Source organism: Lichenostomus cassidix, chromosome 3 (assembly GCF_008360975.1).
Source record: "Lichenostomus cassidix isolate B80296 chromosome 3, HeHo_3.0, whole genome shotgun sequence".
Classification (NCBI taxonomy): Eukaryota; Metazoa; Chordata; class Aves; order Passeriformes; family Meliphagidae; genus Lichenostomus; species Lichenostomus cassidix.
Window position 1 is genome coordinate 101,539,148 of NC_139483.1, and position 121,896 is coordinate 101,661,043.

A 121,896-nucleotide genomic window follows, 5' to 3' on the forward strand; every position below is an offset into this window, starting at 1 on the left:
AGCCAGGCAGAAGGTGAAGAAGAGATGTTTCTTGAGGGAGGATTTGAATGTAAGCCTCCCACATATTGTGTAAATGTCCTGACTACTCACTGAGGGCAAAACTCCTGGCCAGTTTTGCAACTGGTGCTTTATATTTAGTGCCATAATTCTACTGTTTACTTTTGTTAGAATAATCTACACTTGAAATATAATGTAATGCTTGACATTTAATTAAATGTTTCCTTGATCCAGAATGACTATTTTTCAGTCTTTTGTGTTTATGAGAAAAATTTTAAATATATAAATCTACTACAAAAAGAAAATCTTACGCGCGCACACACACAAAACCCACAAACAAACAAACAAGAACTAAAAAAAAAAAACAACTAAAAAAAACCCAAACAAACAAACAAATAAAAAAACCCGAAACCTCCTATTCAGGCAATACTTTTCATGTTTAGCTCAGGTACTAATCAAAAAATCAAAATGCAATGACCAATTGTACAGTCATAAGATCACTTTCCCTATAAGGAACCATTATGACATAAACTGTCAGTAACTCACAGGACCACTATAAGAGCTGCAAAAGTACAGATGGGACAAGTGTGGGATCAACAGATCCAGCTCTTTGCCATGGATCCAAAGTCAGTGGCACAGCAGACAGCCTGGCAGCGTCATCAGACTGTGGCAGGATCAGCTTGACAAGCCAGCAATAGCCCAGCAGCAGCAATGAGCACAGCAAGAATAGAGGAGTGAGCAGGAAACAGAAGAAAATAGCAATTTAAACTTTTAAAAACCCACTGTTTTTTCCAAAGTAAAGCCAGAAGACAATGAGCTGCTTACTAACATGGCAATCAAGAGGGATATTTGTAAGGTCATCACCTCCCTGAATTGCAGATGTCTCAGGGCCAGTGAAACAATATCAATTGTTATCAAATTTGGGAGCCAAATACCACCTCCTTTGGTAGTCCAGAATAATTGATGATGATAAAAAAGCCTCTGATACCACAACTTTGGACTATCCTGAACAAGCTCTTAATATTTCTGACAAGTTCCTACACCAGTATTGTCCAAAAGTGTCCATCTGTTGCTACAGAGACATTGCTGAGCTCTTTGGAAGAGACTGCCAAGGGAAAAGCCCCAAATTACTCTGTACAGATTCTAGTGCAAACACTGACAGACTCCTACTACTCCTGTTTGTGACTGCCCAGGAAGCATCACATACCTCCCTGTCGTATAGACAAGTGTCTCCAGGAATTCTTAAGGACCATGCCTAGCAATCAGGCTGAATTAGATTTTTTTAAATTAGATATTTTCTTTGCTAGAGAAAAACAGCTTGACACAAAAAAATACAACAAGATTTGGCCCTAAAATCTGTCAATAGCCCAACAGCCTCACGTTTGACTTCACAATTTAAGAAATCATATCAAAGAGGGACCATTTTCTCTCTGTTTCCTCCCTTTTGCCTCCCCCTCTTTCCTTGGAAGCTTCAGAAAAAAATAGGAGCTCTAATAAAATAAATGGGACTGCATGAAATATTACTGTACTTTGGATTACTTTGTGCCCTTAATAACATAGTTCATGCAGGTAAAGATTCATTCTAGAGATAAAAGCAATTAAAATACAATTCCATGTTCAATATTATTAGTTCAGCATTTTAGTAAATGTTAAGATTCCCATAATGAGTCCTAACATTGAACTATTTTTATTCCCTGCATAATCTAATTTCATTAACTTATCTGGAAAATGCAGGAAATACATTATGCTGCTGTTATTGAATGTGAAAATACATTCAGCAGTGTGCAGATGGAAACTTGTTTGTATATATTTCTTGGGCAAAATGAAAGGTAGGTGGAGAATGAATATAATGAAAGACCTGAAACAAGCTTGGACTGCTGATTTTTTTAATGGAAATTTTTTTAATAGAAGAGCAGAAACATGTATTTTTAAAAGCTGGATGAACAAATAGGAATTGCTCTGGGCAGATCTAATCTGCATGGCTTGCACTTACAGTATGCATTAAAGAATTCAAGCTGACGTTGACCTTGGCAGCTCTTACAAAGAAAGAATTTTCACAAGGATGAACATGTTGTGCACTGTGTCTTCAATCTGGTGAACAGTCTTGAAATTTTTTTCAAATGTTCATTTCTCATGGCTCCAATCTTTGTACCCTATAATTATTGTCAAGCAATAACATACTAAATATATGGGATAAATGAATATCAGTGTAGTGTGACATACAAACATAATTCAAGATTTTACTACCTTCTTAAAAATATCTTCTTCTGAAAAATGTCAATTGAGATCCTCTTCTGAAAATGTGTCAAAACATATTTTCCACAGCTTTCCACCATCCCAAACTTTTTTTTTTCACATATATATCGATAATGACAGGGATTTTTAAAAACAAGTAATAAAATATACATGTAAAATAGAAACATACACGCAATGAAGAAAATAAACATAGAAATATTCACACTCACTTCATAGGAAGCAAAAGTAGAGTTATATTTTAATTCTCACAGCACTCTCCTTATGACTATGGTTCCAAAATCAATACCTTTTTCAAGTTCCCTTGGCCATCAGACTCCATAAGTCCCTGGAAAATGAAGATTTGTAGCACTACTGGTTTTTAGAACAATTCTTGATCACCATCTCAAAGCTGGGTGGCTCAGCACCACCAGTGTTAGCACAGGCTTACAGAAATGTGGTGAGGGAAGCACAGTGAGACCATTCCACACCCATCCATGGCCAAGGAACCTCTGTCACAATGAGAATATTGGACAAGAACAGTAAATCATGGCAGCTGCTCAGTTATAGTGAACATCTGTGGCACAAGCAAGGCAAGTCCACAACTTTGAAAAGCACAAGCAGGTAAGCTTTGCTGGAGCTAGGCTGATTGTGGGAAAGTCCAGCTCTGTTTGCTTTCCACCATATTGGCAGGACCTCAGAAAATTCCAGCATAAAAGAAGTTATGGAGAAGGAAGAAATTGAGGTGGGAAGACAGTGAGGCACAAAGAAGAATAAGTTGAAATGTAGGATAAGGCACAGAAAGAGCTGGTTCAAATGGCACATAAAATATTCATTTTCTCAAGGAAAAATTTTCTCCAAAAAGTGTGAGAATGTTTGGAACAGATGAGAAGAATAAAACTCAAGATCCATCTCCAGACTAATGTCTAGGACACTGCCTTTGCCATGGACAGCTCCCTGCCTGTTGTACACACTCTTCACTCATGAATCCACCATCCTCCTCCAAATAAGCAGAAATATTTTAAAATTGGAAGATTCCTTTATCTACCATGTAAAAATAAATCAAAGATTGCTCTCTTTAAAAACTTTTTTTCATTTTGCCTTCCTTAAATATCATAATAACAAGCAATACCTAAAGGTACATTTACACACACAAAAAATGAATTACAAAACCTCTGGGACAGAACCCAAGTCTTTGTTACAAGATTTTGCAGTAAACAGTGAGTTGTGAGCAGATCCTGGATGCTGTTTGAATACAAACCTAAGAATAACATTTCAATGCTGGAGAGCACTTTAAAAAGCAACTCTTCCACCCTTAGCTCCAAGTAACAGATATAAAAGATTTTTCAACTCTTGCAGTCCACTGAGAGCACTGACTGTGGCACAAGCTTCCCCTAAGTCTCCTCACTGATCAATGGAGGATAACAGTTTTGTCCCAAAGGCAACTCAGGGTGCCTTAGGGCCTATCTTGCTCTATTGACTGGGGTTTCCCAGGTCAATTCTATCTGTTTCCCATCTCTCCACACACAGACATAATCTCTGTTACAATTTCTGAAATCTATCATTGCCATTATGTTGAGTTACAGGCTCCAAAATATCATTGGTAATAAGAATATATTTTGATAATACTTTAAGCATGGTAGGTTATACATGTGCATATATATATATCTCCATGCTGATGCACTTATTTTTCACATTTGTTTGGTAAGCTTTGCATATTTTTGCATATTTAAACTTTGACAAAAAGTGCTTTAACAGAGAATTATTCTATGCATCTGTCTTAGTGCATACACTGGATATAATTTATATTGAGTTTTCACTGTAGCTCCTGGCTAAAAATATTTTCATAATTAAAGGGGCCTTGTGGTGGGAAAACTTTAAATAATGGAGGACACACTTCTATCATAGCATTGACTCAGACCAAATATCAAATGGTAGCATATATTTTGTAAAATAACCATCTCTTCACTTTTATTACCTTATCAGATCATGATAAACTGGTTTTGCTCATTGATTTAACCATAACTTATTAAATTTCTCCATTTCATAAAGACAACTGTCAGCCTTTCATCTACCACACAAACAATCAAAAAACAAATGTGAAAACAGTGCCACTGTTCACATTTTCACCTGAACCATTCTTGACAGAAATAAATTTGAACAAAATTAACTTTTCATTGTCCCAGATATTTTTTAAATGTACTTCAAGTTTACCTGGCTCTCTGCGTAGAAATGCTCTACTGCTGGCTCAGCATGAATACAGCAGGTAAAGTGACCTCAGTGGCTTGGCTAGGGGACAACTGCAGTTGCATTCTCCAGTGGCATGTGGGAATTACATGATGGGATGTCCATGCTGAGAGCAGACAAAATCAAAACTGAATGTGAACTGTAAGAGCAAAAGTGGAACTCCTCCCTAACCACATGAAGCTTCTTGGTAAAATCCATTCACAAAATGTCTTGGCACCATCTTCCTTATTGCAGAACCTTTTCTTAAAGACAGTAATTTCAAAAGCCTTCCCTGAAAATTGTCATCTATTTTGGTTTGGAAACCGTCTTCCAACAGTAGAAGGAGTAACAGGACTTCATTACCTGTTTCAATTCCCTGATAGAGAAAATAGCTATACTTCTACATACAGGTGCTGTTATTAAACTGAATTTTAACAATCTTGCTTTTCTTCATTCATTAGTCACCCATATTTATCCGAAATACACTGGGAAGAGCAGTTTTAGCTTTGCATCTAGTCATCAAAAGGCAGATGAAAAGAAAATATTCAATTACTGTTTATTAAAAAATCACATGTATTGGTAGATATAATGGAATTCAAGGCTTTCAGTAGGCTATAATTGAATCCCTTTGTATTAAACAAGCCCCAGCTATATCTATTGTTCTAGCAGCTGATATAAAATGATTCAGAAATTATATTTAAGCTTTTCTGCATAATTATTAAAGTACAATGACACTTAACATCTGCATTTCTGTTAGTCAGCATTAGAAAGCTTAGCTAACTCAAAAAACATCACCAGATACCATGTCTGCAATGAAAGAATTCAAAATCTATACATCTTGCTTCAATCAGATATGAAAGACACATGGTGGGATCTTTGCTTGGCATTTTCCTGTGCAAATCCCAAAGTCCATGGAATGGTTCCAGCTTCCATCGCTGCTCTGCACAGCTGAATGCTCTTGTGCTGCTGCCCAGCAGAATGAGGTACCTGAGCTTTTCCAGCTCATGGTGGCTGGGGAAGCTGAAATTGGCAGAAAGCCAGGCATCATTCCCAGTGCCAACCCCTCCTCTGTTATTTAAGATGAGGGCATGTTGTTAGGAGCTCTCTCCAGCTGAATGAGCAGTCAGACATAAAGTTTACATAATATCTCAGCTGGAATATTCTGCTTCCTTGCATGGTCCAATTTTTGTTGTTTTGTTTGACTCATTGTCTGTTTTTTTGGTTTTGGGTATTTTCCAGTATCTTCCCCAGGATATCTGGGGACATTCTTGCACAAATTATGCCATTAAACACGAGGAAGTTTGGTACTGAGTATAAATTCAGTGAATTAAGACTTTATCTCTTGTCCTGAAAAAGTAGCCTGTGTACCTCTGTCTTCTGCAGAGAAGAGCATTGCAGCATTTTCTTATAAAAGCATCAGATATAGAGAAATATTTTAAAAACAGGCGAGTTCATTGATTTGAAAATAGGCAAAAATGTTTTTCAGGGGAAGGATGATTTGCTGTACAAACAATGATGGCATAGTTTAATAGACTCTTTCTGTGGTATTAATTCCTGAAGATTTTAGACTAATCTGAGTTTCCAGGAATCCCAAAGTTTCGTATAAGGCAAAATAAAATTGCCTAGGTATTTCAAGGGACAGTTTATTCTTCTGTTTCAGAATTATCTATGTGAGTGTTCATTACAAATACCCTTTTGTGGGGTCACATCATCTCCATACATGACTTCGTACTGATCTAACTAATTTTAGAATGACAAAGGCAATTTTCATGGCCCCTGTTAAACACTATTAACTAGGAATCAGTTAGGAAGCCTCCATACCAGACATTTAAGGCCCTGACCCCTGGACATTATAAACTTGGAACAGTCTGTGGTGTGGAAGCTGGTGATCTACATGTGTGCTCTGGTTGCCATCCTTGCCCTGACACGTAAATTTCTGTGGTTCGTGGCTTTCTAAGGTGGTTGAGACCTGGTATCACAATGCTCTGAACAGCAGGAGCACAGATGTGCTAGGACAGAGATTATATACCTGTTTCCAAGCTATCAGAGCTGCCCCACAATTATTATAAATGCAATGTTTTATTTGTATTCCCTATGCCATTAATGATTACAGGCCAATGACAGAAGAGGATATAAGAAAATGACTCTATGGGGTAAAGGTATCTCTCCGTGGGGAATGACACAGAGAAGCTTTCCCAAAAAATTCATAGAATGTGTTGTAAATACAGAAGTATCACTCCCAGATTGTAAGAAATCCCCTTACTTTAAATATTAAACTTTACAAATATGAGTTTAAGCTATTGATAAGACATTGTTCATGCCTGATAGCACTTGAGAAAATATTTGCCCAGCTATGAGGACAAAACTTCAGGGGGACATTCCATTGCCTATAGACCAGCTCCCCTTGCTCTGTGCCAGTACTCAATAAACAACACTTAGCTAAAGGACTGTGATCAGTTGCTTCTTGTTGGGATCCAGAGAAACTTAAGTTGATGCTTCTTGCAGAGCACTGAGAAACCAGCATCCCTCTACTGACCCTCAGATGACATTTAGGGTTTGCTACCATCCACAGGTCCTCAAGCTGTTTCACACTGTCACCCTGACCTGTGATGCCAAGTTACCTTCTCTGAGACAGAGGTGGCTGCTGCTGATGGTGAAGATGCAACAAAGTCATCCATCCATCCATCCATCCATCCCTGTTCATTTAGTATCTCATATTCCCAAGAGAGCTGACTAACAGCCCTGCCCTCCTAGGAGCTGTTTCTGAACATGTGTTTTAGTTGTCCATCTGCTTAGCCCTTTCAAACTTCCATAAATTAGGTATACTGACAAAGGAAGGATAATGTCTTGTCCAGAACTATGCTTTCCCTTAGCATGGATCATTTTATACTTGCTTCATTGAATTTTTAGTGGGAAAACTAGCAAGTTTTATTGTTTAAAATTATTTTTAGAGAAGATGCACACCATTTACTATGCCTTTTGGGCAACCTATGGTCAACATATCAGTTTAGAAACTTATTTTAGAACCAAATGTTCCTACAAAAAAAAATCATCTGATATTCTTACTATTTCATACAAAAGGAATTCTGAACCAAATTATAAGTCTTTTTTAGATTTTATTCTTCCATTGATTTCTCTCAATATTGTGGATTGGATTTGTTTTTCATATTTAGATCCTTATAGCATAAACATACTTATATGTTTATTATTATTTTTAACATATTCTGTATGTTGCTGTTAAAGAAATTAAACTGTGCAGATACTTAGTCTTTGCACTGTTATAGATTCTACAGAATAATTTAGCTACAGATGTATTTGCCTATCAATTTGGCTTGCTCAATTTCCTTGTGTTAGTTGCAACCCTGTATTATTATTATTTGTATTGGGATTTATGGTCATTCCATCACTGCTTGTAACACTTTTTATAGTGGAATCCTCTCTCATCCACTGCAATGCAAAATATGCTCCTTCTAAAATACTGTGGGTTTAAAGCTTTCTCTGAATACCTGTTATTAGATTACTCTTGTTCTGACATTCAGGGATTTTCTTTTCAGACTTCATGCATGTTTGTTTCTTGCGGTGTTTTTATTCAGTTGAAACTGCCCCTATTCTTTATAATATAAATATCTGTATAGTAACAATTAGCATATGTCCCTAACCAAGACCTGTATGCTTCAGAGCAGCCCAGGTGTTCCCATTTCTTGAGATACATAGTGTCCAGAATTTATGGAACTGCTATTTTGCCTCCATGTTATATGCAATGGAATCAGGACCCTCAGAATAAGAGAATCTGTCTGCAGCATTCATAGCTTCATTCCTTTCCCACTCTTTGTCTAACAGGACAAGTACATGGAACTGAAAGTACCTCAGAGGAAACAACCTCTGAAGCCTAAAACATAATCTTCCTTTTAGCAATCTAAACTTAGCTTCCTGAAATTCTCTTTTACAGCACTCTAAACATTTGTAACAAATCTCTTTAAAAATATTTATTGAGTTTTTAAAACTACATAAACACACAGAGGATTCTAAGGATGTCTGAATGTGACAGAAAATTTCAACTGTATATTTTAATAGATGAAAAATACATGACAGATTTTATTAATATTACATAAACTTTAAAAGGAATTCACCCTTCCATTAAAACTTCTACTAGTAAACATTCATTATAAATCCGTTTGCTATCAAGTATTCACAGGAGTATTCTTAAATAAATCACCAGCAAATACTGCAATATTAATATCTAAAAACGCCTTTAACCACAAAGATCAAAGGACCAAAAAAAAAAAATTAACAGTAAAACATTTCAACAGTTTTCAAGCAGAGTGATCCCAGATGTGAAGGCTGCTAAAAGAATCCAGCAACTCATTTCAGATAAGGATGAAGCTGCTTTGGCCGAGCCTTTCTTGAGAGCCCAATCCTGATGGGGCCCTTGCACGTTTTAAGAGGCTGTACTCTTATGATGTCACGAGACAGAAAGAATCCTATATTTAAAAGAAAGAATACAACATGAAAGCAAACCCAGAATTCTGTATGATATAGACAAGAATTACAAGCTTACAAGATAAATAAATTAGAACAGTAATAATTAAGCAATCCTTTCCTACATCCTATCCCACATCCATTCTGTTCAGCTGCAGAGCATCTAATGGATCCTTTTGGGCTGAAAAGGAAATGTTCACAGCTGGGTCATATGCAGATTCCTTCTCATTAGAATGATCTCAACCCAACATTACATAACTTTCCTAACAGACTGGCAAAGGCATACAATTTGATACAAGTTAACATTTCAGGACAGAGTGGGTATGCTGAGGTGGATATTCTTTAATACTTATGATTAGTCTGAGGGGTTTAGATGTAAAAATCAAAATTATAGAGCAAGGCACCACTCTACTGGTGATAATAGTCATGATGCCTTGCCCTGCGCCACTCATTTTACATAAAGCAGGATAGGAGGATGTCTATTTTCTGTTCCACATTCTATTAGGTAAGGTATGCACCAAGTAATAGTCTGAAGCATGATTCAGTCATCTTTTAGAAGTTACTCTGTTTTGCATAAAATAATACTCACTGGGGAAGAACAGAAGACCATGACCTTGCTAACTAGAGATTAGGACAATGACTCATCTGGAAGAAGGTGTCAAATTTCTCAAGATCTTTTCCAGTTCTATTTTGCATTATTCTATAAAATGATGAAGCACTGAGCAATTAGTCAGGACACCAAATAGTGAGTGCATAAGACCCTTAGGTATTCAGGTGGTATCCTACTAAAGGGGGAGGAAAAATTATCTAAGTCTTTTACAAGAATTTTAAATGGTGAGATGAGAAAAAAAATCCCAAAGTTCAGTTCTTAAGTCAATGATGAGATAGCAGTGCTGCTAAGTCTTTTCTAAGACTCATAAGAGCCAGCTGGAAGAGGAATGGCATGCACTGAAAATCAGTCAAGTGTTATGGGTTTACACATAGCCAGGAAAACATAGTTGTTATTCACAGTAAATTGCAAAACTGCTGGAGTATAAATCTTCTTGTACCACCTAGGTATCTCCTCTCCAAAGCAGTCACAGTTTCTGTGACAAGATGTGATGGCTCAGAATCCTACTGAAAAATAGAGGGAGACAGTCACATATCACCAAAACTTCTGACACTAACTCCTATCAGCACAGTAAATACAGTATTTCTACTGACAAAACCTGGTTTCAGAATAACCTGTAAGGCAACATTGTGTAAAAGGAAGGGAACTGTCTCTGCCAATGTACCTCCTCAAGGTAACATGATACTCAACAATTTCCTATTTGCTATCAACTGAGAAGGATGATGAAGGGAACATTCAATCTTTTCAGCTTCTTCTGCTGGAAGAATATACTGTTCCTGTTGATTCTAACAAAATGCTGCAAATAAGGTATAAAATGCCCTAGAAATATGCCATTGCCCAACAACCTGCACAATTTCTTAGCAAATCATGGTGGGAAAAAAGGAGTCACTCATTGCTAAGGTCTCTTCCCAAACATTTCTGGAGAAACCCAGATAGGAACTTAGAGAACATTAGGAAGCAATGTAAAGGGAAATGACATAATGGCAGTGGAAAAAACATCTGATTTCCTTTGGCCTTGGTCCTGAAGGACAAAACAGCAAGGAAAGAAGGAAAAATGATCCAGGTTCAGTCGTGGGAGGAACAATATTTCATTTAGCAAGCAATGTTTCATTTTGTTCTCATCTGAACAAAACTTCCAAGAAGATGTTCATATCAACCACTTTGTGTTATGCACAGTACAGCATTCTGGAAACTGAATTTCCCTAAGCAATAACAATACCTACTATGTTAGTCAGAAACTAGAATCTACGTCACAAAAAATGTAAAGTCTAGGAGATTACTGACAAAGAGCAAAGCAGTAGAGCAGAATTTTCTGCAACATTTGTTATATGAAATATTTTCTCAAGATGACATAATTTCAATAAAATATAGGGGGAAAGAACACCAGAGGTCATCTGTAACTGTTTGAATATTTCAATCTCATTATTTCCCAGAATGGCCTGAATGAAGGAAACTATTTTCTGAATTCTGAAACCGGAAAATTGTGCAACAGTTTTAAGAGATGCAATGGGGAATAAAAAACAGCAGTTCGGGATTTCACTAAGTGAAACAGAAGTTTCTCTATAGCCTTTTCTTGACAAATTTTAGTATTTCATTTCAAAATAAACCAAATACCTTCTTACTAAATGTTTCCATATGTTGGAAAAATTGCCAAAACATGCTTTCTGAAATCCTAATATATCACTTCACAGCATCCTTCTGAATTTCCTGCCACAATGTGTAAAAAACTGCAAATCTTAAAAAGAAGTATAAAGAACCATATTCTCCCTTTAGTATATCTGTGCTATCTCACAATGATTGGAGGCCCTAAGATGTTTGTTCCAAATGGCTCCAAAATAAGCAGCAAAGAAAACCCCATGTTGTTAAAGTTCTTTTCTTCTCTCCAAAGAACAAAAATGCTCATCAACATGACTTGTTCTGTGAACCAAGTCAAAGACAGGACACTTTTCTAGTAACCTACAATTAAATCAAATGTGATTTCTATAGAGATAGAAATAAAAAGGGAAGAAAACAAATACAAATGTTTGAGAAATAAGTGTATTAGCACTGGAATTTGTGGTATAAATTGCAGAATAATATAACTATTACCTCCTTCTTTCTGTAAATTACAGCATTGTTCCTTAAAAAGTGTGCAGGGTAAAAATGCTGGATTCCAAGTGTATGGATTTCTATAGGCTGCATCTAAATAGGGTTAAAACAAAAACATAAATACAACATTCAAGTTTTTAATTTGATTACTATAAACAAATAACTAAGTTTGTTTAATCTAGTTATTTTTTTGTGGTTCTTGTTGGTGTGATTAAAATGTATGTGCTCACCATAGGTAATATTAACAAAGATACAAAGTCTCATTCTCAGAGGCTTGACAAAAGCTACTTCTACATCTCATGAAGTTCTCCTTTGCATAGATGCAATAATGCAGTTTTTAATCCTCTGGTGACATATAATTTGCTCCACTTGGATCATCTTATTCCAGGTTTAGGCAGAAAAGTGATCATCTGCTGAGCCATTTACCCAGTACCTGTTAGGTATTCATTCTCTGCAAGGCATTCAGGTGTAACTCAGAGCACTTTATACTGTTAAAGCTCTACCGAAAGGAATTCCTTCTGGGGTTTTTCTGTGACACTTTTCTAATTTATTCCTAAACAATAATTACCTTCATAATCCCCTTGAAATCTTTACCTTATAAATTTATAGCCAAATCCCTGAAAAATTTATTTCTGATGCTAATTTTGAGATGGCTGCATTTTCAACAGATCATTTACCAAATGTGACTAAAGCGTATCCCTTACCAATTTTATTTGCAGCTGTGAGAACACATCACTTCTGCAAACTGAATTTCAGGTCCAAAATCTGATAAATACAGTGCTTGAAGAGTGCCTGAATAATTTCAGTATCACATTTGAGCTATTTGTAAAAGAAGGTACAGCATTCAACTGGTTTTCTTCTTGATGTCCTTCCTTTACTCATTAAATATCTCTTGATTATGCACTAAATGGGGCAGGAGTCTTAAAGTTTACAAATCAGATTTCCCCACATCCTGTTTGAAGTGGGGATTATACTTCTCTAAGGAAAAAATTTAGAAGTGTTAAAACCAGCAGCATCTAAACTTTGAATAAACATAACTACAGTTATATGCGTTATTTAGTTATCTTCAAGATCAGATAATTTTGGACAGGGCTTTGAGCAACCTGATCTACTTGCAGATGACCCTACTCATTGAATGAAGTTGAACTTGATGACTTATAAACATCCCTTCCAGCCCAACCTATTCTATGACTGAATCCATGGCATCAGTGGGAAGGAACAGTTGTGTCCTTTGTAAACATTTAATCATGTTTTAATTGAGTTTTTTCTCTCTGTGAAGGTGCATCTCATTGAAGTTTTGACTAATTTAGGGAATTTAGGGCTCATTATGATGAAATCAAAGAAAAAATGGACCATTTGTAACAGAATGTGCATTAATACAGGTTTGAGCAAGCCTGGAGCTGAATTCTGAGCTACACCTGATACAGTACAGTGTGCAGGTAGAAGTAGTAGCGTAGGGGTTTTTGCATTTGGCTGCTCATAGGCAAGTACCTTTGTCCAACAAACCACAAATTCCATGAAAACTTGGATTTATTTGAGTTGATAAATACACCTTTAAAGCAAATCAAATAGTGCCTAAAATATAAATTTTTTAAAATTACATAAGACACATTAATTCCATGTGCTTACCTTCTGTAAGTGGTGAGTGCAGCAATTCTTTGCTTGACAGCCTTGAAATAGCATATTGCTTAGATACTTCCTGGTCTTCATTTTCATTTAATATTTTTTCATTTAATGAACTTTCATTAATGTCAGTTATGGTTTTTCCTTTTGTGGTACCACAGATCGGAGAAGAAATGCATATGTCCTTTTGAGGAACACTTGCCACATTTTCATCTATTCCCTCTGAGTTATTTAATTCCCAATAATTTTTGTGCAAGTTTGTTTCCAAACTAGATAAATTGTTTACATTTTCTCTGCTAATTTCATGAAACATACGTAGCTCTTCTAGCACTAAATCAAATTTTCTCTTCAGTTCAAATTCATGTGTGCTTTTCTTTTCTAAGAGTAAACACTTATCTTTTACATCTTTAAGACATCCATTGTTTATTATGGATAAAGGCATTTTTAATTCCTCTTCTGCAGCAATGAATGTTTTAGATTTATCTTCTGAATATGACATAATCAAGTAATTCATTACAGTCTCACATTGACTTTCATTAGTTACATGCATTTGATCATAATTTCTCTCTTCCGGTTCTTTTACATATTCAAGATGTTGTTCCAAAGTTGCTGGCTCTAAACTGCCTGTCTTATTTGCCTGTTGGAGCCCTTGTAAAGAAAGCTGTGCTGTTTCTTTATCCTGTAATTGCAAGTATGTATCTGTCATGGCAGAACTTCCCATGGATGGATACTGTACCCTGGCAGCAATTGTTTCACTTGGCTTTTGTTTGTCCGCACTTGAGGAACTCCTGCAGTGCCCATCTTCACTTATTCCTCTGTTGACAAAAGAGCTGCTATCCAATGGCAAAGTGACAGACTGATAAGTATTTGAGGAACTAGGAAATAACTTTTCAGAATTTAAATAAGTATTTTGGTCTTCTACTTTTTTATTTACTAGATGTGGGCTACAAGTATCTAAGTCTTTGCAATTCTCACGTTTGTTTGTTTGGCTATCTAGCAATAGGAGAGAATCATATTTTTCTGTGGTTGCTTTTGGCTGCTCAGGTAGAATTAAGACGTCATTTGATTTAACAGGCAAACACTGAATCTCTTTTGAACCAGTGACTGTACTTTCTTCACACAAGTTCTTTTTGATAGAACTGTCTTGCTTTTCAACTGGGATCTGGTCAAAGTCTTCAGAATCAGTAGCAAGGGGAATTTTTTCATATGTGTCAAAAACAGCAGATTTGTTAGAAAGAAAATTGTGACAATTAATTTGCATCTCTTTTGAATTAACATATTTTTTTCCATCAGGATTTATATAACTAGAAGTACCCAAATATTTTTTCATGGTATATGCTACTTCATTAGTGACTTTATTTGCAGAAGTTATGCAATTTCTATATCCAGTTGTTTTGTGTTTCTTATTTTCATATAAAACTGAAGGGAAAATTTTAACTGTTTCTACATGAAAAGAACTATTAAGCCTTATGCTTGGTTTGTTCTCCTGCTTTACAGTAGTTACTGATATTTCCTGGTTTGTACTTTTCTTATGTACCTTTTCAAATTTTAGTTGTGAATGAGCAGGAAAGTAACTCTGATATCTAAGACTGGCTCTTATGAGATACTGTACTTTTGTAATATTGCAGCAATAGGTCTCACGTAGTGAAGAAAAATCAGAAGAGCCCTGCAGCAAGATCAGGCATTTGGGAGCTAAAATTTGCTTTTTCATACTGCATTTGTGACTGACTGACCTCAAATCAGTGCCAAACCTTTCACTCCCTCTGGATAAGAGGTGGTGTTTCCTGACATGTCTCCCCTTACATAATCTGTTTTTTTGGTTATGAAAGAGGGCTCCTCTTTGTAGGAAAGTGTACCCTTCTTCACCTAAAGTTCTAGAAGAGCATTTTCTCTGGCATCCATTATGTAACTCAAAATCAATGCTTTCCACAAATTTATAACTTACAAAGCCTAGATGAGTTTCATTTTTTTTAAGAAATCCTGTGGTTTGTCTCAAAGTATCATCTGTGCATGAGTTTAACTGATTTTGCTTTCTGCCACATGAAGACTGTTCCTCCTCTTGCACAGACTTACCCTTAGTTGCCAATAAAGTAATTGTGCTACTGAAAAAGGAAGCAAGAATTGTCTTTAGCAGCTCCACCTTCAGATGCTTTGAAATAATAGCCAGCAAACACATGAATATTTTATCGTTGTGGTTCCTATTTATAGTGCTCTTTACCAACTCTTGAGCATCACGCTGCTCATTTAATGTGTCACAGCAATGAGACCAAGGTGTAACACTGGCATCCTGACACGTGGGCATATCTTCATGGAAAGAGTCAGTCCGTGGCCTGACCCATGCAAAAAACGTGTTTTGAAATGAAAATGTAAATTTGAACATTTCTTTCCCCCTCAAATTATTCCAGCTCACTCTCTTATCTGGAAAATTCTGCACAATATTGCAAGGAGAATTACTTTCAAATGTAGTATCTTTTGTTACATAACTTTGGAAATCAAGTATTTCCTTTGTGGTGAGTTTTGATTGTGCTTCATACAAACTAATATCCCTGTTGGAATCGTGCACACCACAGTGTAGGTTTAACTTATTTTTCTCTAATACTTCTGTTTTTACCGGAATACTCATCTGTATATGAAATGTTCCCACATTCTCATTAGTGCGCTTCCTCCCCCTTCTCTGCAAAAGATCATTACAGCTGACACATTTCTCATTCTGAATATTTTTAGTACTAATGTAAATGTCAATCTTTGACTTCTGGTCATCATCACCCTCTGAATTTTCTGGTATTTTATCTTTGAAGTAATTTTCAGCAAATATTTTATTATGTTCCATGTCAGTGCTTTTGCATCTGAAGTAAGTTCCAGATACTTCTCCTTCTGCCAAAGCACTGTGCTCCTGTTTGTTAATTGGTGGGCTATTCTTTTCTTTAAATGCAGGATCAACAGTTAAAACTCTGACACTGCTTTTATAATTTTGCAATTTTTGTTTCCCTACCTCAGACATTTTTTGTACACCATGTATCAGTTCATATTGCATCAAAGATGATTTGTCTTCAAGATTCTTCCCATCTGTCTCCCTAAAGTTACTTGATGATAGTTTACAATTCATTTTATTTGAAATCCTAAGGAATCGAAAGTTAGGGATTTCCAGTTGTTGTATACTTTTAAAAGGTTTAAATGTTGGAATTCTATACAATGAATTATTTTTTTCTTTATTATCTCCTTCTGCAGTACTTTTCTTATTGCTACTGGAATAATTTTTGTCTTCTGTAGAACATACATTTTTCAGAAAATTACTTTTCTTATTTTCTATGCGTAAAAATACAGAACTGAAACGACTCAAAAACGGAACTTGAAAAAGGTGATATTGTTGCCACCTTTTACTGGAGACAGACTTTTGACTTAACAATTCCTTCTGAAACAAGTGTCTGTTTAAGGATGTAACTGAAGAATTTTGTTTGAGCGCATTATCCCCATTTATTTTATTATTTTGTTCTATACTGTTGTTCTGCTGCACTTGGGCTGGGTTTAGTACATGTAGATCTTGATATGTGTCAGCAGCACATGACACACTGAGCAACTCTGTTTCAAGAGGCTGTCTATGTACGTTCAGGGAGATATCTTCTACAGGATGTTGGTCTTCATTTTCAGGACTCCATTTTTTGGTGGGCAGTTCATTTTCTGATACTCTACCTGCCAATCCTTCATTACTGCAAGTTTTAGAACAGAAAAACTCTCTCATACAAGTTTGTCTTGCTGTATCACAATTCTGCTTATCTAATAGCCACTTGTGTTGTCTTTCTGATAAATGGAGGAGTTCACACGGTGATGCTTGGTACCTGCTCCCACTGTTTATGCTCTGTTCTAAATTTTTCTGTTCCTCTTTTTCTCTGCTGTTTTGATCACTTTCTGTTTTAATTCTCTTTACATACAGGTAACACTCAGTTTCATCTGATGATGCAGATAAAAATCTTTTGGAACATGTACTTTCCATGCTTACAAAAATAAGTTCTATATTTTTGCTGAGATAGTCCTGAAAGTTAAAGAAATATTAAAGTTTTAGGCATAAATGACCCCTTAATGATTTCCAAACTGTGTAAGAGGGAAAAAAAAATCAGTAATTCTATCATCTACGCATTGCCACATTGATATTTGCTCTGTATCTATTACAGACCTGAGATAAAGGCAGGATCACTGAACATTTAAAGCCAAGATCTAGAACTTAAGATAGAGGTGGTTTACTAAAGTTGCAGCTGTTTGTAAAAATAAAATGCATTATATTTTTTATTTGTTGACAAGTTTAGGAGATTAACTGCCTTTTTAATGCATTTTTTACACAGTGCTTTTGCCAGAAACCCCCAAATACTGAGAACAAATATCAAGAAAATGCCTACTGATGAACTCCTCCATGACTCCTCTGAAAGAAGATCCTTTAAAACTGTTAAAATTTTAATTGTTAAAAGAAATTGCCAGTCTTGTCTTCACTGTGTGATAAATTGTAAAGTGAAACTGTAGGAAAGTTAATCAAGAGCCCTCAAGTATGCCAAAACAGTGCGTCTATCAGGTTTTATCTCCATATACAAGGAGGTAGTGGTGTTGCAGGCACAAATCTGTGCTGTTACATGTCCCGGTGCTGGTGATGTTCAGTGCATGTTTCTTCAACCTAAGTGCACCCACCAGCTTCATTTAAAAAGTGACCTACCTCGTGTGAAGAACATAATTTGAATAAAGTTAAATTCTATACACTGATTGAGAGGATTTATCACACTTGTGGCAGCCTGCTCCACCAGTGTCTCTGAACAGCTCAGTCACAGTGCAGAGCTGACATCTGAGAGCCGTCAGAAACCTGTTCAAAACCTCTCATTAACTACATAATCAAGATAATTAATTTTCTTAACCAGGACTGCGTGATTCAGCACTCAAGTACTGTTCCTAACTTGACAGGTTTACTTCTTTAATGGCACAGGAAAATCCACTTTGGCAAGGAGCCCTGCTGAGGCTGCGGGATTTACCTGTAAAATGAACCCTCACGATCGGGGCTTCTCCGCCTCCCCCGGCTGCTCTGACCCTCCTGAGGGCTCCCTGTCCTGTCGCCGAGATGGTTTCCCGCTTGGCAGACACCCACCCTTCTCTGGGAATTAGGTGTGAGGGCAGCCGCCTCTCCCTCTCGGTTTGGATAACCTCTCGTACGCTTTTCCTTTCAAGCCTCCCACACGATCGTTTATCCGAGAGCCCCGATCCCGCCCTGCGGCACTCCCCGGCGGAGCATCCCTCAGGAGCGAGGGGTTATCCGGAAGCCAAGCTTCCTCCCCTCTCCTCCTCCTTCCTCTCCGAGGGTCGTCTCCTCCCGGGGCTCGGAGTGCCCAGCGTCGCCCTGCCCTCAGAGCACGGGGAGCGGGACGCTCCGTGCTGCAAACCGGGAGGCAGGAGCAGGGCCTTCCCGCCGCCCTCAGGGGCCTCCCGCCGCTGCCGCCGGCCCGGCGCGGAACAGCCTCGGAGGCGGGAAAAGCCGCCCGGCGTGAGGAGAGGGAGGTCCTGTCCCGCTGTCCCCGGGCTGGGGAAGCGGCCGGCGGCTTCTCCTCGCCCCCAGACACCGAGCGGCCAGCTGCGATTCGTGCGCCAAAGCCTGCGGGTCGAGGCGCCCGGCTGCCAAGAGGCTACAGTGTGGCTGGAAAATCTTTTATTTGCTGCCTAGGCAAGGCGTGTCACGGAGCAGAGCGGAGCATCCCGCCGTCGATTATTTCCACAAGCGGGATGTGTTTTTCCGAATTCCCTGATTCCAAAAGTATGAGGTCCTGCATGAGCAAGAGGTTATCCCTGCGTTCCTTTCCAGAGCAGACATTGCTTCTCTGATATTTCTTTTCACTGTAGGAAATGTTGATCCAGCCAAGGACTTTATTCCCAAAATAAACAGCATCCATATAGCTCAGGGCCTTTGATACACACATTTCCTCTCCAAACACTGGAATGCCCAAAATGCTATTTTCCAAAGTTTGCGCTACACTAGCAGGTCACTGTAATACCATTACAGATGGGCAATAAAAATAGAAACATCCTGAGGGCCTGGTGCTGCAAATACATATATTTAAAGTTTGACATCCATACTACAGTGAACAAATCCGCTGAAGCCCAACAGATCCATTGTTCCTAGCAGTGAATATTACACACAGGAGTTGTAGAGAGCTGAGCCTTAAAATAGCTTTCTCTTCAATATGGCTGCTTTGGTAAGCAAAGCTGGTCAAATAGCTGCTTCTAATACTTAAAAAAATTATTAATCAATGTTTAATTACCAAGATATAGTTCCTATTAAATCAAGATTACATCCAAATCTTAAAATATTTAAAATACCATTTGGAATGAAGGTCATCATATAAACTAGAAACAGGATTTTAAGGCACGTCAAAGAGATTCACCATGGCGCTTATGTTTTCTACTCCTCTGTGTTGGAATAGCGTCTAGGAAGTATTTCTGAAGCAAAGTTTTGTAGTTCTCTGAACAGAAATGCTGTAGGTTTCAGCACTATTTTTAACATATTCTGAGCAGAATAGTCCCCCCTCTCCTGCTTGCCTAAGGTCCTTTAGTATGTTTGGTGGGTTGCAAGGAAATAGGAGCCAATTTGAAATTACCCAAGTGTTAGACGAGCTAAACCAACCAGAATTACACGAAAAATAAAGAAAACTGCCTTTTCTTGCATCTACACAGCTATAAATCAAGATTGTTTATGAAACCCCATTCAGCTGTTCCACATCCATGGCTTACTTTGCTGTATATAACTTAGATATCCAGCAGAAACTGACAGACTTCCACTGGAGCATATCTTGCATGCTCTGCACTTTCCAATTTGCAGCTCATGAAGAAGAGTTATTTGTAACACTTGTTTACTGATAGAACAAATTGGGTATAGCATATTTTTGGTAATGGAGTAGAAAAAAAGACATAATTGCTTTCCCCATTACTCGGTTCAATAATATTTTAGTAGTTTGTAAACACCATGCTTTCATTGTAGAATTTTACTATTTTCCAACTGTTACTTTCAACTATTATACTGTGTATGCAAGTTGATGAGGTGAGTTGTAGAGCAGTCTCTTGACAAAGTCATCAAAGGAGTTTTGGGTACTGATGCAGCAACCAATTCTCAGAAACATCGCTTCCCTTCAAACCATTATTTAAAGCACTTACAAGAGGTTTTGCAGCCCTCTTTTTTTTTTTTCTTTTTCTTTTTATTGAAAATTAGAAAAGAAAAACATTGCAAAATATTTTAAAAGAAAGGTCAGGAATAAATTTTGTTAAATTAAGTTAAATATCCACAAAGACAGCACCAAAACCGATTATGCTATTCAATGTGATCTGTAAGACACTAAAATCTGACAATCTTGATTTGTCAAGTGAAACAGTGCAATTTGGCTCAAGTGCTTTGTCTCAATTTAGCTGTGCTGGCTTAATGACTGCAGCCTTGTGCTTAGAATTCATTGTGAGTAAACCGCCTATTCAGAATCTGAAATTTCAAGGCTGAAGGACTGTTGTAATCCATCACGTTTGTATCATGTACTGTAATGCTAAAATTTCCATCCTGAAAGTAGCTCACCTTGTAACACTAATTCATCAAAGGTCATAATAATTATTCCAAAGGGAATTTACTGTTTGACTGGGAAAAGGTTCATTTTTATACTAGTCCTATGAACACGATATTGGTCATTAACCTTATGAAGTTGCATTTTACAAATTACCTTTTCGGTCATCTTACTGATACATCACATAGCCACCATTATTAGTAAGTAATTATTAAAAGTATTCATTAAAAATTTGGGGTGTGAAAATATTTTCAATATTTTCTATCACAACTGCTCTATCTGCAGCCTTAGGGCATATACGTCCTATGTATCCATATAATTTTGAAATAGCTTAAATAAAAGCTTCAGTCCTTCCTTTTGTCCAAGAGTATCCCATATTGTTCCAAATAACTAATACTGATAAACTTTTTTATTTGTAATAAACTTTTTATTTGGTATAATAAAGGTATACCCTCAACTTTACCCAATGTACTTCAAATTATAAGGAAGATAATGTTCTTTTTCTGTATGTATTGCATGTATTAATTCCATATTTCCAACAGAATATCCATATTGATTAAGAAATAAAAAACATCATGTAGAATGTACTCAGTGTTATGATCAGCTTCAATGTCTATGCAAGAAACAGTTCCAGAGTGATTCAGTGACATGTTAGTTCTTCCAAGGTGAGCCTGGAATAAAACTGCCCTGAAAATCACAGACTCTCTGAAAAGTTATTTAGTACGAGTTTACTAACAGCTCAGTAGCATTTCTTGAGATGCTATTATTTTAATATTTCCTCCCATTTTTGTTTTTGTTCCTGCCTTTATAAACTCTTTTATGACCAACACAAAGAAGTTCTCATAAAAGATGAAAGCTGTTCCATTTTTTTTTCTTCTAGCCCCATACAGAGCTACATTGAAAGAAAAATACTGCTGTAAAATGAAGGGGTTTTAAAATTATGTAAAATACTATTTTAAAGGTAAAGGTAGGACTAGATTTTCTCGTATCCAGCATTTTACATTATTCCAATTGAACTTCAACTCCAAGTTTATTTTCCCATCTCACAGAGTCCTTCTACAGTTTTTCACTTGTACCTCTCGTTTTTACTTCTCTAATTCCACATCATCAGCAAACTTTGTCACCTTGCTATGCATTCCCATTTCCAAATAATTTTTGGATGTCATGAATTCCTTTCTGGACTAGAACTGGGACATATAAGTAAAATTACTGTTCCAGAAGCTTGACACAACCACAGTACAGTACTTTTGCTATATAATTGAATTATAGAACAAAGGGTGTGAAGAGATCCAGAAGGCACTGTGCCTAAAGCTGAGAGTAACAGGGAAGTACAAGACAAAGCCCTCTCTGTAACTTTTGGTAGAGGGGCCCACACCATCTTCTCCCTGCTCTGGCTTTCACTGTTGCCAGACTACCACAATGACCAGCTTAGAGTTCCACTGGGAATAGACTCTTGTGTTGCTTTCAAAGGGAGTCCTTTCACATCTTGAGGGATATGAAAAGAACATGCTTAAAAGGTGTTTAGGAACTCAAGCCTGTCCCATTTAACTGTAGAGTGAATCATACCCTCCACGACCCCTTTATTTTGTCCACTACAACGAAGTCACTGCTTGACTGCCTCGTCCTACTCATTTGACAGCTGTCAAGTTGAATAAAAACTGCTGTTTATTGGACTTGATATTTTGGACACATTAGCTTTCACCTGATTCACTGCTTGATCATACCGCTCCACTGCTGTCACCATATCATTCTCTGTTATATTGAGTCCCTGTACATCTCAAAGATGTTCTCATTTTCCAGCCGAAATACCTTATTTGTAGTTTAATTCCAAAACAGAGGCAGCAAAAAAGGCCATTTGTATACAGAGCACTAAACACAGAGATAAAAATGTTCTGCATCAAATTTTATCTGTTACTATCCATCTTCTTCATAAAGGGCAGTGAAAATAGTTCTGCCTGCCAGACAGTTCAAAACCTCTTTGTTGAAAGTCTGCAGTGATGCTGAATTCAGGTCACACACATCCAAAGGCATTGAGATGCAGTATTCTTCTTTTCATGCTAGCAGGGCAATTAACTCAGCTCATATGATCCCTAATCCTATTTTACTTTTGCTCTAGATACTGCATAGAACATACAGGCTTGTTCATAGAGCCACAGAAAAAAAAATTAGTTTGGAAGGGACCTCTGGAGATCATCTGGACCACTCTGCTCAGAGCAGAGCCAGCTTTCAAGTTGCATCTAACTTCAGACCTTCATCAAGCTGCTTGGGGCTTTTCTAGTCAAGATCTGAATATCTCTAGGGTTAGAGATTCCCCAGTGGCTCTGGAGTGCTTGCTACAAAAAGCTGGTTAGAGTGCTAAATTTTAAGTAATCTTTTCTACTCTTGCTGTCTTCTTTTACACTGTGCTGATCACATATGGACTAACTAAACCATGTGTAATACATAAGTAACACACTTAGCTCTTCACTCATAGAATTACATATTTCTGATAAGAAGATCTTTTAAAAATACAAATTACATTTAATAATCATCTCTTTTTCTTTAAACACAGCTCGAAGATGTAAAATATCTGGATTTCTATTTTTTTCTCTTGAATACTCTTTACAGCTAAGAACTTATGTTTCAGAATCAAATAATAAAGCTTAGCATTAGCGGTAGCTGCTTACCAGTAGTTTTCGTACCCTTGGAAATAAGCCAGGTTAACAAAAAACACAGTGCCACTTCAGTCATTAATAGCCAGGTATATTGTAGAAGTTGCAGGGCTTAGCTGCTCAAGCAGATTCTTAGACAAGTGGAGCCGTTTAAGAGGTGCTAAAGTAAGGCAGAAACTCTCAGGAAGTACAGTGTGTGTTGGGAGGTCTGCTATGTAAAACTAAGTTTGATCTACACCCACAAAACGTTGCCCCAAGGCATAAAATCAAAGTGCAAAATATCCATGGGACAGCAGAGGAGTTTCACTCGGTACTTTTCCCTGCATCCATTGCACCTCAGTTCCTGTATAGGAAAAGGACAACTAACATAGATGCCCTACTGCCTTAAGGCAATGAAAGCCTTGCAGGTTAATGACTTGGGTCCCTGAACTCTCACACAAAGGTATTTGGCAAAAGTGTATTACACATCATTTCATGGTAGTTTGGGGCTGTATAAGAAACAGGAAAATAATAAACTCTTCTGGTTCCCTTATCAGGAGAATTCTGAAGTTCAGCCACTTTCCATCTAGATTCTTAAAATTATCCAGATTATAATACATGCTTTGTTGGCAAGAACAGATGAAAATTAAGTGTGCAAGATGAAAGTGCCTTTTGAAGGAGAATATAAAAAACTGAAGTGCACTTTCAAGGAGTGTGTATTTAGTTTACCTTTGAGCATCAAACTTCATATGAAAACAAACTGATGAGCTTGACAAAGCCTTTATTTTTTCTCTTTTTATTTCTGAAAAACCTGTGCTGAGAACTATGATGTTTGACATACTCATAAATTACTTACTGTGTAAGAAATGCCAGGTATTGAAGGTATTGAAGGTACTCAAAGACATAGTTGGTTGGAAAGAATCCCAGAATGATCCTGCAATACTAAACAACTGCAAAATAATAATATAGGCCAATATAATTATTGATAAATGAGAGTAAATATATAAAATAAATATATCCCTGTCTGCACAGGTACATTAAGTATATATTTACTAGCTACTTACTACTCTGAAAAAAAAGATATGGGGCATTAATATTATTACATTATGAAGTTTATTCTTTCCCCAATAATTTTTAACTTTTAGCTTGGTTTCTTGACTGCTGGTGATCACTGACATTTTAGCTGAACCATCCGTCATAACTTGAAGAGCTGGCCCGTCTGCAGCAAGGGTCACTTCAGGGCCCATCCTTTTAAAGGTGAAGCTAGGACTATTTTTATCTCTCTCCTCCATTTTACATTACTTCAAACAAAATTTTAACTGCCAGTTTATTGCCCCACCACACAAGGTTTTTCTTCAGTTCTTCACTTGTGGTTCTCTTTTTTACTACTCTAAATTGGCCAGTATCATCAGCAAACCTGATCACCTTTCTCTGCATTCCCCCTTCAAGACAATTTCTGGATGAATTAAGTAAGGTATTCCTTGTAGGACAAGAACTGGGACATACCACTTAAATTATTGTTCCAGAAGCTTAGTACAACCAAAATATAGTATATTTTCATATATAATTAAATTGTGGAACTCATGGTAGCATGTAGTTATGAGGATCAACGATATGAGAGGTTTAAAAACTAATTAAAATAAATTCAGGAAAGAGACCTCCATAATGTATTAAGCACAATGAGTTGACTGCAAAATGAGATTTAAAAGATTGCAAAATGTTGACTGTCAGAAGCTATAAGGTACTAAGTGAAGAATTATTTTATATTTGCATCATTTCTTTTACACTTTCTCTAAACATCACTACTGGTCAGTTTTGGAGACAATATACTGTGCCATCTGTATCCAGGGCAAACACAAACAACTGATCCGATATGGCCATTTTTACTTTTTTATTTTTTAATTAAATACATATTTCAGATTGTTATTAATGTTTCAAAAATGTGCTGTATTTTTACATTTTCAGAAGATACTGTATGATGAAACATGATACTAATAAGAGGTAATCAAGCCTAAATATTTATTAAGTAATAAATCACTGGCCTTACAAACTCAATGCCCACTATACAAGTTAAATATCCATCCCTCTTTAAATCTGTTAAAGATTTTTGAATGAGTTCTTCCTTGCTTTTTTGATCATTCCTGTTTGAAATACTCTCAAAAATGTACCTTTTGTCAGTGACAAAAAAGATAGGTTGATCTTCCAGCAGACAGAACAGCATAATGGTACATTTTGTTCTCATGATAGAAAGTTTTGACTTTGAGAACAATTGACTGAAATTTGAAGAGCACGTTACTCCATAGCAAATATTTTAGAGGGAGCTTTCATTACATATTAACATCCCATAAGTTCTTAAAAATTAAAATGCCTTATGTGGACTTTAGAAACGGTTTCCTGTGATAGGATTACAATTGAAGAAATTGTATTTCTTACCAAAATGCCTACTCCCAATTATTCACATATGCAGTCCATTGCTAAAGCTCTCCTCCAGACACATGTTCCTCTGTTCCTATATATTAGCAATAATAAATATTTTCTGAATTCTTTAATTCAGTGCTTACACTGTAAGGGAACAGGCACATTTTAAGTGATAGATGCATTATTTTTCTTTCCTATTCTCCCTCACCTTCCTGATCTAATAGAGAGTATTAATTGTGGGCATAAAATGTGAGCATAAAGCATATTCAGTAAAGTACATCTTTTCATGCATATGGAGCTGTTGGAAGTATATTATGGCTTACTGTGAATAAATGATCTTCTATATTTAAAATTATGACTAAAAGATGAATGATGCAAATGAGATTGACAAAGTTGAAACTCCCTTAACCTCCTTAAGCAGGAATGCTGTTGATAGTATTTGAGAAAACTGTAGGTTATAATGATAAAATTCTCTAAATGGATTATAATCAAAATTCAAATATTTTTCCCTATGAAAGCACAATTCAAAATAATGTCTAATTATCTGTCAATAATAAGACTTTGACCTCTTGTGCAGTATTAGTAAGGTGAAACCAAGTGAGTTTCAATTTTAAACATAGTGGATGGCACTTCTCTCTTCGCATCTTTTAAAGTTATCTTGGTTTGAATGAGATTGTCTAATTATGATAACATATATAAAATACTTCAGATCAAAATGCATATTTTAATTTGTTAGCATGCAAGACTGAAAAGTCTAGGAAAAATTAATAGCATGATACATTAAGGAATGGGAATGATGATAAAAATTGCTATGTGACCATTAATATGAGCAATCCTTTACCTGTTAAAAACAAATACAAAATAAATAAAAATAAATCTATTTTCATTTCTAGGAAGTGAACAGTGTAGAATACTAATTATTCAACATTAAAAAAGAATCCATGATTCTTCAGTTTTATTTCTTTAAAACAATCTTTTCAACAACCAGACAATAGGTTATTATAAAGAAAATCATTGTCTTTTTCTCGTGATCTTGAAAAAATTGCAGCCCTTTGCTCATGTGTTTTCATGCAGAAGATGCTTTCTGATATATCTCATGAATTCACAGTGTAGCTACAGTGTTAATTTATACACACCTATTTATTTATAAAAATCTTCTCCACAGACACAGAAAAACACTGAAGACAGGAAAAGCCACTGAAGGAGATAAACACTGGGGTAAAATGTCTACTCATCACCACTGAGTTCTGCTCATCTGTTGAGTGGGCTGGATGGGAGCATAGTTTCCAATGGGAGTATATTTTCCTGTGATCCTGGGCATTCCTGGCACTACTGTAAATTGCCAGAGCATTGTGTCTGACTTCAGCAAGCCCCAGAAACCAGGCGGAACGTACAGGTAGGTTGGCTGTTCCTCTCCACTCTTTCACAGAATGCAGTGATTTGATATAGCTGAAGGTCAACGCTATAAATGAGACATCCTAGCAACTGGTAAATGGTTTCCACACTGACTGCCTGCTAAAACAACTCCTAGACTACTTTGATTTAATAAGCAGTTCACTTTTAAATTCAGCAATTATTCTTTCTAATCTATTTTAATCTATTCAGGTGCTGCTAGTTTGAAAGAGACACAGAACTTCATTAATACTCATGGTATGAATAGGGATCAGTTAATTATTTAAAACAGAATCTCCCTTTTAAATGTTTTTCACTGTCTTAGGGGAAAAATTATGGGTGGAGGAAATACAGGAAGAATTTAATGTCCCTTTTTCAGGAATGTGAATCAGAAATTTCTGTTGAATAAAAGCCTTAGGGAGTTAAAATTCTTTAAGAACATGGAACTTTTTCTTGGGGTTCATGCTGAACAATTGCAAAATGAGATAGCTTCTGGCTTCTGCTTGGCTCAGTCTTAAGCATGGTCAACTATCAACATTAGAAAGACTGCAGGCCTTTATTCTAAAGTATCTTGTAAACTGATCATCATTGGTTTCACATAAAAGATTTACCAATTACATACATATTGGCTTTATGCTTGTATGAAATTATCATATATATTTTTGTATACCACAGTTATGTATATTTATACAATTTTATATGAGGCACTCTTATGTGTAAACAGAGGTGTACATTAAAAATGACACTTCAGTAAGTCTTTACACAATTCCTACATTCGACCCCCGTTTCAACTGGGCACAGAAATTAAGAATAGACTCACACGAGGAAAGAAAGCTGATTAAATATCTATGAAATAGCTCAGATGTTCTGTTAAACATCAAAAAATTGGTAAAAGAGACCAATCCATAGGAAGGTTAATTCTTTTAAGAAGGCTTATTCCAAATTACTCAGGTGCCAAAGAACAACTAAGAGGCAGGTAAGTAGTCACATAAAAATTTTCTAAACAAATTTTGTACAGAAGACAATAAATCATTTAAACCACACAAATTTTGCAGTAAATAATGTAGATTTAATATTGTGTGTGTGTGTAGCTGTATATACACATACAAATTATGTACATACACTAAGCCACATTTAAACAACTCAGTATATTTTGTGATTCTGTGATTCTCTGAATTCATGTAGACCATGGGATAAATTTCTCAAGAGAATCAACAGAATCTCAGTTACACTATTTCTCATAATAAATTAAATGGGACAAAAGACTTATTAGGACTTTCACTGTTTTGAAATGGCATCAGAGTTAAGGATCATTAATTACTCTCTGTTTTGCAGACAAATAATCTAGAACACCATATGACATTAAAACTTAACTCACTGCTTTTTTATGATATTGCCTCTGAAAGGGATAATTCTGATAATAAGCAAATGAGCTCTAAACTCTGGGCCCTTTCACTGGGTAGCTAATTATCAGCTCACTTCTGTAATTTAAAACTTAAATGTCCAATGTGGGAGATAGTCATCTAAGTGGTGATTCCTCTAAGACTCTAAGACAAAAAAGATACATTGCCTTGTGGTGATATCTCCCCAGCTACAGAGAGAATGTAAAATGAATTGTAGTAATGGCAATCTCTTTATAATAAAGATTAAATTAATTACAATTATTTCCACCCAAACTTCTGAAATATCAACATGCTGTAGTTCCAAGAGGTGAATCTTCATTTGACCTATTATTATCTTACTGAGTTTATCTAAAATTTAGGATTTAAACCAGAGTACTTATTAAGACGGTATTAGATTCAAATATTGGCACATGGACTGGGTCTCCCCATGTGTTCTAAAATACATTATGTCTGTAGAAGACAAAATATAATCTAAATTAATGCAAATTCAACAGTGAAGCAACTGGGTCAGTGGTGTAGATTCCACAGATTTAAGCACCAGGACTGCCATTTTTACAATTAACAATATTTCTTGTCAGTCTGAAAACTACAGGGTGCTTTTCATGTAACGTAATTTAGGACATCTGCATCTGAGCTAACCACTCAAGGTTCCCTTTATAGCCATTGGGAAAAAATAGGCACTTCTGGGCTGACATTAAATACCAAGTGATTTAAATGTTAAGACTGAGATAAAAGATGAAAAATGCCTGTTTGTTTCAACTGACTATACTGGCAAGACAGTGTGTCTAACTGAAATGCAGAGGGCCACTCCAATGTCTAAATTCAGCTAAATGAATCTTAGCCAAGGTATCTGCAATTAGAGAAATCTGCATTTGAAAAATTAGTAAAGTATTGCTTCAGAAAAGGCTGGAGAGAAAATAAGGCACTGGAACAGGTTTTCCAGAGAGGTTGTGGACTATCCCCATCCCTGGAAGTGTTCAAGGCCAGGTTGGATGGGGCTTTGAGTAACCTTGTCTAGTGGAAGGTGTCCCTCCCATGGCAGAGGGGGTGGAACTGGATGATCTGTAAGGTCCTTTCCAATCCAAACCTTTCTGTGATCCCATGATTACCTGAAGTAAAATATACTCAGCATTTCCCAAGACCTTGTTAAAGCTGGTTAAAAGATATAAATAATAGTATACTGAAATATCTAGTCTAAAGCCTTTATTAGTTTCTGGGTTTATTAAAATTCATCCAGCTCAATATTGCTTTCAATTCTTTGCTGTTCCTGCTGTGATACAGTGTTGTGTTACAATGTACTGCCCAGTTAGCAGTAGCCTGCTGTCATATAATAAAGAACTAGGGGCAATCTTATTTTCACAGTGAGTTGATTTTAAACTAATGTAACTAACTCCATGATTTTTGGTTCACCTCCCAAATTACAGACACTGATGGCTTTATTACTGAACTAAGCAGAACCTGAGAATGACTTGAAGTATGCTGACCAGAACGTTAGACATCATGTAGAAAATAATTATGGGGACAAAAATCATGATCATAAAGAGTTCAAAAATTGAAGGAAAATTATATATACAACGTACAGTGCTGTAAAACATGAAATAAACTAGCAAAATTTTAAAAATAAATAAATAAATATGCTTGTTGAAAATTTAAAATATATAATTTATGCACACTGCAAACATGTATTATTGCTATATTATGCTACTTTGGATAAGCTAGCAAGTATATAAATATTTTTCATTAATCTCCAGACACATTGATATCTCAGGCAGCCACAGACTAATAAATATAACTAGAGAAGTTTAGAAAGCTGATTTGAGACAGCAGTTTTGCAAAGTATCTGCTGCATTTTTAAAGGGTTTGGGCTTGTTACATACTCATTTGTTTATGACAGCCACACCAGACTGTTCTCCCTTTAGCTTTGTTTGTTTTTCAATCAATGCTGAACAAGTCACAAGAGCAAGTAAAAATATTGAAATTCTCCTTCTCTTACATAGCAAGATACATACATAAGACAATAAGCCGTATCTTACATTTAAAATCTAATATGTACACAGCTACCCTGTCTTACTTTTTGGTGAACCCTCCTCTGGGAGGAAGCAATTCTTCTGGAAGAGGCCCTGTGCCCCTGGTGAGGGCTCAGTGCAGCAGAAAGCACAGGATGTTCCAGGGATGAAGGAGTAAACAGGGATGCAGGATGGTCAATCAGGGACCTGAGGCAAAAATCAGAATGGATGGAAGTTTAAAAATAAGGGCTACCCACAGAGCTTCAAAAGGGAATGGACATTATTCAGGGAGGCCCAGGGAAGAAGAAACACTCCAGAATAGAGTGTGATGTTTGGCTAAACCATCTAGGATGGTTCTCATAGGTAAACAATTTTCAAGTGCATAGGGTTTTAAGAGGTTGGTTCTGAGAACATGACTTCTCCTCACCTTCCCCTCTTCATCCTCCCATATGAAATAAATAAATCCCCAGGCAATCGCTAAGGTCTGACTTTGGGGAAAGGCCCATGAATTCTGCAGCAAGTATACATCGTGATAGGATATGCTACAGAACACTTCTTTCTAAACCTTTTTTTTTCAGATAGAAAAGAATCAGTACAGTTAGCTCAGCATTAATATCTTATCTTTTAATATTATGTATTTTAATAAATATTTATAAATTAGTGATTTCAACATTACTTAAAATTAATATGCTGCCACTTCACAGCTGTTTTTCAGTGTGGTGGTACTTTTTTCACCACTGAATGTGAAAAATGAGTTCTAGATTAATGGTATAAGTAAATATTTTTTTTCATGTATCTAAAACTTAGTTAAATGTAGAACTCACTGCAACAGGAAGTTACAGAAATCACAGATATAAATTCCTTAATAATGGCAAACTCATCACTAAGTAGTTCCTCGGTATCTGTTAAGAATTCTAATCCAAATGTATACTCCAGCTCTGCATGTTCCTAAACTTGAAACTACTACAAAGAGAGGGGTTCTTGTAAAAGAAACACTGTGTAACTGCTTTACTTTGATTAGATTTTCTTAAGCTGACATCTCTGATACCAGGTACAAGAGTGAGTCTTGTAGGATCTATTTTGAAGAGAGAAGCAGCAGCAGCAGGATTTTGACAAATAGAGATGTTGGCAATTAGAAAGGCGTGAACAGAGGACTGCAACCTATATTAGGGGTTAACAGATGCAGAAGAAGATGATCTAGAATTAGAGATGGAGATATTTCACTGAAAATGGAATTACAAAGTAAGTTTTCAATATTTTTAACATCTCCTTTCTCTGATGGTTCTGAACTGCTTTTATGTCCAGTAGCCCACTTTCTGAGCTGCATCTCCACTCTTAGCAGTACATCCTGCTCTTGCGATTATGGTCCAAGAGTGCTGATTCACTGCTGTTTTCTCAAACCAAATCATATTAAAAAGTATTACCTCTGAAATGAAGACTATTAGAGAGTCATCATGTCTCACAGTGCAGTTTAATCACACAGAGATAACTACCTATGTATCCACCAAGTTGTGAGTAGATTTTGTCCATAAGAAAGTAAACAATATGCTTCAACCCTTATTCTCCATCTACTCCTCCAACCATTTTTTAGTAGAAAATACACTGATGTCACAGCATTGAAGTGTATCATTAATCACACAGATCTGTATGACAAACATTAATAATAAAAATAATGACACAAATGCCAAGTTGAGTAAGATCATCTGGTGTCAAAAATAAAGATTAAGGTAGCATCTTGTTTGCTTTGATGTGTGCTGGTAAAACTAAGAATTTCATTATTAATAAATCTGCTAACCTAGCTGCAATTTGTGGCCTTTTCCTCTATTTTTATTTCATTATTTGCTATTATTTCTACAGTTTGTTCCAATTTTTCCACGTCACCATTATACAATTTTAGCTAAGAAAATCACTCGCAGATCAAATAAGCAAACAGAGCCCCGTTGGAACATCCCAAGAGCACGTGACTAGCATGACTTCAGAGGAATTATTTTGTGTTTGTAAAAGTTCTGCCTTGAGCTTAATGGCAAAGGAAAGCTATGTTTAGGACATTTGTGGAAAATGAAATACTTCTACATTTTGTCATTCCTATCCTTCTAAACACTCATGATTTACTCAAAGATTATATTTCTCAGGTCCAGAATGTCAACCTTTTACTTCTGCTTGAGCAAATGCCTCAAGAAGAACAACTGGAACAGCTTCTGTGGGAAGCAGCCTACTGGACTGAAACCTGGGCTCATGCCATTTAGCTTTAGAGAGTTCATTTAGGTGCCTGAACTTAAATATTTCTTTTCTTGACTCTTGCTAGCCAGGTTTCCAGCCTGAATCACCCTATGACAGCTTCTTTGTGTTTTCATTGACATGAAAGGCAATGCAAACAAATAGACAAGTATTTAGCCATCAAATGTAGGATCTAAAGTTAGGCATTGCACACACTCCCCAGTTGTGACTGTATTATACAACATCGGAGATGATGTTACATAAATGGTATTTCCTTTGCATTTCATTCCATGAGCCTAAGAAATTGAAGATTATTAAATGCTCTCATTAATAAAAAGACTGAATTATAACTTATTTAGTTTGACACAAACAAAGGTGATCTGCACACAAGAAATCGCTACATTTCATAAAGAAGAAAAATTGGATTTATTTAGAAAGTAAGGACATTTTGTTTTATCTATATTCTTAGGGGCATTATTTAAAAATGAATGAGAGATGAAAATGAAAGATAATACATATATAAAAATGTCATTTTCATATAATCATCCATAGCACATTAAAGAAACAAGACAATCTACAGTCATTTTGAAAATGATAAAATCAGCCACACTCATTGTTTGCTGTTGAGTATCAAGAATCTCACCCTTTTCCAACTGCAGTGTGTTGCAGCAGCTTCATTTAATCACAGAGCCTTGAAGCAGCTCCCTTCTGCCAATCCTTGCAGCCGCATTGCTGCTTTCAGCTCCCCATCTAACAGACAAGTACATCTCAGTGTGCAAAAACTGCATCAAGGGAACACAGAAGGGTAAAAGGAAAATAATCCTTCAAAAGGCCTGGCAGAACATAAAGCATACAGCTAGAGATGTAGATATAGACTCAAATTCCTTCTAATTATAATTTTTCTGCTGTTGATTCTTGTAAAATACATACACAAATATATTCTTAGCAAGAATTGAGCATAAAAGAGAGAAGGGGAAATGCAACCCCCAAAATGGTATTCTGCACTTAAATTGGTGTCTGCAAAACAGGAGATCATGCTAAATTTAAAAAAAAAATCTCATTACCAGTAAGCCACCTGCTGAGATAGTGAGTCCTCTCAGAGACTACTGTGTCTTTTAATATTGAATTGTCTACTCTGCAGCATAGGAGGGAGAGAAAAAAGGAGAGGAGGATCCTCGATTCATTAGATTTTGAATTTCCCTCTGCAGATGCCTATCTATCTCCTTTGACAAGATTAGAGGCTTAGGGCCTCACTTGGCTTCTTTCAAAGGTATAAGCAGAACATTTAGGAGATTCAAAGCCTACAGGAGACCCATGTAAGCCATGGAAGATTGTAAAAGGAGTGGGTATCCACATTGTTATGCTATTCATTAATAAGCTGATAATTGTTATATTTACACTGTTCATTCTGATGGTAAAGTGAAAAAAAACATACACTTTCAACAGAAAACTTTGGGTCAGATCCTGACTTTTTCTAAATTGCTGTAGCTCCAATGTGAGTATTATGTTATTTAGGTTAAAAAACCATCTGAAGTTGCAACAATTAGTTGGCAACAATTAGTTGGAAACAATTAGTTTCATTTGCAAAATCCAAAGAACTGTACAGAAAGAAAGTGGAAAATTCTATCATTATCTATCTTGAGAAGCAAGTGTAGTGAATATAATTCTCCACAGTCTAAAATACATTTGCATAGATAAAAAATGAATGCTGAGGGGCTGAAAATGCCAATGATCTGAATTGGTAAAGTTTTACACCCAGCTTACAAAAGCCTTCAGTAACTGCATGCAGTGTAGGACAGTACAGTGTAAAACATGTCATAATAGCACATTCACTGGTAATGTCATTATTACCTTTCTATATGATAACCCCACGTATAGAATAATAGGTAATGCTTATTAAATTGTTGACCTACAGCAAATGAAACTTCTTCATGAGCATTTTTGACTAAGCACTAATAATACGGGTGGAGAGGTTTTAGATGTACATAAACACTTTTCAAATGGGATTTTGTATTGAATTGTTTCTGTGATGTAGTACATGTAAAACTAAGCCAGTTTTCTAGAATAATACCATAGAGGACCTCTTTTTTTGGATGAGCATCATGTTTTCAAATGCATTTGAAAATGCAATCTGAATAACCTGATTTTATATGCAATTACCTAAATGTAGACAGGGAAAGTCTTACATGAAAACACACTACACAGTATCTTCTGCCTAATCTACACGGTTTTTGTAGCTGGTGGGAATTCTGGCATTGAATTAGATTTTAAAAAGTATTTTTGACATAGAAAAAGTACTGTTTAAATGTGCTTTAGCCACTTTGGTTTTTTTTTTTTTTTTTTTAATTCAACCTATAATTTCTGCTTTTTGAGGGTAGGCATATGTTCAGCTTTTTGCAAAGGTGTGAAAAGGTGCATCATTTTTAAGTGCCAGTCACCAGCAAACAAGCAAGCCTAAAGGTAGCTTTCTACCAGCTTCCTGAGATATTGCTGCCTTGGCAGCTGTGGAAGAGCACGGCAAAACCCAGCTAATATACCAAGTAAATACCTGGGTTTAGAGCCACCACAGAGCTCTGCACCTCCTTAGCTATGGTGCTGCCACTAGAAGAGTTACAAAGATGAGATGAAGTCATGCAGTAACTGCAATATGGACACAATCAAAATAGGTCACACAGAATTAATGTTGCACTGTGATGGTAAAACACAAACTTATAAAGAACTCAGCAAGAGACAGAAAATATGAGGGAACAATGTGGTTAAAACTTAGAAGCAGATGTTACAGCACTCTAACTTTCATTATGCTAGAGATTATTATTAATGATGTGGCAGGCCAAGAAAGCAATGAGGTAGCAAAATATGAAGATGAAAGAAAATAATTTAAATTAATCAGAACAAATAAAACATGAATTTCAGAGATATCCAGTGGAGTGTATGACATCCAGTTTCTTTCTGCTAAGCCTGGAATGCAGCAAAATTTTTAGCATTTTCAGGCTGCATTTTTATGCATCTAGAAAACCAAAACATGAACTGAAGAGAGAATTGCACTGGAAAATTTTTTTTAAAAAGCACAAAATAATAAAATTGTTGCCTAACACAAAAAAAATAATTCTGGGACCAAAATTGGTGACTTTTGCGCATCACACACAAATAACTTATGAATTCTACTGTCTACATTAGCAAACAGAAAATACTGTCACTTCCTGAACATTTGTACACATCAGCTTCTGTTATAACTGAATTCTTTGGGCATTTCAGCAGTAAACTAAGAATTAAATCCACTTTTCATATATTAAACAATTTTCATCCTTTTATCTTTTATTTTGAAATAATGAGCAGATAGTTAAAAACAAGCATGATGTAATTTTTATATGCCATTATTTTGCCTTCCTTTCACCTCCTTGCTGTATCCATCTGCTTTCTGCAGTGTTGTGCTTAGGACATGCTAAATATGCTTAATTTATGTAAACAGCCAGTGACAGAACTTGCCATGCATGAAAGTAAACACTGATGTATGTCTCTGCCTTAAAAAGGACCTACAGTTACATGCTGTGCAGCGTCGTGTGAAGGAGCCCTGATCTTTTACTCCTACCACAACAGCAACTACTACAGTGACAGTGACAAAAGCGAGGGCAGGGCAGCATCAGTTGGGTTTTATACCAAAGGGCAAGACCAACTGAATTTCACATGGAAGGGCTGAACAACGTTGTAAAGCTAAATTATCTAACGTTAACTTCCATGATAGTATAAGAAGCTTATGGACAAGACCCACGGTGGAAGCGTGGCTTGCAGTGGAAGATGACGCTTACACATCCGCGTGACAGCTACAGGTGGCTCCGTGCATGGGACGCCAGTGCCATCACCTTGTACGTGAAAGGAGCCAGGTGGGGATTGGCCTCTTCTCCCAGGCAACTGGCGTTAGGAGGACAGTGTTGAGCTGTGCCAAGGGAGGTTTATGTTGGACATTAGGTAGAAAGTCTTCACCGAAAGGGTGATTAGATCTCAGAATGGACTGCCCAGGGAGGCGGTGGAGTCAACGTCCCTTGGTGCTTAAGGCAAGACTGGACATAGCGCTCAGTGCCATGGTCTGGTTGACAAGGTGGTGTTTGGTCACAGGTTGGACTCCATGATCTCAGAGGTCTTTTCCAACCTAACTGATTCTGCGATTCTGTGATCAGCCCGCGCCGCCGGCGCTGTCCCCGCACGCAGGGCGCACCACGGCTCCACGCGTGGAGCGAAGAAGCCGCCAAGCGAAGCGCAGCCCGCCGGGCAAGGCACGGACGACGCCGGGCACAGGAGCCCGCGCTCCGCTGCGAGTGGCGGCGAGGCCACCCGGCAGCGTCGGCGGCGGTGTCAGCGCGGACCCGCGGTGTCTCTGCCCGTCCCCGCGCGCTCCCGGCCCCGCGCCCCGCCCGCCCCGGGCTTCCCCCGCTCCCTCCCGCGCTGCCCCGGCCCGGCGCGCATGCTCGGAGCGCGGGGCGGCGCGCGGAGCGGCGGTCCTGCAGTGCGGGGCGGCGGCGGGCGGCGCGCGGGGCGGAGCGGGGGCGCGCACAGGAGCTGCGGCGCGAGCGGCGGCGGGCGCGCACCGAGGCGGCGCCGCGTGTCCCTCCGGCCCCAGCACCGCGGCGGGACCCCGGGCCCTGCGCCCTCCTCCGCACCGCGGACAGACCCCGCGCCCGCAGTAAGTGCGGGAGGGACCGGAGGGAAGGGGGGGAGCCGGGCTCCGCACCCGCGAGGTGCGGGAGAGAACCGGCCGGCGGGCTGCCCCGCGCCGGGCTTTTCCTCCCGGGAGGGCGGGCGGGATGGAGGCGCGGCGGGGCTGAGGAGGGGGCTGCGCGGCCTCGGCGCTCCTCATCGCTTGGGGATCGTCCTCACCGAGAAAGTTGGTGTGCGCGGTCGGTGTGCGGGAGTTGTTCTTCCACTGGCGAGACGGAGGGGAATCGTACCGTCAGTTATTTGCCATTAACTGTTGAGAGATGAGAGACCGAATCCCCCATCGATCCGGATATAAACACAGACAGCATCCAAAGGAAGAGCTGAGCTGTCGCGTAACAATTTGCGCTTGGAAACGTTTTGGTGGAAGCGGGAATCTTTGGCGTTCGTATTCGTTTGAAAAGCGATAGCGAAAAGGGCGTGATTTTTTTCCAGTAGGGAAAGGGAAAAAAAAAAAAAAAGGAAAAAAAAGACCGTGTGAAACCAAGCGCCAGAGCAGCCCTCGCAAGGTCATCACACCACGGGGAGGCAAAAGTGCTCCCGATCCATGCGATCGCTCTATCGCTTTTCTAACTGCCTGTAAGGGATGTTTTTATCGTTTAATTTATTTAACGCGCGAGGTGTTTGCAGGTGGGCGCGGGGTAGGTGCGGGGCGGAGGTGCCGCGCTCCTGCTATTTACTAGGGCATCAATCGGAGTGAAGATGGAGGTGGGAGGAGATAACAAAAGCTGGTGTGCGATCCTGGGCATCTCCCACACGAAGGCGTGAGAAGGAGGAGGGAAAGCAGACGGCAGGAGAGAGAATTTCATTTCCAAAGATCAAAACAAAAGGAGGAGCAGGTTGAGGCAGATCGTGAGCAGCCGGGGCGGAAAGCAAGGGAGGCGATTTCCGCGCTGACCCGAGCGGAGCGGAGTGCGGGGGCTCTGCGGGGGCCGGGATGTGCACGTCCGCGGAGGGAGGGAGGGAGGGAGCGCGGGCGGGGGCTGCCCGACCGGCGCAACTTTGCGCGCCAGCATCTCCTGGAAATAAGCTGCTCGCTCCTGGAGAGACGTGCCGTGTGTGTGGGGCGAGGGGAGGAAGCCCTGCCGCTACCCCGGGGGCTTCTCCCTCCTCTTCCAGCCCCCCGCCGGGAAGGATCGGATCCTAGCCGCGCGGTGCGGGGGGAGCGCGGTGCTCTGCGCTGCGGCGGGGGACGCTTCCCCAGCACCCGGGGTGCCCTGCCGGGACACGGGGACTCAGCGCCGTGCGGGGCCCTGCGGGCTTCCCAGCGGCGGCTGCTAAAAGGGACCCCAGCACTGCTGCCCTCCCGCACAGCCCGGTCCCCGGGCACCACTAGTCCCTCCGGCCCCGCCGCTCTCTGCCCTCTGCAGGGCTGCCCGTCCCGCCGGCTGCCCCGGTGCGAGGCTTCCCCCGCCCGCCCGGGGGTGTCCGCACCCTGCGGAGTCCCCCGCTCTCCCCACTGCCCCCACAAGGGAACGCCTCCCTCCCGCCCCAGCCGGGAGGTCCCCTTCCTGCATGAAGCCACCTGCAAGGTTCCCCTCACTCCAACTTTGCATCCTGTCCCCAATGCCATGAGCCTGTCCTCCGCTGAGTGTCCCGCCGGCACCTCCCTGACTTGCCCCAGCCCGGGCTGGCTGCTCCGACCTCCGGCGTGCGGAGAAGCCGTCGGAGATTGGGAGGGAGAGGGGAAGGGGGGGTTGATCTTACGCAACTGCAGACCCTCCACTTCCCCGCCCCTGGAGGAGCCGGTTCAGGGGCTTTCGGAGGTGGGACGGAGCTCTCCGCCTTCCTCGGGCGAGGGGCAGCTGGAGCCGGAGCGGGCGGAGCTAACGCAGCCGCGCAGGTACCGCGCTCCCAAATCCCGCACAACCCGGAGCAGTGCAGCAAGGCGGGGAGGGGGCTTACCTGCACTGCCAAGCTTTTCGGCTGACAAGGAAACGTGCAGATAACAGGGTGATGAAAACACCTGCCCTTTTCATTAAAATTGAGAGGTGATTACTTGGGCATTAGAACTGTAGCAAATGATCAAAAGGCCAAATATATGAATAAATTCTGTCTTCTTGTACAGAAGATGTTAATGTAACAGATGGGTTTAAGAGATACAGCTACTTCTCCCAACAATTCTGCTGGCAAAATGTTTTTAGCAATGTTTTGTTGTTAGCGTGCCTGTGGATGGACGGTTTCTTCCTTCATATATTGGAAAGTTCAGATCTCAGAGGTATCAACATCTCTTTATGAAGAATAAAAAGATGTACGTATTTTATAACCAGAATAGGATGTGCAACAGACTCATCACAGAGAAAAATAAGTGTATGTGGAAGCTCAGTCTTTGTAAAATATATAATTGCTGTCCGTTTCAGAATGTGTGCTTACTAGTAGTTGTGACACATTTTCAGAGTCATTAGTTTTCACTACTGCCCTATTCCTTGACAGAATGCCTTTCCTTTTAAAAGAACATAGTTCATTTAAGAACATCAGTTTGCTTGAAAGATCTTCTAGTACAGTGCTTGAACAGCACAATCCATTTCAGGTTTGTGGACTGCAATCAATTCTAATTAAAACTTTAATTATGTTTTTTGCCATTCAAACAAAGCATGAAGTAGTCTGGGCTAATGTTGCTGTCAAGGAAAAGTAAGGAAACACATTCTTCTTCTTGGTTATGTGTTATCCCTGCCTTTTAATTAAGGACTGAATCCTTATCTTGTTATTTATCCACAAACTTTTATGGCGGAGGGCTGCATTATTTAAACAGTTTTCTACGTTGCCCTGTCTCCTTGCCCCATACAAAAATATACCTGCACACAGAATTACACCAGTGATTTTTCAACGTGCTTCATGTTCTGGTACGTCCAGCTATTGCCAGCACATCAGCTGTGTCGTCAGGCGACATCTACTCTGGAGTATCACAGTTATGTAACTCGCAACACAGAGCAAATGCCGGAGATGTCTCCACTGCTGTCGGTCTCGTGTGGCTCCCTGTGTGCCTTCCCCTGGTGTATTGTACCAGAAGAGTCCTGGCTGATACCTCACTACAGCACCAGCCAGAAGGAAAACTGTGCTCTGGCCAGAATGATGAGGTGAAGTCTGACTGGGATGTGCTGGGGCAGGGCAGAGCAGAGCAGAAGGAATCAGGCTGGCTGTGCAGGATGGAAGCAGTGCAGTGCGCTGATTTTGGTGCTGTTTGGAAAAGGTGCCACGTGTCCCAGGATGCGACATCCTGCTGACTGCAGCACGTCTGGGGTGTGGGGGGATCCCGACATGGCTTCCAGCAGAGTCCTGCTCGAGGGCTGCAGCACTGTTGTGGTGCCACAGGCCTCTTGATTTTTCTCTCCATCTATACATTCAATATAGCTGCAGGAAGGCTCCAAATCTAAGGATACAGGTTCCCTTAACTAACAAATGAACGTGGAGAACCTTGTGTGTGATTCTGTAATTGTTTACATTTCAAGCTGTTGTCCTGGTTCTGTTTTTCAGTTTAGGAATTCTAATGTTATGTCTGTCTGCATAAAGGATTCCTAAGCTTCTTTATATTGTATCTGTGCCTCATGCTCCTATTTTAGGTATTCAGTTTTGTCAACTTTTGCAGATTTCCATAGATTTCCAGAATTTTATGTCAGTTGGCCAAAAAGTGCTGGCTCATCTTCTAATTGTGTATCAAACAGCAATGTGCACTAATTGAAGACAGCATTGGAAAATTTAAAATGTGGTAGACAAATTTGGTTTTAAAGTACTAGGAATTGAAACACATAGCATTTACCCTGAGTAACTGTGCTCCTTGTCTGTGGTGTTAAACATTGTCAGCACCACTCTTCATCCTTTTGTTTTTAATAAGTATTGTTTTACCAGTGTGCATTTCCTTTCCTTTAACTTTGGCTTACATTAACAGAGAAAAGCAACTGTGTGATTTTCCCGTGTTATTATATATATGACTGATTTTGACTCAGACTACTCTGTAATGAGTCTAGACCATTTAATCTGTTCCCATTTTCTTTTGGGTCACTGTTACCTGAATTTGCACACCTTTTGCATTCTCTACATCCTTGTACTTTTTCTTTCTTCCTTCAGAGTGTAATTTTATTCCTTCTTTTTGTGTTCATTCATTGCATCTTTGGATCACTTTCCTCCTTACCCATTATCTTCTTTGCTATTTATTTCTTTATTGGGAAAGACCATGGTTTACTCCATACCTTCTCTCCATGGCATTGCTGAAAGCACTGTGTTGTACAGGAATAAAGCACCAACAGGGAAGGCTGTGAGCATTTGCAGTGCTGGAAGATGTGAGGATCCAGATCGGCTCCCATCACAGGGCGGCGCTTTCTTACCTCAACTCCAACTCTTTATTCATAGAGAGAGAGAATCTTATCTTTTGAATTTTGTATTTTTGGTCTGAAAATAATAGCTATAAACCTTTTTTAAAGAAGATTAAAGAGATGATATAAAGGATACTTGTTCGTGAAATACAAAATCTCGGGGTGGTCCTACAAATCCATGTTGCTTTTTAAGTTACAAAGTGCTAAGAATATATATACGCATTTCTTCTTTTTTAACTATGTGGATGTTATACACAGGGTCTCTGCTTTCAAGAGCTTTTCCACATTTGGATGTGGATGTGACCCAATGGACAATAATACACATGTAGGAAATTAAGGCAAATTATTAGAGAGGGTTTCATAGATGAAAGTTGAAAAAAGTGAGTAGTTTCAAGGAGACAGTTGAAGGAGAAAAAGATAAAAATCACTTGACAGTCAAATTCACTGATGTGTTTATAAAAATATCAAGCTGTTTTTTCTTTGTGATTATTCCCCTGAGGAAAGTAAGGAACAGAATATGTTCTGTCAAAGAACTTGTAAAACCACATCTAATTGAAATAAATGGTGCTCCTTGGGAGTAAAAGGACAACTGCATCTTTTGTTGAACTAAGCATGATGTATTCTAAAATTATGATATCAAGGACAGAAGAATAAGTATTACAGATATTATTGAAGATTTTCTCCCTGAAATAAACCCTGAAAGTCACATTTTCAATCCCAGAGTGTAAAAATTTAATGGAATTTATTTTAATTTTCCCAGTTTCACTGTTTTGAAAAAGCAGGAGTTTGTTACATTCTTGAGTTTGTCAACAACTTATGAGTTTCAAAGTAATGAGAAGTGATAAATTGAGATTACCAAATGGATCTTTTAAGATAATTGTAATAAAATAATTTCTTAATAAGATAGAGAGTTTTAGAATCACTTTGTCATCACAAAGCTATTTGAGAAAAATTATCTGCACAATCCACATTTAAAAAGTCTGAATTGATATGCAGGAAGAAGACAGGATGTAATGCTGATTCTTATAGCTTTTACACTAATACATATATGAGATACTAAACTTTTTGGTTAAAATGACCTTTAATCACTTCTGGCTTAAAGCAGATTTAATTTTAAATAATTGATGATTTCAGAGAAGCATCATTTTTTTTATGCAGCACGACTAAATACCACAAAGAATTGTTTTACTTATTTCTTGTTCACTAAATTAGATTTTCTCAAAGTTCATTTATGAAAAGATGTAAAAACTGAGATCCATAATGGTAAGACTTGCAAGTGGTGTTGAGAAATTTTGTTTTTTGGTCCTATTGAGGTATTTTCATGCAGTAGTTAGGCATAAAAATAGTATAATTTTAACTCCTAATGAGTTGAATCAACCAGTATAATAACAACCAATGGGATTACCTTGGTTGTTCAAACTTTGTACAAGTCAAAATGTATACTCAGGGGGAAAACAAGTTGTGACAGTAATTTGCAGAAATTTTAGACTAATAAATATAAGGCTCTAAAACTTTTGATGAAAATGACTTTTATTAGTTTTAACTTGTGGCTAAATAGAAAGTTATATTCTAGAGATGAATGCTTTAAGATTCATAAGTGTTTAACTCTGCAAGGGAGATTAATGAGCATTTTAATCATGTCTAGCAGAGTCCACAGCATTTGACTCAGCAGTGCCTCTACCCTCCTCTTCATGAAATACATCCAGATTTTGGGGGGAAAAAGAAATCAATCTTGATTTAAAGACTGAAGAATGGAAAATGTATCTCTGTTCTCTTTAAGCTTTTTTAGTAATTATCCTTAGTGTTAAAATGTCTTGGTTCTGGACTGCATTATGAGTTCTTGAACCCATCAATCCCCTAAGTAGTTGAAAAAAAATCTTAAATAAATCAGCTGTTGAGCCAGGTGTGTGTAGTGTACCTATGACTTGATTTTAATATCTAAAAGTAATTTCAAACAGATAATATGTTACTGAAATTTATTTTTTAAATGAAAGTTTGGTGTTCCACCTCATAGAAAATATTTTTACTCAAAAGTAGATATTAAATCATTCGCTGTAAGGTGGAATAAAATAGCAGTGAGGAGACGTGAAAATTATCCTTTTTCTGGACTGCATTTTGAGAGTATATGAGATTTGATTAGACTTTATTCAGAATGGAGTAGTCTAAAATTAGAAAATCTTGTTTATAAAAGCTCTTACAATACAGCATATTTCTCTGTACTCTTATCTGCTATATTTAGAATTACAAAGTAACAGAAGACAGAGAATTAAATCTGAGATATTAGTTAGTAGTTAGAATTAAAATGCTTTTGTTTTTTAGTAGAAGTTGATATATGTAGAGAAAAAGTTAAGGTTTTCTAAAGTTAGTGAACGTGAACATTTTTACAGGTTTTTAGCGCTGAAAATAAAATGAGCTTAAATAATGAATAATATTGCAAAAAGTTATTTGTGCAAATATTGCTAGCATCCAGCACATATCCAGTCAATCTCATTATAGTTGATGTTCTTTCATTACACCAGAACATATACTGTATTTTTAAGCAGTCATTTTTCCTTTTAAATATAATTTTTTAAAAACCATACAAATGAGTACCAACATTCATGAATGGTCTTGAAATGTGTGTTTTGAATGGCATAAAAGGCTTTCAGTTAGGAAGTATGATAGCCTGAAAAGGGATTTTAGTTTGATGTTTAAAACATCTGATGATACTGATGAATTTTGCAAACCAGAGTGACTTACACAAAAGGACTGCATTTTCAAATGCCTAACGAAGTTTGACTCGTATTTTTCACTTTTTTTCTTTCTTTCTTTTTTACTTTTTTTTTTTTTTTTTAGGTTGGACTTTTGTTGTTGTTTTATTGGTTTTTTTTAATCTGACTGGATATCTTACATCAACCACATTGAAAGGTTGAACAATGCTCTAAAAAGAGCTCCAGTTGACTTGGGATTTGGTCCCTATCATCCATGCAGAGTGAGAAAGTTTAGAAGAATAGTATGAAATTAGTATGTTACATGTTCTACCTTGTTAAAACTTTATATCATGCATCCTTAAATAAAGAGAGTCAAATAATCACAAACTGTTTTTTTCCATATGCATAAAAGTATATAAAATATTCTTGCCTCCTTCTGGGGGTGAAATCCTAACAACACAGCTGTATTACTGAAATACCAAAGTGCTTGACAGAAGTAGCTTCTAAGACTCCATTTTCCTCCTCAGGTATGGTAAGAAGATGACAGAGTAGCCTTGATCATTCTGTGTAAATAGGTTTTGTTCGCAAGAGTTGTTCCCCAAATTGGGTGAGTCCTTAGCTACTTAGTTCAGTGGCTATTGTTTATTCATTTTAATTCCTCTTTGGGAAAAAAGGATGGTTGGAAGGAGTTATGATGTTTTACATTTTTCTAAAGTGTCTGCCACCAAGAGGTGCTACTGGAACACAGATCAGTAAGTAACACTTGTTTCTGTCTGGTTTAAGAGGTGAATATTACTCAATCAGGCTTTCCACTCTGTTATACAAGGATGTAATCCTGAAGTGTCAACAGATACTAACTGCCTCATGTCTTATCTCATCCTTAGCTTTTACTGATCCCCTTTTCCCTCCCTCTCTGCCTCTGCTTCTTGTCTGATTCTGCTCCAAAGGTCTCCTGTTGTCTAAGAGTCTCCCTCTCCCTGATGATCTGGACTGAGCGTGTTTAACCATCGTGGATGCCTCCTTCATCTTGCATTTTAGCTGTGGTTTTGTGTTTGTTTTTTAAACTGTGATCTTTATGAAACAAGGATCTGGCCTTTGCATATGTTCTAGAAAGTGCAGCTGTATGTACAGCAATGTAAGGGTAAATATTTCTATTAAAATTAGAACAACATGCAAGATATATACTGTACCTCCAGCCTGTGCAGAAAGATAAGGTATATGTACAGGGATTTCATGGAGTGACTTTGAACCAATCCATGCCTGATAGCAGTGGCTGGGTATGTCTTCTGTAGAGCTAATTAGGATATATTCATAATGCTCTGCTTCACCCCACTGGGGCTGTTCACAGTGGCAAAGCCAGAGAGTTGGAGGCTGGCTGAGACATACACTGTTCTCCAGCTGTTGGGCTGTAGTGTAGATACACCCTAGTATCTGTTTAGAATATGTCCTAAACATCTGGGTTTGTATCTAGATATCTCTAGATATGTACGAGGTTTCTGGTATTTTCAAAGAGAAGTCTGTAAGGAGTCACAGCACGATGTAAACAGATGTTGAGTACAGCTGGATTCTTTCTGTGTGTCTGTCTGCTTTTTCTGTTGAATTGCTCTCTGCAGTGCCTTAACTGTATCATAGTGCAAGACCCAAGATCCTTGTAAATCTGCATAGTAGAAACACAGCCTATGTATTTCTTCTTTTTTTTCCTGGGTGTGGAGAGTTGGGGTAGGAAGATTCAATATAGGAGACTGAAATTGTCACAATAATTTACCATAACATACTCATGGTTTTCATTCCTTCAAAATGCTAAAAATAGTTCTGTTTTATGTACCTATTATCTAATGCCATAGTATCTACATTGTTAATTTGCTTAACCTAATATATCAATGCAAGTCCTTCAGTTACAAAGCAGTTTGCTTTCTCTGGATGAGCATGAGCCAGAGAGCTGTTGGCTAGTTACTTCTGTTGTTTGTGAGATACATTATTTTAGGTTATTACCTCCTTCAAATATTTGTAATCAGCTGTAGATTTTTTTCATAATGTGCAAATATATGTGATTACAATGTAACAAGGTTCTGAATTGTTGCATGAGAAATCCATGGTATATATAAAGTACAAGAGTATTTTTTATTTCAGTATCAAACTGTCCTATTATTACATTGTATTGCTGTTTTAATGTTGCTGAAATACAGCCAGTCAAATTAAAATAAAAAAAAAAATAACCCTGCCACTTTATGTGCTTCAAATATATGAAAAATAACTGTCTGACTATGACTTGAGTTTTAGTGGGTGTCTTGCATTGCATAGTCGTCTGAGGAGGAGCCAGAGATATTTTTAAAATTGCTCTTTCTTCCATATAAATTGCAAGGTCTTGCAGTATGTGACTCATTTCAGCTGCTAGCGTCTCCCTGTTGCCAACAGGAGTGTATTAGTGAAGACCAATAACAATATATCAATGTCAGCTCATCTCCAGATAAAAGAAAGGGTTCATGAAATGTTCAAGGTTGTTCTGGTGTTGTATGTAACAGAGATAGCTGGAGATTGTAATTCGCAGTATTTCCCAGTAAACCAAACTATTTACTGTTGACAGCATTGATATATTCAGGTCTTCAGCATCTGAAACTGTGTGAGACAACTAATGTGTTCCTTTATTTTTGCATCTGCATTTTGTCACTCAGTAACTTAAAAGACTCTCAATTCTATGAAGACCTAAGACCTACACAGCAGCTTGCAGCCCTTTAAGTCTTGTATTTCTGTTTTCCTTCAAGAAGTCTGTAGAAATTAGCATTTTTGGTTTGTTCTGAATGAACAAAGTTAGTAGTATCACTCTGGACACTTGACTAATGAGGTACTCCCATACAAACATTGAATCTGTGAGAAGCAAACAAAGAAAAAAAGGTAGCAAATTCATACAAGTTATAGAAACAAAGTCACTGTCTGACAACTGTGCGGTGCTGGTTTGCCATTCTTCAAAAATACAAATTACAGTAAAATGAGTTAGATGTGGTTGTACAGTGAAAAGAAATGTATGCCATCAGTAGGCAGTGGCATTAGCCCTGTTGACAAACACGGACATCAGGAAATCTTTAGGAAAACATGGAAGGATGGCTTGATGGTCATTATTAAAAATTCCCATGGAGTTAAATGTGAAATGGAGGTTTCTGGATCAATCCCAGCCTGAAGTAGCTGGACCAAAGTCCAAGGCAGTACAAATGTAAGGACTCATTCTGTGAGCTGATCTATCTGATCCCTACCTGAAAAAATTGGATCAAGGAATGGTTTTGAAAAGTTCAAAGTACATGTTTAACTACCAAAACACTTGTGTGAGTGGCTAGATTTAAATACATGGGGAAATCTGTTGCTTTGAACACACAGAGTTGACTAGAAATGTAGGTGTAAGTGTTCAGCAAGCTCATAGCCTAAAGAAGATGAGACTCGGGAAAAGGAGAAGGTGTGATCATGAATCATGTCAGAGATGTAGGCAGCATCAGATCTGCGAGGATTTCAGTGCTAGGGAGATCCATTTAAAATGAATCAAAAAGGAAGGGGAGCAAGGAAAAGGAGTAGGATAACATTTGAAGATAGCAGAAGGCAAAGGTGTCAACATCTAGGAAAGACTGAGTGGAAAGTCTCTCACAAAAAGGGTGATTAATACACTACCTACTAACAGATTCACCACTTTTCATGATTTTTAGGTGTGGTTTTTTAGCTGCAAAGAAAACTTTGCAGGGAAAATCTGAATTTGCAGGAAACATTGAATTTAATGGTAAATCTGTCTGATTCTTGCCACTTTTCTCTGAACTGCTTCTTCAGCTGTAATGACAGACAAGCTGTATCAGAACTGTGCTGGGGCAGAAGCATCTGAGTTAGGTGCTCAGAGGAAGCCCCTCCTGAGCTGCCAACGACTACCTGAGCTGTGATAACTTTTCTTATTCTGTGTGTCAGATGGGTGACAGATGTAGCTGTTGGAGACAGGGAAGGAGATTTGAGATGGTTTTCAGTCACATACAAGTCCTAAAAATGACCACAGAAACACCCCTAGTGCAGGCTCTCTCTTGCAGTTCTGCGTGGGTGCAGGGGAATTTGCTCATCCAAAGACATTTGGGACATGAAACTAAGTAGGGAGAAGGACTGAAAAATAAAATGTGAAGTATTTGCATAAGACTTTATATGTTCTCTCATCATATGATTCATTGATCTTATGACTGAACAGCTGCTCTTAAAAATTTTGCTTTTCTGAAGTAAAAACCTGTTTGGAGAACTGATTTTGAAGTATTTACGTGACAAGCTGCTCATTGTTTTGCATTTGTATTTATGTGCCATGTAATTTTTCACTGCTGATGTCAGTTTTGAATGGGATGTGACAAGTACAGTATTGGCAAATTTATAGAATTTAATGCAATTTCATTCACGTAGTATTACGTGATGATACAGAAGGCAGAAACATACCTTGTTCACGAGCTTTTAGAAAATTAATGGCAAAGCAGAGGATGGAATCCCAAACCCTAATTTTCAGAGAATTGTAGACCCTATTTTACCCATGTGCTCAACCACAGGCTATAAATGAAGTTCCTGTCAAGGGAGTAGGTCAGTTAGCACTGATAAATTGAAAGAGGCTGGACAAATCCTCAAAAATTTTCTAGTTGTTACAAGTCAAGGTGGAAAAACATTTGACAACTGTGTAAATTTTTCATCTCTTAAGTATTTCAGTGCCATACATCAGTAAAGGCCAACCTCTACATCAAGATAGTTGTTCATACAGTTTAGGTATCATTGCCATACTGATGATTGTCTTCTCTCAGTGAGATAAGTAGTACAAGGTTTGCTGGTGGAGTAACCACATCTGGGGTTTTGAAAGAATGAAGATTCAGGACTAGAAATTTGGATGAAGGGTGTCCCATTGGACTGTTTGCCCCAAGTGAATTGTGATGTCTGACTGCTCCAGCACCAGGTGATTTACATTCCTGGCAGCAGGAACAGGAACATGGCACCAACTTGAGCTGAGCTCTCTATCCTGCCCAACCCAGCATTTCCTGGCAGGCTTCTATGGTCACATCTGCTAGAAAGGGAAGTTTCCCCTGTTGCCTCACTTTCCTATTACCCTTCCCTTGTTCTTTTGTGGTTTAGCTCACCCAAACGACCCTTTATTTTCTTTTTCTGGGTGAAGTGGCATGACCAATTTTTTCTTATCTACCTTGCGCATGGCCACTCAAATCCTGGGATATATGCAAGACATTAGGCAAGGAGATCTTTCCAAAAATGAATGTGGTTCTTTGGAGAGGATAACCTTTTCTGGCAGCAGAACTGGATTGTGTCAGATTGAAATCAGTGTGTAATCATCCCATGGTGCAATGGGAGCAATAGGGAGTTGTGATCATTGTCTGCCTGTGACCTGTTCCTGTGGCTTGGCTTTCCACTTGGCTCTCTGAGGTACTTGGTAGGAAGTGAAACATTGCAGTTTAGTAATATTGTCAAATCTTATAAATTCTTACAGGAGCCAGCACTGGTGTGTAGTAGATGAGCTAAAAATGTAACAAAAGTGTTACATAATAATAGTAAATAATAAGTAATAAATATTGTAGACCTTAAATTTAAATCATTAATATCACCACCAGTCTGATTTTGGAATGTTTATAAAGTGGAAATAGGTGAGTATTTACATGTGTCCCAGTTTCTTGTGCTTTTGCTGGTGAGATCTGTTGGGTGGTGTTGAGATAATGATGATCCACTTGGACTAAAGCTGATGAAGAGTAAACTGCAGAGCATGGACTGGGCTCTTTAAGTAGATAGTGAGGAGGTGCAACTCTCCGTTATCTCTGGGTTTTAATTACATTGGATTAATTGCATCATTATATTGCATTTACATGCAATTCTTATGTCAGTTTTAATTATTAGTTTAGTATTAGTCCTTGACATATATTTCCTTCTTAGGCTTTTGCATAAAAAAATACAGCTGTGAACATGCTCATTGCACATGCACACAAGGTTGTCAAGGTACTATGAAAAAATAAGGTCAGACCAGTTTCTCATTTGGATTTGAAGTGATCCTTTAGAAAGAAGCATGAGACTGAGCCATGTGCTTTGTACCATACAGCTAAATGGTAAAGCTTTCCTATAATGTACAGCCAAATTCCATCTTTGACAAGCTTTGTAGCTTTTCCCCTTGGACATGTGAAGCATTACCTGGAAATCAGTTTGACTGCAAATGAACAGAAATGTGAAGATTTCTCAGTACTGTGCAGAGAACAGGCGTAACCAGTTACATTCTGCTAATCCATGGGTTGTGCCCGAGATTTGTCACTGCAGTAAGAGCTGGCAGGAGTGGTTATTATCTGCTCTTGCTTATTTCAGAGGGGCATGGGTGTGACAGTGTAAAGACCAAGATGTGGTAAAAATAGCATTTTTAAAAATACTACAGCTGAAGAAAATGAAAGGTATATATTTTATATGGAATGGTCCATAACATGTGTGCTTCCTGTTTTTCCTTTGAAAAACCCCTTATTTCTTTGGCCAGTTGTGGGTGATCATTACTTCCTATTTATTATTATGGGAAAATATTTTAAAATTGAGTCATTTGAGCACCAATCATGCTGGATATAAGCCAATTCAACTCCATCAGGCTCCATCAAGTTGTTACTAATTGTAGTCAGCCAAGTCCACATTATGGAAGACATAAAAAGGAAATCTGCCACATGTAAGATTTGGTTGTACAATTTTTTTTCAGGACATCAAGACTCAGGAGCTCGTACAGCAAATCTTCCAGCATAGGTGTGTATTCTAAAAGTAGAACTGCAAAGTCTGTTTGTTTTTCAACAAAAGAACTTGCCAGTTTTATTCTGCTCCTGTAGCTTCAGACTGTTCTATGGGACTTTTTATCGCTCTAAACAAAAGAGTTAAATGTATGCTTCAGCTGTAGTGGGACTCTGCTTTGGCTGGAACAGCCCTCCATCCCATGGCTAGCTGAAAAGGCTCAGTCACTTGGTACTTCACTTATTTTTTCTGCCAGTAGCTCTTTGACAGCACATGCCTTCATGTGTCACTGCAGTATAACTTGTTCCCAGGGGAGCAGATGAACAAGCAGGGAGGAAATGATCATCCTGCTTCTCTTCCCGGGCAGCTTGCATCGATTAGTAGGCAAGGCTGCTCCCTGCACTCTGCCATTCCTGCAAGGATTTTCCATATCTGTTTTCCACTCAGCTAAAATCAAAACAAGCTGCAAGTGGTGGAAAGGCAGAATATGGCTGTTGGGAAGTGGCAAGCAGCCCTTACTATGGTGAGCAGATGAAGTAGCTGTTCAAGAAGATTGTGATTGGAATATACTCACTAGCATGAAGCTTACTCAACCTGTCTCAATTTTTTCTCATTATCAGATGGTTTCTTCTTGTTTTGTGTCAGGTAATAATCCCCTGTGCATCTGCATTGCATGTATTACCTTATGTCTAGACTGCTTTTGACTGGAAAAAATATTTTCTTGGCTAGGAAGTGGGTGTTGTGAAGTGAAGCACAGAGGATGCTGCTGAGGTCCTGTTTGTGCATCTGGTATAGGCACAGCCAGCCAGTATCAGGTGTCTGCCTTGGGCTGTCTGGGGAGAGCTGTCCTGGGGACAGAGCCAGGAGCTGGGGCAGTGCCAAAATCCAGTGCACAACTCACCTCAGCACCCACCCTTCAGTGACAACGGGCACCTGCCACGAAGGCCCTCCAAGAGAATGGAAACCTGAAGACTGCACAGACAGCTTGAATGATGACCCTTTTTTTCCTAAGATATGAATGTTCCACACAAGTTATGCCCAGGCCACAAGTTTAACCTTGCATTTTCCCCAAGGTCTGTGTGAACCTTGGAGGAAAAATTTCATGCTCTTCTGGGTCACACACAAACTCAGGATATTGTGCCATTACCTCTGCTCTGTAAGTTGTCTCTGGGAGAGCCTAACTTACATTTACCTACACTATTCATGAAGGAATTTGCAAATCTACCTCCTACATCTGTGCAGAACCTCCATATGCTATAGTGCAGAGTATATAAAGTTTAAAAAGTATTCAGCACCAGTGTGCATAGCTTGTGCAGGAATTTAGGGATCTGTGGGGATTCTTTTAAAGTAGATTTAACTTAATTTAATTTAAATATTAAAAAAAAAGATTCTACAGCTCACTGCAGAATCTTTAACTCTTTTAATTATTTTTATGTGGTAATTATCCTTCCAGTGTGTAATGCTTTGGACTGCAGCAGACTTTTCCACTAGACCAGGTTGCAAAATGCCCCATGCAGCTTGGTCTTGAACTCTTTTAGGGATGGGACATCCACAGCTTCTCTGAGCAACCTGTTTCAGGCTTCACCACTCTCACAATAAAGAATTCTACTACTGATTATCCATTATAAGAATTAATAAATAATATTAAATTTATTATTGTTAATAACTAGGTCCATGTATCTTATCAATTCTATAAGGGAGACCTTATAGCAGCCTTCCCATACCAAAAGGGGTAAAGCTGGAGAGAGAACTTTTACAAGGGTGTGGGGTGGTGGGACAAGGGGTAATGACTTTAAACTTAAAGAAGACATGTTTAGATTAGGTATTAGGCAGAATTTTTTCACTATGAGCATGGAGAGACAATGTAATGGTTGCCCAGAGAAGTATAGGCATGTTCGTACTTATTGAATCATTAGAAGTGTTTGAAGGAATTACAGAAACTTGAAAAATGCCAGTTACCAAGGTGTAAAAGTAGTTCTCTTTCTATGTAAGAATAGAAAGCTAAGCCTGAGACTGAAAACACAGCTCCATAAATGGTCTTACTGCACATCGTGTTCCTACCCACAAAATCCAGGATGCAATTACCTGGCTTTATTAGGCACAAAAGAAGGGCTGTCCCAGGAAGAAATTACCTCATCCCGAGGCTGGAACTAGGACAAAACTCCCTGATCCTGAGAAAGGTGTATTTACCTTTCTCAGGGTTTCCTTGCTGCTCCTGAGGCAATTGGTGGTTAGCATCTCCATTTTGTCTCAGTGGCACAGTCAGCCTCAGTTCTTTTTCCAAAAGCTTGAAATGCCACCTTGTGACCCGTGGAGCTTGCTGCTTGGTAAGCGAAGCTTGACGGACAGCCTACGCTGTTTCCAGGGTGTAGGAAACATTAGGAAATACTGACAAGATCAGTGTGATGAAATAAATAGTATTCTCCAGCTGCTCTTCGTCTTACTTTGAAAACATTACTTTTTATGGCCACAGATTTTCCAGTGGGAAACACTGAATACAGTTCAGGACCAGCTTTATCTAGGCTTCTACTGGTCCTAACTCCAAGAAGCTATTTGGCTCCTTGTGATATGATAGTATTAGAATTAATTCTGGTTTCTGATAGAAAAATCATTCCTGAATTAGTGCTTAAGGCTGCTAATGTTAGTGCTGCATTAGAGATCCACATCAGCATTTTGCTGCATAAATAACTGTTGCATTACATCTGTATCTAATATCCTATCTAAAGTATAGCATTTGTGGCCCATTTAATGGTATTTGGTTATCTAAAAAGTGCTCTGTCAGAGCTTACTGTAGGTATCTAGGTGGTGGATGTAGTGTTGCTATTTATATCATAGTGCTCTACAAATATTAATAATACTGTGCTTCAGAGTGAGCTATAGCCATAAACCTGTAAAATAACTCCCCACAGTTCATCTTGATAGTCTGTTGAAATTGGACTGCTCTGACTATACCCCCTTCAGGCTCACTGCCAATCTCATATTTTATCCTGAAATTCCGCAAGGAGACACTCAAAATAAACACTACTCTAGCAACTGCTTGAATTATACTTAAGGCAGTAACAAGCATTGGTTTCACTTTAGCCTCTCTGTGGCTTTCTCGAAAATCCATGAAGTTTGACCTTTTGAATACATTTTGCTCTTATTTTTCCCCCCTGTTGACTGCAGTAGGAACTGAATGAGCATAGCTGGGAAGGGAATGTGTATATCATAGATGCTAACCTGTTATGACTAAATTATCCCTGTTAGCCCCACGTTGCCCAGCACCAGGAACTTAATACAGTGCATATCTCCTCACTAGCTTGCTTTCAGAGTAGAAAAATACAGCTATTAGATTTGCTTTTGAGTTTTCTTAGGAGGGGAAAAAAAAAGGCAAGCTAGAAATTACAGTATTATTCCAGGCACCATTTCAGAGATGTTCTGCTTTTTGTTCTGGAAATGCTTTTTCTTTGCTTCTTTTGAAAATAGCTGATCTTGTAAGTCACTATTAAGGCCTAAAGGTGATCAAAATAGCCCATCACCAAGGTCACTATACCCTTGAATCAGACAGGTTTGCTAATTTTAAGCTTCTGTGTTTTCCAGAAGGTAATGTGTTTGGCAAGAATAGAAGAGGTAGAATGTGGGATTGGGACAATATGAATGTTCACACATCGCTGCCAATGAAAGCAAAACTTACAGGTCTAATTTTAGGCTTTTCAGCCTTGGTATTGTTCCTTACAGCACAGTTATTTTCCATATGATACAAAACAGTCTTTTTTTTCAAGTTTTATAAACTGCTTTAGAGAACAAAAGCAAGGACAAAGTGAGTATATGTCATGGTTGAAAGCAAATCAAAGAAGTCTAAGTAAGGCTGAAGTTAGTGATGATTGCATGCCAAGTCTATATTCAGAGGACAATTCTTTAAGAAAAACAAGAATTTAGAGAAATGTCACGAGACCTGGAAGTAGAGTTACACAGTATCTGAACTGGGCCCTTGGCTGTGACTGGATTTCCTTCAACCCATTTGATTAATTTATGCTGTGCTCAGATGCTTAGTAGGTTAGTCCTCTTAAAAAATGTCAAAATGACCTGTGCTGTTTGGAGAAGCAGGACTTTCAGGATACTTACTTATCTCTCGATGCTCCAAACTAAGCACTGTAGATGCAGTGGGGATGTTACAACTAATTCTTTATGTAGCACCAGATGGATGCTATTTTCTAAAGTTAACTTTTACTGATGCATTAGTACAAAAATATTTTTTAGAATTACAGAAATATAATACTATAGAAATGGTTGTATTCTTTCCTGTAGAGTAATTGCCAAGGACTGGAACAAGTTGATACTAAGTCATTCTCCATGGAAGTGTCAGCAATGGTATTAACCTGCCAAGGCTCTCAATAAGACCTTCAAAAATAATTAAATTAACCTAGTCCCCTTTTTCCATCTCAGAGAAGCTTATTAACTGAACGAATATATGACAAGGTTCAGACAAATCAGAGAACACAAAGCTGTGAGATTTTTGTTAGTAAATCTGCTGTTTGAAACTGGTTGGTAACTGGCTGTATTGACAGAAAGTGTTTCTTGAGAAGAGTCTCTGCAGGGGCTGCTGTAGTGATGAGCTGGTGTTTTGTCCCACAAGTTCAGCAAAGGTCCACTGCCACCTCACTGGGCTTCAGCAACCAGGCAGTGCTGAGGTTTGGGTCATGAGGCTTGAAGCACAGTTTGGCTGATGGCTCTACACTTGTCCTCAAACTGGGAGAGTCATCTCAGTCTGAGCTCTGGGGGTAGAATATTTTTTCATGCCATTCTAGTTGTCTAGGAGTTAAATGTTTAGTCTAAACTAATTGTGTAGTCAAACAAGAGTAGGCATTTCCAGAGAGCAATTAATCCCAGTCACCTTTTACATTTACCTTCAGCATGGAATGAAGAATTGCCTCTTGGTGAATTGGGTGCCTGTTCCTCTCCACTGCACATTGGAGCCTTGATGACTAGTTTAGATTAGATATCTAACTTCTAATGGCTACCACCCAGGTAGAAATAGCCTGGATTAATCAAGTTCCCTGCTACTGACTATAATAACTTCCCTGTTATTATTCTCTGTATGATTTATGGATGCTGTGTTAGAGGAGTCTTCTCTTGTTTTTGTTTGCAGTAATTTCAAATGGTTTGTCATTAGTTGTACAATTGCTCAATTTTCTATTTTTCCTGGTCATATGAAAGATTTAAAAAATATGGCATTTTTGTTATTTACTGTAATAATTAGTAATATTACCAAAAACCCATTTTAATTAACTTTAATGATGGAATAGATTAAGTTAAAGGCTGGCAGTTGGATGGTTTTCTGGATTCTGGCCAGCTTCTTGGAGTCATAAATCAATGTGACTCTTTTCAAGTTAAAGAAAAAAGTGTTTCTAGGAAAGTTTGGAGCACAGATACTAGAATAGGGTAGCAGCATGACATTGGCAAAGAATAAGCTGACTGTCACATGGCTTTATTTGGAGGCAGTCATTAATTTGATGGAAGCTTCAAGATGGTAATTATTTGGATATTCAGGAGATTGCACCTCCCCAGGGCTTTCCCATGCATGTCAGATCTAAGATTTTTTTTCCCTTTTGGTTTTTGGATTTTTTCTGCAAACAGACCTATATGGCAAGCAGAGCAGATGAATAATTTGAATGCTCCTCTTAACCCTAGAAAAAGGTTTTTCCCAGATGTTCTGAAAGAGTTTTTTTTGAGAAGTATAACTAGTTTTTAAAAGAGCAAGTACAATTGCTAGTGACATGACATCTCTGGCCTCAATGCCTTTTCCCTTTTCATTATATCCTTTGATCAGGGGCTGACCTGGCACCAGCAACAGTCAGGTTCATTTCTGCATTTTTTCTGGGAAAAACAAAACCAGCTTAAGCCTCTACTGAGAAACCTCACCTCTCTCTTACAGTGTTTTCTCCTCTGACCAGTCTGTGGTGATCTAGGGTAGTAGGAGATTGTTTGCCCACATGGGAGGAAAACATTTGTATTGGTCTTGTCCTCCCCACCACATCTGCACCTTCCCACCTGTAAATCATGGTGTTTCTTTCATGGCTGTTTGGTTTCTTAGGCTTTACACAACATAATTACAAGCTGCATAATTCACTTATCTTTACAACCTGCTTTTTAGCATGAAATGCTCTCCAATATTTGATAATTTCCAGCAACATTTAAACATGTTGTGTCCTGCTGCCGTCTCTCCCATTCAGCCTCTGCCTCTCTGAATGATGCTGACAGCCCTGCTGGCAGCCTGGGCATGCATCCCTCTCTGCTTTTTGGGAGTGGTTGTGTTATCTTTGTGCCTGAAGATGCCAAGGCTGGGTAAATGTCAATAAGATGTTGCCCAGATGAATTCCACGGTAGCTTAAACAAGCATGACTGTTTTTTTTTTTTCCCTTGTGCATCCACCTTGCATGCCATGAACATCACTGCTCTCGCTGCTTTTGCTGATGAAAAGTCAGAAAAGGAAAAGACGAAGTACAGATTAAAACACCAGGGGTGATGAGAATTGGCATTGGGTAGGGAGTAAGAACCAGATAGGAAGGAAGGAGGGATGGAAAGGGGGTGAAAGAGTCAGGATAAGCTGGCACAGATTTAGTGGGACTGGCTTGGAAAGCCAGTGAGCCAAAAGTACAGGGTAAAGATGGGACAAGGAACAAAAAGGGGGACAACATGGGCTTGAGATTTACAATTGATTTGCTGTTACCTAAGCATCTGTCTTCCAGTAGAGCCATGGTAATGCTGTGTGGGCATTCTTAATGCTAAGCACGCCTGCATAATAAAACCTGCTTAGCCTATATTTATTGTGTACATCTCTATATGTGTTGTAGTTTCTCAGCAACACTTATAGCTAGTCATTTCAGCAGGCTGCTCAGGCACGTGCCCTACCCCACTCTGTTCATGGGCACTCACAGCTTAGCACTCAGTTACCCAGGACTAGCATTGATACAAGATTATTCACTTGCCTGGCTGTTTTTATGAAGAATCAAATGCCAGCCTGAATTTTCACAGGTTCACAGTGGCAGTGGGTGAGAAATTGGGACCTTCAAAATGTTAAGGAATGGTACCATGTAAGACAAGGCATGGATTCACAGCCTTGTGAAGTTCAGTGTCTGCCCTGATTTGTATGCTGGTGCCGTATTCTTAGAAAGTAAAGGTGACAGAGTTTAAGTTGCATTTTGAGCAGGGAATGCAGCAACTAAATACTTGAGATGAGATTTGCATAGCTATTTAGGTACCTGGTGAGATTTCTGAAGAGCACTCAAGCTGCTGGAGGGACGCTTGATACATTTATACTGAGCATCACCTTGATTTACTTGAATAGAAATGAACCAAGGCTGTATCTACAGCAGTATCTACATTAGCCAGTAGTCCAGACCCCTAGAAGTACTTACAGGTTTTTGTAAAGCTGGCTTCTTACACCACTTGCCTTGAAGTCTACATTTCCTTTCCAAGATATGCACATTTCCCACAAAAAATAATACAGATTTTTATAAGTGAGAAAAGAGATTTTTGATCCCTCTTCTTAAATCTGTTTCTTTTTTGCTTCATCATAGTAACTGGGCTATTCTGATCAGGAAAGATAAAGAGATTGTTTTTCTCTTGAAAAAGCAGGTTTCCTGAATGTCATTTGTTCTGTACTCCCTTTTGTCTTGGAGATCGAAAAGTATCGCTACCAGAAGCCCATAATTTGGAGCCTTGTTCACTTCCAGAGGGCATTCTGTAACAGGTTCTTTTTATACTGAGTCTTTTGGGAGTATTTCAGGGGGAAAAAAATAAAGAAAGGAAAAAAAAACCCCAAACCCTGCTACATGTATAACCAGCTCAAACAGTTCTTTGCCTTCTGGCAGGGAACATTTCCTATATTATGTCCTCTGATTTGATTTAATAGGTGTTCCAAACTCCTGGAAAGTGCCACAATAATTTTTAACATTACTGTTTTTCTTGATGCAGGATTCTGGTGACTTGGGTTTATTTGTTTTTTTTTTAATGATAATATTTTATTCCACTGTTTATCTTATTCCTAAACTGCAGCCCTAATTTCCTTTGACTTTTCTCCTGTGTTGTCACACCAGAGAGAATTAACAGCTCTACCAGCACAGCATTTAACATAAGCAGGGCTGATCCAACTGCAGACCTGGTAGATTATCTGTTGCTTCCAAACTTTGAATCACGACCAGGTGCTTATCCAAACATTGTATTCTTGTTCAATGACAAAGACTGGAGACAAACCAGGAATTCGTGTGTGAAATCATACTTTTTGTGCTTTAAATGATAGCAACACTTCTTCCTAGGTTGTTAAAATACAGGTCTCTATGAAATATTTTATCAGGTTTTTAGCCTTAAATGATAACATGTTTAAGGCACTTTCTGTCTAGTTTTGAATTTTCCAAGTTATTTCTAGTACTTATATACCCATAATATGGTAATAGATAGTAGACAAACAGTTACCACACATTTTTGCAATATATGGAGAATGGGAGAAAAAATGAAAAGTATTCATAAATTACTTGAGGGATTGACTAGTGAAGTGAGAAAGTTTGTGCATGATTTGAGATTACTCATAACAATTGGATTTAAATCTGACTATAAATTGCTGCAGCATGATTATGTAACACAATATCAGGAATGTAAAATGTCAGGTGGATTTATTGGCAACAAGAGGAAGGCAATGCCAGTGGCACAAAATACATTGATGACTGTACTTTAGTAGAAATTGGGAGAGAAAATGGAAATTAATGGGGATAGATCTCTGAAATTTCCAATTCATATCAAATAGCACCTAAAATATCTAGGAAATTGTAGGACAGTAGAAACACATTCTATTTTATAAGCATGTGGAATATTCAATCTGTAATTATAGTCTCTTTTATGATAAAGAATTACTGAATTAGTAAAAAGCATAGAAAAAGGGAGTAAAGTTGTTCAGAAATGTGGCATATAGGCTGGACAGAGTCTGGCTGAGGAACAGGTGAATAAGAAATACTCACTGTTTCACACAGTGCAAGAAAGAGGGTCACCAATGAAATTATTGTACAACATTTAATTAAATTACGAAACTGATTTCCACAGGATGCTGTGGAGACCAAGATATAAATGTGGCCAAAAAAGGATCAGACAAATTCAGGAAAGCTAATTTAATCAGCGATTATTAGACATGATAGTCTGGAGAATCAATGGAGAGAGAACAGCACCTCCAAAGTATGACTCATCCCATCCTAGGAGAAGTGTCTTAGATCAACTTGCTGAGTCGCTACCTGGAGATGGCTTTGTCTCTGTTGGTCTAAATTACTAGCTTAGTACAGACAAAATTTGAGAGCATTAAAGAGATCTGATTTAAATCCTACTGTAGATGTTATTTTCCTATACTAAAGATGTGGCATATTTTTGCAATTAAAAACATTGTGGATGGGATTCAGTGGTGAAGAGGGTATTTGATTATAAAGAAAGGATATTTTTCTATTTTTATTCAAGATATTTTTTTCCTTCTTAGCATCAGTTCAATTTGTGTGCTTTACTGCAGAAGAATAATAAATATGAAAGAGATTATATCATCCCCAAAGAGATTATATCATTCCCAGCCTCTGGAATCATTACAGAGAGCAACAAGCATTTTTATCTTAAACCTTTTTGCCTCCACATTCTCCAGTGATGAGTGAAGTAATCATGAGGTAATGCCAAGGAAGGCAGTGTTTGGTATTTCTAGCTTTCCACATTCTGCAGACTTAAACAGTCCAGAGTAGCTGCCAGTGCAGTTCCTGCTTAGTATCATGGTTGGGAATAAAAATATTTCACCCGCTGCTGTCTCCTGTCACCTGGGAGTAGCACTGCTGTGAAAGGCACAGCCATGTAAAGGCTGTCCAGACTCTTTGTCCTTGCCTGTTACCTCCAGCAATTCCCCCTCAGTTTGGAGAGATCCTCCTTCATTGGCTTTGGCAAGAGCCTTGAGGCTGTCTCTGCAAATGCAGCTCTGCTATATCATGAAAATGTCTATTTATGGTTGCTTTTTCTTTTTTATCCAGCACCTTTGTAGTTCAGTTCCATAGACCTCAACTATTCCCATGGACTATTCAGCAACAGACAGCCCTAAGTTAAGAAAAAACATCCTGCCCTTGAGAATTGGAGTTATATGTCATGCTTTCCAGGATTCATAGCCTACAATAATGTCTTTTTCTTGCTAGGTTTTCTAGAATAGTTTCCTCACTGGGTCCTTATCTACCAAACATGGACAGTGAATCAGAACAAAATTTTATTTTCCTAGACAATTTAATAGAGCTGTAGGCTGATATTTTAGATTTGCAATTTTGAGACCTTTGGAAAGATTTCTGAGTCAGCTTGTCTGTGCTTAGCAACCTCCATCAATTGCTTTATCCTGGTGGTTGCTAAACTGAAAGAATTCAGAAGATTTTTGTGCATTTCATAGTAATTTAAATGTTTATATAGTTTTCATTTGTTTTCCTCCATATTTTTATCTGTGTCACCACTTGGTTTTTTTTGGCTTGTTGAACATATTACTATGGCCTGTCCCAGAGCTGTTCCTTTGTAGCAGCTTTCCTTACTTTGCTGAAGGAGTTCTGCATGAACTGATATACCCAAATCAAAAATGCTGCTTGCCTTTTTATGTCATCACCAAAAATATAACTCCTCAACTGTGTGTCCTAGAAAAACAAACATTTTAGAAAGTGGTATGAAAAGTAGGAATCTCTTTAAACTAAAAAAGCCCAAAACACAATAAACTTGTTGTCCTTTTCAGAAGGAGGCATGGAAGTTGGGTGAAGATGGATGATATGGTACTACAAATGTGTGGTGTGTTGTATTCGTCTCTTCTGTCTTTCTTCACTATAGGTTTTGTTATTCTTGGCCATGGTAAATGCTACTGAAATTTGGACTCTCTCTCTTTATTTTTTATTTTGTATACCTTTTATTATTTCGCCAAAAAAAGCATGTTTGCACACACATGGATTCAGCTGAGCAATTTATCAGTTTTATTAGCACAGCAACAGTAGCCAGTTTTTATAAAAATTTTATTCCAGTAGAGCTCTCATTCAAAAACAGTTGGAAGAAATTGTTCCAATTACTTTTAATGTATGAAATGATGAAATTGTGCTGTCTTTTAGCATGAGAGGCTTTCCCTCTCTCCCTCCCTGCCTCCCTCTGGCATATCTCTTAACAGAAAGACCATATGCCATGATTCATATTTGGGACCCATGGAGTGTTTTATGTTTTACCTTGCTGTCTTGCAGAACTATTGTAATGTATAAATGAAGTCAAAACTAGAAGAAGTAGCTAAGAGCTTTCAGTAGCTGCATAGCTGAAATTGCTGGGTTGTGTTTGTAATTTTTAGTTATGAAGGACATACACAAGGCTCAGGGGCTTGCCATTAAGGTCATGAAATAATAATGAGGTTCCTGTACTGGGGACACAGAGTCTCCTCTGAGACAGCCAGCATTCCTTTTGCTTTGTCCTTTTTGCTCATTTTGCAGATTCTATCAATATTAATGTCAGAGTGCATTCTTTTTTCCTCTCAGTATAACCTTGCTAGTAGTTCTGTCATCTGTAAAAATACTTACATTTTTCTAGGAAGAAGGGTTTTTGAGGCTCATCTATATCATCTATGAGTGATTTCAGCGTTGCTAATGTGTGCTAATGAATGAGGAAACACCAGGTAATGGTTATATGCATTATTGCTTTTTGATGCTGGGCTTGCCCATGTAACAGAGACAGTCTGTACTGAAGAACTCATGTTCTCAGTCTACATTTAAGCCATATTAAAATTTTTAATCAATTTTGTGCTTTATGACAGAAATGGGATTGGCAGCTCTGGAAAGGGAATGTCCTAGAGGAGGAAGCACAGGTGTCAGTGAATGCTTCCAAATTCAGTCCTGGTGGGACCAGCTCAGTTTCACACATTTCCAGCTTCGACCTTGTTGCTCCAACATCCATTAACGATACTAGTCAAGGTTGCAAAGTGACTTGGAGATCAGCTATGATGGACCTCTTGTGCATTATTCTGTGAAACAGCAAAGGGGGCTTGGCAGTGCTGGGCTAGTGGTTGGACTCGATGTTCTTAAAGATCTTTTCCAGCCTGAACAGTTCTGTGGTTGGACCTCTGCACAGGCACAAACAGCAGGTGAGTTGGCAGCTCTGCTTTGGGTGCTGCTGACACAGCACTGGTTCTGTGTGCCTCTTTGCTGCTTGTGTTTGTGTTTGCTCGAGTGGGCAGGAAGGCTCACAGCTTGTTGTCTAACACTGCAGTGCACAGCATAGTCAGTGTGTTTAAGCAAGATCAGAAACACCTTATTTCCCTCCCAGCTTTCAGGTGCTGCACACATAGCATAAGTGGGGATTAAGAGAAGGCAGGCATTTTTCATGGACTCCAGAGGGAGAGCCTATAGATGTAAGCCTGACTAATTTCAGTGAGCAAGGTTTCTCTGCAATGACTTTGCTGTAGGAACAGGGCACTGTGGCATTTAATTGGTTCATTAGGTTCAGGCTGGTGGTGGGGGTTGGTCTCTCCTCCCAGGTTACAAATGATAGGAGAGGAAATGGCCTCAAGTTGCATTAGGAGAAGTTTAGATTGGGTATTAGAAAAAATTTCTTCACTCAGAGGGTGAGCAGGCAGTGTAATAGGCTGCCCAGGGAAACAGAAGTGTCACCATTCCTGTAAATGTTCTAAAGGCACATGGATGTGTCACTTGGGGATGTGGTTTAGTGGTGAACACAGTGGTGCTGGGGTAAGGGTTGGAATTGATCTTAGAGGTTTTTCCCAAGTGAAAGATTCTATGGTTCTAAGTTAGATGTGTAAGTCAGGAGGGCAAGATCTCCTTCAGCTGATCCAGCTGCTTAAGCAGAGGTGTGTAGTGCCACCTGAAAAGGCCCAAGGATGTCTGAGACATTCTGTATCTTGGCAGCTGAGTTAACTGAAGTGGCTTAATTCATACCAGTAGGTATTTGTTAGGGCATCTCATCCTTGTTACCCACCTGCCTGCTTAGAGCTAGATTGAAGGAACTAAAATGTTATTTCAAATGAGCCATACAATCACTCTAAGCAAAGTTTTTACATTTATTCCAAGCTATAATATCAAAAGTGATGGGAAAACCTTGCATTTAATAGTAGTGCTAAGAAAGAATTTTTATTTGAAACTTCTACCTTAGGAAAACATTTTCAGGGTTTCTTCTGTCTTTCTTTCATAGTCAGTGCTACTTCTGATCGAATTTTAAGTTTTCCCTGTTCAAGCTGTGTATGTGATTCATGTGTTCACTCGTTTGTATGAGTAACATTTTTGATCAACCCTCAGTGTCCAACTCAAAGGTGTAAAGCCATTGATTTCATTCTGCAGAATTATGATTCATCTTCTCAGTAATATATTTCCTCTGCATTTAATCATGCTCCATCTGAGGCCGTCACAAGGGATAGTTCTGACGATTCATTATAATGACTTTGGGGTGAGCTTTGCACCAATGGATCACTAGCCACAATGATATAAACACTTTATTTTGACTTTGAAAGGTTTTTAGTAAAATAAAAAGCTGTAATCTGCTTTCCCACTAACCACTTCTGTTAATATCAGCCATAATACAGCCATGTGGTTTTTAGTAATGTAGTGTGTAGCCCATAGGTCAAAATGATCTGTTGAAATCAGCTCGTGCACAGTAGTCGTGGATGGGTGTGCAAGAGCAAGCTAGCACCAGTCTGGGGTTCTCCTTTTCATGCACAAATGGAATGGAAGCAAAGGTCTAAAGTGTGTCTGTATGTGTTAGCTTATATTTATTTCAGTTATCACAGCACTATTTATAGACCATGTGCTGATATCACTACTCAGAGTTTTACTCCATCCTTTGTGAGTCACAGTTGTCATCACAGGACACAGGAGCATGAACTGGATGGAAAAGAGACCCTTTCACTGCTGTGTGAGTTGGGAAGAGAAAAACTAGTCTGAGCACTGATCTTGGCTGCTGTTAATCCCAGCAGAGACTGGAAGAAGGCCACACAGTGCTGGCCATACCTGCTTCTCCCTGTGAATCCAGAGCAGTGAGACAGGGCCTTGCACCACTGGACATGGCTGCTGAAAGGACTCTGTTGGGTAAAGAGAAAGCTGAGTGTTAGAGAGGAGTTGGAGAAATTAATAGAGCATCTAGAAGGTCAGAGTGAGATTTGTTACAAAAGAATATTGTATTTAATAAGTATTTTTCTTAGAGACCAGGACTTTACTTGGTTATGAACTATGTTGAGAAAAAGCAGGAAATGACAAGGGCATAATGACACAATCCTGAACAGTTTGATCTCTGCAGTTCAGCTATTTAAAACTATTTTGGTTTGTGGGGGCCTGGAAAAGAGTGTAAAAGAGTTTTTCCACTGCTCTGATGGAAGTAAATAGCATTTTAAGAAGGACTGCATATGGTACACCAGCATGTTGCACTTGTAATGCCATTAATCACACCTGAACAAGGTTGTGATGCATAGGAATAACAATCAACTTTGGCAAATGTATGTTTCTCCTAGTGAGATCACAGTGTTAGGTTATCCACTGTCAATGAGCAAGGTGGGATTTTTCTTGCGTCACTTTAAGCATTTAGAAATCCAGTTTCAGATCTAAGAAGGTTCACAAGGCTGCTTCTACAAGTGGCAGAAAGAAAGAGACACTTGCTGATTCATTCTGTCTTAAAATATGCATGCATATATTCACCCTGCCTCTTTCAGACATCTCTCTCTGCACGAGGTGAATCACTGAAATTTCTGGCCATCTCCATTGACTGCAGAGGGATCAAAGACAACTGACTTTTAAACAGCAAAGATTTGATTAATCCACCTTTGCAGAAAGCAGAGCAGTATTGTTTAAGAGTTGTGATGAGGAATATGGATTTAAATGAAGACTGAAGCTCATACTATTAAGTAAAGACAATGACTTATGAATCAGAGATGTGGTCCTAAAAAGGCACCTGATGGATTCAAACTCAAATTAAAATGAGGCTGGAAGGTGAACAGTAAAAGTACTTTTTGGTAAGCATTCCAGCATAGGGAATTTGGCTTTGCACATATCAAACAGAAGAGTACAGTGACATCTCAAACTAACAATAAAACAAATGCATAGCAAATAAGAAGACATCCTGTAATACAAGTGGAGAGAAAGCACTTTTTTAAATAGCATTATATTACTTTTGTTATAGCATTATGACAGAATAAATGAATATTTATTTGCAACCAAATGAAAACTAAGAAGAAAAAGATTGTCCTTATATGTAAATGAAGTCAAGGCAATGACTAAAATCTAAAACCATTATCCCCACGTGTGAACCTTTAATAATCTTTATCTCAAAGAAAAGCAGCATTTTAATTGACAGTGGAATTGACACTAGTCTCTACAAATTGACAATTCTCTGTCTCAGGCAGAGGAAATGTTGGTGCAGTTTGGCATAACAGGACTACATGGATGTTTACAGTCTACACAAATGTTGTCCCATGGTTCCAGAACACAGGAACATACTCAGGGAAGCTATAATATTTAGGCATGCCCTCTCAATCTTCCCCCAAAAAAGAGATGTTTGCAGCAAGTATCCCAGAAAAGGTGCAGTACTGAATAGTGGATAGATCTCTGAAATATCTAAAATTGCATAAACTACTGTTTTGAAACACAAGGCTCAGAAAGTGACCTTTGTGTGATGCTGATGTGTAACTTGTTCCAGTGGCCACTTAGGAGTAGTAATGTCCAGGAGGTTACGGATTTCTCATGAGGGAAGCCTATTGGGAACCATATTCTAGAATAAAACCTCAGAGAAAGCAATCAAAAACTCTTATATTTTGTATAAGGTACAAAACAAATTTTTCACAGCAATTAAGGCTCTGATGTTGGAGTGTTCTGGATAATTATAATAAGGTGATTGCAATGGTATTAATCATATGAATTATTAGAGAAAGGTAAATGTTCTGCAGGCATTTTAAAAATATAATTTACAAGGACAAAATTTACCGGACAACAGTCTAGTGAAGCAAATACTTAGTCCATTGTTGAAAAATGAGTCTTCCTCCTCAATCCACACCTCCTTGCTACTTACTGATCACCACTGTCAATAGACACTGGACCAACAGCAAAATGAAACAATGGCAACAGATGTACTCACTTATGTGTCTGATACTCACCATTAACAAGCTGATTATTCTCCTCAGAAATTAATCACTAAATTCTGTAGAACATATAAATCACTAAATTATATTGAAATATTGGAAAAGAAGTGGATTTGGAAAAAAAAAATAAACCACAAACAAGTTTGAATTATGACATACCAAAGCCAAATAATGGAGGTGAGGAGGAAGAAAAAAAGTTTTCTTAAGGACAATTAATCATTCAGAGCCTAAGCTTTCTCCAGAAATGTGGACACCCCTCCATGTGCTCTAGAAAAGTCTGAGAGAAAAACAAGCAAAAGAGGGATTTTGTCCTGTCTTTCCAAGTCTAAAGCTAAGTGGTGGAGCCTGGAAGCTCTTCTGAGCCCTTGTGTCTTGTTGAACAATTCAAGTAAGTCTCAGCCTTACACTTTGTCCTGTCATCTATGTCCACTTGCAACAGAGAAAAGCTAGCTATGGCTTTTTGTAAGCAATTTCCCAATCCAAATGAGAAAAAGGGGCAGAAATAAGACCCTGCCATGTCGTTCAGACCATGTGTCTGCAGGTTAATTTGTACACAAGCTGCTGGCTTCAGCATCAGGCTTTGAATAGAGCCCTACTGTGACTCACAGGGATGCATCAACAATGGAGCAACTTGTGGGTCTGATAATGCCCTTGATTTTCTTGTTGAAAATGTAGAATGAAATAAATCCAATGTTAGCTTTCTAGTCACCTAGAGAAAAAAACCCATGCAAATCAGTTGTTATGTTAGAGCATCGTCCAGCACAGTTTTTACCCTTTCCAATGTTTTTTTTTCTTTTTATTGCTTGAATCTAATTGAACATCCATCTCATTTCAAATAAAATTTAAAAATATATCTCTCTTCTTTTGCTTAAACCTCTTCTCTCCATTTATTATTCAATTTGGTTGGATAATTGCATTTCTTAATGCCATTACTCTCTATTTTCCTCCATTTCTTTTATACAAAGAGATTACAGGCCTGAATCTGATATTTGGTAAAGCCAGTAAAGTAATATGAAATCACTGGATTTATTCCATTTTTTGCTGTAGTGCCATGTAAATCAGAACCTAACCTGTTTGTTTCACCCATACTTTGAGGTTTATGTTATCAGCAGTAAATCATGACTGTTTCTGATTTCTGTATGCTGTTACATAAACACAAAATCACAGATTGGGTGAGGTTGGAAGGGACCATAGTAGGTTGTCTGGTCGTGCTCAAGCAGGGTCATCCTAGAGCACATGGCACAGGATTGTGTCCAGATGGTTGTTGAGTATCCCCAGCAAGGGAGACTCCACAGCAGCAATCTGTTCTAGTGCTTGGTTGCCTGCACCTTGAGGAAGTTCTTCTTTGTGCATGCATACATGCAAATTCTTATTTTTTGGTCATGGCTGGTTAAAAATTCAAATTAGAGCCCTAAGTTTGGTGTGAAGGAGGGAGCTATTAGCTCAGGATCTGTTTTGTTTCTGGGTAGGGGGAGCAACATGAGGTCACTGATGGGCAATATAACAAGATGAAAGTATATTAACTCTACCTATACCTGATAATCAGTTCTCTTCCATAATTATGTCAGCAGTTCCTGAGTCTCAGACCTGTGGAGGTTGGCAAAGACCTGTGCAGTGCTCAGCCCTGCTTAGCAGGGTCAGCTAGAGACAGGCTGCAGTGCCTGGCATTGCCCAGCCCCGTTTGGCTGCCCCTGTGTTGGGATCCTTCTGCCCCAGGTACCTCTGCCAGGGTCTGCCATGGTGCTCCTTGTCTGGCTTTTCTGTCATGACAGCAAGCACGTCACCTGGAGGTGGATTGCTTTCATCTTCCACTCCTACAGCTTGCTGCAGCCCTTCTTTCTTGTGGGCAAAGTGCAGGTGTGGAGCTGCTGTGTGTTTGGATCCAGGGGTTCTGAGAAATGAGTAGGAAGATGGGATGGAGCTGAGTGAAGGAGTTCTTGTCCTGTGGGGGTTTGGAGAGCCACAGGTGCCATGACATCCTGAAGTAAACTAGAGAGTTGGCTGGCTTACAGGAGAGACAGTAAAGGGAGAAAGTCTCTTCTAAGCTGACTGAGCCCTTTTTCAGAAGGTTTAATCATAGTGCAGGACTTAACATCATGTCAGAATCGTAAGAGCTGGTATCATGCCACAGTGCCAGAACCTTCCCTAAAATGTCTTCATCCCTTGCGTGTACTGGGAGAAAAAAGGGCTTTCCCTTTTTTCTATTAGGCTTCTATTAGGCTAGGTTCTATTAGGCAAGGTATAGGACAGGGCTCAACATCATCCCTGTTTCATGCAAACTGACTTAGAAATTGTGTTGACAGCTAATGTGAGGAGGTGCTTCACTAATTGCCCAGGGAAAATATAATTATATAACAGTTTGGGATGGAAGGGAACTTAAAGATCATCCAGTTCCACCCCCTGCCATGGGCAGGGAACCTTCCACTAGACCAGGTAGACCAGGGCCCAGTCCAACCTGGCCTTGAACACTTTCAGGGATGGGGGATATCCACAACTTCTCTGAACAACCTGTGCCTGTGCCTCAGCACCCTTATTGTAAAAATTGTCTCCCTTATATCCAGGGTAAATCTGCCTTCTTTCAATTGAAAACCATTGCCCCCTGGTACTGTGATTACAGCCCCTAATAAAGAGACTCTCTCCATGGAGATGGGAAAATTCCTCTTATTTTCCATACATATAGTTCCTTGGGTACTTCTTTCCATGGGGCTTTGGGTATGAGGCTGTTGTTTGTTTTGTGTGTGAAAGACAATCACTCCAAATTTCTTCTTCTGTGAAACAATAAAGGTATTTGAAGGAATGATGCATCTGTGTGACTTGATAGTGTGTTTCTACCTATCCCTCATGGTGACATTAGTAGAGAAAAGGCAGTATCTGAAGTAGCCTGAAGATAAAGGAGCAATGAGGAGTTACAGTTATCAGAACACGGCTGGAAATTTGATAAACAGCTTGGGTAAAAATCTTGTGAAAATGATTCTGCTGTTGTAGATTATACACATAGTTCTCTGATCTCCCCAGCATTAATTGTGTGGGGTTTTGTTACCCCTATATATGTGTGCATGTTGGAGTCTATACACTGTTTGATGTGCCGTTTATAGATTTGCATTGTGTCAAAGATTGCAAAGACGCCCACCAGGCTTGCTTGCTCAATGCCTGGATTTCACATGTCGTCCCCAGGAGTCAGCACGTTCCTGTGGGAGCTTGTGGGCTGGGAGTGGGCAGAGGGGTGGGGATGAGCCACAGTTTTCCTTCCAGCCTAATGAGTGCCTGCCAGCACAGCTGAGCTGGCAAAGTGAGTGTTGTCATTTGCTTCTGGCATAGTCCACACGACTCATTCCCACTTCCCAAAGCCAGGGAAGAGCGAGAAAAACATGCACCATACAAGGAAATTCATTTAATGCACAGACCTCATGAGGCTGCAGAGGTGTTGGTTGACTACCAGCTACTTTAGCTCCTGCAGAATTATTGGGAAAGCAAGTGTGAGCATAGGCAGGTGTAGAAGCAGCCAGAGTACATAGGAATAAGCTGGGGTAGCTCAAATCTTTGGTGCTTGTTCCCGGGGTTATGAGGTGAATCTTTCTGCACTCTTGGAATCAGTGAGGGGAGGGAGGTGGTTTCAGTCACCAGTATCTCTTCTCCAAATGTTCTCTTGGATGAGCACTTTTCCCTCAGTTACTCATGTGGGAATTTAGTGATATTAGGCAGCTACTGTGGATATCAAAAACAGGTGGTGTTACGGCCCCATTTTCCCATGTTTCACAGAATGACAGAATCACCAAGATGGGAGAGAGCCTCCAAAGATGCTCAAGACCAAGCCCTTGCTCAGGCATGGTCACCCACAGATGATTGCTCAGAGCTGTGTCTAGTTGGGTTTTAAATATCTCCAAGTATTGAGACTCCACAACTTTTCTGGGTAACCTGTTTCAGTGTTGGATCACCTGCATAGCAAAAAAGTGTTTTCTTACATGAAGAGAATGTCCTGAATTTGAATTTGTGCTCATTGCCTCTTGTCTCTCTGAAAGGAGGCTGGCTCTGCTATTGTTGTTCCCCTCATTGGTTATTTAGACTCACATTGATAAGATGTCCTGAGCCTTCTCTTCTCCAGGCTGAACAGCCCCAGCCCTCTCAGGCTTCCTTTGTGTGAGCAGTGCCCATCACCTCTGTGGCCCTTTGCTGGACTCCAGTAAGTCCATGTGTCTGGTATGGGGAGCCCAGCACTGGGCCCAGTGACCTGGGGAATGGTGAGAGGTGTCACCAGTGCTGAGCAGAGGGGAAGGATCACCTCCCTCAACCTGCTGGCAGTGCTTTTCCTAATGCAACTTGGAAAGAAAATGTGTTTATATAAATATCTCTAAGGAAAATAAGCAAAATAACACAGAGCTTTAGGGTTTTAGGGGCATTGTGGAACATTGTTGGTGTTGTCTTCTTAATGGAATTTGGGTCCTTTTTCAGCACAAATAGGAGGTCTTTGGCAGCACTCAGTTGACTCTTCCTTTAGGAGCAGCCAGACTTCTATTTGTTTGCACTTGGTCCCTTTGAACATTGAGCACTGCCAAGGAGGCTGAAGGGGAATGAGAGAAGGGGGAAGAAGAAGAGTGGGAATGAAGCTCTGTAAGCAACACTTTGTGGGGTCTTTTGAAATCATTAAACAGCAAACAAGATTCCGTTAAGTCACATTTTGCTATTGAAATTAAATTTTTTATTTCTTAGGCGTTTAATTAAATGTTATTTTGTAAAATTGTGCTCACACTGGCAGTTTACTGCTAGCAAGCCAAACTGGGAGAGGCAAACTTGTTAAAGCTGTGCAGGAATTGCTGTAAAGCATTCTAGGGGAAAAAACCTTACCATTGGCCAGGAGGCTTGGATGATGGTTGAGTGGAGAGGGGAGATTTTTGAAACAGCACAAGCATGTGTGGGACATGTGATAGCATTGCAGGAAAGATATCAGTCACCAATAACAGGCCTTAAAACTGGAGTGACTGTCTGGCGTGGACCTCCTGAAGTCCAGCAGAACAAAAAGCAGGCTGATCCATCCTCATATTGCCCCTGCCTGCCTGGACTTCTTGAGGTTGGGGATTGGCTGTTTAATAAAATTTCACCTTTTAAATCTGACCTTCCTATGGACCTGTAAAAGCAGCAATTAAGGTATTACTTAATGAAGTACTGGAGCATCCTACTAAGTATTTCTGAAAAGCAGGTTTCTCTGGGTAGCTGATGGCCTCTTCAAGCGTTTCAGAAAAGTGATGTGTTTTTAACTCAACCTTCATTGCTCTTGCTACATGTTGCACAGCAGTAGAGTTTTAGTGTCTAATTTGGATTGTGTTGCCCTTTCTAGTGTTAATAAGCATTCTCCTGCCAGAGTAGTCACACTGGGAACAGACTTGACATCGTATGGATGCTATGTGGCACCCACATACCTGGTTCCTTGATTGTCATGACTCCCCCACAATGACAATGGTTTGGAATTGAAGCCTGTTGTTTTTTTCTTTTTTTTCCCTTTCATGATTTTTTGCCAGAAAATACAACTGAATATGAATAGCAGTGCTTGGATTGTCACATTGCATGGTTGGAAATATGGCACTTAGAAGCAAATTTATAGTTGAAAATTATAAAACTTACTAAACAAAGAAATGTTTGCAAAGTGATCTTTCCTCCTCTTGTGATTCTGTTCAGGAACTGTTCTCTCCTGTCTTTTCCTAGGGCATATTTGTAGATTTTCACAAGGAAAAAGTATGTTTGGGAAACTGTGATTGTAAGTTAATTAAAAATAGTTTTCATTTTAGAGAACTAAATGTGTTGGCAGTAGCATACTCATTGCTAATGGGTGATTGTACTTTTTCAACAATAATGAGAGATTCAATGGAGCTCTAGATGATGTCAGGATATGATTAACTAGATAATCTATGTATTTGAGTTTTTACTCCCAAATAAGATGGATCTCCCAGAGCCAGAAGTGTGAGTTTATATTTGATAATTATATGAGACTCTTGAGCTTTCTTGCAGATTATAATTCAATTCCATAAGAAAAGAGCTTTAAAACAGGAAGGAAAAATGAGTGCTTCTAATTCCAGGAAGGCATTGTAACCAGCTTGGTCAATTTGCTCACTCTGTTCCAAGCAGAGCCCAGCAGATTATGAACCATACTGTGCTGGAGCAGCAAATAAGAGTACAGAGCCCAGCAGTCACAAATTATACCTTTCTCATATACTGGTTTGATTCTGTGGAAAAAAAAGTTTCTGAGAGTGTTTGTCCAAATGTCAGCTGTGGTTTCCTTTACTAGAAGTTATTCTGTGGTGAGGAGCATCTGAAATGGCTGAAAGGTGTTTGGCACATACTGGATAACCTGTGGCAGACAAGCAGCTGCCCAAAATTAGGGACCTGGATCACAGAGGCAGGCAGCTGGTGACTTGTTTCTCTGATTCTGATGATAGGTGGTGTGTGGGTGTGTGTGTCTGTATTCATGTATTCTTACACACATGCAGACCCTCCCCATGTCTGTAGACGTTCTGGAGTGGATTATGTTCACATTACTGGAAACAGCATAGGCAACTTTGGCAGATGGAGCTGAGATTCACAGTTCTGTTCCACGTCTCTGCAGAGCCAGGGCCAAGGGCTGTAAAGCTAACATGGATAAAGATAAAAAAGGTGCTGTAAAAGAAACATGGTCAGTCAAAACCACCTGATTTATCCCACTGAGGATGCTTTTCTTTAAGTGTTGTTGATTTAAAGACTTATGGGGATAGGAATGCAGGTGAAGAGTCAAGTGAAAGCACACTTGGCTAAATTAAGAGAAAAAAAAATGCCTATTGAATCTACCTGGGATAGTTACTATAACTTTAGAGTATCTTTAGAGGTCTTCTGGGTCCTAAGCAAAGCCATGTGACTGCAAAAGGTAACAGAATGTAAATAAAAAAGAAAAAAGGACAAGTAAACATGCCCCATAAATAAAACAAATTTTAAAAAGTCATTGTTTTATGTAAAAGCTGTCTGAGTTGGAGCTACAGAAATAACTGTGTTCGTATACTTTCGTCTCTGTGGGATTTGAATTCAGATTATGCCAAACTGGGTCAATGTCATACATGAGAAGATGGGGACTTCAGAGATAAGGCTGTGGCAATTGTTCTAAATACCATAAATTGCAAATCTATCCTTTGGTCAAAACAGTTGATTTCTGCACATCAGTGTGTACTTGCTTGCCTGTGGCAATTAGCTGTAAGGTTGAACTCTCACATATTCCTGCTAAGTTTACCAAAATGTGTGGACAGGAGTTTGGCAAACCTTCAAAGTAAGTTTAGAGCGAGCAGCAAGTTTAGACCAGGGTGGACCATGGCCAAGGGGGAGAGAGGCCATGAGGTGTTTCAGGAACAGACCTGGTGCTGCTGGCACTATGGCACCAGCAGATGTGTTGGCCACACATGGACCAGTAGGAATTATTAACTTTGCACCTGCTCGTGGAACATTCCCACAAAGGAAATTATATAAATATATTGATATGTTGGAACTTAACAAAGTATGTCCTTCTGAGGAGAAAGAAACTTCCGTTTTGAAAAAGGGGAAGATGCCAAAAGCAATAGATTAAAATCAGGAATGGGTGGTGATATGGACTAGAAATCAATGCATTCAGTGTGGTGCAGTCATTAGACACAGATGCTATACTGGAGATAAAAATGGAAATGCAAAGCTAGGCTCTGGAAAGAAATTATTCATCGCTTTGCAGTTCTCTACAGGACAAGTTAAGTGCTGTCTGTCATCTGATTAAAAAGTAGCTGAAAGACATCTGTCATGAAAAAAATGCAGCAAAATGGGAAAAAATTAAAGATGAGGTTTTCTCTAAAGTTCTCTCAAAGGATATCTTTGGTTAAATGTCGAAGAACCTGAAAGTATCTCAAAAGACCAACATGAGTAGTATTGAAATTACTGTATTTATCTATACACTCATGCTAATTTTGTATTTTTGTCTTGTTTATATTTAATATTTTTAAGTGTATACAAAATGTATATAACAAATGCAGTGAATATCTTCAGAGTTAACGGTGATGAAATGTAAACAGTGATGAAATGTAAACTATCTAATGTGTGTCAACTATGCAATAAATATATAAATATACATCTATTTATACATATGTGTATGTGTACATGTGTATGTACAAATATATGAGAATTAAATTTATTTTTCTAGTTTGATTTCATCATTTCTTGAGACAAAGTTTGTGGACTCTCACGTTGCTTCCTCCCAGTGGAATACCTAGTGCTGTTCTTTACAAGTCTGTGTCCACAGCCTTGGACATGTGAGGAGCAGCTGCTAATGTGGCTGTTGTATCAGAAGAGATTTTCAAGACAAAGAGGAAATCTGTGGACATCCCTGAATCTGTGAAATTTTTTTGTTACATACAGAGAAAAAAAATAATAATCTTTTTCAATCTTGCTGTAAAGAAGAGCTGCAAAATTGCCTAATTTTAAGGCAAATGAGAAGTCTGTCTCCAGGTCTTAAGATTCCTAAATTAAAGAAGAATTTTGCTTTTTTCATTCTTTTCAGCACCCAATATTCAAGCATAGCTTAGATTTATGTTTAATAGCGAATCTGTGAAGTTGTGTTTGACTGGAAGCAGCAGTGAATACACAACAAGTGTTAAATTCAAGTTTTATGGCTAATTCCAGTTTAAAATGTTCACATTTGGCTAATTGTGTTCATTTATTTCTTCTTAAGGCAAAATGGGGAAACAAAATAGTAAGCTGGCCCCTGAGGTGATGGAGGATCTGGTGAAGAGCACGGAGTTCAATGAACACGAGCTAAAACAGTGGTACAAAGGATTTCTAAAGGACTGTCCAAGTGGTAGACTGAACCTTGAGGAGTTTCAGCAGCTCTACGTCAAAGTAAGTTATTTACTAAGTTCCTATTATTTGAATGTAGAAAAAGCTGCCAAGTTAAGCAAACAAATGGTTCAGAGCTGTTGATTATTTAGAATAAGAAATAACTTTGCCAGGAGAAGCAATGGTGCAGATGAGGAGATGAGTGGGAAGTGTTACCCTCATCCCACCAGTGATTCATGTAACTATAGTGACCAGAACCAAAAGTATAGAGAAAAAGCTGTGATTTATTCATAAGGAATATATATATTCTCTGTGCTTTGAAATTCTTGGACCACATTCACCTTTAAAAGATGGTTGTGCTCCTGTTCAATATAAACCATGTGATTGCTGGTCATGCTTATATAAAAGTGGTGAAGTTTCATGACAGTGTGAGCTGCTGATAAATTATGCACTGTGCACAAAGGATTTCTTCTATAAATTTTAAGTATTTTCTTTATTTTTTCCCTCCTGTCAATTTGTCCTTGTTTTTCTTGGAAAGGGAAAGCAGGCTGATCTTTTTCTTTTCTTCTTATTTTTCATTACTCTATCAAGTTCAATGCAGTCTTTTCCTTACATTTATTATGTATTTATTCTGTAACAAGAAGAACATGGGGGTAGCATAAAAAGTGTATTCATGTTACAAAGATAATTATATTTTAATTCAGAATTGAATGTCTGCCTAAAGGTCAGAGACTTCAAAGTAATGTTAATTAGGAGAAATATTGAATGGCAGTGATGAACAGTAGGATCAGAACAGCTCATAAATACAATGTGAGGCTGAATAAAAATAAAACAGCTTTTCAAATGTGGGTAGTTAATATTGAGCACACTGACAATTTTTGCCGACAAGTGGGACTGTCTATACCCTCAAATGTATGATATAGTTCTTTCCTAAATTTATTCAGCCTTGAACCAGATCTCTTTGCAAATTATTACCTAGACCCTTTTCCTTTCTAAGGAATGGTTTAGCAAAAACTTCTAACTCAGCTTACATAAATAAACTTCTGTCTTCATATTTTAATATTTATGGCTGAAGATGTTCCCTCACAATGCTTTTCTTAAGAAATGAAGGAATTAGTAATGAATTATATTTTCAGATGAAAGGATTTTTACAGCCTCAGGTATTGTGCTTGTTATTGACTCATAGTTTACAACTTCCATTTTAAACAGTATTCACGGCACATCCAGCTAGAGCAGACACCAAGTCATTTCTTGTACATGTTTCTGGGAAAAGTAAACAGTCTTTACAAAATTCCTAATAAAGTGTGCCAACTCCTCAGAAATCATTATTTCTTTTTGGAAAATCGCAGTAAAGAGTTTTGGGGTTTTTTTGATTTTGTGTGCTGTGAGAAAAAACATCTTCTGAAAATAGCTCAGAACTGCCAGGATTTCCTTCCTTCAAAGAGGTGTTTGAAGTGTTCATAGATATTTCACAAGATACTTGACTCATGAAAACATATCAGAGAGTAAATTCAATATCATATTTGCAGAGATGGTAGTGCAAAAAATAACATGAAGAGCACATGAAAATAATAATAACATGAAAAGCGGTATTTTGCTCTTGAAATTTGAAGACAGCTTTGTAATCTTACTAAGCTGATATATCCAGCTTTCAGTTTTATGGCCTCATGTATCTTTAGATATGCACATCAAATACGATTCTCTCCCTTTGGTAGTTTTTTCTCCCTTACATTTTTGCTCTGTAATGGCAGTGCCATATATTTAGTCCAGTTTATTGTCATCCTATATTTAATGTCTGTATGGGGCAAATTACAAATTTTGCAGAGGATAAATATGATTAGCTGTAGTAAATCCAGAGCTTTTCCTCTCTCTCTGTTGAAGTGCTTGTAAAATAATGTCTCTGAGGGGCTCACAGTCTGAGTGTTGACCATGGTGGCGACTTCTCCTGTGTCCTTCTCATTCTGTCTGCCCCAGCTGCTGGCTGCAGATAAACCCCCAGATGTGAAATCTGATCCTTCCAGGAGGAGCCACCAGCAGGAGACCCAAATATTATGATTACATTTATAGCACTTCCGTTCACTTAAAGTATATTCAGGGTGAAAATGCATGAAGCATGTATTGACTCATAATTCCTCTGCATGAACTTATAGTTGGGAGGGATGACATTTATCTGTTGGTCTGAACTGGATTTTATTGAAGATTTCCATAGACCAATATATTTTGAAAAGAAAGACAAGACTTTCCTTTATTTCCAGTTTACATTTACCTAAGATGACATTGTTTCTTTGCTTGTGAGAGCTGTGTGATGCATTTTCATATTGGTAAAAAGGTGTTGGTCACCTAGCTTAGATGCAAAGAAAACTCGTACACAGTAGAAAATATCCTCAGCTTAAAGACCCAAAACATTTTATATTAGCAATACTTTGAGGGGAGTTTCCTGGCTATCTCCTCTTCCATCAGAATTGCAGAGTGGGGTACACAAACTTGGGGCATAGAAACTGTTTTGGTTTTTTATTTTTTTTAATGGCACCTGACTAGATGTGTCCTGGGATCACACCTGGCGTGTTACTGTAAATAATCTGTGTTACTTACTAATAAATTCGAGTTGGTCTGAAATGGAGCCTCCAGAACATGTGTGATGTGGATGTCAGGTCCCCAACACAAACCTTTCCAACTCTACATATTTGCATCAATTGTGCTGTGCTGTTTACTGACGTGGATAAGACTGTATTGACTAAAGGAGGAATTGCTCTAGTTTGGCTTGGAAACATTTGCTATTGAAATTTCCATTATGAATACAAATCATCCAGTGCTTCAAATAAATAGCAGTTACACAAATGGACTTTACAGAAAAGTTATTTACAGTACATTTAGTGGAAGTGTCTATAAAAATGTTTAATCAAGAATACCTCTCTTAAATAAGGCTAATAGGCAGAAATATACTTTTTACTGTTACATATGTAGCATTTTCTGCAATAAAATAGATTCTTTAAAAATATTGGTCTGGTTTTGGGTAGATAGATTCTTCTTGGGATCCAAAATCTGTGGCAAACTGTTAGGGCTCATGTTTCCCTCCATGGTGCTGAATGAAGTGAATGCTTCAGCAGTTTTCGAAATAGTTTATGGAAGAGTTGGTTAGGTACTGCAAGCCCAGAGCCACAAAGAAACCTAAATGCTGAACCACTGAGTTAGCTGTCCTGACAGTCTGCACAGAGCATGGGAGGGGAAGAAATCTGTGGATAACATTCTGAGGAAGCTAAAACTCAAGCCAGCATTTTATAAACAAACATGCAAAACCACAAGATATTTCTCAGGACAGGAGTTGGTGCTAAATTCTAAGTTCTTCCAGGGTATATGCATCTGTTTTCATATGGAAATTGCATCTTGCTGTGGCAGAGAACTGTCTGGAACAGTAGAAAAGGCAAAGTCCACTGACTGGAGTCCTTTTGCTTTCTCTCTTAAGTGATGAAGATAGTGTAATTGCCTTACCTTTATCACAGTGCTTTAAGTACTCCTTAAGCTGTAGAAGACTCTGGATCAATTAGAGGAAGAGCATTGCCAGCAGGTCGAGGGAGGTGATCCTGCCCCTCTACCCAGCCCTAGTGAGGTACATCTGATTGCTGTGTCTATTTCTGGGCTCCTCAGGACAGGAGTGAGAGATGGAGCTCCTGGAGTGAGTCCAGCAGAGGGTGACAAAGATGAAGAGAGCAGAGCATCTCTGTTATCAGGAAAGGCTGAGGGAGCTGGGCCTGTCCAGCCCCGAGAAGAAATAACTGAGAGGGGATCTCATCAAGGCCTATCAGTGTCAGAGGATGGTCCAGGCTCTGCTCTGCTGCCCAGCAGTAGGACAAGAGGCAGAAACTGAGGCACAGGAAGCTTCACCTGAGCATGAGGAGGAACATCTTTACTGTGCAGTGACTGAGTACTGAAACAGATTGCCCAGGCAGGCTGGGGAGTCTCCCTCACTGGAGATATTCCAGAGCCCTCTGGATGCAGCTCTGTGCCATGTGCTCTGGGATGACCCTGCTTGAGCAGGGAGGTTGGGCTAGATGATGCACTGTGGTGCCTTTCAACTGTACCCACTCTGTGAATTATCATGTCTCTGTTTGAATCTGCACTGCTTGCCCTGTCATTTATCTACCTGTGATGAGATACAACCTTCTGGGCTGCTGGCAATATCCCAATTAACCACTTTTTCAGTGGGAAATAGCATCAGACAAGCTGGAACCTAGAATTTCCTTCTTCAAAGAGAATATCCTAACTGTTAAGCTTAATCCTTACTGGCTGTCTTAATTTTGCTTTTTTCTCTCCTAAAAAGTCCCTAATTCTTTTATCTTGCATGAAACTTCATTAGCATTTTGGGCAGAGAGCTAAGGAATTAATAACAAAATTGTCATTAAAATAAAATATACCAATAAAAAAAAAGCTCTTGAGTGTTCCTATCATTCTTTAGGGTTTCTTGCAGTCATGAGGGCCAAACACATTTTCCTTCAGATCTTTTGAATTCACTGGGTTTAGATGAATATGCCCTAGAGTGTGTAAGTGTGCATAATCACTGCTAATATTCACAGAAATTATGCATGTTTATTAAGTGGAAAATAGGTTTCTATATTGTGATACTTCTTGGAACTGGGTCACTGAACAAGGGAAGCATATCTCTGCATTAATAGAACAAGCACCAATGGTCCTTTAACTGGAAGGGTAGGGTTAGGAGTGATCATGATATAATGATAACATTAAATAAAGTAACTCACTTTGTGCATTTACTGCACTTATTTAGCTATGTTTTGGAGTTTTATAGATAACTTTAAAATGAAAAAAATAAAACCAGAAAAAATGGTGCTATTTTATTAATTAGAATCAAATGGTTTGTCATATTTTTTTCTTCTTACATTTCCAGCCTTGAAGGAAATTGATTTCTAGTCCTTCATTTTAATATATGTAGAAAAAAAGAATCTCAAAAATCTATTGAAATTTAAGTGGGTATATTTGTAGGCTCTTTTTCTCTATCCAGATTTTTGAGACAGACTAGCATCTTTCTAAAGATGGCACAGAGCTCCTCAAAATATCAGGTTAGAGCTGGATTTCAGGCTTTCAGTGGCTTTAAAAAAGTAGGATTCCAGAATGGCACAGCTGTGTTTACAGATGTCCCAAACACAGATGCAGTTGTACTGGCAGAAACTGATGTTTCCTGGGATCATCTCTTTTAACTGGTAGAACTGTGCTGGTTTTATGAGTGTGCTTTGGCCACTTCAGTTCTCCTTATAACAGGAATACTTTTAAGGTGTATTATACCAATGTTAGGTATGTTATGCCTAATATATAATTAAAATATTTTGCATATTATACAAATCCTGTGTTACTGTAGAACTACAGCATGGCTTGAAATAATGTAGATTATAAAAAATACTGATCTATCTACCCACACAATGATTTTAGCCCATGTTGTTGCTACCTTACAGAAGATCACATGTGGTGTGCCAGCAATATTCCTGGACAGCATGACAGAATATTTGTTGGATGTACCACCTAAATTTAACTGCAGCACAGAAAGCATCATATGCATTTATTTATAAACATCACTCTAAAAAATCCTTAAACTGAATATTACTGCTGTGTTATTGAATTTTTCCAAGTGATATAGAATAAAAAAACTAATATTGTTACTTTAGAAAATTTTGATGCAAATAAATAGAGCAATAAATAGCTCTGATCTGGGGACATTACAGGGTAGCTCTGTAAGGAGCAGTGCATATGTAGAAAGGCAAATGGAGGGTGGAAAGGAACATACTGAGCATTGGTGGCCTCAGTAGAAGTTTGGCTTGTGGGGATTTGTGAAACAGTCGATGAGGTAAAGATTCTTAATGCATTCCTTAAGCACTTCTAAGCAAATCTACACATCTGAGACAATTACTGTAAATCATTAGAAAGAAATTCTCTCTTTCACCAGAAATTCAGTGACGTTCCTATGAAAAGAAAATTAATATAGCAGAATCCAAACTGGATTTTTCAGCAGTGTGTTGAAAAGCAACTGTGCTTGTGGTCCAGCACTATCACTGGGGAGTGCTTTTCAGGAGGAGCAATGTGCTTGGTGCTCCAAAGCTGTATTAAAACTGGGTTATGATAAATTTAAAAACAAAAGAGATTGCAATGGCTTTTCATACAGGACTTGGCTAAAAAAAAAAAAAAGGCATGGTCTTGTTGCCTGGATGTTTTCCATACAAAACTGCTTTTGCCATTATTCATTTTCTTCTCCTTAAAGACGTGAATAGGCAGGTGCTGTGCCAAAATGCAAGTCTACTACAAAACCACATAAGAGGCTTGTTATATATTTCAAAGCAAAGTTGAGATTGTGCTGCATGAATTTTAAAACAAAGGGCCAGAATGCTTCTTACATATAAAACCGAAATCAAACAAACCCCAAAGGCAGTGTTAACTTGGAAGCTGACTTTGAGCAATTCAGGGAAGGGGAGGATACTGGTAATGTGCCTTTCTGCTGCACTTCTGTCTCTGTGCTGATCCCAGGAAAAATAATGTCTGGACTTAACATAATTTTGCTGAACAGATTTTAAAATCTGTCTTTAGTAAACAGAGCTTTAGAGATCAGCAACCATATTGAAAAACAAAATACAGTAAATAAACATGGATTCTCATTTAAGCTGCAAAGCAAATTGAAAATAGTAATTTCCAGAAGAGGACCAGCATGCTGGGTAGCAAACAGTTCTGAAAATATGGCTGTAAATCACAACACTGGATGCTAAGAGCCTTTAACAATGCAGAATGGAGTCAGTTTAGATTGAAACACTAATCTCAGGGAAGCTAATGGGAGTTTTCATTCCTGATCCTTCCTTAAGCGCTTAGAACTGTACTGAGCTCCTGAAATTATTTATCATTGTGAGACCCGAGTGCTGGGAAGCCTGGTGCAAACTCCATTAACCATTAGTGTCCACTCCTACAAGCTGGATCTAGAGTCTGGAGAGCTCCTCTCATCACTTGTGAAGAATGTGCACACTGAAAACTAAATTAGGCGTGAGGAGGGGTGAAAGTAAAGGTCCTGAAGTTGGTAAAAAAAGTTTCAAAGGCAAAGAAGGACAAGTCCTTTTCTACTTGTAATATTATGGCTAGTGGCTAGTTTGAAAGGCTAAAATATATGGTTTTTTGCTTGTGTTGCAGAGCATATAATGGCCCATATCCTCCAGACAATCTCCTCTGTAGACTATAAATCTGGAAAATGAGGAAGTCAGACAATTTTAAGAGATGAAATCTAAACAGATAAATCTTAATTACTCCAAATAGTAGCTTGTGGAGTATCCAGGCTAGTGGGATGAATCTTCCTAATGCTTGAACAAATCAGTAGCATATGCTGACACTCTGTCTGGAAGAGGCAGGAGTCATGGTCACATGAATCCATAAAGCAGTCTGATTTTCCAAAGGCATCTCCAGGGCTTACAGAGTCAGCAGATGTGTGGGAATGCAAAGGTTTAGTCCAAACCTCTGATTATTACCAAGTATTAGATAGATCTGTAATTCTGTGGCTATATGTGGTTCTTGGAGGCAGTCAAAACTAACTTCGGGCCCAATGCATTGAGGAGATTACATCCAGAAAAGATAAGATGATCCAGCCTGGAATGCTTAAAAATATCACCATTTACATGCATGCCCTAGTTTCCACCATAGTCTGATAAAAGAATGCAGGCTGGGTAAATTTTCCAACAATAACATGCAAATTACTTTCACTTCATCTTTTGTTTTGAAGAAAGCTCACCAGTTCCCAAAACTGTCATGCATTTTTATAAGAGACCTTGTTCCTTTAAAGCTCACCTTTGATCTATGTTGTACTCCTCTGAGAAATCAAAACAATGAATTTGGGATACTGCGATTATTTCTGCGGTAAAACACTGAATTCATTAATAAGGTTATCTGAAGGGTAATAAAGAAGCAGTGCTGCAGCTTGGATGGAGAGAGCCATTGCTAACACAAAGTACAAAAGAGCTCAAAGAAAAAAAACAATGAACTGCCACCACCAAGTCCCATAGCTGTTACCGTGTTCAAATCTACTATTTGTTGTAACAATGCTTATTTTACCATTGTTACATAGTCCTCACAGCAGCTGTCAAGACTGATCAGTGGTTCACAACCTTTATGCAATCAGTTGCAAAAGTCAAGTGTTTCAGACCCTTTTCATCCTGAACTTCTGCTTCCTACCTCCCTTCATCCCACCTCAGTGCTTTGCTTCTCATCACAAGGAAGAGTGTTTGCAAAACCAGTGAAAATCTCAAATGGCTTGGGAATGTCTTCCTGGAGTCACACATGCACCTAACAGTATGGCACTTCTAGCCACATGTTAATCAAATATCTTCTCTAGATCTACACTGTGCTCTACAGTTAAAATGTCTTAGTGGAAATCTGTATTTTAGGTCTTCAGTCACCTGGATTTTGAAATCCAGATCATCCTTTTAGGATGATACTTGGCATTATTCTGAAGGCTGGTAAGCATGTGTTTTTATTACTTGAGACACAGTGAACTAGGGCTTTTCAGGGACTTCTTGTCACATTTCATGAACTGTAAAAATTTCTGTTTATTTAATATACAAAAAAAAAAAGCTGTTTGGTATTACAGGGTTCCTGAAGATGGCTTTAAACCAGGACACTTCATTTCAGCACTGGACTGAATTACTGGGATTTAAAGTTGGTTTTTTTTTAACATTGGAGTGTTGTCCTCTAGTATCAAAGTGTGCTTTCAATATCTCACTTGTGCTCAAGGTCTGGAGCTGAAAAAGCATTCTTATTTCATCAGGTATGGACCAGAACTTGGTGCTCTGAACCAAGTCCCTTCACTCTGCTGCACCATCTCTGACTCCATCCCTCAGCTTCTCCTCCCTCTCTCCTCCCAGGAAACTCATCAGTCCTGCAGAAAATTAATTTACCATACTAATATGTACTTGATGGACAGCTGTGGGATACTGTAGCTAGGTGTGAATATCTCAAAAATTAAAGGGGATGCATTGCTCTCACAGCCAGGCATTAGTGATGTCAGCCTGCTCCATCTGCTTGTGGTGTGCTGAGATAGCAAATCACTGTTACCACTGCTGCTGTGGGAAGCTGCATCTATGCAGGTAATGAAACAAAAAGTGCTTTTCCAGGGTATTGTGATATGGAAAAGCATTTGGGAGCTCGGTTAGTTACCAAGTTAAACACAGTTTTTATTATCATGTAGACATTAGTTGCCATTCCAGTCAGAGTTCTGCTAATGACTGAATGTTTCCAGTACCTTGGGATATCAAGTTTCTTTTTCTTCAATGAGAGTAAATTTCCATCTTTTCATGTTTAATTAAGGCTCACAGGAATAGACTATTTGCACTGACAAACCTAATGATTGCTGAATTGAGATGACTTACTGCTAGCTGGCATGAGAATTAGGTAGCTATCTTAATTTTATATTCAATCACAAACAAAGCAAAATGAGAAAAACATATGGTTTGGGAAATAAAGTGATCAACACAAGGAAGATCAGACAGGAGGAGGTTTTGCCATTTTACTCAAATACATATGAAACATTTTCAGAAAAGTGTGGTGTGAAATCCACCACGTTAAGGAGTTGTGAAGGTTGGCTCTCTGATTGCATGAATAGCCTAGAAGTGAACATGCAGCTCTAAATAAAATCACCCTGTAGTCCAGAGAAAGAGCAGTATATGTGAAAGTGTAAATCAATACTGCAGTTCATCTCAAAGTGAATATCAATTGGGGATTATTTCCATGTTAATAAAAAAAGCAGTTAAAAATTCCTATGCAGTTAATTGAAATAAAATTGTGTATGGACATTTTCAGCAGCTTTCAGAAGTATATTCAATTATGAAGTTATTTCTAGAGGTGCCATTTCATTTGGTAGGAGATACCCTAGGAGTGCTGTTATCCCTGACTAGGAAATTACACACTTCTAACCATGCTTGTGACTCATCACAGCTTTATTTGACAGATATTCTCTGGTTTGCTCCTCCCTGTCAAATCCATCAGGATAGGTGATGAATAAAGCCCTATTCCAAGGCACATGAATTTTGGCTGTGTGATTCCTGTCCCTGGTGCTTATCCCAGATAAACAAGGACTCATCAGAAGGAACAGTCCTTGAATTTGCTTTTGTGTTTGCAGGCTCCAGCTACTGCTACTCCTTTCCATGTTGGCTCTATCTGTGCTCCTCTTCTGAAAAACTTTTTTTCTGTTGGTGTTTATTAATGCAGAATAAATTGCAGTGCTTACATTTATGTGTTGATGCAGATAATTATAGCTTAAAACATTTAACTGAAATGATGGAGTTGTTTAAGAATAGATTGACTAAAACAAGAAATTGTGTTGTGAAAGCCTCACAGGACATCACAGGTATGCAGATTAATTTATGGAATATCCTTCCTCCTAGCTTGGATCTGTTTTCACCAGAATAAACTCCAGCTGGCTGCTTTTGATCCAGTTGCTAAATGCTGGTCTCTGGAGGTGATGCTCTTTGGATGTGGTCCTGGTGAAATGCAGATGTCCTTAGCTTCCTTCTGAGCCTTTTTATCCTCTCACACACACCTTTTCCCCAGCAGGAAAGGAAGGAATTGTGAAATCACTGCTTCCCACTTACCCTCTCACCCACACCTTGGCAGGTCAGGTGCTGTCCCCTGCGCCCAATTAACACTCCTAATTTCATTCAGGAGGAAAACACATCTCCTTTCCTCAGGGTCCAATGGCTACATTTCAGTACAAAGCATTTCAGCACATTGAGTCTTATATTACATGTGGGTTGGTAAATGCAGTACAAACATTATACACACACTCTGAGCTCCTTGATTAGAACAAGTGATTTAGGTGGCAATCACTTCTGAGCTCACAGCTGCTTGGTGGTGACCAAATGCCACAGTTTTCTTGGAGGAATGCAGTCATCCCATCTTGTGTACATCTAGAACCATAGGAAGGTACTGTGCACCAGCTTCATAGTAATGATATTGGACAACAGTTTTCATCTCATCTCTTCTGTTGCACATTTGTGAAGAACAAGGGACATCTTAACACTCTATTAATTCCTCTTAGAAGTCAAGCTTCCCTGTATTTTATGTTTTATATTTCCATATTTTTAATATTTATTTATTTCTAAATATAATTTCTATACATGATGTTTGGCTGATTGTGGGGGTTTTTTTAAACAAAGTAATACTTCAGATAACACCTGGCCTGAGAAAGGTATATTTTTGAGTTCTAGTATACTGCGGTTCTTAAAAGCCCAGCAAGGTTAAAGTCTAGAACATGATGCTGAAAATTGTAGTTTATAATAGTAATAGTCATGTTTAATTGTAAGGGTGCTATATTAGTCCTGGCTTGAAGAAGCAATTATGTGTCTGTCAATTAGTTCTTGCTACAATTAAATACAGTATATGACAAGGGAAACCCAACGAATTAGTGGCCTTGTGTTAGAATTGCTTAATCAGTGCCACAAATTAGCCCCTATGGTGTATTAGTCTATCCACTCATTTATTTTTAAGATTCTTTTCCCCGAGAGTTTTTCTGTATAGCAGGAAAATGGTGTTTAATGGACCTGAGATTATTTTCACAGAGACATAAATTCTGGGGTTATTCTAATGTACGGCCAAGAATTGTAGGAATAGGATGTTTCTGCTTCCCGTATCTACTACCCTGGGGTATCTTTGAGACATGAAAAATCATGAGGAAGAGCACATGCTCTGAAACAACATGAAAGGAAATGCTGTTTTCATTCTCTGAAAATTTAGTTTCCCATATAGAAAATCACCAGCAGGTCCACAGCAATAAAGCTTAGTAAAAAAATACTGCTAACAAAAGGTAAATGCTGGTCTTTGTACCCAGCAGTTTCTTTTAAAGTGATGTACCTCTTTGTTAGTTCTCTGTGAGAATAGTGACATTTTGCCAAAGAAATGAAATCTGTTTCCAAAGGATGAATTGAACACATTCAGTATAAAAATTACATTAACTGGTAGCCAAATTTATTAAAGATACAAGATTCAAAATTATTAATTTGGCACACAAGCTTCTAATAATCCTATAGAAGTGGACTATCTGTGGGAAATTAGCTCTTGAGCTCTATCCAGCAGGCAATTATCTGTGGGAGAGAAAAAAAAATCTGTATTCTGGCTGTCCAAGGCTGGAATTTTTTTCTGCACAGGCACAATAAATAGTTTTTGCTAGAAATAAAGAGACTGCCAAATCAACCTATCTGAATAGAAAGTATGTTGTGCTTTACACATGGGAAAAGTGCTCCAGAACAGTTAATCCCTACAAAAACATTATCCCTGGATTATCACGAGTAGTACTTGCCTTCAGGCAGTTTTCAGTTATTTGTTTCCATTTTCTATACATGTACCCAGTGCTTTAATTTCCACATGACTGTTCATCTCACTCATTTTCTTTGCTCTCATCTATTCTGGGCTCATGCGTGTGCATCTTACGTGTTGCCAGAGTACTTTGGGCTATATTTATGTTATATTTAATGCTATGGAAGCCAGTACGTAGTCCTAAGAGTACCACTGATTTCTGTGGAATGGCCCGTGTCACTGCAAAGTACATTAGTGGACAAGAATACTTTTTATCTTTTCTCCATCCCTTTTATGTAGGCAGGATATAAAAATTCCATTGTAATCCTGTATGTGGGTGGTGTGAGTGAGTTCACGTAGCTCCCTGGCTGAAGAAGTCTCACACAGGTTTTATTGCCAGCACGTCGGTGTAATGGCTGGGTCAAGGGACAGCTGAAGTTGTGTTGCTATGCAGACAGGATGTCTTGGGCCCAAAGGAAAAACAAAGGGTAAAAGAAGCTCTTTACAAGAAATGCAGTCCCTAGTTACTTGCGTAGATCATTTACTGTATAACCAAAGGGAGTGGTAACAGTGCATGTCACATGGACATTGTGGTGGAGGGTAAGAGTTTGACCAAAGCGAGCACAAGTTCTTTAATATAATCCATGATGGATTAAAAGTGTGCTTTTTTTTAAATTGCTAAAACTCATTTAATGCATTAAAGCCTCAATTTTTGCTATCTTGCTATCCTAAATTGACAAGATGCAATACAGTGAGAAACTAAATGTTTTCATCCTCAAGGAACAAAGTGCCCTCCTTCCTCCTGGAATGCACCAGAAGATGCAACTTTGTCATCTCCAAACTCCTATATAATCCTGGCTGTCAGACATGTGGTATCTTGAGATACATCCCCATCTCTTTCTTAACCATAATGTGCTTTTCTTTTCAGCTAGCTCATATCCTTCTTCCCAAGGGCACTGGCTAGATGAGTGGTGAAGCCTGACGGGATGTCTGTAACTCTGTTCTTTCCTTCCCCAGCTTTTGAGTTTCTGCAAACTCAGCTTTGTGTATTCAGCAAAATGAGAAGCTTGTTGCTAGCTGTGCTCATCCAGCCTATGACTGGGGCTGGGTCATTTTATTTTAATTTGTCTCTCTCATTACTTGAAGACAGGGGCTGTCCAATATCAGAAAGCCAGCCCAATCCTTTATGCATAGGAGAATCTTGTAGCTGGAGACTTTTCTAAAATAAAAGACTTCAAGCTCTGGCAAGATGCTGCATAACAAAGCAAAATGAATGGACATAATTAAGTGTTGTTATTCATTGTTAATGGTGCTGAGAAACACTTCAAGAAAAGGAACTATCCAGACTCTTTTACTCGAACTAAAATAAAATGTCTCCAGGAAGATTTTTAAAAAGCCTTCCTTTTAATCTTTAAGCATATAAATTTCTAATTTATAATGCCAGAGGTTGGAAGGGTCATTCTTTGTAATGTTTTTAACTGTTTTGGCAGTAATGCAAGTTATGTACATGGTGGTGTCAAAGACTACAGGCTTGAGAAATTAAAGTAAATTTAAAAGAGAAAAAATTGAGGCTGGGTAAGTGTAAACTTGCTATAGACCTTGGAAGATTTAAAATTACATTTATTTTTATAAACCTTAGGAGTATTAAAATTAAGACAGATGATGAAGATAATGTTGGCGGGGGACATTGTCTAGACAAGCCATTCCACATTTCAGATTATATATCTATAATACAACACACAGCCCTCAGAAGACCTGCATTGCCGCCTTTAGATATGGTTGTAAATGAACAGCTTGAACAGCCATGGTCCTGTGCAAATCCATGGGAGGTTTGATATCTTCTGTGGGACCAAGCTTTGGCTTCCATTTTACCAGTTTCTTGTTTTATAACATATGAAACATGCAAAAGAATGACAGATGGCCTTGTGACTAATTTTTTTTTGTGATGAAAATATGGTCACCTCTTTTTGTCTCTTGTATGGAAATTCCTTCTCTCTTGGTAACTTCCACAAGCAAATAATCAATTACCAAGCTGTTCCTGACGTGATAAACATAGTATCTGGAAGCACAGAGGAGAAGATGCTGGGCTGGGCACTCCTGGGAACTCCCATTCAAGCCATTGTTTTTTCAGTTTATTGGCCAAACAAATCAGATTACCACATCTGTTTAGCCAGATGGTCTTTCTAGTATCATGAGGCAAGTGCAGTCAGAATACTATCTCTAACTAGCACAAGGATAACATTGGTGACTTGATGCCAATACAATTACGTTAAAGAAACCCCTGTTGAATGGCATTTGATGGCAATTTCCTTTGCTAACAGGCATATGAACTGAGCACCATCTCCAGCCATGGTTTGGGTAGGTGGAAGCCTATCATACTGAGTAGAGCTATGGTTGGTTTGTAGCTTGCAAGTTGGGAAAACGAATCTATTTCTATTAGAATAATAGATTCATGGGATTGGTTGGGTTGGAAGGAATAATAAATATCATGTAGTTCCAGTCTGCCTGCCATGGGCAGGGTTGCCATTCACTAGACCAGGTTGCTCCAAGCCCCATCCAACCTGGCCTTGAACACTTCCAGGGATGAGACATGCCATCTCTGGGCAACCCATGCCAGTGCTTCACCACCCTCACAGTCAAGAATTCCTTCCTAACATCTAATCTAAATCTGTCCTTTTTCAATTTAAAAACATTGCCCCTGTCCTGTCACTATCTGCCCATATAAAAAGTCATTTTCTCCTTTTTGTAAGACTCCTTTAAGGTACTGAAAGTCTGCTATAAGGTCTCCACAGCTCCTTCTCTTCTCCAGGCTGAATAACCTCAATTCTCTCAGCCTGTCTCTGCAGGAGGGGTGCTCCAGCACTCTGAGCAACTTTGTAGCCTCGTCTGGATCTGCTGTTAACACGTTCATGTCGTTCTTGTGCTGGGAGCCCAGAGCTGATGCAGCACTGCAGGTTGGCTCTCACCAGAGAGCAGAGGAGCAGAATCATCTTTCTCACCTGCTGCCCACAGGGCTTTGGATGCAGCCCAGGACACAGTTGGCTTTCTGAGCTGTAAGCCCTCTGTGGACTCATGTCCAGCTTTCCATGCATGAAAACCCCTAAGTTCTTCTCCTCAAGGCTGCTCTCAATTAGTTCTTCTCCCAGTCTGTGTTCATGTCTAGGATTGCCCCAACCCATGTGCAGCACATTGCACTTGAACTTCATGAGGTTCTTTTGGGCCCATTTCTCAAGTTTGTCCAGGTCCCTCTGGATGGCATCCCATCATTCTGTTGTGTCTTCCATTAATCTTGGCCTGATGGGCTTGATGTGTTATCAGAGCTTTATTTGTTTGTTTATTTTTCCAGCACTTGCCAACAAAAGAGTATTGTGTGTATTTTGGGTTCATTAGACTACTCTTTCTTCTCTTCTGCCGGATCCACTTTACAAACATTATTATTATTATTATGTCTATCCTACATAATTAAAAAAGAAGGCAACTATCTTTCCAGCTAAAAAGAAACTACATGAGATCCTTTTCCAAATTATCATTCAGTAGATTATGGCCTTATAAGGAAGATACTTCCAGAGGATGATCAAGCTGCGTTCAACTTCTCAGAATTTGCAGTGACTAGCTGTTATGATGGAGCCAATTGAACATTCTAATGTTGTATGACAACCTTGTATAGCTAATAAAGTGGATTTTGTCCTTGTAGACCTTGAAAATTCCAATATTTTAGGAGAAATGCATAGGACTTGGTTACTAGTGGAGAGAAAAGGCACTTTCAGAGGGAAATCATCTCATTACGAGATAGATGTATGAAAGACATGACAGAAATCATTCTTGGAAATAACCCATCTACCTGTATCTAAAGGGTGCCAGTGAGTTGTTGGATGTCTAGAATTGGGAAGAGGAATCCAGATCTTGATAAGAGGTTTTCAAGAGAAAAGCAATTTTTCATAATAATAATTAAATATTCATCCCAATTGCAAAATGTCATATAGCTTTTATAATGTTGTTTGGAGCATACAAGCATGTTTTATATCAAGATCTCATAATGTTTTCTCAGGAAATGATAAAAATCATAGAGATTATCTTACTTCACACACTCTTAATCTTTTTATTGTTAAATTCAAGGTTCCACTGTGGTCATTTAAAAGATTTTATTCCCCTTTGGTAGAAACAAATCAAATCCTGCAGACTCAGATGGACAAAAGAAAAACAGAAGCTGAGATACATGGAAAAAAGTGTGCTTTTAGGCATTTGTAAACTCTTTATTTGCTTAGCTTAGAGCATATTTATACTGAAAAGAAAAAGATTGTTTCTGACTTTTTATTAGTTTTGTGATAATTAAAATAATTACTTTAAAAGTCAAAACCCAGGAAATTCTAAGTGAGACAGTATAATTATAATATATAACCATAATAATGCTTCCTTCCATTCCTCACTTGGGTATTGTGAGACTTAATTAGTTAATGTTTGTGGAGCAGCAAAATGCAAAACACCATAAAAGTATTAAGCATTTTTCCTGTTTCGGTTCTTCACTATAACCAATTATCTTTTGTAAGGTTTTTAAAGGGGATCATTTAAAAAGATTTATGTAAACCAAACTGTATTTTATATCTGTCTTGCTGAGAGATGGAGTGGCAAATCAGTGTTTAATTGCATCAGTATTTCACATGAGCCTGCTGACATTGTGACAATGGATTTGGCCTAGAAATATTTGTTGATTATCATATTTCTGGGCCATGCAACAAAATTAAAGTGTTCTCATGGGAGCCAGAGACACAGCTGATGAAAATGAATAGAAAATGAGTGTCACAAGCTGACAAACCATCATACTTAGAAGGGGAAAAAAATCACGAATGAATAGCATTCCGTTGAAATAAATAAAACCTTTTGTCAAATATTTAGAATAGGAAAATCTGTTATTTCTTCCTTTTCCTGCACAGAGTTCAGTGAAGAAAAACAATCTTGTGCCATGAATAAATATGCAATGTATAAACAACAAATGGAGCTAGAACTCAGGGAATGTGGCACTGTAGAGCAAAATATTAGGTTTTAAAATATCTTTAGGTCAAAGAAATCTTGAACAAGATCTGTGTATCAAAATAAGTGGTTTATAGACTGTAAGAATCAGTCGGGGTTGGAGGTGGAAATAGACATAAGTTAATTTTCAGGGGATTATTTGCACCTCTGGAGATGATACTCAGAATCTGTCAGTTAAAATCCAGAGCATTTTCCAGCAGTTTGTTGATTATTTGGTCACCCTCATCTCTGCCTTTGAGCTTCAGCACAGAGCCAAGGGTTGGGATTAATTTTGCCATCTGAAGCCTAGTTTGTTATTTAGGCTGCACTAGAGTCAGTGGAAAGACAAAGGCAGTTCCATGGGATTGTTCTCCTTTCAATATAGAGGGATTCTCATGTTTCATAGCTGACTTTTAGACTTAGACAAATTAGATGCAAAAGATAAATTGCATGAGGAGTATGGGGTCACCCCTCAGCATGTTGCATGGCAGCAATGCAGAGGATACTGAAGTACATGTAGAAAAGGACAGTTCTCACAGTTCTCATCATCAACTGGGGTCATTCTCCAGTTTGTTTGTTTCAGTTTGGAGACCATTTTAGGTTCCTTTCTGCTACTGCTACTGCTACTGGGCCATGCACCAAATTAAGAATTAATTTGAATAGAATTAAGAAGCTTAAATTGTAATCTACATGTTTCTGTGAGCATATGGATCTGTCAAATGCAGATTAAAACAGGTATTTTTTTAATCAAAGATGGAGTGCTAAGCAGTTGGCTTTGGATCCACATTGACACTTGGATCAATGCTTTTTAAAATAGGAGTTAATGAAAAGACATTTAGAAAATAAGAAATACCAGTTCTACAAAGGCAGCAAAAGTTTTGCAGTTGACTTTCATGAATCCATTATTTCCCTCGTTAAATGAAATGGAGAGTGGCCTATTTTACTGGTAATCATATGATGGTTAAAATATTGGAATAATCAATATAGAAAAGCAATCATAATTAAATATTGACTCTTGCTTTTTTAGCCTCAGTCTCTATTACTTGTGTCAGACCACTTGGATTTATATTCAAAATTATATTTTGTTGGAAAGAATTTTTCTAATCTAATATTGCCACTTACTGTGCTCCCAGACAATTTATAAACATCCTCTTTTAACAGGCAAAGGTTTTCCACTTTTGTAACCACGAGAATTTCCATTATTGCATTTACATGTGCCTCAGCTGCTGCTAAGCAACAGGGCTGAGTTCCCTGCCAAAGCTTGGAGTTAAATCCCAGCGCTGTAAAGAGGATGGATAGAAATACAGATGTATAATATACTTAAAATAACAAGTGAGGAATGTGTTTTTGGAACTGTGTAGAAACGTGGAGGTATAAGAGGAATACAATTCTGTTCTAGAAACATGTGAATAAGAGTGATATGATGTGTTAGAGAAAATTTAGAAAATTATCAATTTATTATATTTTGGTGATTTGTTCTTGAAAATACACTGTGGTCAGACTGGTTTTGCTTTGCCAAACCTTCCCAAGAAATGTAAGGTATACATGCAATGTTGGATAAGGGGGAGTATGGAATAGGGAGAAAATCAACAAGAAAATTTAATTGAATGCTTATAGTATTTCTAAATCATAGAATCATAAAATGGCCTGGGTTGGAAGGGATCTTAAAGATCATCTTGTTCCAACCAAGTTTGATTCATAGTATTTTGCGTAGGGATTTTGCTTCTTCTTTTAGAGACAAATGTATTTATATTTGGATAAGAAATGAGTCAGTCTCAAGTGCTTTTCAAAGGCTTGATTGGCTTTCTTTTCCATTGGTGTTTTTGGTCTCGGCTTTGGCTCAGTTGGGTGGGTCTGTTTCTGAGAAATGATTTCGATGTTAGAAATGCAGTTTCAGTTAATGGCATTAGCATTTAAGTCTAAGGGTGTAGGATCAGTAGTGTTGTACCAACACAAGACATAAAGATGGTCTTTATTCTGCAAACCTCAAAGTCTGCATTGGAGGAGGAGGCAGTGCATGGAGGGGAAAGGACAGTGAGAATAAATGTGTGAAACAACACCAAGAGCCCCAGAAGTCACAACCCAAGTTCCAGCTGCCTGATTGTTGAGCCTTGGGTAGCAACTGACTTCAAGAAGACATTCTGAAAAGGAGGAATTATCCTGCAGTGGGAAGAACTCGTAATGCTGGCTACAAAACTGTGATTAGTAACAGGCAACGTCCACTGCTTGAAGTGAAGAGCCAGTCTGCATTTGTGCCTTGGCACAGTGAAGAAAGAGGTACCTTGATGGCTGCAGTTCAACCGACAGGACAGGCAAATGAATTCTGCAGCAGCGTTGGCTTGGTGTTAACAGTGGGAAGACAAATTTTGTAGGACAGAGAAAGTTTTCAACGAGCAAGTTCAAACTGTTTGGACAGAGAAAATGTCAGATTTTCATTATGTAAAACAAAACCAGAATTTCTTTATTCTCCTCTAAAATTTGTTCATATATTTCCCTAGTTTTTAAGGCATTTTATAATTTCTTAAGGCATTCCCTCCTCTAGAATAACATTACATGCCAAGTAACACATTTAACTGTATCTATTAAAGCATTTATGGGAAGTTTCCTACAAAATGGTTGCACTTCCCTGCACTTCAATACACAGTTGGATAAGGATATAATATCATAGAATGTCATTTTTGCCAGGCAATGTATGCAATAAATTCCTAATTCGTTTGTTCCCTTGGTTCTCTTGAAACCAATGCATATACATGCAATCCCTTAACAATCCTGTTGTAAGAGACAAAGCATTTTCACATGTATATTGCTTGTACTTTGGTACACACTGTTTTACTAACAAAACTGTTGAAATGAGGCAACAAAACTGTTGTGACATTTGGGGAAAAATATTTAGACTGTGAAAAACAATGAAACAAAATGCTATGCAGAAAAAAAAGATATGCATTTATAGGTGTACAAAAGAACAACTGGATTTATAACAAAATTTTTAAAATAGGATTAGTTTATCTTTTTGTAATAAAAATGCACTGTATTTTTAGGAAAAAAAGGCAAATTACATGGAAAAAGTGACAAACAAAACCAGATAAAATCAATGGTTCAGTCTGACTGAACACAATTTTTTTCACCATCACTCAGGTAACTATGTCTAATTTAGTTATATTTCCCCTCTCAGCATTACTAGTATGAAGTCTGAAATGGAGCCATTGCCATTTATGTATTTACAGTCTGCTGGGTGAAAGTCAACACTGTGTATTCTTTCCTTACCTCTTAGAGGTGTCTGATGGGGTAGGTGGACTGTGTAAAGATAACCTGGCTGATACCATTTCCTTGACTTTCCAAAGAACATAGCAAAGCCCTTCACCAGATTGGAATTAGTGTCTCCTACATTTTTTTGTAGAAAGGTTATTAAAAAGAGATAAGAATTCTCCCTTGAATCACCAAGAACACAAATCCTCTCTATTGAGGGCAGAGGAACTTTGAGAAACAAGTATACCTCAGATAACCCCAGCCTTTCAGCTGCTCACTTTAACACCCATACAAGGGCTTTAACTGGATTTCTGGATTCCTGTGCCTCACAATACTTTATTATTTTTATTGACTATGATATATTAATATCATAGTCAATAAATAATAAAAATAATAGTAAAAAATAAAAATAATAATAAAAAAATAAAGTTTTGAAAGGCAATCTATTCTTGGCCTTAACTGGTTTTCTTTCTGAGAAAATGTTTAAAGCTGTAAGGATAAGCAATGGTTACCTCATCTGAAAATCTTACTGCTGTTCTCAGAGCAGTAATTGCTATCTCACAGAGCATGGCCACCTTTTTCTTTTCTTATGTGTATTATGATTCATAAAGAAGAATCACATTACTTCTTGAATGGCAGTGCCTGAAGGCGCCAACCTGAAGTGCTTGGAATAAAGAGATTGTGTCATCAGCACCAGTGGAGAAAAACCATGAGAAGAAAAATAAACCTCTAAATATTTTTATTATTCCTCATGCTTGCATTTCCAATGAAAATTGTCACCTGCGTTCACATGTGTTAACTTAACTGAAGGAATCTGAGCTACTGTACCCATGGAGACATTGAAATACAAGATGGAGCTGAGGATAAATAGGATCATGGGTCACAAATATAAGACTTGTAAGTAGAAAAAACCCAAAAAAACAAAAGAGCAAAAAAAAGTCATGTAGGTGTCGTGCTTAGGGATATGATTTAGCCATGGTCTAGCGAGTCAGGTTAACGGTTGGACTTGATGATCTTAAGGGTTTTTCCCAACCGAAATGATTCTATGATTCCATAAAAAACACATCTGGATGACATCAGTCAAGGCAACAACTAAGTATTCTTTCCAGTAATACTGCTGAGAATGGAGGAACTGTGTTCTTGGGTTAACTATCCAAGAGAATGAATCTGTTCATCCCACTGATTTTGGATGAGAGCAGAGCCTCTCTTGCACCTGCTCTGACAGTGGGGAGTTGTGTTTGCCAATGGTTGTGCTGGCAGCTGTGCTCACCATGACCCCAGCTGGGACTCCCTGGGGAACAGGGATCATGTTATCTCTCCTGAACCAGCAGCTTTTGAAGTTGGGACCATAGGGTAGATCCAGAAAAAGCAGGTAGTCTTTATTCCTGTTCTCTTTAAACTGTCACCCAAAAGTGTCCTTGCAAATTGCTATTCTGTGTTGAAGGAGTGATGAACAGTGCTGTGAAACTGCTAATGCTGTTTCACCTACAGAGAAAATAGGAGCAATCTCCTGCTAAAATATCCTCTGGTAAAATGGGACCCATCTACAAGTACAAGGAGAAGTCAGTCAGATGGACAGTTCTGGCAATGACACATTGGAGAAAAGAGTCCAAAAGCTGAGATGGTTTCAACTGCAAAAACAGTCCTTAATTCCTCTGAAGAACTAACCGTCAGTTAATTAAGAAAAAAAGAAATGATTGACTGGTCTTGTGAGGGAATTTTTTAACCCATTAAGGATGTCTTCCTCTCATTGGCTTAGTCTTTAAAAGGTATCTTCCTACTGTATGCCAAATAACTTTTCTGGCAAGAGAGCTTACTGATGTCAGTGAGCTATCCCTCCACCATGGTGTGCAACCAAGGAAATGTAGTTGTTGTTTTCCCCTCCACTGCTAGTGGAGGGCTCAACACACTGTATAATAAATAAACTGTGTGTGAGCAGTGGCTATCCTGCATGGCAAACCTTATTTTTTACAAATCAGAGTCCAGTTCATTACAGAATCTTTGCTTGGGTTTGATCTCCTTTTCTCTGTGGCAGCCTGAGAGAATCATTCTTTGTCTGCCTTTGCCGAGAAAGAGGGACCCAGGATGGATGATTCAGGGGTAAGGTCTATGAGTTAAATATCCCTCTGTTAGACTTCAGAAGTGAAATCCAGGTGCTGACAGTCTGTCTCAAAGGAATGAAGCAATTCCACGGCAAGAGCTGTGAGTTGCTCTAGTGGTCTAATTTGGGAAAAGGAGTGTGAACAGCCTGATAGATGAAAAACACTTTTGGGAAGAGTTTGTGCAAACAGCTTGTCCACAAGAGATCCTGGGCGTACCAGCATAATAGAGATATTAAAGAAACAAAAAATGGACAATTAACCTAAATGGATAGATCTACGAGGAAATACTTTTTTCTTCCCATAAGGTGTGTTTCTAGGTGGCTGCTCAGTGGGAGGGTAAGCTGAATCCCTTGAGCCAATGTTTTCAGGGGAGAGCTGATATTCCAATGAAAAATGTCCAGGAGGCGGTTTTAGGTTTAACACTGCTCCCAGGAAGCATGGCATCTGGGCTGAAGATGGCTGTGTCTGTCAGTTTTTGATTCCCAGGATGGAGAGCCCTTCCTGGAGCAGGGCACCAAAGCAAAATCAAACCTTCCCACAAAAGCAGTGTTTCTGTCTCCTCTAGAGGAGTGCCTTGAAGTGTACTGAGGGTAGAGATGCAATCTTACCTCCACTGGAGAGTATTATTTAAACTCAGTTTTCTAAGCTCCCATTAAGGTCCCCTTGGCACTTGGCATTACTGTGGCTTTGTCAGTCTCCCACAACCTCTCCCCTGTTATGCTGAGCAAAGGGAGCAGTGCTGGGCTGTGCTGTGTCACAGCTGCTGGCCAAGTTCACTGCTTGGTCCTGGAGTTGGTCTGTTATATCTGTCTGAGCAATATTTGCTGTTTCCCTTATTAAGGAAATAAATATGATGTGATTGAGCTGTGTGCATGTTTGCATCTGTCTTTCTGGCTTCCCCTAATGAGTTGTGAGTCTCTGTCCCTGATACCTACAATTTAGAAAGAGGAGCAAAAGTCTAAACACACACAAAAAATTAATAGATATTCTTGTAAGTTTTATATAAAAAATATCCACATAAGGCCATAATACTTTCAGGAAGGAAAAACATCACCAAGCACTGAAACCTTCTGATATATCAGATAATTCACATAGGCACTCAGTTGTGAGATGCAATGATGAGTTTCTCTGAGCCTGATGCTCAGGAGGTTATCTGTCCCCTGTTAGCAAGTTTAATAGCTTGTTCAATATTGTACTTAATAATGAAACTAAATTATTAACGATATCAATAGAGTATTTGATATTAACCAATTAAGATTATGGAGTCTACGGAAGCAATCAAGTACTCTTTTCTCCCCCATTCTTTTAATAATTTATAACAAGATAAAATGTATTACATTATTTTTGTCTTATCACTACGATTTTAAATTTATTGCTTAAACCATGTTAGGTTATGATTAGTAGCCCTACATATGAATCTTGATAAACCTCTTCATCTATTACAAGTTTGTGATTCAAGGCTTCAGGTATGCACCACAGACTTTTTTCATGGCTTTTTAGTTGTGATATATTCTGTCACTCTCCAGTGATGTGGTACAGTGATTATGTGGGGAAGAGGACTTCATTAACAAAGGTAGTAGCTCTTTTAATAACTCATTTTGCTTAAATGCCTCCATGTTTTATAAACATTGTTAGATTGACATTTATTTGGGATTCATGGCTGCTTTCTGAGGATTGTCTAGTTCAGTGCCTCAGACAGCATAATGGAGAAACAGATAAAGTCCAGTGACTTCTGTCCCCAATATTCTCCATTAGTAATACCTTGAGCAGCATCACTCAGTTCACTACTTGATGAACTGTATCGCTTGCATTAGAAAATGACTGCTTATAAAAGCAGTATAATTAGGGCTTAAATATAAATAATACTGGCTGGTAATAATCAATAAGCACTAGAAAACATGAGCTTGCTAAATGACTTTTGTTTGCATGACAGCTGAGTTTACTGGGTGCTTCACTTCAACACATCAGTTTTTATTAGCAGAGAATAATCCTTATCCCTTGCACTGCCAGACATCAACTCTGTTAGTCTTCATGTAAATTCAAGTGGTTGAAAGATTGTCCTAAAGGAGAATGAACTGTTTACTGCATCACTTGTCCATTACTGTCACATCACAAGTGTACTTCCCTCTTTGTAAAACTACCCAAATGATCTTTTCTCAGGTTAGATCACTGAAATAATCTTCTTTGTTTCTAATCTGGGATGATAAGCTTTAAATGAGGTTTTGGGGGGGTAGGGCTTTCCATTTGCCTGCTGTTACCAGCTACTGGTGATTGTATTGGAATTAAAAGTCTCTACAGTTAAGCTGTTAGTGCCATAAATGATTGATTTATTATCACTCTTTGGAAAGGAGTTCATCATGGGAGGGAGCTGAAATCTCACCATTGCAGAGTGAAGGGCAGAGGTTCTCAGTTAAAAAAGAAAAAAACAAACCAAACCAAACGAAACAAAAAAAAACCACACCACAAAAAACCCCAAACCAAAACAACAACCAAAAACCAAAAACCAAAACAAACAAAAAAAGAAACAAAAAAACCCCCAACCTAAAACAAAGCCTACAGATGAGGGATGAATACATGCCAAGGCTTGGTGCAGGCAGCAGAACAGCTCTCGGTGGGGAATGATGGGTGCTGACCCGAGCGGTGGCACAGGAGCAGAACTCCCAGCTGCTCCCTTTGGGAACGTGTTCCTGCTCCTCTGTTCCCTCAGCATTCCTCTGGTTGGCTGTGCAGGACTGATTGTAATATTCCCTTTAACATCTAAAATGCCATGTTGCCATTTCAGATCAGGTTGAAATTAGGATTTTTGAGGAAAATAAGTTGGTTCAGAAAACCTCTTCAACATGGAGGAGCTCTTGACTACACAGCCTCCCTCTGCTCAGGGACTGGATGCTCTGGGGACAAGGTTTGCAGAATGAGCTGTATAATCTCAGTCCATATCAGCAGCACAAGTTGGAACTGGGCTGCCAATTGTAGCATCTTTCAAAATTAAGAGCTTTTAAAATGCAAAATGCAAGAAATTGGTATACGGGAGACTCTAGATTAAAGATACTTGAAGTAGTTCCACTTAATGCTGAAAAAGCCTTTGGGATACAATCCCATTTATTCCAACCTGTTTGCAAATTAATTATGCTAAGCAGTCTTTTTAATTACATTGCTTGAAGGAAGAGCAGCAGAACATGAAAAATCCATAAGAGAGAAAACAAAAGGTTTCCACTGCCAATTATGGAGCTAAACTCGACAAAGGCAGCTGTAGCATGATGGAGCAGAGTGTGATTATTTTAAATGAAGTCCAGAGAAACTCCCAAATTCCTCCTTTTTGTTTGCGTAAATGTCCTGCAGTACTCAGTTGTCTCACACTGGGCACGACATTTTTCCAAAGTTTTTAGACTTTCCATTATGCAGCTTTTGACAGTGATACAACAGCCTGTAGTTGTAGTTAAAGCACTTGGCTCTTGCTTGGGAGGGATCCAGGGCAGTGTTTGACTCACAGCAGAGTGCAGGTCTGTGTGGTGAGCCCAAGTGGTTCCTGTGAGAAAGCCAACCACAAAGTGCCAGGAACGCCCTGTGTGGCATCCACCACCACCATCTAGTGGTGGTTACCTTCCCGCCTGATGGATAGCTGTTTGGAAAGAACTGTGCAGAATTGTCCTGGAAACTGGGAAAATTCTCACCTGGAGCTATTCTATCTCAGTACATTTCTACATTGTTTATTTGTTCACTTAGTGAAAACATTCAAAGAAAAAGAAATAATTCTGTTGGGAAGTCTGTTCTGTATAACAGCTGGAGGGGCCACGTGAATGATCAGTATAGAATATAAAATGTGCTATGAAAGAGCACTGGTTTTTATAAGATATTGCTGAATGCAAAATACTTGCAAATGTGACTCTTGAATGTCATGTACACAGTTCCAAAAGCAAGTGGAGGAGTTTTGAAAGGAAAACACTTTAAAAAACTCCAAACAAAACTCATGACTCCCTTTTTGGCATGTTTCTTATTCTGAGCAGTTTAAACAGCACTGGTAGTTCTGAAGAAGTATTTAAACCCATCATTTTTAACTCTATACTATTATTTTTAGACACATATTTTATTTTTCATTTTCACAAACAAACAAACTTCAGACAATTTGACTGTTTTACATAAAAATGATGTACTTTATATAATAGCATTATGAGCACACTGGTCAAGGCAGAACCCAAAACATCCATGCAAAATGTCCATAAAATGCTTGGAGAGTCACTCCAGGTTACAAAAGATTGTGTTCAACTTACTTAACTTTGTCATGTTGGAGTCCAAACTAGGTATACAGTGGGCAGCTCCAGCAGCCACCACCTGAGAGGAGAATTCATCCTACCTCTTCTAAACATTATCCTAGTTTAAGAACAATCTCCCATTGGAGGTAACTTTATCTCTTCGGTCACTGTTCAGGGAAATTTGATAACTAGCCTAGATGGAATACCTGGGTTTGGGACATTAGTGTCCCAAAAGTGAGATAAATTTTGTCCAAAAAACAAAAGCACAGTAGTTAGAGAAAAAGAAAAAAGAATCACCATTTGCTCTTATGAATCAAACTTGAATTTTTAAACCTGGCCTTTACTAAAAAAACCCACAAATCTAAATTTTTTTTTTTATTTAAACATAGAAATCAGAGCTTTCTGTTCTGATGCGCAGTTGGGAGGGTTTGTTGTGCAAGCTTTAAAATAATATCTTATTTCCTGAAGTGAAGGTAAGGTGTTTCACATGGGCTTTGGAAATCCAGACCTTTCTCTTATCGTAAAGACAAGGCTTTGAAAAGGCAGCAATAAGGAGTTCTGTGTACTCATCATTTCTGGGTGGACCCTTTATTCCAGTCATGTGAATTCCAACTTCAACCTCTCTCCACTCAGTAATTCTCAACTGGCAAGCTGCTGGGACTCTGCAGAGGGACCCAGGGCTGAGGGATGGGTCATGATGTGTGCTCAGGCTGTTCCTGCAGCCCTTGGTGTCCTCTGTGACCCCCTTGAGAGACAGAGTGAGACCAACAGTGCACATCCTAAATTCTTACTGGATCAAGTGTGAAAACCAGCTCCATGTGGGGAAAGAGCCATGCTAAGTTCATCTTCTGCACTGTCATTGTCTAGGCTTATTCAGAGCACCTTCTTCCTTCTCAGTCTCTTTTTTGTGGCCATGGTCTGCTCTCTGCCTTCCTTCCCTGGCTCCCTGGCTCCACATGCCTGCCCTCAGCTGCTGGTCCTGGCTTTGTCTGCTCTTGTTGGAAGGATCAGGGACCAGCCCCAGGCCAGTGTGGACTGGTGTTGTGCTGGCCCTTCAGTGGAACCACCAGCTGGGGAGCTGGCCTTGGTCTGAGTTCAAGGCAGCAGAGTTACCACAGCTCTCTGAACTGTTTTTTGCTCTCCTTATCCTCTGTTCACTCACAAAGATTTATTACCCTTGAGATATATCAGGTTGACACTAATAGGAAATGAAGCTTTTTGGTAAGGGGGTAGACATCCTCTATCAATGCCCAGTCAGTCCTTGACCTTCCTGCTTAGACTTTTAACAGCACTGCAGTTCTGTTGATATGTTATATTTTGCAGATACCACTAACAATTAAACAAAGACCACCATCTCATTCTATGTGGCTGCCAGACAGCTGTCAGATATTAACGACTGGAGTTTGCTATGACCAGAGCAGGATTAAAACTGGTGACCTACTTGTGAAAGACTTTGTATCTCATTTCCTCAAGCTATTCACCCCTAGACTTCTTTGAAATGTAATGCTCTTTCCTGGCTTGCTCTTATTAATCATGTTTACTGGTGTCTGCCTGCTTTAGTCAGTGAAATGTCTGGGATCGATATTTCATGGTCCTCTTTCTTGGATCACACACACAAATTCTACCCATCCTAATTTTTATTCACTCTGGTTGACCTTAAGAGATCTAGAAACTGGATAATAAACCAGGAGTAAGAAGATCAAAGCTTTCTTCATCTAGGTCACTAGTAATAATCCAGTGGTGGTCATTAGAGCATATGCTTAGCAGCCGATGTAAATTCTTTCAATCCCCTTCCTTGTGGTCACAAAACAAAATGTGCTTTTGTTTGATTGGCACTTTTGGTGACTTCAGAGGGTGTTTGGCTAATTAGGAACAAATCTGTGAGCAAGGCATCTATTCAGGATTTGACCCTGATTTAGTAAGCTGCTTGGTGACTGCTATTGTTTCCGTAAGATGAGAACCAAACACAGAATCCAGTGTTGAAAAATTAAGATGCTCCAGGCTGTCAGTACAGTTTAGAACCTTCTTTGCCATGGGCTTCCATTCTGGGGGAAGATTGCTGCTGTGGGGGACCTACAGAAAGCCTGCAGCTGCTGCATGTTTCCAGAGAACACTGAAGAAATAAAGGTTCTAGGCAGAGATCCAAAGCAGGGATGTTGCCAGGGTTCAGCCTGCATTTCAGTCCGCTAGCATACAAATTTTCCAGACAGACTGGTTCAGCAATTCAGATGGTCCCACCCCAGCTCCTGGACAAAGTGAGTGAGACACATGACAAATACACGTGTAAAAGGCTCTCTGTGCTGCATAGCTGCTGCCAGACACCGAATACTGTGAAGGAACAGAGAAATGCTTTGAATTTTGTCGTGCATGCTTTTGGAAGGAGACTGATGTTATTAGCAGCGAGATTGTCTCCTGAAATGGAAATACATAATTCAGTTTGTGGTTCAGTTAGTTCTATTAAAACTTTGTCTTTATTTCTGCTGTCAAAATATATTTAGAACAAAACCTTCAAGTTGAAGGCAGGAAAGATTAAATTGCTTTTATCTTTTCAAGTTAAACTGAAAAGAGATGATGGTGGAAGGGGCTTTTGAAGGTACAGCAGTGCTGAAGCCTCCTTGCATCCTCTCACCAGGCAGGGGAGGACATGCCCACAGGATTTTGATGGAACATGGAGAGAATCTTCCTTCCAGTGTCCTAACTGTTTCCAGTGAAAATGGTTGCTATTTGCTGGGCCCCAAAGCTCTTCCAATTCCCTGGAGCTCCTTGGGATGCTGCCTAGCTTTCAGCAGCCCAGAAGTATTGGGCAATATCAGATGCTGAGACAGTATGGAGCTGGCCCTCCACTGTGGGAGCTTCTGGAAGGTCCTTCATGCTTCTTACTCTCCCTCACCTTGGGACAATCCTTAAGTAAAGCTGAAAATCTGGCATTAAACAGTGCAATGGAAAAGCAATGAATGGCACAGTATTCAAATGTAAATGACTAAATGGGTGGTTGGGGCTTGTTCAGAAACATAACACAGACATAAAAGCCTCATCTTAGCTCATCAGTTGGCCTTGGCATTTGTTTCCAGTGCCTAAAACCAAAATCCAACCTTTCCATGGAGAATTTGGAAGATGATCAGATTCATGATCCAAAATATTTGGAAACCAAGATCTCACCTGCTTTACATGGAAACTGTAATTCCTGGGCTTTGCAGAGCAGCCAGAAATTTGCCTGCCATCTCAGTCGTGTGCTATTTGCTTTCATGGCTTGAGAGCTGTAGATGATTCAGATGTGATCATTCTTTCCAATATCCAAATTCAAAAAATGCTGTTTCTCGTAGTTGCTTTTGGACTTCTTGTTAGTCTTCCCAGGGAGAGTTACAGGTTTCCATCCCATGCAGTGTGAATAACAGGTGGCTCCTCCCAATGTCAATATGTTGTATAACTATTTTCTGTATCTTGTATAACTAATTTCTGTATGTTGTATAACTGACTTGCACTGAAACAATGAGCTTTGCACCTTCTGGCATCAGTCCTGGGCATATTGTTCATGTGCTGTTTGACTGCAGCACATGGGCAGCCACTCTGGTGCTCCTGGTAGAACTTATACAGCCTGTGCTTCACTGGGGACTCAGTCTGCAAATGCACAGTGGTCCTTTAACTGGGAATTCGAGTTTTGCTAAAGCATAGTTAAAACAAATTCCAGGCTGTTTTCACCTGATAGCCCCAAGCAACTGGACCCAAAAAGTAATCAGGTGGTAGGGCAGGTATAAAAGTTGGTAGGTGTCTTATTTATGTGTGATCTCACAAGCTTATTTGTTTCGTTGCTTGGCTTTGCAGGTTCTCTGATGTCCACCCGTGTGTGTGGGTTGTGGGATTAGATTGATGCCAGCAAAGCACTTTGGGATCACTCAGAGTTCTGTAGGTGTGAAAACAGCTTTTTTTAAATTGAAAACCTGTTATTAAGTACACAGCTTACAAATTGGAATAGCTGGCTACATCTACAGATTGTTGTCTCTCCTGAGACAATGGGAGAGTTGATATCTGTCAGGGGAAAACACAAACTGCTTTGCTGCGACTAGAAAATGTACATTGCCCTCTTGTGAAAACACAGCTCTGCTGCAGCAAGAGAAATAGCCAAGGATACATTTCAGTTGAAAAGTCAACATATTCTGCCACTCTATAATTATAGCTGAGGTTAGTTGTTTCTTTAGACTGACATCTCAGCATGCTCACAGGACAACACAACCAGATTTTTCCTATTTATGTACACATGGTAAGAAAAAAACCAGCTTTTTTTTCCCATCAGTTCTGCAGTCATCCTGGATTTTAGTCGCTTCATGAACATGCTGAACTGTGCTGTCATTGTATTGCTGTGACAGCTTAACTTGTATTTCAGCTTCATGACAGGTCTCAAACATGATACTGTGGCCTCAAATTTGCATTGCATTCAAGCTGCAGCACCACACCATCCCTTTCTCTCCCTGTTGGAATAGGTGGTTGCAAATTGCAGATATTTATGCACATTACTGGACATGCAACAAGACAGTCTTGTTCATTTGCAAATCTGGAAGGGCTATAGGTACATCATCAGTTTAAGACAGAACAAGAAAATAGCACTTTTTATTTCAGTTGAGAATTAAAGTCTTACTTTTCACTGAGGTATTCATGTATTCAGCTTGTGGTGATGCAATCCTTCATAACCCCAAGAAATCACAAAGTTCTCACCTAGAATGGGATTTGGGTCATGCCTGCTGTTGAGCTTTATAACCCACCTTGGGATTTATCATCTCACTAAGATGCAGCATCTCTCTCCATTGAGCAAGCAGCATTGAACTAGAGTTTGTTGGGCTAAGTGGGAAAAACCATTTAAACACATCAGCTCACAAAAATAGTTTTTCAGCAAACAGTGCTACCAGAAAAAGACAGTATATTCCCAGATGAGAGATGTAGGTCCTGTGGCACTAGTTGGATATCAGGACTTTTCCACAGCTGAGAAGGTGTCAGAAATGTAGTGAATAAGAGAAGCCAGATAGAAACATTTTTTGGGGTAGGGCTGGGAAAAGTATTGATGCTGACAGCAGGTAGAAATGATTAAATTTGAGACCTTCTCTCTCTGCCAGCAGGGCTTTATTTAGATGGAATTTAGTCAATTTCCTTCATGAATAATCCGGACAGCTGTGAAAAATCTACCTTTTTCAGTGCTTGCTTTGAGTATACTCTCACTGTTTCCCAAATGATGAGAGCCAAAACCTTGACACAAGGAGTTTCCAGCTGGCAGACTTTTGTGAAAATATCATTCAGCTCTGGGAGCTTCCAAAAGTTGGCGGCCTGCTCACATTCTAACAGGAGAGACTGAGTTATTGGAGGTTCAGGCTCTTGCCAATACTTGTGTAAGAAAGGAAGAGCAGAGCTACCTCTTGAGCAGAAATCAGTCTCTGATTGGCATTCATAGATTTCAGAGAATTCTCTCTCCAATGTACTTGAACAACCCAAAATACTGCTCCTGGTGGTGTCTTCTTGGGTGAATGCTTAAAATATTGAGTTTGAGAGCTCTAGAGTTGTGGTTTAGGATTTTCCCTTCTTTCTCATGCACTGTCTCTTCCCAGGGTCATAGCAGATGATGCTGCCCTGGCAGCTGGATTAGGTATCCTCTGGGCTCCATCCCAGGTGCAGCAAGAAATGCCAGTGTTGTGATTTCTAGCTGGACCCTAAATGCCAGCCTGGCAGATAAGCCTGTCTGTATTTTGACAGCACTAAAAAGGGTTGGCGCCCACTAGCTTGGTAGGCTGTTGTTTTTCTTGAGACATGTCCTGTCCATATTTCAAGTTTCTTCTCTCCTATTGTTTAATAGGGACTAGATGTAATTCTCCTGTGTTTCTTGTTCAGTAAATATTTGTTACTTCCTCAGAGACTGAATTCCTTGGTTGGTTTGTTGAGGGTCATTTCCTGGGCACATTTCACCCTTAGGTTTTTGGATGTCACTGAGGAAAGATGCAAAGAATTTTGAGATTTCTTTACAAGGAAATCTCGTTGTAACTTTAGCTATGAAGAGTTGCCACCTCTCCATAAAGATCTCATGCTATAAGAGGGGGAGGTTGCCCTATTTTTATAGGAACAGGAACTCTAAAGCAGATGAAATGCCAGCCCTGTCATATATTTTTAAATAAGATGTCACATGGTGTCTCTGTGAAACTCATTGCAATCGAGTGACAGCTGCCTTAAGAGAGTGGTTGTTCTTTGAATGCCTCTTGCAAATGGGTTATTAAATGTTTAGAGTCTTTGACCTCTAAAATCCTCTGACAATCAAGAAGACTCTAAGATAGGAGTGTGTTGAGAAAGGAATGCAATAGAGGAGGAAATTCAGAATAGCCCCCATGCTGGAGAAAAGGCCTGCCTGTTACCTCTGTGGTAATAGGAAACAATTGAGAGAATGTTTTCTTGTTTAATTCTCATCTTCTTATGACTTTGGTTTTGATCATTTTCATTTGTTTGAGAATTGAACACCTTACTTGAATTAACTTGTATTTTATGCTTAATTACATCTGGTATGAAATGTGAGTCCATCAAGTAAGTGTGAAATATATGTTGTTACTGTGCCTCTAGAAACAACTTGTCTCTAGAGAGCATTATATGCACTCAGCTCACGCAGGAGATATGAAAACACTTGTGGATGTCAGGAATTGGGCTTTATCCCCCAGCTGTAAACTTTAAAAGGACGCTTTGGGAACTGGCTTCTCCAAGAACAATGTTCCTGGGAGGCTCCCTCTTGGCAAGCATAAACCAGAAACCTTTTGGAAAGCAGTTGGTGGTGTAATAGGTTGGCCATGATTACACAGTTTATTGTTCAACCATTAATGTCTATACAGCTTTTTAATCATCTTTATTGACTCTGGGATACAAGAATATTAAGGATGATACAATGTGCTGCTCTCACAAGATAAGAGAGTGAACTTCTCTGAAGGCATTATGACTAATCAAACCTCCTTTGAGATTTCACCCCAATACTGAACTAATTTTTTGCCATTATTATTGTTATTGTGTTCTTGCTAAGGACTGAATAGCTGTTGTTGTGTGTTCATTAAACCTCACAATCTGATTTATCTAACATGTTTACCACAACACTTGGGGGGGTGGGAGAGGGAACTCAAATCTATTACTCATATTCATTAATCAGTGTGGAAAAGTAAAAGTTGCTCCCCAGTGTGAGACAGTTACCATAATTATAGTGCTGGGCCCTTCAAATTGCATCACTCTACATTTTTGAGCATGTTTTTGAGGCGATGTTTATTAATTGGAAGCACTGATTATGATACATCCCTCTAGTTACGCTTTGCCATGTCTATAAATAGATCTTGTGTTTTGCTACTTGCAATTTTGTTTAGGTGGACTTCCAATTTTTTTTTGGTTTGGTTTGGTTTTTTTGTAACTGACAGGAAAAATTCATATAGATCTTACTTTTAAATGAGATTTCATTCACCACTCCAGCAAAGATGTCAGTTTTACATTTGTCAGGCTCAGAATTTTATGCACAACTGAAGTGGTGCAGGGATCTTCAGCTGGTCTGGTGCACAGAGGGAAACTTAATCCAAAGGAAAACATGTAGCTACACTAAGCTTCTGTGATAAATAAAGCAGCAAAGAATCCACGTCAGGGAATTGTATTGCTTAAGTGCTTTTTGTTGTGTCTTCCTTTCAGATGACTCCTAATTATGTTATTGAAACCTCAATCACTGTAATGATGTCAAATAGTGCATGCAATGAGATATCCTGGTGTTGGAAGAATGGGCATGGATAGTAGCTTTCTTTTAAACATGCATATTGATGCTTTTTTTGTGAGTATAGTTTTTCTCACTTTTTAGAAAAAAGATAAATTTTAATTTAAAAAATAACTCATTCTCTGTAGATTTTAGAATTTATTTTATACTATCCCTTTTTAAGGTCTTACTGCATTCTAGTGTTAAGTCTTTTGCAGACTAATTATATGAATAATAGCTGGTAGACTTTTCTGTAATAGAAGAGGTTACTCATAGTTTTTTTGCATCAGGGGTGGTTTAATCACAGCAAAAAGGAGCTGAAATTCAAAGTTATCATGCACTGAATAATTTAAGGTTACAACAGCAGGCAAATGCAGGAGGAGGCAATCTTGCCTCTCACTTGTAGTGCTCTAAATCAACAAGCAGCATGTTCCAGTTTATAGTAATAGGTTTATGGATTTCCCTAAAATGAGCCCTTGTGATCATGTCTGATACCTGGAAGAGTGGATAAACCCATAGAAACCCACTGGAAGGAGACAATACAAAGTTACCCTATCAAGGAAATAGAATCTGTGGGTAATTTTCCCCTCTCTGAAGATCCATTTCATGGAATATCACAAAAATCTGCATCCCCCAAGAGCTGATTGGGACAAAATCTGGGAGAAACTCTACTCTGTGGGATGATACTGTCTTCTTTAGCTGGCCTCTTCCCTAAAAAAGGAGACACCTCTGGAAACCATCTAGTACTGAGCATCACTGGTATCAATATCCACATTTTGTCTCCATTGGCTGAACACAGCCAGTACCAGCACAGCAACAGCATGTTCAGGGAGATGGCATTTCTGTGTGAAAGCAGTTATCCATATGGCCCACAGGGAGGTTTTCTACATCTCTTTCTACAGAGAGAAAAGAACACAACTGATAGAAAAATAGATTGTATATGATGAGGATTTTCCCTTCTTGCACTGTTGTAGGCAAGGAGCAAGAGTGTGATGCTCCTTTTTATGATTCCAGGCATCCTTTGAAAGGCTTTGTTCCAGATCCCTTCTCTTGGAGGAGCTGGTGTGTGAGGCTGAAGCCAAGGAAGCAGTGAACCTGAGAGCTGCCATTGCCTGAATACCTGTGGTTCATTCTAGACCTGCCTGTACAACTTCTTAATTCCCAGAGGGTGACACAATGGCTTGCACCATTCCTTTCTTCTTCCCCACCCTTGTGAAAATCCTTTCAAGTCACAAATAAAAGTCTTCCAGACTCCTTGCACTGTCTTTTCATCTTTCTTACATGTTGAGCGTTGCTCAGCCAAGATTCCTAGATACTGTTGCTATCAATAACAGCAATAATAATAGTTACCTATGTGGAACTTCAAATGTGCACAGCACTTCATGTAATAAAGCTATGTCTTTTTAGACATCAATGAGTTCAACAGTATTGTCCCATTTCTAAACAAGAACTGATTTAGTCCACCCCCTTGATGTATGTCTCTATATATCCACAGCTATACAGATATAGATTCTCTAGGTGTATATAGGTGTATATATAGATGCATGATCCCTTGCACCACAATGCTGGTACTTCAAGGTTTTTATATCCTGTTGGGCTTTTAAGTCTTGGCATTGACCTTTGGAAGGGTTTAAGTTATTTGAGGAGGATAGATATGGAAGAAAATACATTATCTTGGAAGGCTGTCTTCTGAAAACTGCACTGTGTCAAAAGAGTCTTTTTCTTTTATTTATTAGTAGTCTCCATAAGAACAGAACTAGAAGGGTTAAAGAGGGATGAATCTCATAGGTAAGACTGTACAGGATTTTTGAAGGCTTCCTGAAAACCTGTCTGCTCTCAGCTTCATTTCAGAAGAAAAGCTTTAAGACAGACCTTGCAGCAGTTAGAAATGCACGCCCGATTTTAAATGATTCAAAAGCTCATTTCAGTACAGTTCCTCTGTGAGTTGCTGGATTGCTTTCAAGATCAGTACTGAAAATAAAAGTGAATAGGATATGCCTAGGGACAACAGGGAAAAAACAGCCACGCCAAGATGTTGCCCACCTGCCTCTTCTCTATTATGTCAACTATTGCTGCTATTGCTGCCATCCTTCCCAGCTCTCCCCTTTGACTTTGGGGTCTGTTCCATTCCCTTGCCTCTTCTCCCTTTTGGGAAGTATCAGTTCTCTGATAGGCTCAGCAATATCCATTTTCTTTCTCTTTCTGCAGTTTCCTTTCTGCAGTGCTGGGCTATAACAGCTCCATATGCAGAGGAATTTTAGGAGGACACATTACATAAGTATATGAGACAGTCAGATATTTCAGGCACAAGTATTTTTTCTGCTGTTCCATCTGTATATTCATGAGATGGTTGTCTCAGACTTTAGTGACTCGTGTTTCAAATCCTATTTTGGCTGGAAGTGGCACTTAGTGATGCTTCTGTAGACTTGTTCTTTTGGGAAATTTGCAATAAGGACTTCACAACACAGCAGGCATAGCATTCAAGTTAATACTCTGAACCTTTGGAACTAAAACTCACTGGGAAAATAAAGTCTCTTTCAGAAATGGAAAGGAGTCAGATGATCTTTACTGGGGGCAGAAAAAGAAAGGAGGGGGGACAAAAAGGAAATGTCCCAGTGTATCCAGATTCCTAGAGAGATAACATGGTGTCAAGAAAAAGGAAGCTTTAATTAGGCTGGGACATAGCCACAATACAGCAGGATCCTGATAGCCCTATTCTGTCGCTGACCTTGGGGTAGTGAAAGACTGTGCCAAATTTAAAATAAATAAAGTGTTCCAGGGCTGCTGCTCATTTAAGGAAGATCAAAGAGAAATAACATTTAATCAGTGGTAGTTGTGGTATTAAGGACTAGCAGTACTAATTGTTTTGATGAGAATTCTCCCTGAAGAATTTTTTTTTTTTATTATTAGCACTGAGTAATAGCTGAGCTGCTAGTGTATTGACCTATAGCACTACCACAGCTCAATTAAGTTTCTTATTGTCCAAATCTAATCAGAGAAAAGCTGGGATTGAAAATCGATTCATTTCCTGCTAGTTAATGACTAATTCCCCACAAATGTGAAAATAAAGATTAACTTTTCAGGTTGAATGTTTTTTTAGAGGTAGACTCTGCCAGATGGGTGTTTGTGAAGAAGAAGCATGGCTTCTCTTTTCCTATCCATCTTCTTCCAATCTCTTGGTGTATTCCTGCTTTGTACAGAGTCTTCCTTTATCTTAGCCTGTTGTTTGTGCTTATTCTCTGGCCTCTTAACTCCTGTCTCACACGATTGCAAGGAGCTGGTATTGATAATTCATGGTCAGCTCCTAAAGTCTCAAATATTTCTTCTCCATATTCTTCAAATGAGCATTTCTAAGGTGGCTAAAAACACCTCCAAGACAGAGGGGTTTAGTCCTCAACCATAATGTAAGGGCTAGTCACAGTCTTTGGAGGTCTGGGTGAGGCACAAACTCTTTGTTGATCCCCCTTCAGCCTGTACAAGTTGTGAATTGTCCAGGTGAACTGAAGAAGTTACATTTCTTAGCTCATCTAAATAGTTCTTCTTTATGTAAAGAACTGACGGCTGTTTATAAGCCTCCCTACATGTCTGTGCATGTTCACATATTCTCACAGCATTAAAACTACTGAGCAGAGACATGAGCAAACATCCGTGAGCTTTGGCAGCTCTCCCCAGTTCTTGCCAGCTCTGTGACTTCCACTGCTGCAGCATCTGAAATCATCACAAACCTTTTTATTTTTCCTCCCAGTGCACCTCTGAGGGGGGGGACAGCTCACAGATTTGCACATGGAGAACTGAGTCCTGGATCATTTAGGCTCTGGTCTTTGGTGGTCCACAAGATTCTCTTTTCCAGAGGCTCAGCCTCCTGGCTTAGCTGCGGCTAAACCTACAGACCCACAGTTGTGGATGGTGCCCACTCCTTGGGACCCCCGGCAGGCTGAAGCCAGGTGGCTGGAGGCAGTTTCCCAGCTGGGATATTTCTACCTTACCCTGCAGATGTGCTGGAGAGTGCAGCAGTCAGATCTCTTCCAGAAAAAGGACAGATGTGTGGCTGTATCGTTTTGTGCTGGTCTGGTTATGCCCTTGTTACATTAGTTTTAATTTTTACAAAGAGGTGGCAGGGACAGGCTGCAGCCCTGCAGGTCACCCTGGTACCAGAGTGGCGCAGCCTTCCTGACAGGTCCTGACAATCACAGCCTGGACATCTCTTCCCCTTCTCTTGCCTTCACACATGAAGTGCAAGAGTACAGTATATTGTAGTAAATTTCAAATCTTTTTTTTCGAAAGGAGACAACTAGAGGGTAATCTTTTATCTTATCTCATCAACTCCTGTGTTTGTGCTGCTGGCAGGAGCCCAGAATTTTATCCTCTTGGAAAATTAATTAAGAGCAACCTGCTCCCCATCATCACAGGCATCTTTCCCAGTGACCTCGGTTCCAAGGAGCTGTAAGACCAGGCTAGACCAGCAGCTATCAGCATCTGGGTTCAACTTTAAGAGGTTTGCTATTAAAAAAAACCACCTGTCTGAGCTTCCAGAAGCAGCCAAACTTGCTGATTCTCAAAGTGCACATGTTCTCCACTTACAAAGGTGACCTGGATGCCTAGCAAACTTATAAAATAAAACCCTTATAAAGAAGGGAAAGTAACTCCTTCCTAAAGCATAACAGCATCAATTATTTAAGGTTTTTCCTACAAGAGCCAGCTTCTTGACCTGTTTTTATGTGCTGGCCCTTGACAATGCTCATGATTCTCCTTGCACTGGCTGTGTCCCCTCAACCTCCTCTGCTTCAGCTCTCAGCAGTGCTGGTAGTGCTGAGCCCCAAATGGGGCATCTCCTCTCACAGGGGAATCAGCAGCTGCTTCTTCCAGCTTCTCTTAGCCTGGGATACAGAAGCCCTATGCCATCTCCTCCTTCCCACCTCCTGTTCTGTCCTGCAGCTCTCACTCTAGCTCTGGAAGCTGTGAGCTTACAGCAGTGACCGAGTTGTCACCTGGGCATGTGTAGGCAGTGTGCCCTGCTTTCTGTACCTTAGTCTAATTCTGGTTTTCTCTGTTTTATAGCAGAAGTTCCATTTTAATAGAAATGGATCTCAACCATGATCAAACACCACATGGGAAACAAAGCACCATTCAGGCCAGCCTATAGGTTTTTCCATCCCATCCTATTAAGGATGGAGAGACCCTTCTGTTTCCCAACCCTTCCTCATCACTGGCAAATTTGGGGAAGTTGATTTTGCTTTTTTTTTTTTTTTTAAGTTTTAGCCATATGCTAAAATTTTAGCCATATGCTTTAGCATATGCTTTATGCTTTTGCAATAATTCCCTCCCAAAGATGATCTGAATGAATTGATCACTGAGTTGCCGGTGAAGAGCATCACTTCAAAGAGGCTAAAGCAGCTGCAGTCAAGCAGATAAATATTTCCAGGTATTTGATCAGTTTCCCTGAGAGTTATGTACAATTTGTAGGTGTTGTTTGCTAGATATTCTGATTCCAGGGCTGTTTGAATGCCCCTCATATAGCAGAAGTATGTCCAGAAACGCAGTGGGAGCCAAGAATCTGCAAGACAATCCTCTGGTACAAAGCTTAGAAGCAGATTAAGGGAATTTTTTTTTATCCTTATTTTTCCTTTCCCAATTGGCACTTGACTATCGAGGTTACACTTTGTTCACACCCCAGCATGTTGATTTAACCTGGTAGGAAACACACAAACCAAGGAAGAGATGAATCATAGAATGGTTTGGGTTGAATGGGACCTTAAAAATCATCTAGTTCCAACCTCCTGGCATGGAGAGGGACACCTTTCCCTAGACCAGGGAGACCTTTCTCTAGATGAGACTAGAGAAGCAAAAACAAAGGAATGAACAGTATTGAGTCACCCATGGAACTGGCTGGTATCGTTTGTCTTGATTTTTGAATGAAAAGAGTAAATCAGGAGACAATGCTGGTGCATAGAGTGCCCTTTCCAGTGGCAGGGTGCAGCAGAAGGGAACTCATTGCTTTCATATGTAGATTGATCACCTAGTCAAGGGTTTGCAGAGAATACTGAAGGCTGAAGGTGTATCTGAAAATCCCAGTTGTGTTTCTTTACTTTTTTCTGAAGCATTCACTGAGCTCATGCCAGAGGCAGACTAAACCTCCCTCCTCATATTCCCTCTGGCAAAAAATGGGTGTTTGTCTTCCAGAGATCCCTGTCTCCCACTGCCACTTGGCTTGGACTGTTCTGAAAGTAGTTAAAGCCTTTATACTTTGCTAAGGCCTCACTGTGTTTTAATAATCAAATAATGTTTTACCAGAGCTGGCTTCTTTTGCTCTGTAATTGTTTTAGTTTTCTTTTACTTCATGCCTTATTTATGAATAGTTTCAAAACAGGCCAATGGAAATCTTCAAGTAGGTTTTTAAACAAGTTTTGACAATGTTTTTGAGTCGTTCTGAGCTAAAAATAATACAAATCAGCAGGTACAGACTGGAGAACAGTGCCTTCAGTCCCTAAAGGACTTTCTACTGCATTTGCTCCCTACAGGAAGACAAATAGAACAAAAAAAAATTTTAAAGGTAGCAGTTCCATTTTTTTCACCTTACGAGACTGTAAAGGCCAAGGCTTAGCTCTGAGCAATGCCACTGTCTTCTTCACCTTAGAAGAGAAAAAATCATAGTCTTTAATGCAGTAAAAAAATTAGAAGGATGTTTTTCTCCCTGCTACATGAGGCTAATGGTGTGACCAGCAAAGAGGTAGTTGCAGCTTACTGATGATTCTCCAGTGAGAGACTAAATAATATGTTCCAGAATAATTTTAAAATGGTCTTCAGCATCTCCATCCACTGACCCATCCTAATCCCCTGCTTTGTTCTTGGACTCTAACATGGTTTTGGGTGTCTGACACTTCTTCACCTTTTGTATAGATGTGCTTTTGCATTGTAATTAATTTTTTTGGTCTCACCAGTATGTTTGTAACATTTCTGTGTTTTAGTTTTCTGGGCAGTGAAAAGAACAGTCCCAGCTCCTTCCAGCTATTTACCTTTATTTTGTAGAGACTGTAGAGAGACAGTCACAGGAGCAGAGATCAGGTAGCATCCTCAGCAACAGTCAGCTCTGAGCAAAAGTACTTGGAAGACTGTAAAATTTTGAAGTATTTTGTTCTGTAACACATCAGTCACAGGATAGTCATCAGTACAGATTTTAAAAGCAAAACATTTCTCTTTTCAGCTTTGAACAACAGGCAGTTGTAGCAGTCCTCTTCAGCAATGCAAATGTTACTTATCTACAATGCTGTCTGAAAAGTTTATATTAGAGAAAACAGAAAGTTGAAAGGAAACTTTCAGGTTGGGACCCTTGTGGCAACACAGCAACAGCTCCTGATATGACCCACATGGCCACATAGTGCAAGCAGCTGGCTGAGCTCTAAGTTTTGCATTTTTAGGGCAAGACACAGCTCTGGATGAGGAAATGGAAAATTGTAAAATGCAGCTTCAACCACTTCAGCTGCCTCTGAAGACTTTCCTTCAAACTTACATTATTAAATGCAGTACTTGCTGGGAACTGGAATTTTAAAAAGCACAAAATGAGATGGCTCTCATATGGCGAGTAATGCATGTTTATACTTAAGGAGCAGGAAAACCTCCATGAAATTGTGCTGGGAATATAGAAACATTGTTTGTGTATGGTCCCTGCACTGCAATAGGACTTCAACACTGGGTTAAAACTCCCTTTCTTTAGGGGTGTGTTTTCTTGAGTCTGGCCCACAGAAAGAACAACTGTCAGTTCAAATGTCTTGAACCATACACTTTCTGGGAGGAAAATATATATATATGTTATGGTCATTTAAAATATACTGTTAAACTGCAGTCAGTTGCAGTGTTCACTGAAGGATATTAGGATATTAAACATGAAAGCATTGCACTGTATTATTAAACTGAATCTCTTTCCTCATCTTATGTACTTGAATGTTGGTTGTCAGAGTGGAACATATGTTCACGTGGGTTTTTTATGTTATGTGTGGATTACATTTTTTTTTAAATAAATGAAGTTATATAACAACAATCCCACACAAATACTTGGTTGCAACATGTCCAAGGGCTGGTTAAAATTCTCTTGGAATGCACCCTGGCTGCTGTATTGCACAGTCAGAGAATATTACACACAATCTGCCATTTACACCCAACTTCATTTTAAGATTCATCTAGTTAATTTAGCTTCAAAGTAGCATTATATATATTTGTAATATAGCATGTGGAAACCTGAGAGGCTTTTGCAGAAGTAAGTTTTTAATAACCATTCCAGTGTAACTGTTAGAGAACATTACTTACACGGCAGATCCTCAGTTTCCCACACAGCTCACCAGCTGCTCTTCATAAATGCCTCACCTTGCTGTTTTCTAGGCAGGTATACAGGTCTCTCCTTTGCATTAACACAGTTCTATATATTATTATATTTTGCAGTTCTTTCCATATGGAGATGCTTCAAAGTTTGCCCAGCATGCCTTCCGAACCTTTGATAAAAACGGAGATGGGACCATCGACTTCAGAGAGTTCATTTGTGCTCTGTCCATCACCTCACGAGGCAGTTTTGAGCAAAAGCTGAACTGGGCCTTCAACATGTACGACTTGGATGGTGATGGTAAAATTACAAGAGTGGAAATGCTGGAAATTATAGAGGTGAGATCAATATGACACTCAAAAACATCACAACATCAATAAAATTTGATTCCTTGTTCACACAAACGGTAGATTTTAGGCACACCAGAGGCTGTTCAGTACATTAAATGCACATTACACACATTCATCCTCCACTGAGTGGTACCCAAGTGGTACAAGCACACACATGTTAATAGATGTAATCTTGGAGAATTGCAGAGAGTACATATGTGCATATAAGCTTTTAAATATCCAGAGACTGGGTTGTTTTTTTTTTTCTGATGAATGGATTAACCATAAGGACAGCCCAGCACAGGATTTACAAAGCCCATCTCAAAGTCACTTGACACCCACGAAATTATTGGACTGTAGCTCAAGTAGCTGAAGCCTTACTGGAGATTAACTTCAGATGATTACAGAAATTTACAGGGATAACAACACGCTATTTTAAGTGAGCTCTCACAGATGGGCCTTAAGATGACCACAACATGTAAGAGGAAGGATAAAGTTTACCACCTTCGTCATCTGCCGGCAACTTGCCACAGTAGTTAATACCAGATTGTGCCCACATGTACACACAGAAACCTATTTATAGGTGATGACTTCTAAAACTAATTATTCAGAATTTATGTGAAGTATTCCAGCTAAACAATTGATCCACAGAGTGAGTTACAAGAATTTTACATTGTTGCGAAACAGGAAACCAAGGAAATTCATTCTGGGATGCAAAATGTAACCATCAAAATAAACCTACATCTAAACAAAATAAAATTTACACTTCGTTGTTTTAAGTATCTGGACATTGTATTCTAAGAAAGAAAAAAACAAAAAAAAAATCTTTTGAGAAACTTGCAATCATTTTATTGTTAGAACATATTTCCAGAATTTGATCACATCAAAAAATTAGATTGAATTTCATGCTGAATTTTCCATTTGGTTTCTTTCCAAAGGCCATCTACAAAATGGTGGGCACTGTGATAATGATGAAAATGAATGAGGATGGTCTGACGCCTGAGCAACGGGTAGACAAGATCTTCAGTAAGATGGATAAGAACAAAGACGATCAGATCACACTGGATGAATTCAAAGAAGCTGCAAAGAGTGACCCGTCCATTGTATTACTCCTGCAGTGTGACATTCAAAAATGAGCTGGTGTATGACGCGTCATAGACTGCACAGAAGTTTAATGTTCCATTCAGTTTGCAGCTATTTCCACACACACAAAAATTTGCTTGGACTACCTATAAATGGACTTGCTTCTTGTGTTTGAAACACTTGTGTGCATGAGAATGTCATTTGCTAAAGAATTTTAAAAGTATATATTATAAAAATAAACTGCCACAACGTGATGTGTGCAATGTCATTTCATAACAACCCTCTTCCTCTGAAGCCTGTGCAGCAGGCCTGTGCTGCAGTGAATTATATTATTTATTGTTCATGTTTTACTGATGCTAGCTCTGTGTCTCCTAGACTGAGTAATGTTAGTGACACTGAATTCCCATGGTAATGTTAACTGTTTATTATAAATCATTTCACCATTCTGCTGTAAAGTAGTACTGGACAGACAGAAGGGAAGAGCTCCTCGGCTCCCAAGTCTGATCCACACGTGCTTGTATTGTCAGTGGATATAAATGTACTTCATTTGCATGCCTTTTAGGTTTGCCTTAATTCTTACCTCATTTGCATCCCTTCAATCTGGAAAGAGCTATGTCAGAGGAATGCAGTATATTAAAAACAAAAAAAAGAGAATATCCTGCTAAAATTATCCCTTTAACTAAGAATATATAAATATATATATATATAATGTTTAAAATATTGTTTTATTGCAAGTTTAAAGGTTTTATTGGAAGTGTATTGATCTTTGCCAGAATTTTCAAAAGCTTCCACAGAGGTTGCAATATATATGTCCCAAAATAAATTTATAACATTTGACCTTTTCCCCTAATTCTTATTTCATGTCTTCAGCATGGTAATAAAAAAAAGAAAAGTTCAATCTCTTTAATTATCTGTCACTGTACACTGGGAAATACATATTTCATTATTGAAGCATGAAGAAAACTACTTTGCGCTCACTCACTAGAGTTGAATTCTATAAAACCAAAAGTTGTAGTTCTTGTATTTAGGGATGGAGCAGCTGTTGATGCTCTAAGATGCTTCTGCTAAGATTTACCAGCACACCTACTAGACCTGTGCTGCTTTTAAGGCTGTGCAAGTCAAATACGGTTTATTTGCTTAGCATAAACCTGGTCTTTTAAAGTTTTTCCCTCCTGAAGTAAGACTTTCCTCTTACCATATAACACTAAACTACTCTGTGTTTAATATAAACAGAC

The 121,896-nt window shown here is 38.8% G+C and overlaps 2 protein-coding genes across 4 annotated transcripts; one reads left to right on the top strand and one right to left on the bottom strand.

Moving 5' to 3' along the window:
- Nucleotides 1–8,548: 8,548 nt before the first annotated feature.
- Nucleotides 8,549–18,867, bottom strand: RAD51AP2 (RAD51 associated protein 2). 2 transcript variants are annotated; one of them, XM_085056902.1, is made up of 3 exons: nt 13,262–18,860; nt 11,633–11,725; nt 8,549–8,936 (listed from the first exon to the last, which is right to left on the bottom strand). In XM_085056902.1, the coding sequence occupies exons 1-3, from the start codon at nt 17,244–17,246 to the stop codon at nt 8,818–8,820; spliced, it is 4,197 nt and encodes a 1,398-aa protein (XP_084913028.1). In that variant the 5' UTR covers nt 17,247–18,860; the 3' UTR covers nt 8,549–8,817. The 2 variants fall into 2 exon arrangements, with proteins under 2 accessions (XP_084913028.1, XP_084913027.1); XM_085056901.1 differs by lacking the exon at nt 8,549–8,936 and having other exon boundaries at nt 11,493–11,725; nt 13,262–18,867.
- Nucleotides 18,868–37,409: 18,542 nt separating this feature from the next.
- VSNL1 (visinin like 1) lies at nt 37,410–121,503 on the top strand. 2 transcript variants are annotated; one of them, XM_085056903.1, is made up of 4 exons: nt 37,410–37,567; nt 76,174–76,340; nt 119,372–119,587; nt 120,517–121,503. In XM_085056903.1, the coding sequence occupies exons 2-4, from the start codon at nt 76,179–76,181 to the stop codon at nt 120,712–120,714; spliced, it is 576 nt and encodes a 191-aa protein (XP_084913029.1). In that variant the 5' UTR covers nt 37,410–37,567; nt 76,174–76,178; the 3' UTR covers nt 120,715–121,503. The 2 variants fall into 2 exon arrangements, with proteins under 2 accessions (XP_084913029.1, XP_084913030.1); XM_085056904.1 differs by lacking the exon at nt 37,410–37,567 and adding an exon at nt 38,305–38,438.
- Nucleotides 121,504–121,896: the final 393 nt, after the last annotated feature.

Bases quoted from the DNA above. Each gene is read 5' to 3' on its own strand.
- VSNL1 (XM_085056903.1), top strand. From the start codon at position 76,179: ATGGGGAAACAAAATAGTAAGCTGGCCCCTGAGGTGATGGAGGATCTG. The intron at 76,341-119,371 runs GTAAGTTATTTA...TATATTTTGCAG, and splicing joins TTCAGCAGCTCTACGTCAAA to TTCTTTCCATATGGAGATGC. The intron at 119,588-120,516 runs GTGAGATCAATA...TTCTTTCCAAAG, and splicing joins AAATGCTGGAAATTATAGAG to GCCATCTACAAAATGGTGGG.
- RAD51AP2 (XM_085056901.1), bottom strand. From the start codon at position 17,246: ATGGAAAGTACATGTTCCAAAAGATTTTTATCTGCATCATCAGATGAA. The intron at 11,726-13,261 runs GTAAGCACATGG...AACCCTATTTAG, and splicing joins GCACTCACCACTTACAGAAG to ATGCAGCCTATAGAAATCCA.